We start from the raw sequence: 144179 nt of genomic DNA on the forward strand, positions 1-144179 counted from the left end.
AGCCACAAGGTGATAGGAATGAAGTACTTCCTACATATCCCAGAGTTCTGTTGGTCCAACAAAGTACATTTACAGACTGGAACTGTATAAGTAAATTCTAAGTCTTCAAAAGACATTGCATTATTCAGTATCTATTTACTGAAGAACATTATTGGCTCCTTGAGGGTACATTACTTATTTTCCACTACTACAACAAAATTATTTACTGATCTTGTAACTCTGGTCTGCCTGAAGTAAAAGCAAAAGAGTGGAAAATTTAAAATGTCTAAACATAGGAAACAATCTCTTCTAGCTATGTGTTGTTTTTCTTGTTCCAGGGGTAAATATTGCCAAGCGAACCTCTGACCCACATGGGCAGAATGGGATGGGATAGAGAATAAATATGTAAACGTTGCATCTGACAATGGTTAACTTTTGAAAGTTTTAGTTTGTGTGTATATGTTCAAATCGACTTTCCACCACCCTGAAAAAAAGTCCCTATGAATAAGGGCAAACTGCCTTTCTGATAGTTATGAACCTATTCAGTGAAACTAATATTTATTAAATGTATACTCTGAGACAGGTGCTGTGTTAGACACTAGAAAAACATGGACAAAAATAAAACATATTGTGTTAAATTTGAATATAAGAAGCTTATATTCTATTGGGTGGACACAATATGTTCACATAAAGTTCAATACAAATACCAAGTAATTTCCAGGGAGAAAGCATAGGCCTAATATTTTTTTTATATTTAATATTTATTTATTCTCATTTTGTACAAATGTTTTTTTATACATTAATAAAATATTCTTGTTTAAGAGTAAACAAAATAACCCCTCCCCCAAAATATAGACTCACTTGAGTGATAAAGGGGAGAGAAAAAAATTAAAATTAAAAAAAATAATAGTAATAATTGTAGGTATGGCCAAGTGGCGCAATGGATGGAGCACCAGCCCTGGAGCCAGGAGCACCTGAGCCCATATCCAGCCGTACACCCAACAATCACCCAGCCATGTGACATGCAAGCCACCCCAATCCCACTGCCCTGCAAAAACCAAAAAAAGAAAAAAAAAGACCCAAAATAAAATAAAATAGTAATAATAGTAGGGGTGGCTGGGTGGCAGATAGAGCATTGGCCCTTGAGCCAGGAGCACCTGGGTCTAAATCTGGCTTCAGACACCCAACGATCACCCTGCTATGTGGCCCCAGGCAGGCCACCCAGCCCTATTTGCCCCCCACCAAATAATAATAATAAAAAATGTGCTTCAGTCTTTGTTCCAACACCAACAACTCTGTTGCGGGAGGATCACATTCTTTATGATAAGTCCATCGCAAAAGTTACTTCCATATTTTTCCACCATTGCCATTGCTGATCGCAACTCCCTCCTTTCGTATTTCTACACTACCATATACTATATTTTCTCTCTCCTTTCACTGACTCTGCTGTAGGGTCGCTGAGGGGCGCAGCAGACAGATCCCTGGCCCTGGGGCCAAGAGGCCCCGAGCCCCCATACCACACCTTAGGCCCAGCATCCACCTGGCCCTATGGTCCCGGACAGGCCATCCAATCCCAGCCCCTTGCAAGAAGTAAAAAAGAAAATGTGTTATATCTAACCACTCTCCCCCCATGGTCCATCCTCTCCTCCTTCATTCACATCCCCCCCTTCCCCTGCTCCCCCCACCTTCTTATTCCAGATGCCTATACCCCATTGAATATATATGCTGTTTCCTCTCCTAGCCACCTCTGATGAGAGCTAAGATTCCCTCATTCTGCCTTGCCTTCCCCCCTTCCATATCATTTCAATAGCTCATTGTAATAAAGAAAAATCTTATTATATGAAATATCTTGGCCTATTCCCCCTCTCCTTTTTCTTTCTCCCATTACATTTCCCTTTTTTCTATTGACTCCATTTTTACACCATATTTTATCTTCAAATTCAGCTTTCTCCTGTGCTTCAACTATAAAAGCTACTTCTACCTGCTCTATTAACTGAGAAGGTTCATATGAGTATTATCAGTGTCATTTTTCTATGCAGGAATACACGCAGTTCATCATCATTAAGTCCCTCATATTTTCCCCTTCTCCCCCAATCTCTATGCTTCACCTGAGTCCTGTATTTGAAGATCAAACCTTCTGTTCAGCTCTGGCCATTCCAACAGGTTCATTGAAGGTCCATCTTTTTCCCTGGAAGAGGACATTCAATTTTGCTGGGTAGTTGATTCTTGGTTGCATTCTAAGCTCTTTTACCTTCCCGTATATTATATTCCAAGCCCTACAACTTTTAATGTAGTTGCTGCTAAGTCCTGTGTGATCCTACTGCAGCTCCACGATATTTGAATTGTGTCCTTCTGGATGCTTGTAATATTTTCTCTTTGACTTGGGAGTTCTGGAACTTGGCTACAATATTCCTAGGGGTTGGTTTTTGGGGATCTCTTTCGGGGGGGGGGGGAGGAAATAGGTAGATTCTCTCCATTTCTATTTTGCCCTCTGCTTCTAGGATATCAGGGCAATTTTCCTGTAGTAATCCTTTGAAAATGATGTCAAGGCTCTTTTCCTGATCATGACTTTCAGGTATTCCAATGATTTTTAAATTATCTTTCCTAAATCTGTTTACCACATGTTTACCAGTTGTTTTTTCAATGAGATGTTTCACATTTTCTTCTAATTTTTCATTTTTTTTGGTTTTGAAGTATTGAGTCCTGATTTCTTGCAAATTCATCAATCTCCCTGAGTTCTGTTCTTTGTCTGAAGGATTTGTTCTCCTCAGAGAGTTTTCTTATCTCTTTTTCCATCTGGCCAGTTTTGCTTTTTAAAGCATTCTTCTCCTCAATAACTTGACCTAAGCTGGATTTTAGCCTGCTATTTTCTTCAGCATGTTTTTGGATTTCCTTGACTAAGCTACTGACTTCATTTTCATGTTTCTCTTTTCCCAGTTTTTCTTCTAACTCCCTCATTTGATTTTCAAAGTCTTTTTTGAGCTCTGTCATAGCTTGAGCACAATTTCTGTTTTTTCTTGTAGTCTTTAGATGCAGGAGCTTGTGTTTCCTCATCTCCAGACTGACTATTTTGATCCTTCTTGGGATCATAGATAACTTATTTCTCAATGGTGTTCCTCTTTTTTCTCTGCTTGCTCATGTCCCCAGCCTAAGCCTGTTTTTGGGGTGCTTCCTGAGTTTTTGGGACACTCTCACAAGGGTCTCAGTGTGTGAGGCTCTGTCTTCCCTCCTGGTCTGTGAATGACCATATGTGCCCCCCCTCTGCCATGGGGATGATGTGGGGGACCCCTGCTCTTCTATGGGGACCCTAGACTTCGATCAGGATCTGAATGCATTCAGAGCCACAGAGTCCTGTTCCAGGGCCAGAGGACAGAGCTCAGTAGTCTCTCTTCACTCCCCTCCCTAGGTTTAATGGGCTCATGCCCTGGGGGCTCTTGGTTACTGGCTCCACCTGCTATTATTTCCTGGATCTGGACTGCCTTGGCCATGCTGCTGGCTGTGTGCCCTGAAGGCTGGGCTTCACATCTGGGCTCTGGCAGAGGTAGCCCCCCTTCCCCCAATTTGTGCTTGATGCTCCCCGGGGCGTAGCTCAGGAAACTCCCCCAGCTGCTGTGAGCAAATATCAATATCTATTCACTCAAAGTGCCTAAAAGGTGCAAAGAAGACCAACTCTCACTGTGCTTATTTATATCTTGACTTTTTAAAACTTATTGCATTGAAAAGAGCAAAAAAAGTCTCTCCCATAATACATATTGTTTGATGCATAAGTTAAAAAAGATTTCCTGAAAGATGTAGCAATGTAGAACCTTTGATTATTACTATCACATAAGGCATAAAATAAAAAGATATGCTTAGAACAAAGGCATTTATTTCCTTAGTGTCATGAAGGACATACAGCACAGACTCCCATTTGTAAAGAGTCCTTATAGAAGATGAGTTCCTTAAAGATACCTGCCTGTTGCTAATTCTGTGATAATTATATCAAACCAAAGAATATTACAGAACTTTCTAAATGAGATCAATAAACACTTTAAAGCATTTGGCTTAACTATTCACAGAGGAGAGAGTAAGATTAGGGGAAAAATTGTAAAACTCAAAATAAATAAAATCTTAAAAAAAAACTATTCACAGAGGAAAAACCAAGTGGATAAGAATGTCCATTTTTTTCTGAACTAAAACATATAGTTAGAAGGACAAGTTATAGACATGGTCAGTAGACAAATTCTGAGAATAAAGAATCAGATTTAGAAAAGGACTGGCTGACTTTCATCTGAAAAATTACATGATTTTTTAAAAAATTATTTATTCATTTTGAACTTTATAATCTTGCTTCCCTCCCCCCACCTCCCCACAGAAGGCAGTCTGTCAGTCTTTACATTGTTTCCATGGTATTGATCTAAATTGAATGTGATGAGAGAGAAATCATATCCTTAAGGGAAAAAAAATAAAGTATAAGAGATAGCAAAATTACATAATTTTTTTTTAATTAAAGGTAATAGTCTTTGGTCTTTGTTTAAACTCCACATTTCTTTTTCTGGATACAGATGGTATTCTCCATTGTGGAGATATATATATATATATATATACAATGCTTTTTTAAATGACCCTATGAAATAAATCTTGAAATCAAAAGTAACCATTTCTTATTAATATTGATATCATTCTTCAGTGATGCTGTGATTCATGCAATACCACAATTTCTGAAGAATTCAAATCACTAACGGTGCAAAGGACACTGGAGAGGTGACTTGGTAGGCATATTACCAACAAGGATCTATGAAGGGAAAATTGCTCTAAGAAAGAGAAGCAAAGAAAGCAAAAGATAACTGATGGAACCTCTGTGTGGTTTACTGGTATCTAAAGCATCAAGAGATCTACAAAGCCCCTCCCTTTTTTTTTTTTAAGGTTTTTGCAAGGCAAATGGAGTTAAGTGGTTTGCCCAAGGCCACACAGCTAGGGATTATTGTTTGAGACCAGATTTGAACCTAGGTACTCCTGACTCCAGGGCCAGTGCTTTATCCACTGTGCCACCTAGCCACCCCTTGAAAGCCCTCTTTTTTCATGAAGATATGAATAGAAACTATACAGGATGAGAAACTGTGTCTACATTTACAAATTAACATTGGAGGGATTTTTCCCCTCAATGAAACATAAATCCATTGAGATATTAGAGAGTATTCTCTTTTTAGAACAGTGACTCTCAAACTTTTTGGACTCAGGACTTGCTTATACTTTTAAAATTAAAAAGGATCCCAAAGCACTTTTGTTTATATGGGTTATATCTAGCAATATTAACCATCTTAAAATTAAAACAATAAAATTTTAAAATAGTATTTCAATTAAAATAATAGTTATATTTTAGTATAAATGTTTATAAAAAATGAATATATTTTCAAAAATTCATGAGCTGAGAGACATTGCTTACACATTTTTGGAAACCTTTAATGTCTGGATTAGTAGGAGATGGCTAGATTTTCATATCTGCTTCTTCATTTATTATGTTGTGATTATGCTGTTTTGGTTGAAATATATGAAAAAAAATTTGGCCTTAGAGATGTGTAGCTGGAAAAGAGAAGAGTATTTAAACTATGTCAATGATATTGTGAAAATAGTATTGAACTCAAGGACCATTGAAAGGGATCTTGGAGATTCCAAATTGCTACACTTTGAGAATCACTTTTTTTTAAGGATAAAATTTTACATTTTCTCTATTGTTCTTGATACTTCAAATTTTTGGCTTCCCTTCCTCTATTCTTTACTGCAATCATGTACTTCTGACTCATTTTCACCATGTTCTTGGCTACATGAGAAAATCCAGCTCAATCACTTTAATTCCACAGACATTCAATACATATATAGAAAGCAAAATATCCTGGTAATGCCTTAATATCACAACTAGCATTGATATAACTTTTTATGATTTGAAAAGCCCTTTAGAAGGTCCTGAAAAAAAAAAGATTATAATCTAGTTGAAGGGAGGAATGGAAAGATATGGTAGAGGGAGACAGAGAAAAGAGAAGTATATACATATTTACAATCAGAATAGGAAAAATGGCATAAAAGTATAAAATGCTTAAGGAGTCTCCTAGATGGAAGACATGATTCGGGACTGTTGTGAAGTTTTTTTTTTTAAAGATTTTGAGTTTTCCAATTTTTCCCCTAACCTTACTCCCTCCTCTGTGAAGTGTTTATTGATCTCATTTAGAGATGGACAACTCCAGGGAGCCAGTAGTACTGGAACTGAACAATAGATAGGATTTTAGCACCTGAAACCTTTTTAAGAAGACTCCAAGATCATGGCAAGAGGAAAGGTATGGAGACTGAAAAATGTTTTTTGGTTCTAATGAGAAGTGTGATTTATTTTCAATGCATTTAGCATATGATATTAGCCACCTGGAGCCTGACCAAGTGTTGACCTTGGACTCTCCCTGAATTCAAACCATTTACTAGGTGACTCAGAACAAGTCACTCAAACCCCTTTGCCTCAGTTTCTTTATCTGTAAAATGAGCTGGAGAAGGAAATGGAAAATGGCACGTGTTTTTGCCAAGAAAACTCCAAATAAGGTTTAAGAAAAAGTCAGAAACGATTGAACACGACGTTTAATAATTTATCTTTAATTGTCTGGGGGCGGGGCGGCCTAAGTTTAACTTGGAGCTCTGAGGGAGGGGGGCGAGGAAAGGGGCCCCCAAGGCCGCGTGGAGGAGACTTTCTGCTTTAGCCTCGGTGCCTGCCGGCCGCAGGAGCAGCTCTCTGCCCACTGGGGCCTAAGCTAAGGGCACACTGGTCTAACTGGTCTTGGGTCAAGCGATCAAACAGCTCGGGCTGCCCCACGTAAGCGGCTATTTTTATAATAGACGCAAGACACAGCGGCCCAAGGAGCCGGGGCGTCTCTCGCGCCAGAGCCGCGCGCCTGGCGCCTTTTATGGACTCAGCCGGCGCGCGCCGCACCAACCGCCCAGCACTCTCCTCCAATCACCGTCGCGCTCGCTCCTCTCGGCCCCGCCCCCGGCTCGCCTTCCACCAATCCCAGAGGAGCTCGTTTTGCCCCGCCCTTCCCTCTCGCGTTTCAAAGCCCGCTGACGCCCCCGGCGCCCCGCCGCGCGGCGGATGCCAGGAATTTATTTTTAGCTCGGAGGTGTCGAGACCAACTCACCGCCCAGTCCTCCGACGCCGCCTCCTTTCCGCTTGGCTTCCCCTGGCCCAATGGGAGAAGGAGTTTCCGCCGCGTCATTGCTCGAGTGGGCGGATGGCCGTCCAATCGGCGCTCGGGAAGAAGAAGCGTAATTAAGAAGCGGCCGAGGGGAGGAGGGGGTTGATGACGCAGCGAGTTTTAGTCGTGACTTTTTCCCCCAAATCTGAAGCAGCTTTTTTTTTTTTTTTTTTCTTCTTTTAACCCCAGCCCACCTCCGCTCGGTGGAGACGGAGCGGGCCGGGGAAGCGCGAGCCAGTCGGGGTGTGCGTGTGCGCGTGCGTGTGCCGGTGGCGGGGGAAGCCTGACACCCGGGTCACGTAGGGGCGGGGCCTAACCGGGAGGGCGCGGGCGGTGTCACGTGTGTGTGTTGTTGGGGGAGGGGGTCGGTGTCTCGCGGTCGGTTCCGGGCGGTTGGGGGGGAGCGAAGGGGGGAGTGGAGACCCAGCCCGCGCCCGCCGCCGCCGCCGCCGCTTCTCCTCTGCATGTCGCTCTCCCCGGCCGCCGCCGCCTCCAGCACCAGCGGGAGCCGCCGCCGCCGCCGCCGCGCTTGATGAGGTTTGGGCCGGGGCCGCGGAGCGTGAGAAGATGCCGCAGTCCAAGTCCCGGAAGATCGCTATCCTGGGCTACCGGTCCGTGGGTGAGTCGGGCGCCGGCCCCGCGTGTGCGCGCGCGCGTGTGGGTGCGGGGCGGGGGGAGCCCGAGGCCCGCCAAGTTTGCGGGCGCGGCGCGGCCGTGTGCGGGGCGGGGGCCGCGGCGCCTGTTTCGTAACCAGCCGCCCCGGCAACCACCATTTTGGGGGGGAGCGCGGCGCGGCCGGCCGGCGCTTCCTTCCGCCTCGGCGCGGGGCCGGCCGCACAGGTGGCGGGGCCCGGCCCGGCCCGGCCCGGCCCGGGGGGACCGCACTCGGAACTTGTGAGCCCGGGAAACCGCCCAGCTGCGCGGAGATGCCGCAGAGACCGCGAAGAAAGGGCCCGTTTTTACCAAACGGAGCGACCATCGCCCCGGCTCGCAGCAGCCTTCGCTCAATCTTGGGGGAAAAACCCCAAATTTTCATCCGGGAGCCACCTGGATGCGGCAGACACACTTACACAGGAACCAAACAGTCTGACATCGAAAAGAATGAAAAGATCAAATCCCTCGGTCCCTCTCATAAAACTAAAATCATTTTCTCCTTAGGCACGCTTTAATAGGGTCAGATGGTTGTAACCAGGTTGACTAGAAAATACTCCAAAAGTTATTTTTAAGAGAGAAGTTGACATAGATTTGAATCTCGAGCTGGAAGCTGGCAGCTTTCTCAAGCAGTGGAGGCAGTTTGTGCTTAGGTGCTGAAGAGAAGACACGAACACGTTTTCTACCTTCAGGAAACAAGTTTTAAAATCAAAATTCTCACAGTGGTATAAAAAGTATTCTTTAGCTTTTAAAAAAACTGGATTTGAGCACAGAGTTTGAGTTCTTTTTTGGTTTACAAGACTCAGGAGAAAGCATGCAGCTGGTTCTGTTCATTGGATGAACTTATATGGGTGACAACTTCATTCAGATTTCCACCCACCCCTTTTTAAAAATTTGTACTCTTATTTCCTATTGGCTGAGATATATTATTCATAGTTATTCCAGTGAAAGTTATTTCAATGAAAGTGGCTCCCAGAGTCATGGTATGTCACAGGGACTTAGAGGAGGAATTTATTCTATTAAGTCCTCCAGATTTTCTTTCTTTCCAGAGTTTGACTTTGAAGGTGATGGATGCATTACCAAAAGTTGCAGCCTTAATATATCCCTTAAAAAAATCTTTTACATCAATTCAGTCTATTAAGCCCCTACCGTCCAAACTACTGTGCTATAAACCCTTAAAATAGGTAAAAATGGTGTTCTCAAGGAGCTCATGGTTTAATGGGAGAGTTAATGTGCAAATAACTATGTACAATCCAACCTGAATTGTGGGGACTAGGATTCTAAATTTCAGCAACCTAAATCATTTAGTTATCTAAAGCATCCTTCTTTGAACTCTTCAGTTTCCTCTTCCTTTCTCTCCTCCTCCACTCCTTCCATTTGAACACCTAGATTCTGTAAGTTATGTTACTGTTACTTGTGAAATGGTTTCTGACTTACTCCCCATGTCCCATTTAACAGTAATGATCCATATTTAGATATATATGTGACATCAAAGAATTATGAAATTAGATGAGACCTCAAGCTTTTCTGACCCAGCCAACTCTCTGCTCTAAAGCAAATCAGTGTTTGAATGATGTGGAATTGATGCTTCCCTTCCCCCTCTTTGGAGCACAAAAAAAAAGCTTCTATCCTATATCTCTGGAGGCCATTTCAGGGTTTTAGCATGCTGATGGTAATGTAGTTAATATCCAAGGATAATGACTTCAGTTTTAATTTATACTCTTTTCCTCTTGCTTAGTTTTCAGTATATGTAAAGCCAATCCCCATTAAAACCCAGAGTTTTTTCCATTCCCTATTCATGGCATTTAAGAGGCTACAGTTTTGTATAGTATATAGTACAGGGCACTATGAAAAATACAACAGAAACCATAAGATCTGTTTTCTGCCCCTTTTCATTTTTTGTTTGTTTGTTTTTTTAGTTTTTTGCAAGGCAAATGGAGTTAAGTGGCTTGCCCAAAGCCACACAGCTAGGTAATTATTAAGTGTCTGAGTTCGGATTTGAACTCAGGTACTCCTGACTCCAGGCCGGTGCTTTATCCACTGCGCCACCTAGCCATCTCCCCTTTTCATTTTTGTCATGTATCTTGGGACAGTCTCTGGTTTCTCAATATTCTTTTTCAAATTTGATGACTGAAACTGGATTTATTGTTCTAAAGTTCTGACTAAGCTTAGGCTTTGCATTCAACTATATTCTCATCAGATAAAATACTACCCATCTAGCTATTGTTCATCACCCACATAAAAAATGTAATAGCAAATGTAGTTTTTATGTGGCAGTTTTACAAAAATAGTTAATAGGACTTTTTGGGGATTCATTGACACTACTTGCTAATAAACTAGAAAATTAACAATGGTATTTATTACTATTCTGTAAAAATGATAGTAACTAGCAATAATATAACACTCTTTAGGAGGATTGCTTTGAGTTTATAAAGTTTCCTTTTTAAAGTCAGATTTAACTAGGCAAATTAATTTCCCTTATAGTTAGTAAGTGTAATGACTTTTAAGTTTTAAATATTGTCTTAACAGATTGATTGGTACTATTTATAAGGCACACAGGTAACTTTATCTCAATAGCACATTTTTTTCAACATTTCATTTTTCTAAAATTTTTTTAGGCAATAGTTTATATGTGCAAACTCATGTTAAACAGGTTTCCTTATTTTCATATTAATCATGTTGTGAAAAAATCAGAACAAAAGGGAAAAACCCAAAAATCAAATAAGAGAAAGTGAAAATAGAAGAATTTGATCTGCATTCAGACTCCATAGCTTTGGATGGCATTTTCTATCACAAATCTTTTAGAATTGTCTTTGATTACTGTATTGCTGAGAAGAGGAGTCAGAGTTGAGCACACAGTATCGCTTTTCCTTAATCCAGGGTTCTCCTTCTGCTCACTTCACTCAGCATCAGTTCATTTAAGTCTTTTCCAGTTTTTTTTGAAATCTGCTTGCTCATCATTTCTTGTAGAGTAATATTCCATTCCATTCATATACCAGAACTTGTTCAGCTGTTCCCCAGTTGATGGGAATCTCCTCAATTTCCATTGTTTTGCTATAACTATTTTTGTACATGTGGGTCTTTTCCCTTTCGTAATGTCTTTGAGATGCAGATCTAGTAGTGATATTGTTGGATCAAAGGGTATGTATATGCTCTCTATTCAATAGGTATGAGATCCTGTTTTAACATATTTCTCTAATAGTGATTTAGAGCATTTTTCTCATGATTGAATATATTTTAGTTTTTTCATCTGAAAATTGTTCATATTCTTTGATCATTAATCAACTGGGGAATGATTTGTATTCTTATACATTTGACTCAGTTCTCTATATATGATATAGGTAAACATGGCCTTTTTCCCTAGCCAAAGCAGACTGTCATATCTCTTAATTACTTTGTCTGATGTCTTTTTCTCAGTCCTTCTTTTCTACATAACTGTAGCATTTATTCTCTTGACCACTTAAACTTCTAGATGAAAAAACTCCCCTGGGTTTTTATGACACTGCTCTAACTTGGTTCTCACTTGGTTCTCTTTCCTGTCAAGACAATTCCTTAGTTTGCTATGCTGGATCATTAGCCATATCACATCTCCTAACTATGGGCATATCTCATGACTCTTTATAGTCCCTTTGATCTTAGCAGTTTCCATTATTTCAATTATATTCTCTATACTGATACTCCCATATTTATATATTTAACACTGTTCTGTCTTCTGAACTCTTTTAGGCATTCCAAAGTGATTTTCCCAAACTCCTTATGTTTCAATGGAATCCCTTTTCTCAATTTCCATGTTTCTATATAGGGTAATAATTTCCTTTCAGTCATTCAGGTTTGCAACATATCTTCTTGAACCTTTATTTTCATTCAGTCCACATAGTCACACATATGCTAGCTCTTGTTTTCTATCTCCCCCATATCTCTTAAATTTATCCTTTTCTCCATAACACTATAGTTCAGTCCCTTGGTTGAGATGCATGGGTACCATTTGTGCTTGCTCTTCCTACTCACACAAGGTATGATTTATTTCTAATGTCCTACTTGGTTGCCACCATAATTCAGGCCCTGAACATCTCTGCTTGTCTCTTGAGACAGTATTGTCTCTGTCTTCCTATCCATCCTCCACATAGCTGCCATAGTACTTTTTGTAAAATATGCATTTGGCTAAGTGTCCTTCTATTCCATGAATTCCAGTAGTTTCTTGTTGCTTCTGTATGTGTATTGTTTAAAGACTTTAACAATTTAGTCTTATCTTTCCAGCCTTTTTATACATTACTATAAGTCTTCTTTCTGGTCACAGTATATACTCCCTTATCTCCACTTGAACTGTCTCTTCTGCTTGCAACATATTCCCTTTCTCATTTCCCACATCTTAAAATTCCCTCTCTTAAACTTTATACATACCAAGTCTATTCTGACCTCCACCCCCGAGTTGCTAATTATGCCTTTCCTCCAGACTCCTTTATATATGACTTAAGTGTACATATTTTCTCCCCCAAATAGACTGTTCTTGAGAATGGGGACTTTTTCATTTTTGTATCTATGATGTCTGGCAAGTGAGTGATAGGGACTTAATAAATACTTGTTCATTGATGTGTAAAGTTAGTTTTGGGGTCACCTAACATTGTGACCTTCAACCTCTTTTTAATGAGTAGTACTCCAAATTTATCAAACATCTTTAGTACAACCAAGTGTTTTAGTACTTGTATTAAAAATTCTTAACATCCTTCTAGGACATTAGAGAAAATGAGAAGAAACATTTGTTCTTTGGATTTGTTATCAAGGGAGATCCTTGGGGGCAGAAATTTCCCTCAACTCTTCCTTGTATTTTTTCTTTTTTTGGTTTTTGCAAGGCAATGGCTTAAATGACTTGCCCAAGGACACATAGCTAGGTAATTATTAAGTGTCTGAGGTCCAATTTGAACTCAGGTCCTCCTGATTCCAGGGTCAGTGCTTTATCTGCTGTATCACCTAGCTGCCCCAATGCTTTCTTGTATTAAGAAAAATAAATAAAACAGATGGATGAATTTCATTCATGTTTTTATGTAATGCATCCTTAGAGGCATCACCTAATATGACAGAAGCCTTTGTCTGTTTTTTTCTATCGCCTTTGTCTGTTTTTTTCTATCATTTTAACTTGTAATAAGGTTTGTTAGAGGACATAGAAACAGGAATGGGAAAGATAGGGTCTGAAATGTAGGAAATCCTTTTCTGTAAGTGCCTACTATGGGCCAGGTACTGTGATGAATAATGGGAATATCAAAAAAGAGGCAAGAGATAGTCCCTGCCCTTGAGGAGCTAGCTAGCTAAAGAAAAATTTGCCCTCTTTCCAAATTACTAAAATTATTAGCTTGCCAAGAAGACCAAAATGAATCAGATGTAGAGGAAGCTGGGAGTAACACTGACTCAGTGAGTATTTTAATAGGACCAGTGTTTTACATAATATAGAGTCTAATGAAGTTAAGTAGGTTATTGAAGAGTACTGTAATCTAAATTATCATCTTCTCCTTATGGAAAATATCTAGTAATTTGAAGGTTGATGTTTTTAGAATCTCTTCTAAGTGTCTCATTTCTCATATTATTCTAACCTTTCAGTTAATATTTTTAAAGTGCTAAATGATATTTGGATGCCCTTAGTATAACCTCAGAGTGAACTGGTTTTTAAAACTCTGGTGTATTAAAATTAATCATATTTTTCCAAAATGTATTATGTTATGATAGCAATTATCCCATAGTTTGTTTCTCCCATAATCTAATATGTCATTTGTGGGACAACTCTCAACATGTCCAGTTTTTCTTTTGTCATAAAAGAAAACTGCTCATGTAGGCTTCCCTTCTTTTTGACTGACAAAAGATGTGACCTTTGGCACTAGATCTTGGATTTCCCCAAGGGCTAATCACACTAATAGAAATGCAGGTGATACAAAAAGTATTGTTCTGAAGGACTAGAAACATTTGAATTTATCTTTTAACTGCCAAGAAAATAATCTTTTTTATATTGGTTGGTTGGATTTTTGAGTATCTTATTAGATAGTACTCACCTGATGTTTTTGTCATTACTTTAGTTTTGTAACGGGGAACTGAAAAGATAATGGAATCATGCTTCTGAGAATATTTTTCTTAATAGAACAGTTCATATAATCAGAAATCCATTCTAGATGAACTTTTTTTATGGTTAAAACCTGGTCAAACAGTGTGTCAAGTTACCTGGTTGTGAATATCTGCCAAATTTCCTTTGCCATGATTTTTTCCCCTCCTATTCTGTGATAGTAATTATATCCCTTTCCCCCTAACCAGAGTATCCCCAGTCCTCTGGCAGAGCCTTATAACAGTATGCTAGAACTTGAGCAGCCTCTCAGTCTAAAATGCTTAAACTCGAAATGGAACTTCTAAATAAATATACCACCTTTTAAATAATCACAGATAGTAATCTCATGTTCATTCAGAATAGCAAAGAAAAAAATAACCAAAGAAAGGGGGACAAATTTGATCTCTAAATTTTAACTAACTTTAATTTTATCTCTGTCTTCAGTGCAACTGAAGTTACTTTTCTTGAGTAAATGGGAATAATCTCAGACTAATAAAAATTTTCAAGGATTGCACTAGAGTAAGACTCTTCCTTTCACAATTTTGATGAAGTCAAGTGGAAAAAACATTAAGTGAGAAGTTTATTCTTTTACCATGGAGAGAGATCAGAATCTTTTTTTTTTTTAGATTTTTCAAGGCTGTGGGGTTAAGTGGTTTGCCCAGGGCCATGGGGCTAGGTAATTATTAAGTGCCTGAGGTCTTATTTGAACCCAGGTACTCCTGACTCCAAGGCTAGTGCTCTATCCACTGCACCCCCTAGCCTCCCCCTGAATTCAGAACCTTAAGCATCTAAGTGGTCTTGCTATTTACTGTGAGACCTTGATTACCTTTATCTCTCTGGGTCTCACTTTCTTCATCTGTAAAATTAGAGAGTTAGGACTGGCCTCTGAGGTCCCTTCCAAGCTCCAGAGTCTTATTTAAGAGCCAAGTACAGTAACTTGATCCACACCTGAAAAGTGGGTGCATCTGACTAGGATGAAATGTGTGGCTGCTTCTTACTTGGAATATCCAATCCTCTCTCAGCTGTCACCAAAAAGTATCCCTTTCCCCTTCCAAGTTAATCTTCTGAGCTCTAGGTTGCTACTTAGTAAGTTAATTGGTGGATATGAAAGAATATAAAGTGTGCTTCTTGTATTAATTTTGAAATCAGAATAATTTTCTAGACTTTAGAGATTTTTGTAGCTGGATCAGTTGTGTTTGACTCTGTGACCTCATTTTGGGTTTTCTAGGTAAAGATAGGAATGGTTTGCCTTTTCTTTCTCCAACTCATTTGCTCGGGGTCACATAGGTGTCTGAGGCTGATTTTAAACTCATGAAGGATGAGTCTTCCTGATTCCAAGCCCAGTGCTCTCTTCTGGCCAATCTAGGAATAACTCAGGCCTTATTATACTGTTCTATGTACCTTTAATGTTTATTGAATGGAGTTTTATATTCCTAGATTAATAAGTGGAAGACATGTTTCTTTATTTGGGACTTAATTGGAGGGAGGACAGTGGCAGAATAAGTAGTGCAGAGGATGCTGATGGTCCAGTTTTAAAATCTCAACAGGCTGGAATAAAGCATTACACCAAACAAAAACACAAAGGCCTGAATTTAGATTTAAGAAAATAGGATTAGATAAGAGAGAGCTTCTTGGTTTGTTAGAAAGATGATTTCTATTATTAAAAATTTATTTAGCTCACTATAGACTTGATAAATTGTCTCACTGTTACTTGGGATGTAAAAGAGAATAACCTTGTTCTCAAGAAATTTAGATTCTACTACCATTTAGAATGGTGATTTACATTTTGCAAAGCACCTTTATGTATAATTTTCATTTTAGCCTTGTCAAAGCCTTGTGAGATAGGCAAATGTAAAAATATTAACAACTTAGCTCACAAAGTACAGCTAAGTTTACAAAGCACTTGTACTTAAAAATCATGTATTAAAAACCTTTTATATACCAGGATAAAAATACAAATAAATATCTCAAAAAGGAGACAATGTCTGCTCTCCTGGAATTTACATGGGGAAGAAGAGGGAGATAAAGACATGCACAAATAACTACAACCAGCATATAAAGAGTGTGTGTGTGTGTGTGTAATTTGTGAATGGTTTGGGAAAGAGCTGGTAAAAACTAAGGGAATCTGGAAAGGCTTTTTGAAAGAGTTGAGTTGAGCTGAGCTTGGGAGGAATTGAGGATTCCAAGCGAGCACAATAAGTTTCATGTCTCATGTGTGGGATTTCTCCAAAGGCCAGGAAGAGTGTAGTGTAAAGGAACAACAGATTGACTGATATGTGGAATGTATGATGACTGTAATGGGAAATAAACCTAAAAAATGAAAGGCTTCACCTGGGAAAGATAGAAAAAGTGAACATAGTAGACAGTTGTTTCTGTTGAACAGCTCAGGTACTGAATTGTGGGGAATAGCACATTACAGAATTCAGCTGCAGAATTAGATGAATAGGGTAAGGAATCCAGAGCCAGATTCTCAGCAACTTTAACTTGTTTCCAAAACTGGGGGTGTGTGGGTGTGTGTGTGTTTGTACATTCATACATACATAGGATTAGTGCCACTGAACTTTTTTTTTTTTTAGGTTTTTTTGCAAGGCAAATGGGGTGGCTTGCCCAAGGCCACACAGCTAGGTAATTATTTAGTGTCTGAGACCAGATTTGAACCCAGGTACTCCTGACTCCAGGGCCGGTGCTTTATCCACTACGCCACCTAGCACTGTGTGGCCTTGGGCAAGCCACTTAACCCCGTTTGCCTTGCGAAAACCAAAAAAAAGAAAAAGAAAGAAATATCACTTTGACAGCTGTGTGGAGGAAATATTGAAAGGTGTCAAAGAAAAAAAATAATATTTTTCTTTACAGCATAGGCACAGATTAGAACACAGATCAAATTTTAAAATTAATTTAACTTTCTAAAGTTATTTCTAGCTTAAGAGAAATGTCCAATTCACCATAGTCTTCTCCCATGCCTTCCCTCACCCTACTACTCTTATGTCCTTCTTTTCTCCCGAGACAGTTTGCAGAAATATTTATCATCATTGTGAAGGAAAATAACATGGTTTTTTTTAGGTTTTTTTTTTTTGTTAAGGCAAATAGAGTTAAGTGGCTTGCCCAAGGCCACACAGCTAGGTAATTATTAAGTGTCTGAGGTTGGATTTGAACCCAGGTACTCCTGACTCCAAGGCCGGTGTTTTATCCACTGTGCCACCTAGCCGCCCCTGGAAAATAACATGGTTAAAAAGTTTTGAATTAACATTTGAGAACAGAAATTGATACAAACAATTATAGTAATTGATAATCTTCAACTACAGCTATTAATTTCATTGCTTGATCATTCCCCTCAGGAATTGTAAGGGTGGAGGGGGCAACTTCCCTCTGAATGGAAAAGAGGGTAATTCCCTACTTCTGTCTAGTCTAGGTTTTTATGACTTTGTTCTCTCTGGTTTTTCTTGGCCTTCCTAGTAGTTTGTTTGTGGAATCTTTAATATCCAGATTATAGCTCCTCAAAAGACTTTGTCTTGGGCCCTCATCTCTTTCCTTTTTTTCTTTTTTGATTTGGTGATTTCTTCAGCTCAATAAATTCAGCTAACTTTTGATTACTTGCATTCTAAGTACTTTTTAGTATCAAATTTTGTTGACTTGGGTAAGTCACAAGCAAAGTCAAGGTTCTTATACAGACAAACAAAGGATGGTTCCCCCTTCTCCCCCCCTTGGTTTCTTACTTTCATCGTTTTTTTTTTCCTTGACCTAACCTACCTTCCTATGGGTAAATGTCTGGAAAGTGTTTTTTAATTGGAGAAATGTTTATTAATTTACTAGAAAAGCATAAAGGTTTCTATAGAGGGGCTATTGAGTGCAGGCAGTCCAGTTAAGAGGCTGTGGCTATAATCCAGGGTGAGAGTTGAGGAAGACATGAAACAGCGTTGTGGCCCAATGAATGGAAAGGAAAGGAAAGGATGGAAGAGATGTTGAGGGGATAGAATTGCCCAAGGTAAGTAATACGATTATTACTGTCAAGATTATCAAGATGAGGAAGTTGAAATTTAGAAATTGTGGCCTGCAAATTGCTGCTTCACTTGTTTCTTGTTAGAGCCAAGGCTCAAAACACAGGTTTTCTGACTCCCAAGTCCTTTGTTCTTTCCACAAAACACATACTGACTTACATTTTCTGTCCAGTTGAGGAAACTGAGGTTCCAAGCAACCAAGAAATTTGCCCAAGATTTTTGAGTATGTGTTGAAATAGGGGCTCAGTCTTGGACTTTCTTCTTCCTCAGTATGACTTGATTTCATCAACTTCCATTCTTTCAATTAAACTTTTCTTTAATTTGACTCTCAGATCTGTTTATCCAATCCCAACCAACCTCCCCTCCTTCTCCCTCCCTCCCTCCCTCCCTCTCTCCCTCTCTGCCTTGTCCCTTCCATATCTTAAATTGCTTATTGGACATTGAACTGGAGGTGCTGTAGAAAAATCTAAAACTCATCTTGCCCAAAATGAAACTTAATATCTTTCCCTTCAAACCCTCCCCCTTTCTGGCTTTCTCATGACTATTTATCCCCAGCAGCTAAGCTTGAAACCTAGGTGTCATCTTCAAATCCTTTCCCCACTCCGTATCTAACCTATCGCCAAAGCCCATAAATTTATCTTCATATTCATCATATTTTTGTTAGGTTTTTTGCAAGGCAAATGGGGTTAAGTGGCTTGCCCAAGGCCACATAGCTAGGTAATTATTAAGTGTCTGAGACCAGATTTGAACCCAGGTATTCCTGACTCCAAGGCCAGTGCTTTATCCACTACACCACCTAGCCACCCCATATTCATCATATTTCAAGTATTCTACCTACCCCTCCCAACCCCCTTCCCTGACATTGCTACTAGTCTTTCCACTAAGGTGCAGGCACTGCCACTCAATCAACTCCAGTCTAAAATCTTTAGGACCAAATTTAAAAAATCCTTGGGCATTTAAAGCTTTTCAGGACCTTTTCCTTCTTATCTTTCTAGTCTTAAACAGCTCTTTTCCCTCCCCTTACCTACTCTTTAATCATTTACATTGGTCTCCATGCTATTACTTGAACAATTAAGAATCTTCATTGGCTGTTGCCTGTGATTTTCTTATCTTTGCTTCCTAGTTTCCTTCAAGCCTCAACTACAATCTCACTTCTATAGGAAGCTTTTCCTTATCCTCCTTGATTCTATCACCTTTGATCTGTTGGTTATTTCCAATTTAGCCTATATGTCTTGTTGATTCATAGAAGTTTGTGTCTCCTCCTTTAGATTGTGATCTCCTTGAGGACAAGGACAATCTTTTCCCTTTGCAATTTAATTGCTTAGCACCAGGCCAAACCTGTAAGAGGTATTTAATAAGTACTGGTTAGTTGGTTAATTCTGATTCAAATGCTCTTTCCACTTATTATTCATCATTTGCTATTTCAGGCTCAGTTAATAGATGTTAACCTAGAATAAGAGTTCTTAATTTTTTTTAACTGTCACAGACCCATTCATCAATCTTTTGAAGCCTTTGAATGCCTTTTCAGAATATTTTATTTTCACAGTTAAAGAAAATGTAAAGTTTAATCAGAAGTCAGTGAAAAGAAAAATTTATTTTTTCTACCCAAGTTCATGAACCCCCTAAAATCTATATACAAATCAGTCTGTGGACCCTAATTACAAACTTATGATCTAGTAGATACTCCTTTGCATCAGTGACATTCCCCCCAACTCCCACTGTCTCTGTCATGAGATGATTAGATAGAAAGTGCTTACTATGTAGTAATTCTATAAGCCTTTTAGTAAAGTGGAGGACCACCAGCTTTCCTATCCCTGGGTCCATTTAACAAGTCTCATCTATTCCATTGCTGTAGCCTTAGAATTGGCTAGCCTTTTCATCTACCCTCCAAGTGAATTCTCTTCTATGGTTGTCATCTTTTATACCCTCCCCCTTCTCTCACCCATCCATTAGGGTGTGAGCTCCTTTAGAGCAGGGGACTGACTCACTTTTTTAATGTGTTCCCTCCTTCCCCTTTATGTAATGCTTGCTATGGAGTATTACACCTGTTTTTTTGGATTCCCATTGTCATGGTTCTAGTTTTCAATCATAGGTTTTCCTTTGGGGGTGTCACTATGCCCTTAAGATAGCATTCTGATGTCTCATTCTAGCCTATTTAATAAGAAGACATGGAGTGATTTTGGTCTGTTTTGGTGTACAACACTGGTGATGAAATCAGGGATACTTGGAAATCCTAACGAATTTTGAACTGTAAATTCTACATCTGTCAATAGCAATAATTAAAATTTACATAGTGCAGTATAATGGAAAAGAATTTCCAAGTACTTAGGTATTAAACACTGTACAAGGCACTGAGAATCCACAGAGAAAAAAAATAAGCCAATCTCTGTTCTCAAAGAATTCACATTCTATTTGAAACAGACCATTGATTGGAGAGTTGGATGTCCGTGGAGTACCTGGCAGGGCCCGTTGATCTTTAGACCACATGTAATAAGACCTGTGGTTGGGGGGGGGGGGTGTTTAGATTTATTAGCTACTTTGCTCACCTGTAGGTAAATATATGGTAAAAGTGGTTGGTTAAGGACCCCCAGTGCCTAACATAATACTCCAGTACTCTACACAATAGGTATTTAATGTAAATACTGGTTGAATTGAATGACATAATTTGAAGACCTCCTTGTTCTTTCTCGCTCTTTTCAACCAGCAAATGTCATTCTTTAGTGTAACTAAAATGTTTAATTTTTAGAATAATGGAGCTGGGAGAAATCTACAGAGATTATCTTGTCTAAATTCTTGGCAAACATTCATTGTTAAATAACAACTGTCTTTTTTAAAGGCTCTTAAGAAACTAATTCCATATTCTTTCTTGGCAATTTTTCCCACTGTTTAACAAGATTGACAAAAAAAGTTCTTACTCTGCTCTAACCTAAATTTTTCATGCTTTAGTGTAAACTCATTTCCTTTTATTTTCCCTTGAAGGAATGTAGCATATTGGATCCACTTAGATCTACAGGAATTTGGAGGTACTTCACAATGGTGCCTCAGGTTTTTCTTCATCTCTGATAATCAGAGCTCCTTTAATGTTTACTTCTCATTGTATTTTTCAACTTTTAATAATCTTTCTTTTGCCCTGTGGACAGATTCTCCACATTCTTTTAGGGGAAAAAAAGTAACTTTTGTTTTCATATTTCTCTTCAGTTCATAAAAATAGAGCAATTGTAGTAGACCTGTAATTTTACCTTAGAAATGCCCTTTATACAGGGGCTGCTAGGTGGTACAGTGGATAGAGCACTGACCCTGTAGTCAGGAGTACCTGAGTTCAAATCTGGCCTCAGACACTTAACCCCATTGCCTTGCAAAAACCTAAAAAAAAAAATGTGAAATCCAGAAATGCCCTTTATTTTGGAGGTGAAGAAATTGAGGTTCACAAAGAAAATAATGGAAAACTATGACATCGGGGCTGTGGTGCCATAACATGTAGGTAAATTGGATTTGAGTGAGGGTTATCTGGCTCCATTGACCAGATATAGATCAGGATGACTGGATGCAAGGTAATCAGGGTTAAAGTGACTTACCCAGGTTCATAAAAATGAGTCAATTAAGATCTTCTTGATTTCAAGTTCAAATTTCTGTCTACTTTACCACCTAGCTGCTTCAAGTTAAGGGAAGTCAAGCAAGTGATGTGTAGCTGTTTCCCTTGAAGTTTCAAGTTGATTGGTATTTTGGTTGATGGTTCTATTGCTATTATTACCTTGCTATTCATCTGTTTACATGACTCACTGTTGCTTTTTAAAAATGCAGAAGGAGTCTGACTTAAATAGTTGTTTGTAAATGAACCCTATCTATCTCTCCCCAATTCCCTACAATGTTCCCCTATTAACCATCATTTTTTGGGTCATCTTGTTAGTTACTCTGATTACATCCTGTATTCTTATATGTATTATGGCTTCCTTATAACCTACCATGTTTCTACCTTGACCTCTTGAGTTGTCTTATTCAACAACTGAAGTAGACTAGTCATTTATAAAACATAGCATAAGAATATTGTTGTTAATAAGATGGGTCTTTCTTTTAGGGAAAAGCTCCAGGTCCCTAAAAGGAACATGGCTATTTCTCAGAAGCATCCAAGCCTTCACTCCTCCTTTTGTTCACTTTTGGACCTAACCAGTTGACCACTTGAATATCTATCCTAGGTATATGTGGTGATGGACAAGCAATAATAGATTTTTCTTCTATGTGTCATTGGCATTCTTCATCCACTTGGTATTTTATTTTGTCTGTAGTTAAAACACTTACATTGAGTGATTATGACAAATAATAGTCTTTATTATTTGGCTCTGCAGTGTTCTGGGATTTGATCCAATTAGAATAAAGACATCTCCAAAGAGCAGCATATAGAGAACCCGACATGGACTCCATGCTGACCCTTATTGGAGGAGAGTCTTGAATGGGAAGTTTTGTTCAAGTCCATTGATGAGCATTGGTATAGTACCTTCATATGCCCCAGACATTGTACTAGGCACTGAGGATTCAAAGAAAGGCGAGAAATGGGGACCCTGCCCCCAAGGTATTCACATCCTATTGGGGAAACAGCAGCTCTGTATATACAAGATGGATACAGGATGACTGGGAAGTGATCTCAGAGCAAGGGGGGGGAAGGGAGATGGGGCCTGGGAAAGGGTTCTTGCAGAAGGTAGTTTTTGAACCCAGATTTGAAGGAAATCAGAAGGTGGAGGTGAGAAGAGAGGGCATACCACCAAGGAAAAGGTTGTCAGCCACAAGCATTCATTAGGAGCTTAGACTGAATACAAGGCACTATGCTGAGACCTGAGGACATAGAGAAGTACCTAAGAAAGATCCCAGCCCTCAAGCAGGTCACAATCTAATGGAGGAGACAACCTGCAAATAACTGGACAAATTATCTTAGAGGATCATTAGGAAGTAATTAACAGAGGGAAGATTCTAGGGATGCTAAGGAAATAGGAGACAGGGATAAGAAAGATGAGAATTTCTGATATGAACCATAACCAGGGAAAATCCTTAAAGGGTCTTCATGAAAGTACAATCCAGGGGAGGCTAGGTGGATAAAGCACCAGCCCTGGAGTCAGGAGTACCTGGGTTCAAATCCGGTCTCAGACACTTAATAATTACCTAACTGTGTGGCCTTGGGCAAGCCACTTAACCCCATTTGCCTTGCAAAAACCTAAAAAAGGAAAAAAGAAAGTACGGTCCAGAGTCACTGGAGGTTGTATTGTGATGTGTAAAAAGTTCAAGAAGCCTAGAAAATGGGGTGAGGGAGGAATTTTGACAATGAATCTAGACTGAAAAAAGTCAATTGCAAATGACCTTTTCAAGGAATTTAGATGAGAAAGGAAGTTAAGCTATATAGGACAATTAGTGGAGATTGTGGGATCTAATGAGGATTTTGTAAGGATGAGGGAGGGACCACATGGGTGTGTGATAACAAGCAATTTACCATTAGAGAGACTGAAGATAAGTGAAGGAATAAAAGAAGACAATTTGCTGGAGAAGAAATAGAGCATATGGGTGGGGTTCTACCACATCAAATACTACTTTCATAGTGAACAATATAATCTTAATTTGCTAAACCTTTCGGCCAATTGTATGATGACAAAAATTTGATCAATTATGAAAACATGACTCTGCTCTTATAATGCTATCATCAAAAATGTCTCATTTTGTATAAATGATTTTACATAAGTAGGCATATTGGTTGGATCTTGATAGTCTCTCTTGGTTGAATTTTTTTTTTTTAATTTTTCAAGGCAATGAAGTTAAGTGGCTTGCCCAAGGCCACACAGCTAGGTAATTATTAAGTGTCTGAGGTTGGATTTGAACCCAGGTACTCCTGACTCCAAAGCTGGTGCTCTATCCACTGTGCCACCTAGCTGCCCCTCTAGGTTGAATTTTTAAAAAAGAAACAAAGCCTGAGTTTTCAGACAAATCAAAGCTAACCATAATCATGTGAAAAAATGCTCTAAATGACAATTGCTTAAGAGAAATTCAATTTAAATCAACTCACACCTATTAATGGCCAATATAACAAAAAATGGGAGATGTGAGAAAACTGGGACAGTAATGTAGTGTTGATGGAGTTGTGAACTAATCCAGTCATTCTGGAGAGCAGTTTGGAACTATGCCCAAAGGGCAATAAAACTGCATACTCTGTGGTCCAGCAATATCACTTGCTAAGTCTGTATCCCAAAGACATTTTTTGAAAGGTCTTAACTCACTTGCTCTCCCTATTTGTACAAAAATATTTATAGCAGGTTTTTTATCGTGATTGAAACTGAAGGAATGCCCATCAACTGGGGAATGGTTGAAAAAGTCTGTAATAATATATGATTGTGTGAATATCATTGCACTATAATAAATGGCATGCTGGCAGATTTCAGAAAAACTGGACTTATATGAACTGAAACAAAGTGAAATGAGCAGAACCAGGAGAATGTTATACATAGTAGCAGCAATGTTGGATGATGATGAACTGTGACTGCTCTTAGCAATATGATGAGGACACATACTATCTGCCTTCAGAGAATAAAAGTAATATCAGAATACAGAGCAAAATGAAGCATGCAATTTTTCCACTTTTTTTATTTGAGTTGTCTTGTACAAAATGACTAATATGGAAATATTTAACATTATTGCATATGTATAGCCAAAAAAGGTTAGATTTGGCACTCAAAACTTTTTCTTTCTTTTCTATTAACTATTTTATTTATTTTGAGTTTTACAGTTTTTCCCCTACTCTTACTTCCCTCCCCCCACCCCCCACAGAAGGTAATTTGTCAGTCTTTACATTGTTTCCATGGTATACATTGATCCAAATTGAGTGTGATGAGAGAGAAATCATATGCTTAAGGAAGAAACATAGATAGGAAGATCAGACAATAAGAAAGATAACAGGTTTTTTCTAAATTAAAGAGAATAGTCCTTGATCTTTGTTCAAACTCCACAGTTGTTTCTCTGGATACAGAGGGTATTCTCCCTTGCAGACAGCCCAAAATTGTCCTTGATTGTTGCACTGATGGAATAAGCAACTTTCATCAAGGTTGGTCATCACCCCCCATGTTGTTATTAGGGTGGGTGTACAGTGTTTTTCTGGCTCTGCTCATCTCGCTCAGCATCAGTTCATGCAAATCCCTCTAGGCTTCCCTGAATTCCCATCTCTCCTGGTTTCTAATAGAACAGTAGTGTGGAACTCAAAACTTTAAAACAAAAACAAAATATTAAATTGTTCTAACATATAATGGGGGGAAAATAAAATTATTAAAAAAAAAGATAGAACTTGGCAGTCGGACATTATGGAAAATCAAAGTCCACAAAATCAGTTTATTTTTCCCTATATCAAATTACTGACATTGTTTTCAAGCATTTTTTTCCTTTTCCAAATACTTTTAAAATTAGTCCCTTAGTGCCCTCAAAATTGTACCCTCCAACTCAGACCTTCTTAATGTCTGCTTATGTAGTCCAGTTACTTTTCCCATTTTTGTTCAGGGTTTTTTTCCACTTCCTTTGGCTAGACCAATTTAATAGGAGAGGAAAAGTTGATGATATTTAAAAAATCTGTACTAAGGTTTTCCCTCCCCCCCCAAATCTGGAGACATATGTGGGTGTGTATATCTACACATGTGTACATGCAAGTACAGTTCTGAGCACATTTTAAATTTCTGTATGGATACCTCTCATCTAACAACAAAATAACTTTAAAAATCTAAACCACTGAATTCACATGGATTGACTACTATTAATTAGGCCTGGTAACATAAATCACATGAAGTAAAATGCTATTTTAATTCTTAAAGCAGAGAAGTATTTAAAACTTTAAAAGTATGGAATAATGGCTTAAAGATGAAAGGAAACAGCAACTATTTGAAAAGGGACAGAATTACTTATTCTTCAAAAAGTCTCAGTATTTCATGTCCTCAGCTTTCTTATGATGTAAAAGAAAGGACCTTGAACTAGATCAGTGATATCAAATTTAAATAGCAGGGAACTACTAACCCTTTACAAGATCCCAGCAGACTACATATTGACTTAGAAAACTTCATAACAACATTTCCTATGTTTTATTGTATATTTTTTATTTTGTTAACTATTTCCAAATTACATTTAATTGGGTTTGTGCCCACTCAGTACTGCAGGCCTGTGGGCTAAGTGTTTAACACCTGGAGTAGAAGACCTCTCCTCTTCCAGATGTAAAATTATGATCCTGTGATCTTGATTATTTTGCATTATACTATTTCAAGAGTTTATAAAGTGACTCTGTCATAGGTTAAATTTCATCCCTGAATAGGATCTTCAGTGCCATCTAGTCTAATTGTTTCTTTTTTACAGATAAACTGAAAATCTCTTTTAACTTTGAAGACAGAATTCTCTTTTTTTGTTATTAAGTACACGAATATTTGATTATTCTTGACACCTAAGCTCTTCTGTATACTCACCAATGTCTTTAAATATATTTTCATTATTAGTTAAAAGTTACAAATTCATATTTCACAAGGGAAAAAAAAAGGCTGTTTAGAGGTTGTGAACCTGCCCATTGCCACAGTCAGTGTGGAAGTTGAAACCAGCTCTTCCTCATTATAAAGCCAGCAATCTAAACTCTGAATAACAGCTAACTGATAAATAATCTTAAAATACCTTTGGACTGAAGAATTAGCTTTTCGGATTCTTCATCTATTAGGTAAAATTTAATTAATTTTGAAAATGAGTTCTTTGCCTTATATGTTTACTCAATTATCAGAGCCTAGGGGAAATATATTCAATAATTGATGAAGATGAAAATATAAATTTTTAGCAGTATTCCTTAAAAATCCCTTACCTGTTGACTCAACACCTTAGAGAAATGTCTGTCTTTAGGTCCCATTTTCCTAATTGATTATTACTTTAATTGGACCACTATTTTAAAAAGGACCAACACCTCACTCAAGGCTTGGGTTCATTCTTCAGACTTCTTTCTTATTCTTACTCCTTAGCCACCTTCCTTTCAGCTTTCTTATATGTGTTGTCTTTCCCCATTAGAGTATAAGCTCCTTGAGAGACTAATGTACACAACACAATTGGGCATAGAACTCTTTCTTACCATAAAGGAAAATAGGAGAGAAAGGAGACAGGGGAAGGAGGGGAGGTGTAGATGATAGAAAAGAGGGAGGATGATGGGAGAGGATAGTCAGATATAATAAACTTTTGAGGAGGGAGAGGGTGAAAGAATATAATAAATGGGGGTGGTGGGGGGGAATAGAATGGAGGGAAATACAGCTAAATAAAAGAATTATAAGTTCTGTAGAATGATCACATTTTTAAATGTTCCCTTTTTGGCCTTTAATTAATAGGATTAATGTATTTGATGTTTAATTAGCTTTGTCAGGGAATGGTAGAAAACATTATTGTCCAGACTAAATTGTAAAACTTTTTTCAATTCTGGTGATACCAAGAATCATACTTTCTGAACTAGCAACAGAATATTCGAGGTGTTTTCCCAAATAAAGTCAGTTTAAAGATGAGTCATTAAACGTGTTTTTCTTGACTTACAAGACACATTAGAAAAACTTTGTAATCCCATATCCATTGAGAAGGCAAGCAATATAACAGTTATACATGTGAAATTATAGGGGCTCAATGGATAGAGCATTGTCCCTGGAGTCAGGAGAACCTGAGTTCAAATCAGGTCTCAGACACTTAATAATTTCCTAGCTGTGTGACCTTGGGCAAGTCACTTAACCCCATTGCCTTGTTTAAAAAATATATAAAACACATTTTCGTTTTAACCATGTTTCAAAAAAAAGGAGGGGAAATCAGGAAAAACTAAGGGAAAAAATTATACTTCATATTGCATTCAGAATTCATCTGCGGTGGAAGCGTTTTTATGATTAGTCATTCAGAATTGTATAGATTACAGTAGCTAAGTCTTTCATAATTGATCATCATTATATAGTCTTATTGTATATAATAGTCTCCTGGTTCTGCTCACTTCACTCTGCATCAGTTCATATAAGTCTTCCCAGTTTTTTCTGAAACCATCCTACTCATTTGTCATAGCACAGTAGTATTCCATCACAATCATATATCACATCCTGTTCAGCCATTCCCTAATTGATGGATATCCTTTAAATTTTTGATTCAACTACAAAAAAGAATTGCTTTAAATATTTTTTGTACATTCTTTTTAGAGTTCCTTTTCCTTAAAAATTTTCTATTTCTGTACTGGTTGACCTCTTTAATTCCTTCATTTTTAGTATATCATATGTATGTATGTGTGTGTGTGTGTATGTATGTATGTGTGTGTGTGTGTGTGTATACACACATACATTATATATATTTGGTGATAATGTAACACAAGATAGTAGCTAGTAAAATTTTAAAAAGTTCTTTTTTTAAAATTTTTATTAAAGATATTATTTGAGTTTTACAGTTTTCCCCCATCTTGCTTCCCTCCCCCACCCCCACCCCACAGATAGCACTCCATCATTTGTTTCCATGTTGTACCTCGATCCAAATTGGGTGTGATGAGAGAGAAATCATATCCTTAAAGAGAACAGAATTCTCAGAGGTAACCAGATCAAACCATAAGACATCTGGTTTTTTTTTTTTTTTTTTTTTCCAGAATTAAAGGGAATAGTCCTTGTACTTTGTTCAAACTCCACAGCTCCTTATCTGGATACAGATGGTACTCTCCTTTGCAGACAGCCAAAAATTGTTCCCAATTGTTGCACTGATGGAATGAGCAAGTCCTTCAAGGTTGAACATCACTCCCATGTTGCTGTTAGGGTGTACAGTGTTTTTCTGGTTCTGCTCATCTCACTCAGCATCAGTTCATGCAAATCCCTCCAGGTTTCCCTGAAATCCCGTCCCTCCTGATTTCTAATAGAACAATAGTATTCCATGACATACATATACCACAGTTTGCTAAACCATTCCCCAATTGAAGGACATTTACTGGATTTCCAATTCTTTGCCACCACAAACAAGGCTGCTATAAATATTTTTGTAAAAACAAAAGTTCTTAATGCCAAGCAATATAGCATCTCTAGATACTTGCTATTAGGAGGAATCATAGCATTGGGGATATTAGAATAAATTTTGAGCTGGAATATCTCATTCAAATCCTACTTTGGACATAGAACTTTGTTCCTCAGTTTCTTTTTCTGTAAAACAAAGGAAGGACTAAGTAATCCTAATTCTTATTCTTAAGTTCCATGGAAGTCGTAAAAAGTAGTAAGTACATTTGAGAATCCTCATAAAGGTCCTAGTAGTGTCCTCTGAGATTAGTAATTATGAAAACTAAAATCTGCAAGTAAAGGTCTGCTTTCATTTATCATTATTAAGTCAGATTCTGAATGTTTTCCCAGCAGCTTTTTCTAGTCAGTACCCTTTCCTTCAATATTTTTTTAATATATAGTCATTGTTATTGATAGTAATACCTTTGCAGAATGTTTTCATTACTCCTTAAATATTACAGAATTTGTAACTAGTAAAGATACATTCTTTAGTCTAAGATAATTGAAATTGTGAAGATTTTGTTTGGGCAGGACTCAAAGGAAGGGAGGAAATTCTGAGAATTCATTTTAAAATAGTAACTAAAATAACCCCCATAAGTCACTGTTATAGTTATGATTTTCTTTTATTATTTAAATGGTTCCTTTTTTAAATAGCCTTGATTTTTATTTTTAAATATCAGAACATTGTTGTAATTATTGAATGGCCCCCGATTTGTTTAATTTCTTTGGTCACTTTATCATTTAAGAAATTTCATTCACATAGTAGTCTGTATCTGATACATTGGTTTTCATTGTGATTTTTTTGAAGATTTTAAAAGCAAATCCATTTTTAATAAATACTCATCTTGGACTAATAAAATACATTTCTGATGCCTTTAGAATTATTACCTTTAGAAACTACTTTTTCACTTGAATTAAGTACTGAGTTCAGTCTTCTGTAATATATTTTTGGCAATGATTTCTCTGAATGTGGCTTGATATGGATAAAAACACCCGTCAAGAGTAGAAAGACCAGGAACTTCTGTTTCATATGTAGTATAATAACATTCAGAGAGAAAAATGTCTAGTCGCCTTCCATCTGTAAAATAGAAATTTCCTATAGGTATTTTGTGAAGAATTAGTTAATAAACAAAGTACTTTGATATGTTTAAAGAGAACACTTTTGTTTATACCTCATACCTTTTGGGGTTTTTTTATTATACTATATCTTCTGTCATTGGTCACTTCCAAGATGTCTCAATTAAAATACTTAAAGAAGATAAATCTGGCATCAAAGACCCAGACACTTAAGGAGTTGTCTGACCCTGGGCAAATAACTTAACCTCTTTGTGCCTCAGTTTTCTGTATGTAAAATGAGGGAGTTGGACTAGGTAACCTTGGAGTTATTTTGAGCTCTAAAATTTTAATTCTATAAGATAGATGAAACTTATGCACATCCTTGGACTTTTATATTTTTCTTTAAATGTGTTGAGTCCATGTTAAAAATAAGAGTTTATTAGTGAAAAGGGAAGATACAGAAATAATTTTAAATATGCAAGCTTATTGGTGGGATTCCAAGTTATTCCTAAATCAAGATTTGACCTTTTCAAGAAGTCGTAGTATAAAAAGGAGGTTGGAGTAGATAGGAATACTTGAGTCAAGCTCCACTTATTACACAGACTAGTTGAAAGGTTTTGTGCAAGGTATTTAACCTCTGAATGTTCCAGACTAAACTCTGCAAGTCTTAAGAAAAGTTCCAAATCTGCAATAAGAGTGGGTGTTCTCACAGTAGAGACTTTACAGATCTGGACCAATTGAAGAAATCTTGACTGATGAAAATTCGTATTTGAATTTCATGCAATTATATGTATTTTATGGACTATGAGCATTTAATGCTGCTTAGTTTCAGATAACCTTTTCTGAAAAAAATGCAGAACTTGAGTGGTTGTGTGGAAAGCAATATAAGCTTAAACATGCTTTTTTTTAAAATAAGATGATGAAAAATCTCCATAGTAATAGAAGAGTTTCAGTATCCTTTATAGGAAAGGCATCATTAAATGGGAAAGGTGTCATTTTATAATTTTTCTTTTTTCTGATGTGAAAATTGAATGTTTAAACAGGTTATTTATACAGCATTTTATTCATTAAAATTGTAGTATAATAGAAGGGCAAGGTTGACCCAAGGTCTCAAGGACCTTTTAACATTCTTAAAAACTCGTTTTTGTTTATGTGGAAGTTACATATAGACATAAACACATATACATATATGTGTATGTGTGTGTGTGTATACATAGTATATACATACACACTTATGTAATACTATATTTGAAATGAACACTAGTAATTTAAAAAATTATAACTATATTATATGTTAACAAAAATTTTTTATTTTTAAAGATTACAGAATAAAAAAATTAGTGATGACTGGCTGTTTTACATATTTTTTCAGATCTCTACAGTTTCTGGCGCAATAGAAGACAGCTGGATTCTCCTATTTGCTCTTAGTCAATTGTGACATGTTATTTTGGTTGAAATATATGAAGAAAATCTGGTCTTACAGAGATAATGTAGATGATAAAAACTTGGGATATTTAATAGGAACATATGCCTAAAGCAAACCAACAACTGGGTTGACAAAGATGTACATTCTGATTATGTAGGAGTCAAAGCAAAAAAAAAAATACCATCCCTTTCAAATGGTGTCCCAGGGTAATTAAATATCAAGACTCTATTAGACAAATTGTAATATGACTCTTACTTCCCTTCCTCTAAGGGTATGAGAAAAGGAAGTATAACTGTAGATTTCCCTTGTTTTTTGTAGAGTTTTTTGGTCTCTGCTCTTTTTCCAAGTCCATATTGGTTATCAGAGATCAGTGATGAGAAATTTGAAGTCCAGAGAAAGAAGGTAATGATCCAGCAAGCACCTGTCTTTGTGCCTGATGATGCAAGAAAACAAATAGGAAATAACTTCTACTTAAAAAGGAGCTTACTTTCTATTTGGGGAGATAAGTTATCTCCAGATGAGGTTAAGAAGACCATTTTGGAGGGGGAGATAACTAGAAACTGGGAAAATCTGGGAACATCTTCATTGGGGTGATTTTGGAACTGTATTTTGAAGGAAACTTTGATTTCCAAGACTTTAGAATGGAGAGAAAGGATCTCCAAATTTTAATATGAACCAGAAGGGCTTCTGACTCCTAGTCCAGTGTTCTCTCCTTTATAAACATGCTTGTTAGATAGTAAATATCCTTCCACAGGGGTATACCATAAAGGAGACATTCCTTTAGATTTAAGATTAATATAGTTACAACTGACAAGACTTATTACTCTGACACCATTTAAGCAAATAATTGTCCTGCAATTTGGACTCTGAAGAGAAATGTATTAACTGGTTTGGGTTCGGCTCAGTGGAAATAGTAGAATTAAAACTGGTTAATGGTTCTGCCTCTGTCAAAGGGGATTAACAAAAATGTTTTTGTGGGTTCTTAAGTTAATAACTGTTAAGTTCAGCTTACACTTATTGAGTGTCCATCACTGTTCCGCTAGCTCTGAAACATAATGACTCTTATCTCCCAGAAAGAGTAAACATTCTCAAGTTAGCCTGAATTTCTTATCACTAATATTTGGGATAATAATCTTAATTTTCAAACCCAAATTGAATGAATATATAGTTAGAATAACACTATTAGGGTTATCTCTACATTTCCATGTCCAAAAATTTCCCTTATTCTATTCTACTTGGACAGGGTTGGAAGAGACATTGTTGATTTATGCACCTATTTCTGGGTCACTGAGAACTTCTTGAGTTCTAGAAGTTCCTGGAAAACCAGTTAGACCAGAATGTGCCTTTTTTACTACATAGTGCTGATAGATCCTTCTCTACTAACAAGTATAATCCACTATCATGAAACAAAGTAGGTCATACTCTAGGATATCAGAAATTGTTGATTTTAAACATACATGTGATACAATGAAATTAACTCTTTAAATATACCAAGTGTAGGGGCAACTGGGTAGCATAATGGATAGAGCATTAGCCCTGGAGTCAGGATTATCTGAGTTCAAATCCAGCCTCAGACACTTAATAATTGCCTAGCTGTGTGACCTTGGGTGAGTCACTTAATCCCATTGCCTTTCCAAAAAACCCCCACCAAACATAAATATACCAGTTGTTAATGAAAGTTGTTATTAGTTTGATAATTTGAAAGATTGATGGTTTCATTTGTGTGTATTCTCTCCATTTGTTCAGTTAGCCTCTTCACATTTCAGTTTTTTTTCTTTTTCTCTGACTTTACTTTTCCTGAGGTTTCTCTTTGTATGGGGGGGGAGAGGGATTATGTTTACTTTAACAACTAGACTATTTTAGTATTGTGTAAATAAATAAAATTTTTTTAAAAATGAAACTGTTAAAGTTTCAGTGACTCTTTCCATCCTTATCTGGGGCAACCTTCTACAACTCAAAGTGCTTTCTTTCACTGGCCTCATATTTTAAGTTTGATAAAATCAGTGCTAAATACTGTATGCCTACTTTTTGCTTCTCTAACCAGATTCATTCCCACACTATGAGGTAAAGCATTGTCTTTGAATTTAAAATAAGAGTTCTTAACCTTTTCTGTATATTTGGTATCTATAACTTATGAATCCATTCTCATAAGAATGTTTATGACCATTATTATTATTTTTTTTTTAATTAAGTGTCTGAGACCTGATTTGAACCCAGGTTCTCCTGGCTCCAGGGCCAGTGCTTTATCCACTGCGCCACCTAGCTGCCCCTGTTTATAACCATTATTGAAGAAATTTTAAATTTCAGTTAGTGAAGTCTTAAGTTCATAGATCTTCTGAAAAATCTAACCAGCTTAAGATCCCCTGCTTTTAAATTTCATTATTATATATTCAAATAAATAGTGTGCCTATGAGGGGATATGATTCAAGAGATCCTGCTGCTGTTCAGAATGTTTCAGACTTGTGTTTAGAAGCCTACTGCATATTTTTGCAGTGCTGGCAGTGGTGGCAAAAGCAAAGTATGCTTAGTTTTTATAGGTAAGGTGTATAATCAAATCGGTTTTAGTTTTAAAAAAGGTATTAGGTTCAGTTCTGATGCCAGATCCCAAAGTAAGAGTTCTGGGAACAAAACCATAGTAAAACTGTTTAGTATCCAAGGAAGTTATAATGCGTGTGTTTTGTGTGTGTGTGTGTGTGTGTGTGTGTGTGTGTGCGCGCGCACGCATATATATATATATATATATATATACATATATATATATTAATACTTATTTTTTCACCTGCATGCAAAGATAGTTTGCAACAGTCATTTCTTTTGTTAGGTTTTGAGTTTCACGTTTTCCCCCCTCTTTCTCTCCCTTCCCTCCTCCCTTCTGTCAGAAAGCAGTCCAATATAGGTTATACATGTATAACTATGTTAAACATATATCCCTATTAATCATGTTGTAAAAGAAGAATTAATTCAAAAAGGGGGAAAATGGGGAAAAAAAGCCATAATATATTAAACAAGTTTTAAAAACTGAAAATAGTAAGCTTTGGTCTGCATTCAGACTCCATAATTCTTTATCTAGATTGGATGGTATTTTCTATCACAAACCTGTAGAATTGTCTTTGATTATTGTGCTGTTGAGATAAGTCTCTATCATAGTTGATCATCATACAATGTTGCTATTGGTGTATACAATGTGCTCTTGGTTCTGCTCACTTCACTCGGCATCAGTTCATGCAAATCTTTCCAGGTTTTTCTGACGTTTCATCGTAATTATTTGTATTTTGAAATGGAAGATACTTATTTGGGAAAATGTGTTCTAGTGAGTTTAAATTTTAAAAGATAATGTTGACTGCTAGGTGGAAAACAGACATTATGCTGTTGAAAAATCTTATTTTAAAATTTTATGACCTCAAATCTTCAATCTCAAGTATTTAAGTATATAAAACAAAAAGATTGCATCTGAAACTTTATCTGCAGTTTGTTTCAGAATATATATTATATTTAATAAAGTTGTAACAAATATTGCCTTCTTTGCACTGCTCTTTGGACTTTGTCTTTCTTTTGTGTATTTTTATTTATTTTTTATTTTGTTTTTTCTCTCTCACATCCCAGTAGAAGCCATCTTTCCTTCTAACAAATTAATATAGTCAAACAAACAAGCAAGGCTTCATGAAGAAGGTGTTGTTTTGAGTTACAGCTTAAAGGGAGCGAAGAACTCCACTCCGTAAGGAGAGAGTAACGTATTTCCCCATGTATAGGACTCATCCTTTTTCGAAAAATTTCCACAGTGCTTACAGATATTTTTACTAGAATTTCCTGCTTTTTTGCACTTTTTTGTCTAGGTGCTCATTGTTTCACATTTGTTACCAGTATCATCTTAGGTTATGTTTTGGTATATTCTGCTCAGAAACGGCTCAGAAAAGATTTTTATCCAATGCTGAATTCAAGTTCAAAGTTATCCAGTTTGCAAAAGTGAATTGAAATCAGGCTGCAGACATCATTTTGGGCCTTCTCCAACTGAGGAAACAATCTTAGACTGACTCTGGGAAGAAGAAGCCCAACTGAAAACACCATGGCAGACAAAGGCCATGAGAGCCAAGTCAGCAAAAGTGGCCTGATTGAGAGAAGAAAGTGAAGAGATGGATTGAAGTGCAAAGGGAAATTAGAATTCTTATATCCACAAAGATAGTTCAGCAGAAGGCAAGAGGAATTGCTGATGAAAAAGAAGTGATTGATTTCAAAAGAACACAATTAGGTGTTTTAGGTTCATGAAACAGAATGGATCAAGCATACTTCCACGCACTTGACTTGCCCAAAGGATGCCTTAAAGCTGTGAGTGGAAGGTCCTTGAATTTCATGATGAATAAAACTTGAGTTCAATAAATTCATACAATACATTTTTCTCCAGGCACTGGGGTCATTGGGAGGTATAGTCTTCTATGTGAGACACAAAGAAAAGGCTAGCTTTAGCTTGGCTTATTGAGTATGAAGGAGCATAATGTCCAATGAAACTCAAAACAAAAATAGGTTGTGAAGTGTAGAGCTAAGTTTTATCCTAGAAGCAATAGGCATAATATTAGAGTTGATTTAAGAATCATGGTGTCAGATCTGTACTTTAAGGAAAATTGTCTCTCAGCGGTGCATCCTTTATATAGCAGTGTATATAGATAGACTGGATGATAAGAGACAAGAAAGAAGGAGACTGTTAAGAGTCTTTAAGAGTAATCTAGGCTAGAAGTAATGAAGGTCAGAAGTAAGGTAGTAGCTTGTCAAGATGAGCAGTCTCAACATTTTAAAATGTTACAGATAGGTAAAGTGTGAGATATGGCAATTGAATATGTGATCTTTTGCACGATTTTGTGGTTGTTGAGTTGTATCTGGCTCTTTGTGACCCATTTGGGATTTTCTTGGCAGAAATAGTGGCGTACTTACAATGCCATTTTCTTCTCTAGCTCATTTTATAAATGAGTTAAGTGATTTTCTCAATATCACACAACATGTAAGTAAGTGTCTTAAGGCTGAATTTGAATTCCAGTCTTCTTGATTCCAGGCCCATTGCTTTATCCACTGTGCCATGTAGCTGCCCTTCTATAATTTTTTTAAATAAAATTCCATTTTATTTAAATTGAAATACATTTATCTTTTGTATAGGGTTTTAAAGAAAATCAAAGCACTGCTATTGTTATTTACCCCATGATGACCTAAGAATAGAAAACATATTTCCTTAATTTGAAAAAGTATTTTTATTTAAGAAATACTGTAATTTATATAGAAATATTTTTATGTCTAACCTTTTCAGTTTTTAAAATTCAGAAATACTGATACAAAGGGGAAGAAATTTTTAGATCTTCAGAAAACTCAATACTACTTCTGATAATAGATTAACAAAAATGAATACCACTTTCTTTAATACTAAATAGATGCTTTATTAGATTGTTGCTTTTTAGATGACATGACACTATTGAAAACATTTGGTTGCTACTTTCAGAATTTTCATGTCTGGAAAAAATATTCTATGGTATGGTTTACCATTTGTTGCCATGTCTTACAAAGATAGGGTCTATAGTCTATATCTACTTCTTCACAAGAAAGTTTTAAGGAAGATGATCTTTCTGTTGAATTTGAACTTTTTTTCATTATAGTTTGTGTTGTTGCAAAGAGAATCAAGTGGTATTCTTTTACAAGTTTCTCCATGAATTTAGAACATTTCTTCAGAGTAATCTCTTGTAAGTTAAGATTTTCTCCTCCATTGACTCGGTCTATCCAATAGAAGGCTGATAAACTATCTAAAATGAAAAGGCAGAGGGATGGGTGACTACAAAACATAGTTTCCAGTGAGTAAAGAGTGATAAGTAACTGGTTACTGCTGCTGCAATTCACAAGAAAAAATCTTCCAAGACATTTTATTATGTCTTCTGTGCTTTAGGACAGTCTGTGTTCGAGAATTGTAACTAGCCGAAGCATATCAAAGTGGTAGTCTATGTCAATAAATAAGACTTCGACTCCTAATCCACCTTCTGATTTTGGAAGGACACATCTTGCGGTCAAATAATAGAGCATTTCTGTTTTTCCTGTTCCTTCTGGACCATGGAATTCTAGTATGTCCCCACAAATAATCTGGCCTCCTGGTGATGAATTCTTTGACCATGGCAATCATGAATAGGAGAGCCTTCATCAGCAAACAAAAAAAAGTTCTATATCTTTCAGAGAACTGCTACCTTCAAGTCGAGCTCCATTCCGGACTCTGACCTCTGACCTCTGACCTCTGGAAGTCGGCGCTCATAGCCCCGGCGGCTCTAGAGACCCGAGAGTCAACTTTCCCTCCTTCCATGCCATTTAATGATTCCCGGGCTGGTGAGTCGTGGCCCGGCGCGCAGGCGCCCCTTGTATAATTTTTACTTTTATTCTAGAGAGCACCTTCTCATTACACTGATTGTAATAATCAGGAAAGTGATCTCTTCTAATAGGTGGTATTCCATCCTTTATGCCAGTTCTTCACATGTTGCTGTTGGTACTTGCTACAATCTACACAGCTCACTATGTCTTTTTCTTTTGTGTTGCAATTTAATTTCTTCTGAGATTGTGTTATTATATGATTTGTAGCCATATAGCATCATTAGAAACAGTTTTGGAGGCTGTTTCCAAGTGCAAACCAGCTTAATCTCACAGTCCATATTATAGTCTAGCCATAGACTTAGTCCAAAACATGTATTTTGCTTATTTTGATGGATTGAGTATTTTGCTTTTTAGTTTAGGCCTTTTAGCAATTGCATTTCCATATAGTTGGTTTCCTTTGTAATCGTGTATATTTTATTTTTTATATCAAAAGACATTTGGGAAAGGTGTCTATTGGTTTCTCTAGACTACCAAAAAGGGTCCATGACACGCAAAAAAAGGGTAAGAATACCTGGTCTATTTGCATCTCTTGACAGTTTGTAAAAGGTCCACAAAAACCCAAATTCTTCCTGTCTTTCCCAGAACTGGTGACACTAAAGCCTAGGAGTCATAAGAATAATTAAAAATCCTTTAATAGTAACTGAGTTTATTCATTAGCACACTAATTAACAGCTGGCACTGAATTTAGCAGGTTTCAATTCCAGTTTCACTTATGAAGGACTAACAATTCAAATTCTCTTATTGGAAGTTGGGGGAGGTAGAGGTGATAATAAAGCAGAAAATTTCTCTATTCTTTTTGAAATGTAGGCATGTGTAACCTTCTACTTTTATATGATATATGTAGTGCTAGCTTCTTGAAGGGAAGACCAAAGAAGGAGGAACTAAACTCCAATTGTAATCATTTGGACCCAAACAGGTATTCAGAAATTTAGATCACTCTCCAGTAAAGGTTTTATGTTCCTGTGCTCTGATTCATTCTTGAGAAATTCTTATTTGCTCATCATAGCAACATGATGGCTAGTAAATTGCTGTTTATTATTTTCAGGTTACATGCTTTATTTTTGCTTCTTGAGATTTAAATGGGCATTAGAACATTCATATTTCATAAGTTCATTCTTAAAAGGATTGTGCAGTGAACTTTTCTCATTTTGGCACTATAATTATATGCAGATTTTCATTGCTTTATCATTGTTTTGTGTTTGTATACTTTGAAATTTGAAATATACTTTTCAGAGGTCAGATAATAGTTTTATCAAGTCTTACTTTTCCTAATTTTCTCTTATCTCACTTCCCAAGTAACCATTCTTTCCCCTTGAGATCACCTCACACTTATCTTGCTTATTGTTTGCATGTGGTCTCCTCCACTCTTTTGGAAACTCCTGGAGGATAGGGACCATGCTAAGTACCTGACATAGAGGAAGGACTTAATAAATAAATGCTTGTTGACTATCTGCCTGCCATCATTTCTAAGTTCATGTGAGAAGGAAGGTCACTGCACTCTAGAAACAGCAAGGAGAATGGTTTGAAAGTATGAAGTGTGGGGCTAGGTGGTGTAGTGGATAAAGCACCCGTCCTGAAGGCAGGAGTATCTGGGTTCAAATCCAGTCTCAGACACTTGATAATTACCTAGCTGTGTGGCCTTGGGCAAGCCACTTAACTCCATTTGCCTTGCAAAAACCTAAAAAAAAGAGAGAGAAAAAAAGAGAGTATGATGTGTGAAGCAGGTGTACCAATTAATCCCCAAATTAAAAATATAATCCAGTGAGGAAAGCCTGGAACACATGTAGAATCTGTTTTCATCTTTTTTTCCCTAAATTTTTAGAAAATCTAGGACAGTTTGTGAGGAAAATTTTGTCTTGAAATTGTATTTCTTGGGGCGCCTAGGTGGCGTAGTGGATAAAGCACCGGCCCTGGAGTCAGGAGTACCTGGGTTCAAATCCAGTCTCAGACATTTAATAATTACCTAGCTGTGTGGCCTTGGGCAAACCACTTAACACCATTTGCCTTGCAAAAAAAAACCTAAAAAAAAAGAAATTGTATTTCTGAACTGTAAGTAGTTCCTTTCTCCCCATTCTTTTTTTTTTTTTAAGTTTTTGCAAGGCAAATGGGGTTAAGTGACTTGCCGAAGGCCACAAGGCTAGGTAATTAGTAAGTGTCTGAGGCCTCATTTGAACTCAGGTACTCCTGACTCCAGGGCTGGTGCTCTATCCACTATGCTACCTAGCTTCCCCCCTTCTCCCCATTCTTAAGGTTCCTTCTGTCAGGAAGAAGATAATGTCTTTTCAGTATAGTGAAATATCAGAATGTGGAAAAAAAAGAAATCAGAATGTGTGGCACATTGTGTGCATTTAATAAATTATTGGTTGACTGACAGTTGTGGTAGCTAAAAAACTTAGATTTTTGCAACTTTTTTCAGAGTTAACTACTTGGTAAGCAAAGGAAAAACCAATTCCTCATTAATTTGCCTTATTTAATGCTTCCTTGAGAATAGATTTATAAGTTTTAGTACCAAATGGAATTTAGAGGTTAGTGGTTCAACCCCTGGATTCACTGATATGAGGGGGGGGGTACTTTGCCAAAACATCATACTTTCCATTCTTGCATGAGATCTTGGATGTCTCACCAGTATTTTTTTTGTTTTTTTTTTTTAGGTTTTTGCAAGGCAAATGGGGTTAAGTGGCTTGCCCAAGGCCACACAACTAGGTAATTAGTAAGTGTCTGAGGCCTCATTTGAACTCAGGTACTCCTGACTCCAGGGCTGGTGCTCTATCCACTATGCTACCTAGCTGCCCCCCTTCTCCCCATTCTTAAGGTTCCTTCTGTCAGGAGGAAGATAATGTCTTTTCAGTATAATGAAATATCAGAATGTGGAAAAAAAAAGAAATCAGAATGTGTGGCACATTGTGTGCATTTAATAAATTATTGGTTGACTGACATTTGTGGTAGCTAAAAAACTTAGATTTTTGCAACTTTTTTCAGAGTTAACTACTTGGCAAGCAAAGGAAAAACTTCTTCCTCATTAATTTGCCTTATTTAATGCTTCCCTTAGAATAGATTTATAAGTTTAGTACCAAATGGAATTTAGAGGTTAGTGGTTCAACCCCTGGATTCACCTATATGAGGAGGGGGGGGTTACTTTGCCAAAACATCATACTTTCCATTGTTGAGTGAGATCTTGGATGCCTCACCAGTATTGTTTTTTTTTTTAAGTTTTTGCAAGACAATGGGGTTAAGTGGCTTGCCCAAGGCTTATTAAGTGTCTGATTTGAACCCAGGTACTCCTGACTCCAAGGCCAGTGCTTTATCCACTAAGCCACCTAGCCGCCCCTCCAGTATTGTTTTTTTCATAAATGTCATTTTTTTAATTTAAAAAAATTTAAATTAATTTATTTTGAATTTTACAATTTTCCCCCTAATCTCACTTCCCTCCCCCACAGAAGGTAGTCTGTTAGTCTTTACATTGTTTCCATGGAATAGATTGATCTAAGTTAAGTGTGATGAGAGAAATCATATCCTTAAGGAAGCAAAAATAAAGTATAAGAGATAGCAAAATTACATAACAAGATAAGTTTTTTTAAAAAAATTAAAGGTAATAGTCTTTGGTTTTTGTTCAAACTCCACAGTTCTTTCTTTGGATACAGATGGTATTCTCCATCGTAGATAACCCAAAATTGTGTCTGATTATTGCACTGATAGAATGAGCAAGTCCATTAAGGTTGATCATCACCTTTTCATGTCTCTTGAGCCTCCTGTTTGATGTCCAGATTTTCTATTAAACTCTAGTCTTTTCATCAGGAAATGTTGGAAGTCTCCTATTTTGTTAAATGTCCATCTTTTCCCCTGGAAGAGAAGTCTCAGCTTTGCTGGGTAGTGGATTCTTGGTTGTATTCCTAGGTCCTTAGATCCCTTAATGTTGATGCAGCCAGGTCCTGTGTAATCCTTACTGTGGCTCCTTGGTATCTAAATTGTTTCTTTCTGGCTGCTTGAAGGATTTTCTCTTTTATCTGATAGTTCTGGAATTTGGCCACATCATTCCTTGGTGTTTTCATTTTAGGATCTCTTTCTGTAGGGGATGGATGTATTCTTTCAAGAACAATTTTGTCCTCAGGTTCCATGATATCTGGGCAGTTTCCATCACTAAATCCTGTAATATTAAATCCAGGCTTTTTTTTCTCTTCAGTGTTTTCGGGAAGACCTATAATTTTCAGGTTGTCCCTTCATCAGTTCTCAAGGTCAGTGGTTTTGTTGATGAGGTACTTTACATTTTCTTCTATTTTTTTTTCCGATTTTTTTTTTGGTTTTGTTTAACAGGCTCTGCTGTTTCATGAAGTCATTAGTCTCCACAGATTCCATTCTCTTTTTTAGAGAATTTTCTTCATTTATCTTCTGCAACTCCTTTTCCAATTGGTCAATTCTATTTTTTTGAAAGAGTTTTCCATTTTTGACCAATTGAGATTTTGAGAGAATTATTTTCTTTTTAGCATTTGTCTAATTGTATTTTTCAATGATTTGTTTTCTTGTTGCAAAGTGTTGTCTCTCCCAAATCTTCCAATTGATTTTTAAATTCCTTCCTGATGTCTTCCAGGAAATCTTTCTGTGCTCCGAGGTTCTAGGTCTCTCTGAGTTAGGATGTTTTCCTACTAGGAATTTTTCTACCTTTCTTCTGGCCTTCCTTCATTTTACTAAGCCTTATGTTGGCAAAGGGCTCGTTCCCAGAGGTTTGGTGTTGAGATCCCTAGAGGCTTTACTCACTGGGTTTAGTAACTCTAAGTGGTCTGGCCAGAAGGCTGTGTTGGTTGCTTTCTCTAGAGTGTCTGTGACCTTAAATTGAGGCCCTCTTGCTTGCCTTGGAGTGGGTGGATGAAGCTGTTGAGTATTTTTATCTTTGATCAATGGTGGATTTTGCCCTAGGGCAAAGTAATTGCTCTCCCTATTCACCATGAGGGAGGTCTTCTGCTCACCAGCCTAGGGCAGAGGTGGGTTGTAATTGTGTTTGTTCTGGGAAGAGGCTTCAGCTGAAATGGAGGTATGGTTGCAGCTCTCCAGCTCTGCAGGCAAGCTCCAGATTGTCAGTGCCACAACCAATGCCTCTGTTCCCTAGTTGCCCCTGTGGCGGATCAGGCTTGCCCTGCTTTTAGGCTTTCAGGCTAGTTGAGCTCTCAGGATCTGACCCTATCCCGTGCTCCCTGCAGAGTCAGCCCTCTGAGCCCAGCTCACCCACAATTCTGGAGGACAAACCTTGAAGTAGATCTCCTAGTTTCTCTTTCTGGGTTTTGTGGATCAGGTTTCTGTTAAGAGGTTTGTTTCATGTTATTTATGAGGGAAGATCAGAACATTAGCACTGTGCCTGTCTTCTCTACTGCCATCTTCTAATTCATTATTTTCAAAAATCACTCAGTTTGTCCTCTAGAATACAACTGATTACTCAAAATGCAATGATCTTTTGGAACTCACTAGCTCCTGTAATGTTTTATCTCATGTTCATTTAAATATTGTAGCATAATCCCTTTGCAATTTTTAAAATCATGTGAGAATTTGTCCCCTCTCTGTTTGCTTATTCATGATTGACGTTCCATTTGTATCTATTTTCTTCATATTGACACAGTTTGAGGACCTAAACTAGATAATCAGGTTGTTTTGGTCCAATGGAAAACCTAATTGGTTAATTTGACTCTTGTATTCTTGCAAGACTAGATTACTTATTATTTTCAGAACATGACATTATATCTTCTACAGCTATACCTAAGCACACAATGCTTGGAAAGCCTACTTTCCTTCCTTCAAGGCTCAGTTCAAATGCCATCTTCTTCAGGAAGATTTTCTTGACTTTTGGATTAATATTTGGACTATTCCCTAATTACCTTGTATGAATTTTGTATGGTCCCTCTATCCCACCCCTAGGGTGAGGCTCCTGACCTGTGCATTTTTGACTCTAGTGCCAGCCACATATTTACTTAGGTTCTTGTCTTTGGTATCATCTTTGTCCTTTCTCCACAGCAACTTTTTCCATCTGTTCACTTGTCTTCACCCACACAGCTACCATTCTTGAGTTTGAGTCTTCTTAGTTTTTTCTTGTTCTGTTGCAAGAATCTCTTTATTGATTTTAGGATTTTCTTTAGTGCAGGTCAGATCATGTTAAACCCTGTATAGCTCCAGGGCACTGACAGTTGTTTGTATCTAGAGTTCCTCCTCACTTTTTGTTTTTTGTTTGCCAAACAGATAGTAAGGTCTAAGGCTATCTTGTAGTTATTTTGTGAGTTTTTTTTTATATACATGTCTCCCCATATAGAATATCAGCTCCTTGAAGGTCGGAACTATTACCCTTTTGTTCCCCCTCACCCCAAACACATACTAACTAAATAAGTCAGTCACTTAATAAATGTTGATTGAGTGGTACTTAATTCTGTATGATATTGAGACACATTTTGATGGAGTTTAACTATTTTAATTCCCAAATTTATGTAATTTTCCCAAAACATTCCCATCACAATTATATAAAATTGAACTATATAGTCTTATATCTATTAAATTTTAAAATATAATCTTTTTAACAGAGAGCTCAATTTGAAAGCACAAGAAGAAATTTCACTTTTACAAATGTGTTTTGAAAGCATGAACGAAGTTCTAATTCTGTTCATCTTCAACACTTAATGTTGGAATTGTTACAGGAACGAAATGTGTCTAGTTAAATTTGGCTCTCAAGTATTGCCCATATAAGCTGACTCATGAAGGAAATGGCACCACAAGCTATAGCTAAAATCTTCCATGAAAATAGGACTTAATTTTCAAGAATTTAAATTATAGTTACAAGATATTTTTACAATTATGTATTTGGTTTTATTTCAAAACTTAAGGACTCCAGGCCATCTTAAAAACAGCTTTATTGAATTAGAAGACTTGATTTATGTTCATAAGAGTTAGGTTTCATGCTATACAATAAAAATGAATAGATAATATATAAGATTTTAGACATACTCCTCAGATTATTTAGACCTAAAAGGCTGGCTTGTGATTCATATAAGGTTTCTGAAGTATCTGTTAGCAGAATTCTTCACGTACGTTTGTTTAGAAATATAATTATTTCATGTTTGAGTGGAGTTTGTCAATAAATGATCATTGAATCTTCTGATTAGTATATCTTCATCTTTTTGTTAATAAGGTAATGGTAGACTAACTGAAAAATAGCATAGGTATAGCTCACTGCATTTTTTAAAATAATGAACTGTTTTCTTTTATAGGGAAATCTTCATTGACAATTCAGTTTGTTGAAGGCCAATTTGTTGACTCTTATGATCCAACCATAGAAAACAGTAAGTAGCATTTCTAAGTATTTATAAAATAAGAAATCTTTTTCTTTTGTGCATAATTCTGAAAAGAGTCATTGTTTTCTGTAACTCAAGAATCTTAGTTGACTAGGATGATTATCTTAACCTGAGCATGAAACCTCTCACTAATATTTGGGTACACTAATACTAAGATACAATCTTCAGTGACAGGGAATTCATTATCTTCTTAAGTCACTCTCTTCATTTTTCTGGATGTTTTGGTTGATAAAAGAGAGGGAGGATCATGGGAGAGGATAGTCAGGTGTAACACTTTTGAGGAGGGATGTTTCTGTCTTAATAAATGAAAAATTCTTACTTATCAATAACTTCAACCCATTATTTCTGATTTTACCTGAACTATGGGGCAAAGTTAGACTAAGTCTAATTTTAATGTAATAATGTTTAAACTATATGAAGAAAGAAACCTTGTTCCCCATCTCCAGAATATTTTCTCTAAGCTAAATATTTTCCAATTTCTTGAACTGACTTTCATATCACATGGCTTTGAATATTATAACCATTCTGTCTACAGTCTTTGCTGTAGACACAATACTTTTATGAAGGCAATCTAAGATCACATTTGCTATTTTTAGTTGACATGCTACTTTGTTGATGTTCATTATGTTTGTGGTCCACTAAAATTCCCCATGTCTCTTAATGTTTCTTTTAGAGTTTTGAAAAATTGATAATTTTTTTTATCATAGCCACTTTGTACACACACACACACACACACACACACACACACAAACGCCTGGAAAAGTTATTTCCTTGGTTTTTAATAGGAGTAAGGGAGAAATCCTTATTTAGTATGGTGCTTACTTTGACCATTATTTGAACAAAATTTTATTGTTTTTCCATGTTGTCTCTTACTTACATTGTTGTAGTCCTGCATTTGTTTGATTTCTGCTTTAATTCTGTTGGTCCATACAAGTCTTCCTATATGTTTCTGAAATCTTCATTGTTCCTTTGATTTAGCACTATTCCTTTATTCTCATACTATAAATTGTTTAGCCACTCTCCATGTTTAAACATTCCTCATATTTAGCCATGTGGGTTCACATTTCCCCCCCAACTTTTCCTGTTCACAAATAATACTATAAATATTTGCATATAATAAGCTTTTTTCTTAATGTTATCTTTTCTTGGGAATAGCATCTCAATAGTGGGATTAGTCAGTGTCATAATTTGATCAGATATTTTGAGCATAATCTCAAGTTTTGGCAGAACAATTTAAGCATTTCCTCCATAAGTGAATTAATTTAATTCAACAATACATCTGGCATTAGGTATATGAAAGATAGCTGTTGGGATACAAAGATAAAACTGAAGTTGTTATTAGGACTCTTTGTCAAAGAATTTATATTCTAGTGGGACTGGAAGAGAGAAAATGTGCACACAGATGATAGGGAACTCTTCTCCAGTTTTATGGACAGTGAATTGAGGGGAGATAGTGATTTAAGGGAGAACAATCAAGAAGGTGTTGACAGTACTACAGTATTGCAGATGAGATGTGATGAGGTCTTAAACTAAGGTGGTGGAAGCATGATATGTTAAGAAAGGAATGGATATAAGTAATGTTGGAGAGATAAAAATAATGACTTTGAAACTGATTGTAAATGGAAGGTAAGGGAAAATGAGATTTGAGAATGATTACAAAGTTGTGAAGCTTGGTACTTAGAAGGATAATGGCATCCTTAAGAGAAATAAGGGGGGGCTGGGGGGGGCAGTGGATAAGGCACCTGCCCTGGAGTCAGGAGTACCTGGGTTCAAATCCAGTCTCAGACACTTAATACTTACCTAGCTGTGTGGCCTTGGGCAAGCCACTTAACCCCATTTGCCTTGCAAAAACCTAAAAAAAAAAAAAGAGAGAAATAAGGAAGGAAGGAGGGGCAGGTTTAGAGATGTTAGTAGTAAAGTCTGGAGAAAAATGAAGGCTATAAATGTGAATTTGGCAGTCATCTGTATAGTGATAATTGAATCCCTATGAAATGAGTTGATGAGATCACTGAGAGAAAAGTGCCTAGGACGCATAGCCAAACAGCCAATGATAGTCCTACAAAAGAGACTAAAGAAAGCAATCAGAAAAGTTAGAACAAGAATCTGGAGAGAAATATGAACTAGAGGGAGGAAAGAGTATCCTGGAAAGAAGGGTAGGTAGAAGAAATGAAAAAAAGGATAATGACTGAGAAGATCATTGGATTTAACTTGGTGTACCTACCTAGCTATAGAATGTGTTTTTTTTCCAATCATAGAGCAGCTTTGTTTTCAATGCTACTAATCTCAAGCTTGCTTTAATTTGCATTTGTCTGATCAATAGTGATTTTGATCATTTAGAAATAAACTAGATCCTTTGAAAGTTTATGAGGATCATTCTGGTTTTGGAATCACCACTTTTATGTCATCATGCTATCTATGTGACCAAGGACAAAGTCACAGTTTATAGATGAGTTGCTTAATTGCATTAGTGGAGAGAATTTCTAATCAGTAAGTTCCTTATTCTGATATAGTCACAAGTCTATTCACTGAATTATCATTTGAACTCTTCTAATAACAAAAACTTACACCACTTGTTGAAAATTCTTTGTGGTCAATTTATTGTGGCCACTGTATGCCTACTTATATCTTTTCATTGCCCTTTGGATGATCCTTAGCTTCACTTAGGAGACTGAAGTATTCAGTGTCTCAGATCTATTGAAATATTAATAAATTTTGGACTTTTTAAAGAAGGATCTTGCAATGGGAGGCTTTTGGTCATTAGGGCAATTTCCCAAGGACAAGCCAAGGACATCATCATTCTAGAGACAAGTGTACTCAAATAGTACATTTAAAACTGAGACTTGAACTCAGTCAATTGAACTCTTAAGGTGAACTTAACTAGCCTTTATTTAACATAATTTTTTGTCCCACAGATACTATGCTTTGATGGAGTGGGAGGGGGAGTTAAGAGTACAAAGTTAATTAAATCTTTCCCTCAAAGGATTTAATTTTCTTTTAAATAGCATTTTCTTTTTTTTTTTTCTAATCAGACATTTTTTAACATTCATTTTTAGGGTTTTTTTGTTTTGTTTTGTTTTTTGCAAGGCAGTGGGGTTAAAGTGGCTTTCCCAAGGCCACACAGCTAGTTAATTATTCAGTGTCTTGAGGCAGGATTTGAACCTAGGTACTCCTGACTCCAGGGTTGGTGCTCTATCCGCTGTGCCACCTAGCCGCCCCAACATTTTTTTTTTTTTAGATTTTTCAAGGCAATGGGGCTAAGTGGCTTGCCCAAGGCCACACAGCTAGGTAATTATTAAGTGTCTGAGGTGGGATTTGAACCCAGGTACTCCTGACTCCAAGGCCAGTGCTCTATTCACTGCACCACCTAGCCGCCCCTCCCAACATTCATTTTTAAAAATTTTTTGAGTTTCAAATTTTCTTTCCTTCTCCCTAAAATGGGAAGTAATCTGATAAGAGATTGTATATGTGCAGTCATATAAAATATAACAATATTAGTCATAATGTGAAAGAAGAAAAGATCAAAATAAAGGAACCATGAAAAAAATAAGAGAAAATAGTATGCTTTGATCTGCACTCAGACTCAATCAGTTTTTTTCTGAATGTGGATCGCATTTTCCATTCTAAGTTCTTTGATACTGCCTTGGATCCTTGTATTGTTGGGAAGAGTCAAGTCTTTCATAGTTGACCATCCACAGTATTGCTGTTAATGAATACCAAGTTCTCGTGGTTCAGCTCACTTCACTTTGCCTTTGTAGATTCTTTCCCTTTTTTTATGTTATCTTTGGGATACAGACCTAGTAGTAATCCTGAATCAAAGGTATGCACATTTTTATTGTTCTCCAGAATGGCTGGATCAGTGCACAACTCCACCATCAGTACATTAATGTCCAGTTTTCCCACATCCTCTCCAGTAGTAAACATTTTTCTTTTCTATCATAATTGCCAATCTAATAAGTGTGAGTTATTTTAATTTTCATTTCTCTAATCAGTAGTGATTTAGAGCATTTTTCAATGACTAAATATAGCTTTGATTTTTTATCTGAAAACTGCCTATTCATATCCTTTGACCATTTTTATCAACTAAGGAATGACTGTATTCTTATAAATTTGACTCAGTTCTCTGTATATTTGAGAAATGAGACCTTTCTCAGAGATAATTCTGTAAAATTTCTTTCCCAGCTTTCTGCTTTCCTTATAATCTTGGTTGAAATGGATTTGTTTGTGAAACATTATAATTTAATGTAATAAAAATTACCAATTTCTTAACTCTTACCTCAGCAATAGCCAGAGTTGACCATCACACAAAGTTGCTATGAATGTGTCCATTGATCTTCTGGTTCTGTTCACTTTACTCAGCATCAGTTTATCTAAGTCTTCCCAGGTTTTTCTGAAATCTGAATGATAGTTTCCATTACATTTGTATAGCACAACTGGTACAGCCATTTTCTCAGTGATGGGCATCCCCTCAATTTGCAAATCTTGCCACCTCAAAAAGAGCTATAAATATTTTTGTGCATGTGGGACCTTTTCCCTTTTTTTTTTAATGATCTCTTCAAAGAGCATGCAGTTTTATGTAGCCCATTGGGTACAGTTCCAAATTGTTCTCCAGAATGGTTGGCTCAGTTCACAACTCTGCCAACAGTACATTAATGTCCCAGTTTTCCCGCATCTCCTTCAATATTTTCCTTTTCTGTCATATTAGCCAATCTGATAGGTATGAGATGGTATTCCAGAATTGTTTTAATTTGTATTTCTTTGTTACTGAAGTAGGTAAAATTTCAACTGGACTTTGAAGGATGGCCAAATTTGTTACTGAAGTAGGTAAAATTTCAACTGGACTTTGAAGGATGGCCAAAGTTTTGGAGGAGAGATAGGGAATTCATTCCAGGAAAAGGAGAGAGAGAAACTGGAAAGCATGGAGTTTATTAAGATATAGGGTGTCATTTAGTTGTTTTTGGAAGATTCTATTTAAGGTAATGAATGGTATTTGCAAATTAATGTTAAAAAAAGATCAGATTACAAAGTATCTTGAATACCAGATTAAAGAATTTTGACTTTATTGACTAGTGGGTGAGCATTAAATATTTTTAATTGTTGAGCTTACATTTTGTTGTTGTTTTTAATCAAAGAAGTGACAGTTAAATTGTAGCAATTTGAAAAGAAGAGAGACAATTAGATTCTTAAGTTACTTAGGGACTAAGAAGTCATTGATACTTTTTAAGGAAACAGAGCATGGAAGCTGACACCAAATTGCAAAGGTTTCAGGATGGATAGATTGATTTAAAAAAAAGGAGGCAATCATAGTAGACATTTCTTTCAAATTCCTGTACTCAAGTAGATATCAGTATAGGAAAGTGGGGAAAATAGCCACTTGAGAATCAATCTACGTTTTCATTGTTATTTCACCACTCTAACTAGCCTTGTGACCTTGAGCAAAGCACTTGGATCTATCTGTTTCATTCTACTAATCTGTAAAATAAAGATGTTTTTTAAAAGAAAAAAAGTACAGTGCTGTTTTAAGCACAAATCCTCCAGAAACAATTTTTATTAATTTAACACATATACTTTAGAGAAATGTCTAAAGTGATATAGTTCTCCCATGATTCAGACATTTCTCTACCTCCTTTTTTTTAAATTTATTTAAGACAGTGGGGTTAAGTGGCTTGCCCAAGTTCACACAGCTAGGCAATTATTAAGCGTCTGAGGCTAGATTTAAACTCTGGTCCTCCGGACTCCAGGGCTGGCGCTGTATCCACTGCATCACCTAGCTGCCCCAACATTTCCCTACCTTAAGAGAATTTGAGGTAACAAGAATTTTTAATAATAAAAAGGCCAACAATATATTAAAAGCTAGTCTAGGGTTAACATTCTGTGATGTAGAACAATGGTAACTGATGATGTTGATGATGTTTGTCCTTCATTCTCGAAGACAACCATGATATCAGGAAGGTGATTCCATGACTTGACTGTGAATTGGATTTGAGTGAGGGGATACTGTGCTAAGTCACCAGCTTTATTTTTTCCTCTGGCGCCATCTGGATCCAGTAGTCAGATATGAATCAGGGCAACTGAAAATGACCCTGGATATGAAATAGGTTTAAATGACTTGCCCAAAGTCAAACAATTAGTAAATGTCAAATTTGAACTCAGGTCCTCCAGACTCCCAGGGTTGGTGTTCTCTCCATTGTACCACCAAACTTCCATAATATGGAACTGTTTTTTGGCAAGGTAATCAGAGGTAAGTGACTTGCTTAGTGTCACACAGTTAATAAGTATTAATTTTCTGAGACTGAATTTGAATTCAAATCCTTCTGATGACTCCAGGGCCAGTGTTCTCTTCACTGTGCCACCTAGCAGTTTCTAAGTGACAATAGTCACTTGAAACAACTCATTGTCTTTCTTGACATATAAAAGATTGAAAGAATTTCCCATAAAAGATTGAAAGAATTTACTTCCCTGAGATCAATCTTAATCCTTTCTGACTTGAGAAGGATACTAAGATGGATCATTTAGCTCTATCATCTTGGGAGTGGGGGAAGACTGTGATTTTAGCCAAAGAAGAATTAAATTAGGTTATCACCTTAATTTCTAATCCTGTAATCTTAGCTCCTGTTGATGATCTTTTGCACATTTTCCTAAATGGAAATGTATAGAAAGAATTTTAGGTTAAAGAATTATTTCTTAATATTTTAAAGTATGCTTCCATAAAGGTTTGAACTAAAATAGTCCTTTCTGACTCGGAAACTTTAGGTCTCAGATTCAAGGGATTTTTTTTGTATATCTTTTACAGGGTGTACCAGATATAATTTTGGTTGTGGTGGTGGGGGAGATATCTTGAGCATGCTTTGAAGGTAGATGTTGATGAGATGATAAAAATATATAAATATATAAATACATGTATTTATTACTATTATTTAAATAGAAGGATTAAATGAGATTCTACAGGAAACAAGTTTAACTTAGGAAACATGCACTTCTGAGACAAGAGGCATGGATGGGTAAAAACAAATTTTGAGACCTGTAGAGGGGGAACTTGAACTTCTCACTAGGTGACCTTACTTTAAGTAACTCCAGAAAAAATCTATACTGTTTACCTTCGGAATTCAAGGAGGAATGGGGAATAAGGTTCAGGATTTGAGGGAAAACAGAAAAGGAATGTGAAGAATGTCAGTAGGATGCCAGTGAAATGAGATTGCCTAGCAGCCATGAAGACCCAGCTGAGGTTTACATAAATTAGAAGTGAACTCCATCAGTACGATTTTACTTTAATGGTACATGAAAATTTGAATAGAGCAAATGGAAGGATTTTTTCAAGATGATAATTGGCAATGCAAGTGATAGACATATAGATAGACTATAGACCCTTTGGGTACTAATTAAACATTATTGCAGTGATTGCCCTTGGGGTCTAGGCTGGGTAAGAAGGCTTAGGAACTTAGAAAGGGAATGATGGAGTGGGAGAATAGGTAGGAGTTTGGAACTTTAAAGGTCATGGGGAGGGTCAAAAGTGGGTTTGATAGGAATGAAGGAAGTGGGAGAGATGGAAAGTAAAGACAATGAGGTCAGAAGGCAATCTTAGATCTTGGAGGTGGAACTGTTCTATGATGACAAAGGTCTAAGGTACTGTACTAGTAGATGGGGGAGGGGAGGGGAGCCAAGCTGTAGTAATCAAAAGAGTTTGGTAATAGAGAGCCAGATTTCAGCTAAAGTGTAATGAATGCTTATTGGGGTGGGGGGAGGTGATAGATTGGATTAATTTGCTCACAAAAGATTAGAGGAGGGATTATCTATGACTTCATTTACTTTAGAATCAATGTAGATCAGTGTAGATTTGAACTCAGAACTCAAGATTAGATACTTGCTTTAATGTCAGCATGAAGTTATTCATAACTTGGTAAATTTTGCTTTATATCTTGTTACTGAAGTGACAAAAATGAGATTTATCCTCATGACATGGGAAATTCCATCTTCCTGCAGAAGAAATGAAGGAGGGGAGGCTAGTGGATAAAGCACTGGCCTTGGAGTCAGGAGTACCTGGGTTCAAATCTGGTCTCAGACACTTAATAATTACCTAGCTGTATGGCCTTGGGCAAGCCACTTAACCCCATTTGCCTTGCAAAAACCTAAAAAAAAAAAAAAAGAAATGAAGGAGAAATTGTATCCTTCTAAGTTGTACAATATATATTTCCAGCATTGAAATCATGTAACAACCATTTAAATATTTGACTTGACTTTTCAAAAGATCACTTTGTTCCTTTTTTATAAATTATAAAAAAATTAAAGGTTGTTTACTTTTTCCCTTTTCTCTTAAGTAAATATTTCTTACCCCACTCCTATTTAAGAGATAGAGTTAATAAACATTTATTAAGCTCCTACTATGTACTAAGCATTGTTCTAAGTGACTGGGCACATTAAAAAAGCAAAAGACAGCCCTTGTCCTCAAGGAACTCATAGTCTAATGGGGGAAACAACATAAAAACAAATTATGTTGGAGAAGACAAGGATCTCTTTCTTGAGCTTAGGTAAGAAGTGTAGCATTTCATTATGTGACATAGGGATTGGAGGAGATAGTGATAGTGAAGAAGGAAGATAGAGTTCATTTTCAAATGATATCATTTTTTGAGGCAAGGTTTTCAGCTGAGAAGATAGGGCAAAGGGAGTTAATCGGAGGTTTGAGGAGGTTAGGAAAGATTTGGAAGTAGTGTAAAATTGAGAAAATAGTAGAATCACCTAGCAACAATAAGGGCCCAGTTAAGATTGTGTAACAAATTTGTAGTGGACTGGATCAGAACAGTTAATGATTTTCTCCACCTGCATTCCAGTAGCTTGTATGGGATGGAAGGCAGCAGATGGTGGGAGGGATAAAAGGTGAGGCTCAGCAGGGTACAACTGATATTAAGATGGGGGGCTCAAAGAACTCAAGAAAAGAACAGTACAGTTTTGAACTGGTTCATCAAGGAAATATGGGGAAAAGAGGAGAGACTGGTGCAAGAGAGATGTTTTAGGAGCAGGGTTCAAGGGACTTAAAGCCAGTTGTATAACCCAAGCACCTATGCTCAGCCCTTACTCTGTGTTGGTAGTGCAATATGGAAAGAAATCATTGAGAATGAAAATGATTTTACTCTGTGTTGAAAAATACAAAGAGCCTTTCTAATTGGTAGTTTTCACCTTTTCCTGTTGAGTTTATATTCAGTGTTGACCATGGGTTACAAATTAGCTGTATAATATTAATGAACCCAATCATTAAAAATTTCTCTGTATATAGACCATCTTGCTACTGGAAGATTGGTTCCCACATTTCCTTGAAATGTTGAAAGCTAGGACTATTTTGTAGAATCAGTTGTTCATTTAGATTGTGACACTGCTGGCTTTCTGACTGATTAGTTGTCACTTAAAAGTTAAGACATTATGACCCAGCTCAAAGTTCTTTTTTGTTAGTTGGAGATTATCTAACAGTAAAGTCTGTCTTTCAGTTCTTAAAAATCAGAGTCCTATCTTTACCACTAAAGCAATTAACTGTTTTGGTCTTTGTGATAATGCATAATAATAATGATAATAGCAGCCACAATAGCAGTTTGTAAAAACTTTGCACACATCATCTCATTTTTATAGCACCCTGAGTAGAAGAGATCTATTTTTTTTCCCATTTTATACATGAAAAAATTGAGGTTATTGACTTGCATAGGGTCACGGTCACTCCTTGAAATGGGCTTGTATTTTACACTGTATACTTCATAGCCACACACCAGATATATAGAAAAGACCTAAATATTTGATAGGATTCTTGCTATCATATATCATGTTTTTTTGTCTAAACTATAATTTGTTTAAATCCTAATTTTAGTTATAACCATGGAACAATTATTTTGCTTCATTTTTATCTGTAAATTCTTAAATTAACTTGAGAGTTTAAAATAAGGTTCTAGTTAAATTGTACATTTTATTAAGGTTCAGTCTGGTTGAAATATTTAAGAAAATATTGGTGAAAATTCCCTTAATTAATTGAATTTTTCTCTTAGGGGAATAATTTTGTATTATTTTAAAATCCTCATTGTGAAGATCATTTTAAAGTTTTACATGGAAATAGGGTTTATGATATTAGACTAAGGGTTTCTCTTGGCCCTTGTGGATTTAAAAACTTTATTAAAACTATATTGGAATGCAAGGTGGCAAATAAAACAGTCTTTATATTAAAGAACAACTTAACATATATGGGGGGTATAATTTGGGAACAGCAGCTTGAAAAACCTCTGTTATAACAACATCTTATTGCTTCTGGAATAAAGTAGAAACTCCAGCCTGGCATTTAAAAATATCTCTCCATAATGTGACTTCTTTTCAGATTTATTTCATTTTCTCCCCATAATAAACTTTTTCAGCCAAATTGGCATTGTCTCCTTCTTCCATAGTTTTTCTCCATGGAAGAAATCCTAAGTTAGAAGGATTAGTTAAGGAGTTAGGCCATTTTCATTTCCTTCATTTCATGTCTTTTTTTTCACCTTAGCCTCTAAGACTGTTTAGCTCCTTTCATTAATTAGATATCAAACCACACATCCTGGAAGCTGTTCTTCTTTCTCTTTCCCCTTTGTTTTGTTGTAGTGTCCTCTCCTTTATATTACCTTGTATGCATTTATCTGTATGTGTTATCTTCTGTGACACTCTCTGCCCCCTAACAGAACAAAAAGATTTGAGAGCAAGGATTGTTCATTTTGTCTTGTTATGCCTTGTACCTAGCTCAGTGCTTGCCCATGGTAAGCCATGTTTTAATTGCATATTGCCATGTTTGAAGTAAAAGGCACAGTAATAATTCAGTTCTGAAGAAAAATGGTTATGAAGATAACCTCTTGCTTAGTCATCCTCATTAAGATTTATTGATTGCCAGTAGGATATATTGAACAGTGCCTAGGAGTATCAATCTTTGTCTTCTCTGTTTTTAATTATTTATATTATACCTTTATATCATTAGCATTCTTTACCCACCATTTAAAACATTTTTTCTAGCAAATTTTTATTGAAATCTGATTGTCCTTTGCACTCATATCTGTGTTCATTTCAGCTTGGGCAAATACTGATTTCCCAGGGGTGGCTAGGTGGCACATTGGATGGAGCACTGGCCCTGGAGTCAGGAGTACCTGGGTTCAAATCCGGTCTCAGACACTTAATAATTACCTAGCTGTGTGGCCTTAACCCCATTTGCCTTGCAAAAGTTTAAAAAAAAAATACTGATTTCCTGTCTTTCCCTATATTACCTTTTCATTGTGTAAGCTATTGTGCTGTTTCAGCATTAGAAGGAATTCTGTGCAACATGCACATTGCTTAGGCTTAATGAAAATTTTGAATATAACAATAAGCATTAAATACATATTATAGCCAGTTCAGTTTTTTCTAATGAATTATGGTATAAAAACTGTACTGATAGAGGAAAAACCCCCTCTTCCTTTAATGTCTTAGTTCTCCCCTTCTCCCCTTGATTTTTCTTCCTTCTAGATAATTGAGTCTTTTAATTTTGTTGTAGGGGATAGGGCATTGAAAGAGAAGTGACATTTGCTAACAGAATGAAGTGATACTAAACACTTTATATACTCATTCTCAGCTTAATAATCTTTGCAGTGGCAGTTGTCACAGCACAATTCCAAATAATTGTTTTCAGAAGACTCTTGATTATCTCAAACATTAACCCTTCGAACTGTTTTTAACTCAACTTTTATTTGAAAATCAAAATGAAGCTATAGGATAATAGATTAATTATAGTAGAATAAAGATTAAACTCTTAAACTCCATCCAATTCCGCACTTTCTGCACTATACATTCCTCCACATAATGGTGAAACTTTAAATATTTAATAAATGCTTACAAAAAAAATAGAGATGTTAACCAGTTGATATTTCCTTAGAATTCTTGACTTTAAAAAATGTTCAGGTATTTTAATATTCTGATTTTTTTACCCTTAATAAAGAAGTGTGACAGTGTTTGGTGCTATTAAGTTAATGGAAATGATAACCATAACTCAAGATTTTTAATTCCTTTTGCAGTTTTATCATACAGTCTTTAATCCTCATTTTTACTGAATGTTCTTAACACTTCAATTAATAAAGGGTCTGACTTGGAAATCAGCCTTTATTAATGAAGAGTTTTTAGCCTTCTGAATTAAAATCAATTTTTTTATTTTATATAAATAAGAATGCCTATTTAGTAACTTTTTAATACTTTTATGGATTATGGATTGGTCCATAATTTGCAAACCTTAAAAAACAAGATTCCTAAGCTCCCAAGAATTTGGAAGTTGTTTATACTAAATAAGGTTTTTATGAGTTCATTGGTGGCTTGATGTGTAAAATGTCTTCATAGTGATAGCTAAATGATGAAACCTGGGAGAAAGGATGGTTTTCTTTTGTGTAAAGCTCTTTTAGGTACTTTATACATAATCATTCATCACTGATGAAGCTTTAATAAGTGTTTTGGGTGGGTTTTTTTTAAAACTGTAGATTAACATTTAATTCCTTTTGGTTTTTTGTAGCATTTACAAAATTGATCACAGTAAATGGACAAGAATATAATCTTCAGCTGGTAGACACAGCTGGGCAAGTAAGTAAAATCTAGTGGCTTAAAGATCCACACAGTGAATTTGTCCATTTTTAGCGTTAGCTTTAATTGTTTAATGCTCAAGAATTTAGAAGTTGTTTATACTGAACATATATTAATTGTACGGTATAAATTTTATATTTCATTTTAAAGAAATTAAGCTTAGTTTTTCCAAACAAAGTATTGGGGGTTTTTTGTGCCTTTCAGAATCTAACCTATACATGGTAGTACATTTAAACTTTGTGATAGTCTTCAATACCTGTTTAAATCATCTAGTCTTATTTAAATAGCATGTAGAGGGTGATGTTATATTAATGGAGCCTAATTGTGGCAATCACACAGTTTCTGTGGTTTCTTTGTAGTTACATGTATATAATTGTTCTGTTAACTGAATATTCATAACTTTAGAAGAGTTTATATTTACAATGAAATTTTGGCTCTCTGAATGTTGTTAAAGAATTCTACTCACTTAATTACACACTAAAATACTCCTTGTGTTATAGTAGGAAAATTATATTCATCCATTAAAAATGTAATACAGGAATAGTGACTTAAATTGTATGACAACTCTGTGAAGTCAAATTTGAGTAACAATATATCCTATGAGGCCAGTAAAATAAAAAGACAGAAAAAAGCCCCCAGGTATCATTTGTCCTTTAAAATTATTTTAAGCAGACTTGGTATTTTCATTCTGCCTAAGGCTTGCTGCTAATGATTATTCAAATCAATGTCACCTAGATCCAAACTTATTTATTACAAGAGGAAACCTCATAGGGAGGTTGTGACTTCTCCGAAGTCCCAGGTAGTAACTGGTAGAGTTAAGCTTTGAACTCAGGGCCTATGACTCCAAGTTCATTTCCTGCTCTTTCTAATGAACCACTGAGAGAACTTCCTTTTTAATTTTTTAAATTGATGTATTAATGTCCTTTGCCCTAGGAGTTAGGCTTTAGCAGCAGCATCCATAGTGCATAAAACACATATGTATTATTAGTCCTTACCCCATCTCTCCCAGAGCCCCTCCCAGTTCCTTGCCCTCTCAGAAAATCTTAGGTCAGTCATAATTTTAAAAAGCTTCTTTGAGAAGCCTTCATGGGAAACTATTCTTTAAATTACATAATCTTTAAAAGTCTTGAGAAACCTACTCTAAAAGCTATACCCCAGACTTAGTAAAAAAGTGTTATAAGAATATTCAATTGGAGGGTCACAAATTTGTCTAGACTTTTGCTTTATTTTGGGGTTAACTTTTTGTAATTGATTTTGTAATTATGATTGATACTTAACTTTTTAGGTTTAACATTCACTCATCAAACCTTTAATAAATGTCCACTGTGTGTACAACCTAGTACTTACATGCAACCTCATTATATGAATTTGCCTCTTCCACATAGTAGCTTCCAATCCTCAACTAGACCATCTAAACACGCCCCATGTTTATGGCACAATGTCCCACTTTCTGCTTCTTTTTAATTCTTGCTCTTGAAATAGTTATCAAGTCAGTACTACTATTGCTTCTTTAAAGAGCAAGACAGTTTGGGTCCTGCTCCCCAGAGGGATTTGTTGTCCCCTCTTATTGTGGTCCTTGAAGGCAGAGATCATTTGACTTTGGTCTTTGTATCCTTTGCACCTTGCACAATTTCTTACACAGTGTAGATCCTTAATAATTTCTTCTTCACTCAATCAGGTAACAAATAAGATGTCATCCGTCATAGGAAGAAGAGACACCTTTAACAAAAGAAATGAAATAACATACAAGTCAAGATGATGATACAAAACTATAAGGGGAATGATCAGATAAACATTTATTAAATGCCTAATTTCTTCAGAGTGCTTTACTAGATGTCTGTCTTGAAAGAGGTACAAGGTTTATATAAAACAGTCCCTACTCTGAAAAGACTCAAAAGTCTAATAGGGGCTTAAACAGTGAAGAGAGATAGCTATAGTATATATACCATATGACATGATAGCTACATTAGGAAATATATTGAAGTCTGCGGGGGTGGGAGGATCAGCAGTGGATCCAGGGACAAAGTTATCATTTGAGGTGGGCTTTTAAAATTATTTAGAGGATTGTTTTTAAAGGAACTTGAAGTGCTGGAATAAATGAAAGAAAGGTTGGATGTGGGGCATCCTGGTTGGTGAAACAGATGATGAACAAAACTATAGCCAGTTTTAAGTGAAGTTTTATGGATGGGTAAAAGTGGTATATCCAATTGAAAAGGATCTTTAATACTAATTCAAGACCTTGTGATAACTACCATTCTTGTGACAGTATAAAAGTGAGCAAACCTCATTGAGAAAAGCTTAATGTGGTGGGGGCAACTAGAGTTATGGAATTAAGAGGATTTGGGGATACTTGAAAATAAATCCTTTTGACTACAGTGAAGAATAGCTGTTATAATTACACTGGGATCCACACCAGTGACTTAAATTCAATACAAATCATAAAATCATAGTACTTAGAGATAAACAAAAGGGCTGAGTTTTATTAGATTCCAACTATATATCTGATTCTTATGAAGAGTTCTAGTAAGCAGAAAGTCTGATTTGGGTATAAATTGGAGGATTTTCCTTAAATTTAATTTTTTTGTTCCAGACAAGATTTGATTATCTTGAATGTCTTTTTTGACATAAAGGCATTGTGGCTAATCTTGTTGTTATGTTTGACTCTCGTGATCCCATTTGGAGTTTTCTTGGCAAAAATCCTGAAGTGGTTTGCCATTTCCTTTTGTTAAAGGGGAAAGGGAGTAAAACTTTGGTGAGGAGGAATTAGAGGAAAGGAAAGAGAAAAATATAAATGGGGAAAGATAGCATGGAGGGAAATACAGAATTAGTCATCTGAACTGTAAATGTAAATGGGATAAACTCATGGAAGTGGATTAAAAATCAGAATCCTACAATATGCTGTTTGCCAGAAACACATTTGATGCAGAGAGTTACACACAGGGTAAAGATGAAAGGATGGAGCAAAATATATTATGCTTCAGCTAAAGAAAAATCAGGGGTAGCATTTCTGATCTCAGATAAGCAAAAATCAATCTCATTAAAAGGGATAAGGAAGGAAACTACATGGTCTTAAGAGGCACCATAGGTAATGAAGCTATATCATTATTAAACCTGAATGTATCTAGTGGTATAACATCCAAATTCTTTGAGGAGACATACACAACAAAACTTTAATAAGGTGGGGGGGACCTCAAACCTCCCTCTCTCAGAACTAGATAAATCTAACCACAAAATAAATAAAAGGAAGCCATTTCTTTCTCTAGCTCATCAAATTTATGTGACCTGCCCAGAGTCACACAGGTAATAAGAATCTTGAGGCCAGATTTGAACTTTGTACTCTCTAACTTCCCTGTGGCTGATTAATATGATGCTATTAATCTAAACCTGAAGTCAGCTATTGCTCCCTCTTTATTTTATGAATATGGAATTGAGGGTATAATATATGGTGGCAGCAGGTCCATGGCCATTTTGTTTTCTCAAAGGTAGATTGGCATTGAGGAAGAGAAAATCTAGCAAGTTCCATTTGTATTCCCTTGTGGTCACTTATTCATATCCACTTTGACCTCCCCAACATACTGTCTAACTCATCATGTTTATTGTATTGAGAAAAACATTTTTATTGCTACATATTAAGTTAGCTACCTTATTTCTGTTTCTAGTGAGTAGGAATTTTGATTCATAGATCATAAATAGTGTTTCTGCTAAGGAAGGAATATATCCAAAATTCAGAAGATATAATACTGAAGAGGCATCTTTTTCTGGAAGAAAGCATTTTAAGATTTTTGTGTCAAATTTTAAGAATTTTTAATCCTTCCCTGTATAGTGGAGATTCCGTGTTACTGGGACTGTCTACATTTCTCACTTTTGTTTTCTACTGCAATTTATTCATTAACCATACAAGAGGACAAGGGAAACCTTTTTTTGGTAATCCTGTTGGAGTGTAGATTTTGCTGTGGAGGGTAGAATTTGCCAGCTAGTGGCTTCTTTCTGCTCTGTCCTTCCTGTGAGATAGGATCAGAGTTCAATCTTTTCCAGGCCTTTCTTCTTTTCCTCCTTTTATTTCTGGAGAGTTAATCAGCAATTCCCTCTTAAATAGTTTTCTTTTTAGGTTGGGGGCAATAAAACTATCTTCCCAGTTCGTGCATATTTTATCCATTTTGTTTAATCAGACAAAAAAAATGTAGTTCAATCTCAATAACTCTTAATTCTTAGGACAGCCCTTAACATTTAGGCAAAGGTTAGGCTCTCTGCTCAGATTGAAATTTTAGTTTATTGCTGGGCATTTCTTTATATTTGAAACAAAAATCAATTTATAGAAAAGTTTTGGGTAAAAGAAGCAAACAGAATATATTATGGTGTTCTTAAACAGGCAGAGAAGGGAAGTTAGGAGAGGAAGAACAGAGCTTTCATTGGAATCCACTAGGTAGACCTAGTAACTTCATCTTGAATCTCATGCACTGAGATGCCTATATGGATTGATAGCTATTCATCTTCTCTCTTCTCTGCACAGCTTAGCCCTCCTTTTACCTAATTTTGTTTTGGTTCAAGACCTGGGCAGAATGGGCTAGTTGAAAGCAAGAATGATGGGATATTGTTGATCATCCCTTGAAGACCCCATTCATTCCCTTTTCATGTGTGCCATCCAAACTGTGACCCTTCAACCCAGTTGTGCTTCTGTGTATTGCCTCAAAAATCAAGATAGTCCCTTGTTCTCATGATCAAAGAGAATGCTTGTCCATCTGAACTGTGTAAATTCTTAAATCCATATTCTTCCCCTAGGGTAGGGTAAGGACTAATTCACACTTTATATTTGTGTGCCAATAATAGTGGCAATTGCAAAATGTTTGTGCTTTGACACTTTCCTTCATGTTAGATATAGTTTTTTTGTGCTCATAGATAAATATCGAGCTCTTAGAAAATATATCATCCCTGGTTATATCTTCATGTCTCAAAGTCTGACTTTGAAAACTTTCTGCCTAATTTTTCTGTGGCCTTATTTCTCATTTTCTTTCTATTCTTATACTCCCATTCCAGCTAAATTGGACTAATTATTTCCTAAATTCAACACAACTTCCTGCTTCCATTCAATTGCAGAAGCAGTTTCCTATAACTGGAATATACTTTCTCATCCATCTCCATTTCAGAATTTTTATCTTCCTTCAAACCTTATCTTACCTCAGTTCTGGGTATTCTTTACCTCTGGGAATTTTTTATCCCTTTACTATGTTAATATCATGTACTATCTGTCTTCAAATTCTCTTGTGTTTGCTTATCTGTGTATGTGTTGTAAAATGCAGGCTCCTGGGCAGTAACTAGTTTAGCTATCTTGCTGATATTTAATAACTCTTTACTGACTCTTAAAATGTTACTTTGTATAAGTGTCTGTAATACAAGTATTAATGTTGATAATATATAAACTAATATTCTTAAAAAATTCTATTACAAAAATTTGTTTCTCTATGAAAATGGGAGCTGAATTTACATAGAAATAACTTTAAAACATAATGAGGTTATTTGCAGATTAAATTCTAAAAATAAGTCATGAAAAAGGAAAACACCAGAAATGGTAGTGAATATTATATGTAGTGGTATAGGGAGGTGTGATAAGGAAAACCTACCCTCAGAATTCTCATTTTTTATTCTGTTTACCAACAGTGGAATACTTAGATTTAATAAATGTGTATGTGTGTATATAGAATATTAGCTTTGTTGTCAATATACTGACTATATTTAAACACTATGTCCCACACATTATACTAAACTCTGAGTATACAAATACAAAAGCAAAGATGATGGTGCGTCACACTTGAGGAAGAAGAGTCCAAAGGGACATTTCAGTGTAGGGATGAATGGTGCCATCAGATCTTCACTCCCTTCCAATAGGATGGATTTGATCATGGTTCTAAAATTTGAGGAAGTAGAGCTAGCTACAAGACAGCTGTTGAGAAGGGAGTGAATTAAAACATGTCTGAGGTCTGTTTGAAATAGTAAGTGCTGCAGTCAGCCTTTCAGGATGGTACGACCCCACATCAAATATAAAAGATTTGCTTGAGATCATACAGCTAGTTAATGGCAGGGCTTAGGTGAGAAATGTATTATCTTTTGACCCCCAATCAGATTTTCTTTTTGTTACTCAATTTTCAACTCATTCCTCATGTAACTTTTTTTTTATATTTTTTCCTTCCTCAGAAATTTAGGGGAGAAGTCAACAATTAACTCATCTTAACCAATTAGTAAAAACCAGTTTTGTAGTAGGGTTTTTGGAAAAGAAAAGCCCTGGGTTAGAATAAAGTGGTCATTGGGCAGTCACTTAATCTCTGAACCTTAGTTTTTTCACATGTGAAATTGGGAGAATTACCTCTTGTGAATACATTGCAGAATTATTGTGAGACTTAGATGATCATTATGCAAGAAACTTTGCAATACTAAGTATACTGTATCTATTATTATTATTATTATTATTATTATTATCATCATTGATTTTCTACTCAGGCCTAAGGTACTTGCTTGTAAAATATGTCCTACCTCACTCTCCATACACATTCCTTCCCCAGCCTGCTCTAGATGCATTTGGTGAGTAGAAATGTAATAGGATAATTTCATACTCTTGCTTTAGAGCATAGTGAATGAACTAAGTGCGTCCATTTGTGTATTTCAGTGTACAGTTAATATCCGTTGGAGAAATATTAATAGTGATTGCTTTTTATGTTATGTAATTTCCTTGAATATAATTGTGGGTTTTTTTCCCCCCAACAGGATGAGTATTCCATCTTTCCTCAGACGTACTCCATAGACATTAATGGTTATATTCTTGTGTACTCAGTTACATCAATCAAAAGGTAATAAGTACTCATTGCTATTATGTTCAGCTCTACTTGATAAACATAGCTGCTATTAGTCTTCTAAGAAAGAATTCATTTTAAAGATTTTCCCTCAAAAAAGACTTATGTGGAATTCGTATTAAAATAGAATGATGGAATGCCTTTTTTTTGTCAAATGGGGCATGAAATAAAAAAGATACATATTTGTTGTTCATATATTCAATTTGAATCATAGAATTAATAAAAAGGATTTGTCTATTGATTCTTCATATCATTTGCCATTCTAATCTTATGGACTAGAATAAATAATTGAATATTGATCAGTGCTGCTGTACTAGTTTCAACAGTACAAGTTTAAGCATAAATTTTCTGGTTTTGTACTTAATGGTGCAAGAAGTCATATATATATTCTCTTTATATACCTTTTGAAATGGATTGTTTTTAATACACTTTGCAGCACCCAAAAAATTACCTTTGACCCATCAAAAAATATAGAGCAAGTAAGTAGGAGTTAGGATGTAATAGTGTATAGATGAAAAAAGGAAAGAAGTTAAGTGTTCCATAGAAGGATCCAATCCAGGACCTTCATTTTGTTGGCATGGTCTTCCAACAAACTAAATAGAGTTTATCTTACCATAAAGATATATTTTATAGTCAGATTTCAATTAGAGGTAGTAGTGGAGAGAAACATTAGAGTGACTATCAAAAAACTGCAAATGTTTATTGGAGTATGTAACTTTCTTTGTTTACCAAGCACAGAGTAATATTCTTGCCTTCCTATCAGCTTGGGGCAGAGGAACTCCTTAGCAGACTTTCTCCTCCTTATATCACCCTGAAAGTTCTTATAACTCTTTTTGTTAGGTAACAGCTGAATTTGATAAGGTCCCAGATGAGGTTAGATGGTGTTTCAGGGACCAAAGTACTTCTCATCCTGTAGCTATTGAGAGGGGCAATGGAAATAATTATTTTTAAATTATTTTTGATTTTTACAAAAAACAACCCAGAAGTTATTTTCAATAGGGCTATTGCAGTATCTTAGCTGCAATCCACATTAAAACATTGTCATTCCATTTAGAACTTTTGTCCTACAATCTTGCCAAGTAGTACTTGTTTTTTTAACCAATGCCCTTTCTTTCTAATCCATGGAAAATTGTTACTAATATGTTCAAGTTGACGTCAATTTTCTTTGAAATGCAGCATGGTGCTAAAATTTTTTCCAGGTATTCCTGTTGTTAACTTAAGTAAAGCTCAAACTTCTTAGCCTAATACTTCAGGCCTTCTGTTTTTCATCCTGCAACCCTACCTTTATTGCAGTCTATTCTCCACTCAATAGAACTATGCACTGTTGTCCAACAAGTCTGATATTTTCCCACCTCTGTGCCTTTTATCTTGAGTACCTTTTATTCTTTTCACTTCCCCTTAGCTCTGCCTAATTTTCACCTTCCTTTCAAGTTACATTTCAATTAGATGATGAAGCCATTACTTCCATGCCTTTTCTAATTGTTCTTCTTCCAATTTCTAACCTTTCTTCTTTTGAATTACCATGTGTTGTTTTTTTTCTTTCACATTCTAGCTTAGATTTTATACATGCCATATCTTCCATACTGTGTAAACTCCAAGAATGCAGTCTGCCTCATTTTTTATTTACCCAACCTCAAACATTAGAGCCATTCAAATATTCATCGAATTAATGAAAAGTCAAGGACCACTGCATCCTAAGATGACTTTAGACAAATATACAAATAAGGGGAAAAAAATTGTTTTCTTATGCCCTCAGCTTCACATTTTATTGTGTACCCCTTTTATTACTTTTCCAAGTTCTCAACTTTTTTTCTTGGCATAGAATTTATTTATCCATATTTGAAGTAAAACAGATTCCATAAAACCTGTAGGTGAGAAGATGAAGATTTAACTGGAATTTCTTTTAACCAATATGATGAGTTAGAGTGGGGGGAGAAGGGAGTGAGAAGTTTGAAACAACATTGAAGATGTTAGAAGGCAGGGTGGTATAATAGTATTGACCTGGGAGTCAGAAAAGACTGAAAAAAGATGAAAAAGACTCTAGCTATCATCTAAATCATAGAGGTTATGGTCACATAGTTATTCAATGGAAGATTTAGGATTTGAACCATTTTATCTAACTTCAATCTCTAATCCTGCTTCTACTACAATTTTAGAGCAAATGATTTAATTTCACCAGACCTTAGTTTTCTTGAAGGCATTTATACAAAATTATCTCTAGGGCCTTTCTGACTGGCAATCTGTGAATCTGGTTGCCAACATTTATGGATATTACTAGGTCTCTGAGTGCAGCAGTACATTCTGAGAATGTTTTCAGTTTAATTTGTATTGCCAAATAGTGTACAAAATTTACTTAATCTAATATGAACAACAATAAAAGACCGAACGACTTTATTGCTCTTGTATCACACCATATTTGTTTGAAAAACAGTACCATTTTTCAGAAGATACTGCATCACAAGTCAAGTGTTTTACATATTTTCTCCTTCCCCTTTTATAATATTAATTACTGTACAAGTCATGGTTTGAGAAAATTAAAATGTTAGGTTCTTAATTCTCAGTCTTCTCGATCCTCTGAAAGATTATATTGGAAAGCCTGTATTGGACTTGGGAATCACCATGAAAATTGTTCCTTTTTTTTTTTTCCTTGGAAAACCTAAATAAATCAACAGCTGAACTAGATAAGAGACTATGGATAGGCAGTTAACTCAGGGAAACTAGGATCTCATTGCTAGTATAGTTTTGAATTAGGGAGCTGTCTGTCACAGACTTAGGTGTTGTCTTGGATGGGCAAATGTTATATTCCTGTTTCTCCATCAACAAAATAGTTAACAATATTTTTTATGATTATTTTTTCTTTCATCTGTTTAATTGTGAGGCTTATTCTTGTTAAATACCAAAACATCATGTAATCATGAAGTGTAGTAGTTGATATTAGGTCTGAAGATTACTTAAATAGTATCTGAAAGACATTCTGTGGCAGTGTTTCTTAAGTTGACCATCTGTGGTCTTTTTTTCATGACGTAAAGAAATTGTTTGAAATTATTCACAGCTTGAATCATAACCATTGAACTTTATTGTGTGAAATGAGAAGGTAGTCCCAGAGTGATATAATTTAAATAATTAAGCAGGGATACTTAAAGCCATCCAACTTGAACATCTCATTCTTTAGGAATTATTTCAAGTGTGTTGTGACAAATGAAGATATTCTTTAACACTCAAGCGATCTCTGATTTCACTTGGGTGGATATTCCTTCACTGACTGGAAGAGCATACCTGTTCTAGATTATAGTAACTAAAAATTTGTCACTCTACTCAGTCCAAGGAGGAACCCTTTTAAAGTTAGCCAGACTCATCTGTAGTCAGCAAGCTTTTAAGTGCCTACTATGTTCCAAGCACTGTGCTAAAGTTTTATTTAGTCTTTGCCACTTGCCCTGTACTATGCAGCATAATAGGGTCACAGTAACTAACCATCTGCTAAACTGAATGCCCAAGTTCAAATATGGGGCTCAGTTGACTTTGGTAAAAAAAGTCTACTAGAAAAATCTCATCTCTTTATCAGTCTTCCTTCCAGTTTCATTGATATGACTTAGTTGTATCTCTTAACAAGCTTACTTTAATCCAAGTTTTCCCTCCTTTGCTTCTGGTTTCTGAAGTGTTAGTACTTTTGATATTTCATATTTCTCTGTAATATTGAATAAGTTTATGTGTTAAACATGTGTTTTCCTTGTTTATCTTAATCTGCTTGAAAAGTATTTCCTGACCAGGTCAATTTTGATGTGATATATATGTAGTCTTTGAGGTCTCTATTTATGGCAGTTGATTTACATTGGTAAAAATTACTCTAATTGGTGTCAGTAATTTATTTAAGTAGATCAGGGTACAATTGTTTTAAATGTATACCTTCCCTTTCACATCTATTCTTTTAGTTTTCATTTTTATCTTTTCTCTAACAAGCTGGTGACTTGACTAGACAATATATCCAATTCAAAAATGATTCTCTTATCAAGAACTAGTTATTGTTTGCTATACCAATACCTTCTGATCTTGAGGGGGATAGTATTTATGATATAAAGTTATAGGAATTTCTTGTTGTCTTTGACTTTGACAGTTGTACCTTCCTTACAGGGTCATCTTGATTCATGCATGGTTTTCTGTAGCCAAAGAATTCATCTCCATACTTAGGTTAGTCCTTGGGAGATAATCTGTTGCCAGAACCATGCCATTTAACCATGCCTTTCCAGCATAATAGAATTGACTCAGTTTCACCTCCACATTTTGAGGCATCAGAAGAGAAGTCTGTGAATATGGTCAGGATTTTCTTTTTAATTTTGAACTTAGCAAAAATGTCAACCAAAACAAATAAGGAGATATAACATTATTATAAAAAAACCCAAAACTAAAATAGCTTTTAATTATTTACAACTTGTTCTTTAAAAGTTTTATTCATGCTTGTTTTGTTTTTGTTTTGCAAGGCAATGGGGTTAAGTGACTTGCCCAAGGCCATACAGCTACATAATTATTAAGTGTCTAAGGCTGGATTTGAACTCAGGTACTCCTGACTCCAGGGCCTGTGCTCTATCCACTGCATCACCTAGCCACCCCTTTGTTGTTTTTTTTTAATTGATAATTTCCCAATGTGCTAGGTCTCCTTCCCTCCATAAAATGCTCCCTATTTTACTTGTTTTCTTTTCATTAAAAAAAAGTCAGCAACGCAACCACTTCTTATATGTCATATTAATAAACCCCCAGTTTTCTGAAGAGAAGGAAAATGGACCTGTTTCATCTTTTCTCTGAAACTGAAAAGGATCATTACAGTTCATCTAAATTTAGTTGTCTTTTAGTGTTCTCATTTACATGGTTGTTTCATATTTTTCTGGCTACCAGTTATTTACAAATGATGGTTTCCTTTTTGTTTTTTATCTGAGTCTAGCACAGTGTCTAGCATATAGCAGGGGTTAGCATAGAGCCTCAGCAGATTTGTCACCTTTTACAGAGCCAATAATATTCCATACAGTTTCTAGTCAATGAGCAAAAAGTGCTGCTACTACATTAATTTGATGTTTGAAAATTTATTTTATTAGACCTATGATTTTATTAGTGTAGGAAATTCCAGGTGAGGAAACTCCCCTTGCCCAGTGCAAATGGACACTGTTCTGTCTCTTAGGAGTACTGAAAAGTGAAGGACCTTGACCACAATTTCAAAGGCAGAACTTAAGCCCATTTTGAAGGTACATTGCTAGAAATATTTTTGTACATATGTAATCTTTATTTCTATCTTTGTCCTTCTTGCCAAAGAGCTGTAAACCTAAACTCAAGTGTGGTTTTTTTTTTTTTGGAAGGTTGGACTAAATAATAAATAACATCTCCACCAATAGTATCTCTCTCTCTCTCTCTCTCTCTCTCTCTCTCTCTCTCTCTCTCTCTCTCTCTCACACACACACACACACACACACACACACACACACACACACACACAAACTCACACTCAATCTCACTTGCTCTGTGCCTTTCCATCACTTATTATCCTTCTCATGTATCATCTTTACCAATTTGATGAGTGTGTAATGAAATATCATTTTGAATTTCCATTTCTGGATCATTGTTTTAGGGAAAAATGAGTAGAATTATATTCTTAAGCACCTATAATGGTAAATTTATTACTTTTAACTACAAAAAAACCCTTTATTACTGTAAAGTAAAATGTTTTAAAATGTGTTGCAACTATTTTAAAATTTAGGATATTTTGGTATCAGAATTGAAAGGAAATACTATCTTCTGTTACATTTGATGCCCAGGTACTTGTCAACATAACTGTGTAAAGCTGAATTTAAATGTTTTTCTTAAGTTTCTTAAACTCTTGTCAGTTTTATCTTTTGAAAATTGTAATTTAAGTGAACTTCAGTGATTTCTAATTTTCAGTGTTGGGGAAGGGATGTGGGGATCTGGGACACTAATACATTGTTGGTGGAGCTGTGAACACATCCAACTTTTCTGGAGAGCAATTTGGAATTATGCCAAAAGGCAACAAAAATGTGCATACCCTTTGATCCAGCAGAAGCACTACTGGGTCTATACCCTGAAGAAATTATGAAAAAGGGTAAAAAAACATGCTCATAGCAGCTCTGTTTGTGGTGGCAAAGAAATGGAAACTTGAGGGAATGTCTAAACTGTGGTATATGTATGTGATGGAACACTATTGTTTTATTAGAAACCAGGAGGAATGGGAATTCAGGGAAGCCTGGAAAGAAATGCATCAACTGATGCTGAATAAGATGAGCAGAACCAGAAGAACATTGTATTTCTATTTTTAAAAGATCTTATGGTTAATTTTTTTAAAACAATTCAACATCAAAACAGTAAAAATGATTTATTTTGTATGTTGGATGTATGTTGTTCATATCATTTAGTTTCACGTGTATTAAAATTGTCCTTGGCAAATTAGAGAATATACAACAAAAAGTATTTATCAACTGATTGATAAATAAGTGTCTATCATGTTCAAGCTCTTTGCTAAATGTTGGGGATACAAAAAGAGGCAAAAGACAAACCAGCCTTCACAGACCCCACAATTTGTATTGGGGACACAAAACAGACATGTGCAAACAAGTTATATATATATATATATATATATAATAAATAGGAAACGATTGACAAAAGGGACAGCATTAGTATTACAAGGGGTTGAGAATTTAATTGGGACTTTAGGGAAGTTGTCAGGTCTCTGAGAAGGCATGCAGGACAAAAAATGTGCAGGGCTGAGAGAATGGAAGGTCTTGTTCTTAGAACAGCTAGGAGGCCAGTGTCATTGGATATAAAAAGTCCACATGGGGGAAGCAAGATGTGAGAGGACTTGAGAGGTAAGAGAGGGAAAGATTTAGAAAGGGCTTTGATCCTTGAGGCAGTACGGAGCCACTGGAGGTTTTTGAGTGGGAAAGTGACAAGGTTGAACCTGGGTTTTTGGAAATCACTTTGATTTCAGAATTAAGTATAGATTGGAGTGAGAAGAGACTTGAGGCAGGCCAGTGTACCAGTAGATTTTGATGTAATCAGTCAAGGGCCTGCTCTAGAGTGATGGCAGTGTCAGAGGAGAGGAGGCAGCTAGGGTGGGTAGAGGGCATTTTTGAGAGATGTTGCAAAAGGGATAGCAACAGGCCTCTGCAACTGCTTCAATAAGTGTAGGGGGAGAAAAAGGAGAGATAGGGAAAAGCATGTACTATATGCCAGATATTCTATAAGTTCTCAAGTTACAAATTAAGGAAAAAGAAAACTAGCCTCTGCCTTCTCAAGGTGCTTATTTTTATGGGGGGGGGGGCATGGAGAACAGACAACATTGAAAAGGGTGGAGAAAGATATAGAAGTAAGAATTAACCTGAATGCAGAGACATGGTGGCTAAGTATGGGGATCCCAAGAAAAACTAAAAAATGGGACTATTTCCTTGTTAACAAATGTTACGTCCATTCCAGTTTATCATGACCAGTCAACTATTTATTAAGGAACTGTTCTCTTTGGGGGGAATAAGAAGATGAAGGATGTTTTTGTAGAGCTTATAATCACTTGTGTTTGGAAAAAAGATACCACTATAAAAGCATTTATATAATTCTTTAAGGTAAGATAATGCAAAAACATTACCTGTATCTTATCTCATTGCATGCTCACAACTTTGGGAAGGGAGGGAGGCAGGCGTTATTATCCCTGTTTTACAGGTGAGAAAACTGAGACTGACAGGCAAAGTGACTTGCCTTGGTTCACAGAACTAATAAGTATACCTACTAACTGCCTCCGAAAAATCAAGCTCTTCATTTTACAAATGAGGAAACTGAAGCTGGGGTGTTAAATGATTTGCTGAAGATCACCTGACTACTAATGGTGTTTATGGCTCTAGATAATAGGTGTCAGCTGCTGCTATTGTTGTTGTGCTTTATTTAGGCTTGAAACACATTTTACAGTCTCTTTGCTTTTATGAATATCCTTGCAAGGTAGGTATTTACAGGTGGTATTGGCCCCATTTTACAGACAAACAGTTCAGGTTTTAAGAAATATCTTAACCCCATGGTCACACATGAAGAGCTTGTATCAGAAGCAAGATTTGAGCCTACTTCTAGTCTAGTACTCTTTTCTTTTTGAATTTTAATTTTCATTAAGGCAATGGAGTTGTTACTTGCCCAGAATTGCACTGCTCGGCAGTTATTAGTGTCTGAAGTCGCATTTGAACTAGTCCTCCTGACTCCAGGACCAGTACTCTATCCACTGTGCCACCTAGCTGTCCAAGTCTAGTTCTCTTTTTTTTTTAATTTTAGAAGTTTCTTTTAATTTATGTTGAGTTTCACAATTTTTCCTCCATCTTGCTTCCCTCCCCCACCCCCCTATAGAAGGCAGTTTGTTAGTCTTTGCATCATTCCCATAGTATACTATGCATTGATCTAAGTTGAATATGATAAGAGAAATCATATCCTTAAGGAAGAAACATAGTCTGTGATATAGCAGAATTACATAATAAGATACCTTTTTTTTTTAATTAAAGGTAATAGCTTTTGGTCTTTGTTCAAACTCCACAGTTCTTTCTCAGGATACAGATGGTATTTCTCTGTTACAGATAGCCCAAAACTGCCTGATTGATGCCCTGTTGTTATGAGCAAGTCCATTAAGGTTGATCATCACTCCCATGTTGCTTTAGGGTGTACAATGTTCTTCTGGTTTTGCTCATGTCATTCAGCATCAGTTCATGTAATTCCTTCCATGCTTCCCTGAATTTCCATTCCTCCTGGTTTCTAATAGAACAATAGTGTTCCATTACATACATATACCACAGTTTGTTAAGCCATTCCTCAATTGATGGACATTCCCTCAGTTTCCATTTCTTTGCCACCACAAACAGAGCTGCTATGAGCATTTTTACCCTTTTTCATAATCTCTTCAGGGTATAGACCCAGTAGTGGTTTTGCTGGACCAAAGGGTATTACACATTTTTGTTGCCTTTTGGCATAATTCCAAATTGCTCTCCAGAAAGGTTAGATGAGTTCACAGTTCCAACAACAATGTATTGGTGTCCCAGATTTCCCACAAAACTTCCAACATTGATCATTGTCCTTTTTAGTCTATTGGCCAATCTGAGAGGTGTGAGATGGTACCTCAGATGTTTTATGCATTTCTCTAATAACTAGTGATTTAGAGCAATTTTACATATGACTATGGATGCTTTGATTTCCTTATTTGTAAATTGCCTTTGCATATCCTTTGACCATTGGTCAGTTGGGGAATGGCTTGTCTTTTTTAAAAGAAATTTGACTCAGTTGTCTGTATATTTTAGAAATGAGTCCTTTGTCAGAAACACTAGTCGTAAAAAATTGTTTCCCAGTGTACTACATTTCTTTTGATCTTGGTTACAGTGTGCAAAAGCTTTTTAATTTGATGTAATCAAAATTATCTAGTTTATTTTTAATGAGGTTCTCCAGCTCTTCATTGGTCATAAATTGCTTCCCTTTACGTAGATTGTGACAGGTAAACTGTAGTTTGCTTATGATATTGTTTTTATGTCTAGATCTTGTATCCATTTTGATCTTATCTTGGTATAGAGTGTGAGGTGAGGTCTAATCCAAGTTTCTTCCATTCTAACTTCCAATTTTCCCAACAGTTTTTTTTTTTAATCAAAAGACAGTTTTTAATCCCAGTAGCTGGACTCTATGGGTTTATAATCATTTCCTGCTATTGCACCTAGTCTATTCCACTGATCCACCACTCTATTTCTTAACCAATACCAGACAATTTTGATGATTGATGCTTTATAATATAATTTTAGATCTGGTAGGGCTAAGCCACCTTCTTTAGCACCTTTTTTCATTAAATCCCTGGAGATTCCTGACTTTTTATTTCTTCATATGAATTTACTTACAATTTTTTCTAATTCATTAAAGTAATTTTTTGGAATTTTGATTTTGTCCAAATGTCTCTTCCCTTTCTTTGGAAGATTTCCTTTGGAATCTTCTGCTAAAGAAAATCAGGTGTGATGTTTTTCTCTGTTCTTTGTCACTTTTATTATTAGCTAGGCCTATCCATGAGCAGTTGATATTTGCCCAGTTATTTAAATCTGATTTAATTTGTGTGAGAAGTGTTTTGTAATTGTTTTCAAAAAATTTCTGAGTCTGCCTTGACAGGTAGACTCCCAGGTATTTTATATTGTCTGAAGTTAACTCTGAATGGGATTTCTCTTTCTAGCTTTTTCTGCTGCATCTTGCTAGTCATATATAGAAATGTTGAGGATTTATGAGAGTTTATTTTTTATTCTGTGACTTTGCTAAAGTTGCTAAGTCTAGTTCTCTTTAAGTGATACCTTGAATGAAAGCCCCACTACCTCTAGGTCTAGATTTTCCAATCTCACCAAATTTCTTTTACAGTGATCTTGTAGGTACCTCTATTTTCAAAACAACAAAAAAGCTTTTATGTATATTCAAAAATCACAAAGTCCTTTCCAGGATGTTAATGTTGAGTAATTAAATGTTTGTGATTGAATTCTTTGGTATTAATTTATCTCTTATTGCTTTTTACAATAGGTAGTATATACTTCTGAATGTTTAGTGACTTTAGCAAACTAGTAAAAATAGCTAAATTCATTACAGTTAATCTTAAATTTCTAAAGAATGGTGTTTTGTGGTGATTTTCTTTTCATTTTTTTTTTTATTTTAGCAAGGCAATGGTGTTATATGACTTGCCTAAGGTCACACAACTAGGTGTCTAAGGCCAGATTTAAACTCAGGTACTCTATCCACTGAGACACCTAGCCACCCCTGTGATCTCTTTTGAAAATATTTTTTGAATATCTTTTTTTTGGAATGTTAGGTTTTTTTTAAAATTATATACATGTTTTCAACATTCATCCTTTTGGAAGTTTTTCAGGTTCACATTTTTCCATCTCCCTCCTTTCCCTCCCCCCCCCCCCCCCCCCGGCAGCAAATAGTCTAAATTAAAAATGTACAATCATGTTTAATATATTTCCATATTCTTTATTCATGTTATCTTTAAGAAAGAGTGGGAAGTAAGCTTTGGAAAATAGAATGCAATTTTTATTCTGCCATTGTTTTACTTTTTCTTAATCATAGATGAATTGCTTTTTTCAAGTTTTCCATCAGAATTATTTGATTCCTTATGTTATTTAACATGCACATAACAAAATGCTCTGGAGGCAAAGAAAGCTATTCCAAACAGTTTAAATGGTTTCCAAGTTGAGTTTTTCCTGGATAGATTTGGAATTTAAAATACAAACTACTTGATTACATGTCTCTTAAATGTCACAACCCTAATAAAATTGATATGTGCTTTTACTGTCTTTATTTTGCAGTTTTGAAGTGATTAAAGTTATCCATGGCAAGTTGTTGGATATGGTGGGGAAAGTCCAGTAAGTAGTAAATTTCATCCTGTTCATTTATTTATGTTTTCCAATTACATGCAAAAGTGGTTTTCAACCTTGATCTTTTTTGCAAGCTTTTCAGTTTCACATTTTCCTACTACTCTCCTTTTTCTCCTCCCTTCTTGCAGCTGAAATAGGTTACAGAAGAACAATTGTATTTAACATATTTGATTAGTCATGTTGTGAAAGAGGAATTAGAGCTAAGAGAAGGAAAAAGAAAGAAAAAAACAAAAGAAATTTTAATAAGGGATCATAATATGCTTTGCTCTGTATTCAAACTCCATATTTTTTCCTCTGGATGGGAATGGCATTTTCCATAAGAGGTCTCTCAGGATTATCCTTGATCGCTGAACTGCTGAGAGGAGCTGAATCCATTTTTAGTTGATCATCTCACAATGTTGCTATTGATGTGTACAATACTCTTCCAATTCTGCTCATTTCACTTTGGATAAGTTCATGCAAGGCTTTTCTCAAAGAATGACTGGTCATGATTTTTTTTTTTTTTTTTTTTTTTGCAAGGCAAACGGGGTTAAGTGGCTTGCCCAAGGCCACACAGCTAGGTAATTATTAAGTGTCTGAGACCAGATTTGAACCCAGGTACTCCTGGCTCCAGGGCCGGTGCTTTATCCACTATGCCACCTAGCTGCCCCTGGTCATGATTTCTTACAGAACAAGTAGTATATCACATTGAGATACTAAAACTTGTCTAACCATTCCCTCAATTTCCAATTTCCAAATCTTTGTGAAGCAATAATATACTCTAATAAGTTTTGCCCTCTTTTTTTTTTTTAATAGAATACCTATTATGTTGGTTGGAAATAAGAAAGACCTACATATGGAACGGTATGTAATTAACAATTAACATTGCTTTATGAATTGCAAGTCAAAGAATTGTACTTTTATTATTTTTTTATTTTATTTATTTAAAGCAGTGGGATTAAGTGACTTGCCCAAGGTCACACAGCTAGGCAGTTTTAATAATTGTCTGAGGTCTTCCTCACTCCAGGGCACCACCTAGCTGTCCCCTTTATTTTTATAGCAGTTGTGTTTTTAGAATTCTAAATTTCTAAATATAGGGAACAATACACAGTAGTAGGATCTTAATTAAAATTTTCAAAGTCCAATTATAATGTAAAATATACCTTTCCTTGATTATTCATGAAAAACACTTGAATAGTGTGTTCAGATCACACATTGCTGGAAATCACTTTTCCTGTGTTCTTTAACAAATATCATTTATTGTCTATAGTTGTTGGTACAACAAAATTTTATAGTAGGAAAATAGTTGGAATTTTGACTTTTGTTGAATTTATAATAGAATTTACCTTGGGTATGGTTGGGTAATACCATTGTGTAAATAATGTTCCCTGTTAAAATGTTAGTTTAGAATGTAATAAAATCCTTTGGCTTGTATTAGTTCTGACTGCCAACTAGTATAAGAGTTTACACCTAAACTTCTATTTAATAATGATGCTGAATATTAAAGCTGTTCTTTTTTTTTAAAACTGTTCTTTTTAAAAAAACATTGTCTCCATAAATCATTAACAGATATTTTATCTTGATCCCTTTATCCCTTTATCTCTTGTTGTCTTCTCTAGAGTGATCAGTTATGAAGAAGGGAAAGCTTTAGCAGAATCTTGGAATGCAGCTTTTTTGGAATCTTCTGCTAAAGAAAATCAGGTGTGATGTTTTTCTCTGTTCTCTCAACTTCAGATTTTATTGTTTAAAAAATTAGAAATCACCATAATCTTGTTTCTGACTTTTAATATGAATATATAATAATACACACAAAGTTACCTAATAAGTACAAACTCCAATTTTAGACATTTACAGCCTTTACAAGAAATCTATTTTTCTAAATTTATGATTCCCCTTGTATTCTTTGGTTCAGCCAAACTGGCCTCTTGCTATATTCCTCTACACCACATTCTCCTGTCTTTGTATCTTTGAACATGTTTCCATACTTGGAATACACTCACCTGTGTGGTTTCAAATTCTGATTCCTTCAGAGGTCAACCAGTGGTGCTTCCCTCTGCCTCTTTACCTGATAGTTATTTAATATGCTTGTCTGGGTACAAACAGAATGTCCAAGTCCATCTAGGCAAAGATACATTTTTACTTTGGTCCTTGTGTCCAAGTTGCAGGCTTAAATTAAATACTATTCTAGTGGTCTCAAGGAGTTTACTCTAAACTATATCTCCTCCTTTATACAAAGCCATATGGGCTTTAGGTTGGGAGGAGAAAGGAAAGGAAGAGACATTTGGAGACCATTATATAGAAACATAAACTATTGTTCTAAGCCCACCTTTTAGGGTTTTTTTTGTTTATTTTTATTTTCATAAAAGATATACTTAGCTGTTCTTTTGCTATTGAATGTTTCCCCTGAATCCTTAAAGTGCATAGAAGTTTAGAGATTATGTCTATATCTACCATTAAAATAGCCATTTTAAACTTTAATATATATTAGAGATGTATAATAGAATACATTAAATTTTCAGACTTTTCATAATTGAATCTTTTCTGGAGAAATTAGGTAAATGTTTATAAAATTGAAGATCGGGTTACTTGAATGAATCAGTGGCTGATATTCTTACCACATTCTTTGAAAATCAATTATCTTCTGTTGAATTTTTGACTTCTTTGAAAAACAGTAAAATCGTGACTTTAATCTGAGTACTTAAAACAGGTCTTGTGAGATCATGGAATATATATTGTTATAAATATATTATTGAAGATGTTGAAGACAATGAATGACCTTTTTTTAGTTGCAGCCTAATATAGTGGAAAAGTTACTAGATTTGAAGTCAAGGAACCTGGATTCAGCTTTACTGAGAAAATAATTTTATCCCACTAGGCTTCAGTTTCTCATCTGCAAAGGGCCTGAAGTAGATGACTTCTAAGTTTCCTTTCAGTGTTCAATCTCAGACTTCCTGTCTTCAAAATCAATGTAATTTTCCAATATATGATGCATTCCTAGGTCAGGTTTAAAGGTTTGCCCAATGTCCCACATTGAGTTATTACTGGAACTGAAGATTGGGGTAAGACTGCCTCCTTTCTAGAACAATTCTCTTTCTGTTGTACAATCCTGCCTTCCTGAGATGGGAAGAAAAGGAGACTTCAGATGTGATCTCTTGAGTCTTTTTCATTATTAAACAAAAGCCCACATAAGTGTGTGGGACATTTATCCATGATGGTAATTTGTAATATTGAAAATGTGACATGTTTTAATTTAACTTAAAATAATTAAAACTAAGTTGTTTGAGAACTATTCTCAAAGAAACCCAAAGCTGTGTTGAATGGCTGTAAATTTAGAGCTAGAAAGAACCTGATCACAAAGCCCAGCTCCTTCATTTTATGGATGAGAACATTGAGGCTACCTCTCTTAAAGTCTTTTTTAATCATAGTAGGAAAAGATGAAGCAAACTGAACAGCTGAAAGATTTCAGATGGAAAAATGTATGCCCATTTCATTATTAATGCTTCCTTTCCTATAATGGAATGTTAGGTGATTCTTTAAAGGAATGTTAATATAATGAAGATTTAAGTTAATTAAACTACTAAATTTGGCTATACCTACAAGCAATAGATGTGTATTTATGAAAATTCTACTCAAAATTAACATTCTTTACTTTCTTCTTTTCCAGACTGCTGTTGATGTTTTTAGGAGGATAATTTTGGAGGCAGAAAAAATTGATGGGGCAGCTTCTCAAGGAAAGTCTTCATGCTCAGTAATGTAAATTCCACTGTAAAACCTGAGGACACTGGGAATATAGTCTACTTGAAGAAGCAAACTGCCCATTATCCTTTAAGAAACTATGCTTCTTTTTTTCTTCTGTTAACCTTGGGTCAGAGCTTTTTTTCCCCCCCTTCCCTTCAGATTATGTTCAACTCTGACTTATGTCCAAATGGCTTCACTTCCATTTTCAAATTTTAAGCAATCATATTTTCAATTTATATATTGTATTTCTTAATATTATGACCAAGAATTTTACTGGCATTAATTTTTCAGTGTAGTTTGTTGGTTAAAATAATGTAATCATCAAAATGATACATATTGTTACACTACTCTTAACTAGGCTTGGATATCAGTGTTTCTTTCATTGTGTTAAATGTATACTTGTAAATAAAATAGCTGCAAACATATGTTTTGTTGCTTAATGTGATTTTTAAAGCTTTCCTTTTCAATTCCTACTTTTGATCTTTATGAAATATTTTGGGTTTGTTTTCTAAGAACCTATTAGGTAGAATGAAGGCAACTGAAAGAGGAAAAAACTCATCTTGATATAACACTGGAAGGCATCACAGAACACCTGATCAATCTTTGATGGCAAACTAGAAAGAAAAAGTTCTGTTGACAACTGGATCATTTAAGAAAATCCAGAAAATTGGAATGAGTAACATTACATAAAACTAAATTATTATTAAAAATGATATTTGCCATATTTTCTTATCCATCTACAAAAACCAAAAAGCATTATAGTTGTCTCTTTCAAATAATACTGAATAGACGTATTTTTTCCTAATAAGATTTATTGAAGATTTTTAATCTTTCATATACTGAATGTTTTCTGCCAATATGTTATAAGGGGGTTATTTGGTTCGTTTGACCTAGAAGATTTTTCATTTGTTTCAGTAGTCAAAAATTATTATTGATCACTTTCCCACCATGCAAGAGGACCAGACTAGGGATGACTATACATATATACATATATGTGCACACACATATAGGGCTTGGGGCGGGAGAAAGGAACTAAAGAGAGGGAATGAGAGAGACAGCAAGTGAGTGAGCCACATGCATGTGCACACTTTTTCTTTAGCTGCTTAATCCATAAACATTTGCCATGAAGTTGAATCTTGAGACTCAAGAGTACTGCACAGTAAAACATCTAATTTCTCATTGAGAGTATCTAATTTAACTTGAGAATTGTGACTTTAGTCCTTATGGAAATTTTGAATTTAACATTTTTGTCTCCCAATTTATAATCTGAAAGTATTCTTTACAAGATAAAATAAGTGGGGCGGCTAGATGACACAGTGGATAAAGCACTGGCCCTGGAGTCAGGAGTACCTGGGTTCAAATCCGGTCTCAGACACTTAATAATTACCTAGCTGTGTGGCCTTGGGCAAGCCACTTAACCCCATTTGCCTTGCAAAAAAAACCAACTAAAAAACTAAAAAAAAAAACATAAAATAAGTATTTTAAAAGACCTCTTTGTGTTATAAAAATCTTAGAATATTGGGCAAACCAATCTAGACCACGTAGAGTTTGTTAATAGTGTGACAAATATGTTGTCTTCCCACCAGATTTAAACTTGACATTTCAAATATTTTTGTTTACCTCTACTTTTTGACTCTTACTAGGAAAAACTTAACCATTTATTTCCTCAAATGTTAAGTTTATAATGTAACTTACATTTTTAAAAATCATATTTTCTTTTATGGGAAAATAAAAAAGTGATATGCACTGTAATATATTTCACCACAGACTGATCAAAATCAATTTGAACCAATGTATTCAATCCATATTACACCATTTACAAATATTCATCAGTCTTTCATTGGTGCAAAAATTTCACTTGTTGATTTGACCCATAATTTCTAAAGCTTTAGTTGAAGTGAAATTATAAGGTTTAGGCTAATTTTGTTTAGGCTAATTTCTCACTTGTACAGCATTTCTAATTCATTTCCCTAATCTCTGCTCCTGAACACTAAGAGTAACAACAGTTTTTTATAGCTTTCCTTTTCTGCTATTGCAAAATCATTGCTCCATAATGAATATCACTAAGCTTTAATTCAGATTAAGGGAATGGTTTTGGGATGTCCTTTATAATGCTTCATAACACTTTTTATAACAAAGTGCTTTAACATTTCAGTATGTTACAATAGTTAAGTGAATTAGTGGGGCAGCTAGGTGGCGCAGTGGGTAGAGCACAGGACCTGGAGTCTGGAGGACCTGAGTTCAAATCCAGCCTCAGACACTTAATAATTACCTAGCTGTATGGCCTTGGGCAAGCCACTTAACCCCCTTGCCTTGCAAAAACCAAAAAAAGGGGTGGGGGGGAATTAGATGCTTAAAGACATGTCATAGGCATGACCTTCTAGCCTCATCTTAGCAACTCTTCAGAGAACCCAATGCTTTTTTTTAATGTCCATCTTATTTCTCACTGAATTATTAACCCATTACTTCAAGTAGATTACAAGTCAAGTGAGACTCATTTGAATGTTTCTTTTGCCTCAGAACATCTTTTTTTTTAGAAAGATTTATTTTGAATTTTACAATTTTTCCCCTAATCTTGCTTCTCCCTCCCCACCCCCCACTTCCCACAGAAGGTAGTTTGTTAGTCTTTACATTGCTTCCATGGTATGCATTGATCTAAGTTGAATGTGATGAGACAGAAATCTTTTCCTTAAGAAAGGAAATAAAGTATGATATATAGAAGAATTACATACTAAGTTAACATTTTTTTTAAATTAAAGGTAATAATCTTTGGTCTTTGTTCAAACATCACAATTCTTTTTCAGGATACAGATGGCATTCTCTGTCACAGATACCCCAAAATTGTGCCTGATGGTTGCACTGATGGAATGAATAAATCCATTAAGGTTGATCATCATTCCCATGTTGCTATTAAGGTGTACAATGTTCTTCTGGTTCTGCTCATCTCACTTGGCATCCTTCCAGGCTTCCCTGAATTCCCATCCCTCCTGGTTTCTAATAGAACAATAGTGTTCCATCACATATATCACAGTTTATTAAACCATTTCCCAATTGATGGACATTTATTCAATTTCCAATTCTTTGCCACCACAAATAGGGTTGCTACGAATATTTTTGTACAATTGGTGTTTTTTACCCTTTTTCATCATCTCTTCAGGGTATAGACCCAGTAGTGGAATTGCTGGATTAAAGGGTATGCACATTTTTGTTGCTTTTGAGCATAATTCCAAATTGCTCTCCAGAAAGATTAGATGATTTCACAATTCACCAAAAATGTATTAGTGTCCCAGATTTCCCATATCCCTTCCAACATTGATCATTGCCCTTTCTGGTTATGTTGACCAGTCTGAGAAGTGTTGGAAGTAGTACCTCAGAGATGCTTTAATTTGCATTTCTTTACTAACTAGCAATTTAGAACAGTTTTTTCATATGACTAGGGATCATTTTGATTTCCTCATCTGTAAATTGTCTTTGCCTATCCTTTGACCATTTGTCAATTGGGGAGTGGCTTGTCTTTTTTTTTTAATTCGACTCAGTTCTCTGTATATTTTAGAAATGAATCCTTTGTCAGAAACACTAGTAAAAATTGTTTCCCTATGTACTAAATTTCTTTTGATCTTGGTTACAGTTGTTTTGTGCAAAAGCTTTTTAATTTAATGTAATCAAAATTATCTAGTTTATATTTAATGGTGTTTTCCATCTCTTTCTTGGTCATAAACTGCTTCCCTTTCCATAGATGTGACAGGTAAACTATTCTTTGATCTCCTAGTTTGCTTATAAATACTGTTTTTTTATGTCTAGATCCTGTATCCATTTTGATCTGATCTTGGTGTAGGGTATGAGGTGTTGGTCTAATCCAAGTTTCTGCCATATTAACTTCCAGTTTTCCCAATAGTTTTATCAAAGAGAGTTTTTATCCCAATAGCTGGACTCTTTGGGTTTATCAAACAGCAGATTACGATAATCAGTTCCTGCTTTTGCACCTAATCTATTCCACTGATCTACCACTATTAGCCAATACCAGACAGTTCTGATGATGCCTCAGCATATCTTAACCTAGGGTTGTCTTTAAAATGTTTATTTCTCCATCCCCTTGATCTGGGTCTAGTACCGTGTGGCCTTCATTAAGTACTGTATTAATTGGGTATATACAAAGAAAGCCAACACCACCATCTTGCACTCAACACCATTTCACCAGACAGCATATTCATATTCATATATACATAGAGGATGACAAAAGGTCATCTCAAAGGGAAAGGGAAGGAGGGGAGACTGCAAAAATGGGATTTGACTTGAAACCAGGGAAGCTTAAAAAGTAGAGCAAGAGCGGCCATAGTAGTCTAGGTAGGGGGATAGTCACGTGCAAGGGCACAGTGTTGAGACATAGACCAGGATTGTGTGCAAGGAATGGAGGCCAGGAAAGCTGGGCATAGTGTGTGGAGAGGAGGAAAGTTAGGAAGGATGGTGAAGAAAAATGCCAGAGACACTGGAGATGAGATGGAACCAAACTACTGGAGTCGAGGGAACCAATTAAAAGGTTATGTCATTAGCTTAGGTGAGGGATGATAAGGGGCTCTACTAGGGTAGTAACTAGCCAAATAGAAGGGAGTTTTTATGAGATAAAGATTAAAATGACAACAGATTAAGAGGAATATATATAAGGTATGTAAGAAATGACATAATTTGACAGCAGATTGGGTATGTGGATTCAGTGAATGAAGATAAAGAACTAAGGATGACACCTAAGTTTTCAGTCTAGAAGAGGTGTCCTTTATATTAATGGAAGAGTTTGGGAGAGTTATGGACATTGTACATGAGACATATAGGGAACATTTATTTTGAAATGCCCAAAAAGCAGTGTGATCTGGAGGGAGGTTAGAGCTGAAAGTAGAGTTAGGATTTCCTGAAGGAGAGAGGAGATGATCCTCATCCACTCTGGCTTGGTATTTGTGTGAATGCCATGTTTTAGGAAAGACATTGGCAAACTAGAAATGGATATGTGATGATGAGAGAACCAGAATAGGAGAAAAACCATGATATACAAAAATCACTTGAAGGAACTGGGATTACATTACTTAGAAAGAGGATCACTTTTTAAATGCCATACGTAAGAGTTGAGTAGGTCCTTTCTGCCTAGAATAGCATATAATGGTTTTTAAGATAGAGATTTCAGTTTGATAAAAGAAAATTTTCCAAAACGAATGGACTGTTTTTGTAAAAGTTTGGTTCCCCCATTGTTGGAAGTCTTAAAATAATCACCTTGTCCAACTCTCATTGCTTTAGAGGAACTGAGATGAAATGACTTTCACAAAATTACACTGGAAGTGATTAACAGAGCAGGATTTGAACCATCACTATATCAATAAACACAACCTGAGTTTTCTTTGTACTTGGAAAAAAAATGCAATTTGCCAAGTATGTATGCTTCAGTGAACCTGTACTCTCATAAGATAGGGTTATGCCCTCCATTGGTGCAAATCATAGACCCTCCATACCCTCTTGTCCTGTATGATTCCTGTCTGTTTACCCCTGGAACCTCTAAAGAGGGAAGACACAGTATGCTGGATTCCAGCCAAAATACAGTGTGAGCAAACGTGATACAAGCCCTTTAAAAAAGAATCAGGAGAAGATAGTACTTTAAAAACTTAAAGAATTGGAGTATTTAATTCCCTGCACAACAGTTTAAGAATAATAAAAAGTTGGAGAGCTTTCAGAAGACTGATTGGGGAAGTAAACCACAGAAACATGCCATAAGAGAATCAATTGAAGGAATTGGGGGTGTGTAATCTGAAGAAGTCTTAGAGGGAACTCGATAGCTATCTTTTAAGCATTTAGGAGTTTTCATGGGAAAGTGGTTAACTTGTTCTGCTTAGCCCCAACGGACAGAACTGGGATAACTAAGTGGAAGATGGAGACAGGTTTAGGATTGATAAATGGAAAAACCTTTCCTATGTGATATTTATGATCGCTTGAGTTTAATTCAGTTATCTATATAGGAAAAAATCAAGCAATTGAAAAATGCCTAGTGTCCAAAATTATATATAGTTTATTGGACAACCCAGAGAACTGGTCCATCAGCACATAGAACTTTGACAGACGCTGCAGTTGAACATTGAACTGAGTCCAGATAAGAGAGATAGGCAGAACAGGCCAATAGGCAAAACAAATTGCATAATTCCCTAACTTTTATTCACAACAAAAGTTGTTGAAACATGGATAATCACTCTGAAGAATTAAAAGTTTCAGGTCTCTCAAAGGAAATAAGGGAATAGTGGGCATGAGTATTACTGAGACTAATGCACATTAGAAGTGTTAATGAAAGATATCAAGAGAAATATATTCCTGAAAAAGGAGGTGCATCAGTCATGTATTAAGAACATGGAATAACTTGATGGATCTTCCATGTGCTTCATTGGAAACCATACTGTCAGGAGGTCAGTGGACCTCCTAAGGAGGATTTCCCAGAAAATGTGAAGTATGAAAAAACTGCAATGTGTTATAGGACCTAGGTAAATGAGATCATAGAACCATCAAAGTATGCAAAATTTCCTACCATTAGAACTATACAAAAGTGGAAGAGATTGAAAGATAGCCTGTTCCCCACTCACAGGCAATGTTGGATGACCACCCAAGTATAATGTAGATGGAATTTTTGGTCAGGTTGGACTAGATGACCAAGGTCTGCTATATGTAAAAAAAAGGCAACAGTTTGTTTCTTTAAAATGCTTGCACAATACTGAGGAAATGCAGCATATAGAAAGGTAGTTATATGCATGATTGTTTTCAAAAGGTCAGAGCATTACCAACTGGAGGGACAGCACCTGCCTTGAATGGGAGTATTCTAAATGGCAACTTGAAAGAACAGCAAATAGTCTAGATAAATGGCAATGTATAGTCTGGATAAATGTGCATGCAGTGCAGTAATTTTTGTTGAAATTGTTATAAACATTTATTATTCCAACCACATACAATGGTAGTTTTCAACAACCATTTTTTGCAAGGTTTTGAGTTTTATGTTTTCTTCTCTCCTTTAACGCCCTCCCCATAGAAAGCAATAATATAAGCTATACATGTATAGCCATGTTAAACATATTCATATTAATCATGTTATGAAAGATGAATCGAAATCCAAATAAAAAGATAGACAATATATAAGACAATTTTAAAAATTGAAGGTTTTGCAGCTTTGGTCTGCATTTGGTCTCTACAGTTGCCTCTTTGAATATGGGTGGTGTTTTCCATCCCAAGTATTTTAGAATTGTCTTTGATTATTGTACTACTGAAATGATCAAGTCCACCATAGTGGATCATCTCCTGATGTTGCTGTTAGTGTATTATAAATGTTCCAATTCTGCTCACTTCACTCAATTCATGCAAGTCTGTCCAGGGTATTTCAAAGTCCCATTCTTCATGATTTCTTATAGAGCAACAGTGCTCCATCACATTCATATACCATAATTTGTTCAGTCACTCCCCAATTGATGGACAGCCTCTCAATTTCCAACTTTTTCCCACCATGAAAAGAGCTGCTATATTTTTGCACGTATGGGTTTTTTACCCACTTTTGTGATCACTTTGGGATGCAGACCAGTAGAGGGGTGTGCAGAGTTTTATTGTTTGTGAAGGAGTCATCATGCCATGGTTTAGATTTTAACCTAAAGGCAACAGGAAGACCCTGAGAGTTCTTGAGTAGGACAGCAGCACAGTCAGACTTGAGTTTTAGTAAAATTGTTTTGGTAACTCTACAGAAGGACTGGGGAAAGGAGAAGATGCTGGGAGTGTAAAATCTACTTGGGAAAGGAGAAGAGCCTCTCCAGCATGGAAGAGTATGGGCAGAGAGATACTTTTTGGAGGCAGACCCAACAAGACTTGGTTATGTGGACTGAGGAGGTGGTTCCTTCCACTGTGAGATGATCCTAAGTTCTCCTGAAGTGTCAGCTGTTCTTAAGAGAAACAGAGGGTCATTCACTTCAGGGGCTTTCTAGTCCAACCCTCTTATTTTACAGATGAACCTGAGAACCTGAGAGCTGTGCAGGCAGAGCCATTTGCCATTCACACAATGAGCATATTGGGTTTATGGGATTAAGATTCAGTTCTACCTTGTCCCTGGTGGTTGTCATGATGGTGACAGATCTTATGCCAGTACACCTGCCAAGAAAAGAATCTTAGATGAGGAGGCAGGAAAGACATTTAACGATTTTTGAAAAGGTCACTCTATCACCCTTTCAGTGTCTTCAGCCTTGAGAGATACGGCTAAATGATCTCAAAGGTTGAGTGCAGAGGCTATCAGATCCAGCCTTCTCCTTTTACAGTTCAGGAAACTAAGGCAATGGAATTTATTTTCCCAGGGTTGAAGGAGTAGGAAGCATCAGAAGTGGACTTTAATCTCAGTTCTGCTGTCAGTGCTTTCTGTATGATGCCACAGTCTATAACTTTAAAGCCATGAAACATTCTTTGATATTTTAAAAGATGTTTAGTTTCATAAGAACTAACTCAGAATCCTGAAAAGATTATGGCTTTGGTTATCAAGACCTTTCACCCAGTTCTTGCTGTTGCCCAAGTAAGACCCAGAATACAAGAAGAAAACAAGATACGGGGAGGGAAGCTTTGATTCTGAGCTCATTCTCCCTCCCTAGTGCTTTGCTTTGGCCTTTTATTACCCCCCCATACCCTCCCCCCACCCCCAAATGGCACATTACTATTAAACTGGAAAAGGGCTCAGCCAAAGCAAGTCCCGGTTCTGTGCATCCATCTCGCTGCTTGGAGCGACTTGACAGGACCCGAGCAAATGGGGATTGGCTGGGAACAGCTGTAACAGCTAGAAAGGTTACATTCTTCAGTTCTGACTCTGAAATTTTCATCCTGCCTGCCCTACAATAGAAATGATTGCTAAGGCATCTATCTCTCCTTTCTCTGTTTCTGGGAACCAGCTTATGTAACCAGAGAATTGCATTTAATTAAAAAAATGATTCTGATGATGACCAAGAGTAAACAATGCATGACTGTCATTCATTCTAGTTATTTAAAAATCCCTCAAAAGATCTGTCTTGAACTGTTAGGAGACTCATCTGTGGTTTGGGGCCAGAGTCTAATGGACAACCTGGCTTCTGTACTGCAAAGTTCCTCTCCTTAAACTTCCCTGGGACTGAGAATCAGTTTCTTTGCCTGTTCAAATGAGGGGCCTGGCCTGGATGGACTGGCCTCTAGAATCCTTTCTGGTCCTGGATCTGTGATCCTATTTTCCTAACCAGCTATCACCCGAGTCAAGTCAAATTAGACCCCAGCTGCCTCCCCAAAATAGGAGGCTTTGAGGGTCAGAATGCATTTTGCTCCCCCTTCAGCTTTAACAGTCCCAACCCAGATCCAGTTTGGTTAATTGTATGACAGTGGACAAGTCATCTTCCTTTGAATCTTAAGTTTTCTGTTAAAAAAAAAAAAATCTGAAACTGATACTATGTAATTTAATGATCAACCTTGGTACCAAAACATAAATATGTGAGAATGCACTTTCCGCTTTGCTCCGGGGCGGGGGGGTCCTATGGAAGTATAAACACATTTTCATTTACATAGCACCTTTTATGTTATTGGCGCTATGCAGAATGCTTTACAAATATCTCATTTGATGATGCTCACAATTCTGGGAGTTAGGTTCTATTATAATCCTCCATTTCACTGATGAGGCAATACAATTGGACTTGAAGGATATAGTTTTTTATTCTTTGTTACAAAATAAGGATTTCTAGGTGCGAAAAGAATGATATATTAGGAAATGGAGGTTATAAAAATAATAGATGCCAATAAAATAATCTTAAATGGGCAAAATATTTGCACTAACAACCAAGTTTGTTTTGAGGAGTGCTTTGTAAACTTTACAATGTAAATTGTTCCTGGATTATTTGCTGCAGTCAAGAGGACCCTTGAGATCATATGATCCAAGGATTCTCAGTGTTTTTTTGTATCAAGCTCCCTTTGGAACCTATTAATGAACCCCTTCTCAGAATAATGGTTTTAAATGTGTAAAATAAAATACATAAACTTTCCATAAACAATTTTGGTTGAAATGCAATCATTATACTAAAAGTTATAAGTTCACAGACACCTTCCCCAAATCTATCCATGGATCCATTGAGGGGTTCTGTGAAGCCCAGGTTAAGAACCCCTAAAGTAGTCCAATCTCCCTAATCTTACACATTGCTATTACTGTTATGTCCCTTTGGTGCCAGTTTTTACTCCAGTAAATCTGAAGTTTGAGAAAGGTATGCTACTCTGTATAAATCATTTCGTGCAGCACTAATGGGCTTAGAGCCTCGTGAATAGGGTTCAAATTCTGTCTTTGATCCTTATTCATTTCATGACCCCAAATCTCACTGAGCCTTAATTTCCTCATCTGTAAAAGAACAATATTATTGACAGACCTTACCTCCCGGGGTTGGCGTGAGGACCAGAGGAGATCATGTTGGGAAAGTACTTTGCAAACTTAAAGGCCATATATAAATGTCAGCGATTGTTATCATTGTATGATCACTGTCTTCTTTCAAAGAAAAGTCCACAAAATATTGCAATAGATAGAACATTAGACCTGGATTCAGGAAGACCTGAATTCAAATCTGACCTCAGATGCTGAACAAATCAGCTAACCTCTATCTGCCTCATCTGTAAGATGGGAATAATAACAGTGCCTATCTCACAAGAGTCATTGTGAGGATCAAATAAGATATTTTTAAATTAGTGCTATTTCAATGCTAGCTGCAATTAGATCATGATTTCTTCTATCTTTGTAACTCCAGGCATCCTACTAAATTTTTAAGTGCTGAATTGGAGATTAAGAAGGTTCTAGGCAAGAGTCCTGTCACTGTCAATTCCCAATTCCCCATCATTTATTAAATGATGCATTTGGAGACTTAGCTCTTCCTAAATGCTGCCCAGCTCCAGGCAGGTGCTCATTGAATGCTGACTTGTTCCTTCTCTCCTCAGTGACCTTTCACTGTAATTCCTGCTTTCATATCTCTCCATTCACTTTTCTAGGTTTCCAGACTCGGGGCGGGGGGGAAGGTTAATCTGACAGTCTGAATTCTAACAGCCTATCATTCTGGAGTTCCCAAGGGGGAGATGAATTATGAAAAAAACAATAGCAGCCCTTCCCAGAATCTCTATGGGCACCAAGATGCAGAGCCAGCTGATGAGATGTAGGTCATAGCCAGGCTGGTCTGGGTAAGGCAGGGGAGAGTTCTTTGTTATTTTATGGCCTGCAATCAGACTCTAGAGAAAGAGTGGCAAAGCCTGGGGATTTGGCCCAGGGAGGCTTGAACTGGAGACAATCTGTGAAGCTTGAACACAGAACATGGCTCAGGACATTTTCAGAGGCTTGGTAAATGTTCCTTAAGTAGAACTGAATTGAGGAAGGGGGCATAGATTTCAATTCCATGAGGGGGACATCCCTTCCCCCCCCAAAAAATAAGCACTTATTAAACATCTATTATGTGCCAAGTCCTGTGGAGTTTATTTAATGGGGGAGACAAGAAAACATATCTATTCAAGGGTGTATATATGGTATATGAGTACATATAAATATGCAAATATATGAGAAAATCTCAGAGAAGGTGCTCCTATTAGGGGTATAGGGAAAGGCTTTTTAAAAGTTATTTTATTTTATTTTTCCAATTACATTCAAAGATAGTTTTCAACATTTATTTTTCTGTAAGAGTTTGAATTCCACATTTTTCTCCCTTCCTTCTCCCCTTTCCCATGACAGTATTTAACATATTTCTATAATTGTCATGTTGTGAAAGAAGAATCAGAACTGAGGGGGGGGGAAACCATGAGAAAGAAAGAAAACAAGTTTTAAAAAGTGAAAATAGTAAGCTTTAGTCTGCCTTTGGCCTCCATAGTTCTTTGGATGTGGGTGGCATTTTTCAGCAAAGTTCTTTTAGAATTGACCTTGATCATTGAACTGCTAAGAGAAGCTAAATCTGTCAGAGTTGATCATCACATGCTGTTGCTGTTAATTGGGAAAGACTTATTAATGACCTGGAAATGCAAGATTTTACTCATAGAGGCAGCTAGTTGACATTGTAGATGGAGCTGTGGACAGTTAGTTCAAATTTTGCCTCAGTTTCATTTAATTTTGCCCTCGGTTTTCTCATGTGTAAAACAGAGATTAATAGCCTCTCCCTCCCAAGCTGATGAGGATCCAATGAGATGACATGTAAACCTTAAAATATTATTTAAATGCTATTTAAGAAATTTTTTTATTCAGTTCAAGAAATGTTGACTCATCTTCACCTATCACTTCGACTCTTCCAAAAGACTACACTGCAGAACTGGCTGGCTTTGAAAGTAGAAACAATGAATTAAATAAGGTGATGCCAGAGAATTATCCCCAAAGTGATCACTCTTCTATCTATTGTCACAGCATTTGTTGCTGAATGTTTGTGAAACTTCCAGAGATTCCCAAGGAAGACTGGCTTTTCCAATCAAAAGCTTCATGTTCTTTCAGGGTTCTTGGACCAAATATCATGATTTATTTCCCAGGTCTGCTTATGTTGTACCTTCTACACCAGCAATCCCTAAAGCACTAAGTTCAGGAAGTTGTGGTTCTGAGAGATACATAAGATCAATCAAAGTCTCTGGCCTTAAGGAACTAACAGCACAGTAAAGAAGACACATCCCCTAGGGCCACAGAGGCAGGGACAAAAAGTAAAAGGTTGGGAAAGCATCTTCCCCTTGGGGTACCCTGGGCCCTCATGCAGCCCCATTGTAACATTATATACCTAGGCCACTGCAAAAAAATAGCAATAATAAGAACTCCTATTTCTGTTACTTGAAGGCATACAAAGCATTGCTCCTAGGAAGGTCCTTATAATCTCCTGTCTCTTCATCATCCCAGTGACTTCCAGACAAACTCCTTTCTCTGCTGCTGTTCCCCCCACCCACCCAAGCTCCTTGGGGGCCAGGGCTAAGTACAGGTCTTGGCAGCTAACAGATGCTTCATAAATACTTATTCATTCATCTAATCATATTTTATTCCTCAGTCCAGTGTAAGCTCCTTGAGGACAGGGACTGTTTTCTGTTTTTTTTTTGCCTAACAAATTACAAATGCTTCCTTGCCAAATTTACTATGGTTGCAAATCTGACCCTAGAAAGTGGTTCTCTCCCTTGGGTCTCTTCTTTTAGATGATGAGTTCTTCCCAGAGCCATTATTTTGAAGAATTGTCCAGATCAGCCAAATCCATCATGCATCTCTTCTTGTTTTCATTCTAATTCTCTGATCTTCATTTCCCAGCAGCTATCTCATTCTAGAAGATGCCCACACCCCTGTAGATCCCTCCTTCCATTATAACTTCACTCCATACTCCTTCCTTCCTCTCCCAGCCCAACTCCTAACTTGACTTCCCCTCCATTCTTCCCTGGGCATACATTTTCCTCGACTCATTCTCCTTCTCTTTTGTGTTTTGTCTTCTATTGCTATGGAAACTCATTTAGGCCTAACACATAGCATTCAATGCTCACGGACCTTTTTGTTGGATTTGATAAGATTTAACATCCTTCCTCATCTGCAAAAACAGGAGAATATTTGCTTCTCATAGTTTATTAGAAGAAAATACCACAAATTTCAAGGTTTTATGTGAATGTGCACTGACTTATTCCTATTAATATTTCCAGTTGCTAGTTTGTTCCAGAACCTGGAGATCCTCATCCCTTGTCCAAGGCCCTTTCCACTAAAGTCTCCTGTTAGGGTTCATGAACAATTTTTTTAAGCTTCATGGCCATCTTAGAAATCATAACATTCTATATATGCAGTACTAGTCTCTGAAGACTTTTCAAGTGTTCCACAGACTGCTTTTCCTCAATGGGAAAATCCATTATGAAATGACTGTTTGTCTAAAATCAGTAAAGAAAAAACACAAAGAAAGCAGAGGAGTTCACTCTCCGTTGCTATGACCACCTGTCCTCCACCTAGCTAAGGAGGCAACTCAAAGTGTCTCCCTTGAACTCTCAAAGGAAAGAGATTAATCAAGGGGTTGCTTTTTGTAAGTCCTCTGGTTCAGTAAACTCAAAATTTTAGCTCAATGACTCTTAAATCATCATTTCTTTTGGTCATCGCCCAGTGCAAACCCCTGAGTCATCAGAGCTAGAAGCAGGTTCAATCAAAGCTTCACTGCAGTTTCTAGGTTGGGTGCCGGGAAGAGAATATGAATGAATGCTATAAGAATTGGGTCCCGAAGGCAGTCCACTTAAATTATAATCACATGGCATCAGTACAAGTACACAGGTCCTGCTTTGTTCAAACTAGGGCAGTCCCTTAGGTACCAGAGACCACCTGAGAATGGCTATCCCCACTAGGAATTACCTTTCCTTTCCCAACTGCTGACAACATTTTTCTCCTCTTTTCAAGGACTTTCTTTCACTGTAGATCCCCACTTCTTACTCTACTAGAATCATTTTGGTTGGGGATGGGAAAATGGGTTGATTAGTATATAGCCATAACTAGTCTCATCCAGGTCACCCAACTAATACTAGGCAGTAACTCTAGCCCTCTTCCTCACTCAAATCTTCTGTAAAGTTCTCATCCCAAATCCTAAACCCTTGCCCTTGTGATAAGGTATCCATATAAACAACCCTATTTTCCTTTGAGATTAATATAATCCTGAATAATCCAGTTAGGTGGTTCAGAGGATAAGAGTGCTCAACCTGAAGTCAAGGAAGACTCATCTTACTGAGTTCAAATTCGACCTTGGACACTTAGTATCTGGATGATCCTGGACAAATCACTTAACTGTTTGCCTCCGTTTCTTTATCTAGAAAATGATATTGTGAAAGAAATGACAAACCACTCCAATACAGGGGCAGCTAAGTAGCACAGCAGACAGGACCTGAGTTCAAAAGGACCTGAGTTCAAATCTAGCCTCAGACACTTACTAGCTGAGTGACCTTGGTCAAGTCACTTAACCCTGATCGCCTCACATGCAGGACTACCCTCAGTTGTCTTGATTCATATCTGGCCATTGGACCCAGATGATTCCAAGGGAGAAAGTGAAGCTGGTAATTTAGAATAACACCCTCTCACTCAAATATGATTCATGTGCTTGTCATGGCATCACCTCCCTGATGTCATGATCTTTAAGAAAGAAGGACACAACCCCATTGCCTTGCAAAAAAAAAAAAGAAAAAAAGAAGGACAAACAAGCCTACTACTCTTGAGAATGCCTTGAAGGTGTTGCTGCAAATAAATATAAAAGCAGGTATTATTTCTGATTGATTAAGAAAATGCTGAGCACTGGCCCTGGAGTCAGGAGTACCTGAGTTCAAATCCAACCTCAGACACTTAATGATTACCTAGCTATGTGGCCTTGAGCAAGCCACTTAACCACATTGCCTTGCAAAAACTAAAAAAAACTAAAAATAAAAAAATAAAAAAAGATTAAGAAACTGCTGAGCAATTCTACTATTAGATACTTGATTCCAAAGTTATCAACCAAAGAGGTAAAGGACTCATATGTACAAAATTATAACTTCTTTTTTGTGGTGACAAAGAATTAGAATGGTTGAATGAGGTAGGGTAAATGATTGTGACAGGATACTGTTGAGGGGATGGTTCCCCAAAACCCTGGGAAGACTTACATGAAATAATGCAAAATGAGCAGAATTGGGAGAACAATGTACATAGTAACAACAATATTGTAGGCATAATCAACTGTGAAAGACTTAACTGTTTTGATCAAGACAATAAGATAATTCCAAAGGACTCATGATGAAAAATGCTATTTCCAGAAAAAAAAGAAACAGATGAACTCTCATTGAAACATATTTTTTCACGTTTTTTTCCTTTCTTTTTTTTGGCAACAAGGCTAATATGGAAATGTTTTCTATGACTTTACATATTTAATTATCATATTGCTTGTCTTAATAGGTGGTAAAGAAGCTGAAAGGAGGGAGAGAATGTGGAACTGAAAATTTAAAAAATAATTTAAGATTTACAAGAATGAAATGTCAACCATATAACATTTTCACACATATTAAGACTAAAAATATAATTCCTTTCCTTAAAAAAAAAAGAAAGAGGGGCGGCTAGGTGGTGCAGTGGATAAAGCACAGTCCTGGAGTCAGGAGTACCTGAGTTCAAATCCGACCTCAGTAGACACTTAATAATTACCTAGCTGTGTAGCCTTGGGCAAGCCACTTGACACCATTGCCTTGCAAAAACTTAAAAAAAAAAAGGAAGAGAGAATGTTGATATTGCATGAGTAGAAGAGATAATTCAGTTTATTAGACTTTAAAACAGGTCAAGGGAGAAGTAAGGTTTTTGAGTTGCAGAGGAATCCCTACACTGCAGGCATCTATGGCTCTTAAATTCCAAAGCCTGTAACCCTAGAATTGCTGATTGTGACTCCTCTGGATAAGTTGATTCGATTCCCTCTTTTGTGGGTTGAGATGAGGTATTTGAACTCGTTCCTAATCAAAGAACTCCTTTACTATTTTGTATTCTCTGATCTTTTCTTCTCTGTGATTGTTAACTATTTTACTCAGATAAATAGGCTTATGATTCAATTATTTATGATGGTCTTTTATGTAACTGGCATTTTTGGAGAGAGAGAGAGTTAAGCTAGTGAATGTGAATTGAAGACTGTCATCCCATCCCTCTTTGAGAATAATCAAAGAAGCTGCTTTCATTCTGAACCCAGACTCATACCTGTAAACTATGGATATTTGAGTTGTGGTAGAGAGCTTTGTTTAATTTGCTATCCCTCTTGGAAACTGGAGGAGAGGTTGCCCAGCCTCGAAAATCCTAAATCTTATCCCAAATAGACTGTTGGTCATGCCCAAAAGGAAGATGAAATCCCAAATTCAAGCCACCTGTATATTTATATATAGACAACACATATATACCCACACAGAGTCCTTTTTATATGGAAAGAACTAACAATTACAGCTCATTCTAGCTCATTTATATGGAAAAGAGTCTTTCCTCATGAGAATTTGATGAAGAAAGTAATGAAAGCATTAGAGCAGTATAATATCCCCAATTTACAGATGGGAGAACTAAAGCTCAGAAGGTTTCAGTGGAAAGACAGAATGGTATAATGAAGAAATCATGAGATTTGAACTCCAAAAAAAAAAAAAAAACCAACAACTTTGGTCAAATTTTCTAGTAAAATTACTTAAATTTCTTAAAATAAATTTCTATTTAAATTCAATTCAGCAACCCTTACTATGATCAGCACTTTGCTGAGGATATAAAACCCAAGATGAAAGAGTCTCTGCCATCAAGAAACTTCCTCTTCTGAGCAGACTTACTATGTAAAGGGAAGAGTAAATGAAAAGTCATTTTCAGAAGGAAGGAGCACCAGGAAGTGCTGGGAATCAGGCAGAATAGGGGAGGAAGATTCAACTGAGCTAAGCCTTGAAGAAAGCCAGTAATTCTAAGAGGCAGAGGAAAAGAGGGAGGGAGAGAATGTCTCCCAAGGGGAACAGCTTATGCAAAAGCACCCCAATGGGAGCTGGAATGATGAGTTTGGAGAACAGCTAATGTACCAGCTTGGCTGAAATGTAGAATATATAAAGAGGAATAATAGAAAGTGCATGGAAAAGTAGGGGGGCACAGATTGGAGAAGACTTTAAGTGCCAGGCTAAGGAAGTGGCATTTTATTCTAGGAACCATGGGGAGCCACTGAAGATTTTTTTTGAGCACCAGAGGAACATGATCAGATGTGTGTCTTAGGAATACTAATTTGGTAACATGTAGATGGGGAGGTTGGAAACTTGAGAAGCTACAAAAGAACCCAGGCAGAACCAGAGGAGAGACTTATGTGGGTCTTGGAATATTGGATTTGGAATCAAAAGATTTGGGTTTGAGTTCTGACTTTTCTATTTACTGAGTGATCTCAAACAAGTCACTTAATTTTTCTAGGTCTCAGTTTCCTCATTTATTAAAAAAATGAAATTGGTCTAGATAATCTTTATAGTTCCTTCCAGCTCTGATCTTATGAGCTCATGATCAATTGCTCAAATAAGCAATTATTAAGTACTTTCTACAGGCTATGCCAGGCACAAGTACAAAAATGAGACGGTGCCTGCTTTTAAGGAACTTCCGTATAGTCTGTTAGGAGACTACAACATCTAATGCAGAGTGGTTCCTAGGGAAAGGAAGTTTGGTCTGGTCCCAAGGATGTCACCTGGAGTGATAGGGCAAAAGATTATTAGATCTTTTAGGGGGAACAATAGTCATACTGATAAAATTACTGTTTAGTAATCTAGGTGATAAAATAAGTGATAAGGACATTAATTAATTATTAATATTTATTAATTAGACAATGAATCTTTTTTATTTATTTTGTAGCAGAGGAAAATTACTAAATTAATTACTAAATTAATAAAATAATTAATAATAAAATAATTAGAATTACTGTATACCAGATACCTATTTGGTACATGGAGTATCTGACTTAAAGTCTTAAAGTCTTAATCTTTTTTGAGACATCATAGACAGGAGGGATGCTTATACTTTATTGACAGATTTTCCCCTAGAATTCTACTCTGGGATGGGGTTAGAACAAGCCTGAAAGAAATCCTGTGAGAAAAGCTTGCCTCCAGGCTTTAAGGTCAGCTCACACCAAGGATTAATCTGGACTTCATGTGAGTCTAGATCTGGGACCTCTTGTGAGAGGGCACAACTGCCCTCAGAAGGCATACTCTTTCCAGAAGTTTGGCAAGTGAAAGTCAAACTGGATGTGAGTCTCTGGACACGTCCCATAATCTCTCAGAGCCCTTGGCAACCCTCTAAGACTAAATTGCAGAAAAGAAATATTAGGGAGAATGTTTCTTTCCTATATAACAGTGGACAGAAACACCACTAACAAAAATCTATGGTCTGTTATATTTCTTCCAAAAGAAAAATGATAGCTCCTTGAGGCTATTGTATCATCTTTGTAGTCCCAGTACCTAGCACAGTGCCTTGTCCACAGTAGGTACTTAATAAATATTTATTATTTCACCACCAAGGAGCATGGTGTTCAGTGGCTTGACCCTATTGTATTATAAGGACCAGGAGCTGTCCATCAAATATTCATCCTCCATCTGCTGTATTCCTGACCAGAGGCCTCTCTGGGGAAGGTACCAAGTCCATTCTGAATTCTCTCACACCTTGGCACCACCCCTTTGCAGGTAGTGAGAATTGTCTCAGTAGTCTATGATGGATTTGCATAACTAGATCTTCTCTAATCCCCACCAAACTATGTTTTCCCCTTATTCCATTACTGCCTGTGTACCTTAGTGATTCACTTACAAAGCATATTTACATACAATTTTATCAGAATAATAGGAATGAATAAAGAAAGCAATATCAACGTGCCTACTCTTACCTGAAACCCTCTTTATACCATTCATCAACCTTCCTTTGGGGAGGTGAGACAAAGAAGCAACAAATTTTGTAAAAAACAAAATGAAACAAAATAAAACAGCAAAACCCAGTAAAGTCTGTTTTTCCCAGCTGTCTCCAGAGAACCCTGGAGGGTTTCCCGCTTATGGCAAACTCTTCAGAAAAAGTCAGTATCCAAGCTATTGGGGAGTCTCAGGTATTTTGCATTTCTACAAGTCCCTTTCCAGGAAGTTTGGGCTCCTCAGATAAATGAGGTATTTTGCTATGTTTCCAATCTGTATGGGCCAGAAGATGAAGGAGATGAAGGTGGAGATGGTGACTCTAGCACTTAGAGGCTGGACAGTGATGGGGAGCCAGAGCCTCCTGATGCCGACATCTCTGGACCTACTTTTGTTTATCTCCAGCTGGTGTGTGTTGTCAAATAAATACAAATCCAGCCAAGGCATTTGAATGAACTCCTAGTGCATTATCTAAGGTTAGCCTCTAGGTGACACTCTACTCAAGCCCTTCCCTCTTGTCCTGGTTGGGTCCAGCCACTTTGACTGGCTGCACCAGGAACCACCATAATCCACTCAACACCTGAGCAAGTCTGGGATACTTCCCCCTTTTTTCCCATCCCTCCTCCCAAAATGCTTTGATGGAGAAGACATTTTCCTCTTTCCCTTTCTTTCCCCCTTCCCCCCTCCCCACCTACTGTTGGAAATCAAATGAAAATATTTAATTATTAAAATGTTAATTATTTATCTGCTTTCACCCTTCAGTATACTTCAGGCCTTCAGGGTTTTTTCCTCAAGACCCATAGGTTTAAACACACAGTATAGAAGTTCATTGCAGCTTTAATATATACATAAAATGAAATTATAAAGAAAAGCATATTCATTCTCCTCCATATCAAAAGAGATAAACAAATCTTTTCTTTTTTTAAGAAATACATTTTATCTAAATAAAATGATGACTAGGCTCACCTGTGACATGGATATCCCATGATCTCATATCTGTCCTATCTCACTCTAAGGGAGACTACAATTTCCATCTCAGTGGGGAGTAGGAAGAAAGTGGTAGCTGGGCACAAGCTTTTTCCTTCACCTTTCTCCAAGATGGTATTGGGCTAGAATTATATTTACCCATCAAATATATCTGTATATTCTATCAAATATATTCCATCAATATATATCTGTAAGTCTAGGGTGGAATAAGTTCTGAAAGACACTGTCTCTGAGAAGCAGGTTAATTTTCTATGGCCAACTGAGTGTCCTCTCACCAAATATTGGATATAAAAAGGAGCATCATGAATATTGAAAACAAAAAAAAAACTTATTTAACCAAGTAAAGCAATCCACAAAAGTTGGGGGAGTTGTTCAGATTAGAAGAGATGAAAGAATACACAGTAGTAAAGGAGAGGCTAAGCAGAACCAGCATCTTTTATCTCTGTCTCATGGTGGGCAAATCAACTAACTTTTCTCAGTCTTAACCTTTTCCCTCAACTGTAAAAGGAGGGGGTTGGATTTGGTGACCTCGGAGGTTCCAACTTTAAATCAATGATCATTCCAGACCTTCCCTTCTTTCTTAGCATTTTTTTAAGAATCAGAGGAGGAAAAATGGCTTGTTCCAAGTCCCACAGTTAAAAGAGGAAAGAGCTTGAAACCATCCCATAGGATGCACCCAAACAGTTCTCTTTCTCCTGTACTACACAACTTTTTTGCTGCCCTGGTTTAATTGAGACTTGAGATTGCATCAATGTAGGAAACTACCCAAAGGTACATTGCTGTATTTCCCCATCAGACTATAAGCTCTTTGAGGGCAGGTACTGTCTTTCTGCAAAGTTCTTGACCCCTAGTGCGGAATGACTGATCACAAATTCCCTCCCCCCAAGGCACTGAATATCAATATCAATGACTTAGAGCTAGGAGTCCAACTCCCAGTGTTTGGCAAGTGTGGAGGTAGCAGGAGGGCATTCAGAGATGGGTTCCTGATATCCCAAGTTGTAACTCAAGACCTATTTTCCCTTAAAAACATGGTTTTACACATTTAGCATTCTCTACAATAGGAGGAATTAAGATTGTTCTATTCTTCCAGTATATCATGGGTTAAACTAGGCCTTTATAGGTGAATGAAGCCTCTATTTATAACATGGTGTCTCTGGGGAATGTGTTCCCAGCACCAACCAATTAAAAACCAAATTTTGGGATACAACCTGTTTCTAAGCTGAGGGACTGCCTGTATTTGAAGAACTATAAGACAATAAATTAGGGGTTGATGAAGCAAAGGAATTTACTAAAGAATTCTTTCAAACAGAAAACTTGTCTGAGACATTTAAAAGTAGATTTGATTTGCAGAAATTCAATTTGCACACAATTGGTTTCAAGTATATCTGTGGGAAGTTGTTCTGTCCTTTGATGTCTGATGCATTATGATAATTCCTATATAGTACTGAATCTGTTGTCATTTTCCTGAGTTGCCAGGTCAAAAAAAACCAAACAAAAACAAATAAATAAAAACAAAACAAAACAAAACATTCTCCAAATTAAATTCTATCAAGTCCAATTCCCTCATTTTATAGATGAGGAAACCAAGGGGTGGTTAAGTGACCTGCCCAGAATAGCACAGTTTAGTAAATATTTGAGGTAGGATTTAAACTCAGGTCTTTCTGACTCCAAGTCTAGCCTTTTAATATGCCCATCTGGCAACTTCTAAATAAAGTCACTGATCTTTCACTCTTCCCTAGAACTGAAGTCAGAAAGACCTGAGTACAAATAAGTCTAATACATTCAATAGCATTTGCACTGGTTTTATGAAGAAGTTGACTTCCAAGGTCCATTGTATTCCTAAGTCTATGGTTTTATGACCTTTTTGCTAAGAGATAGGAGATATAGGCACATATATATGTTTGTATGTATGTATGTGCATATTTTCTAATAAACAAACCATATACAGTTTCTTATACAATCTTTTTTTTCCCTAGTATTTCTTTGTATTTTGAGATATAGTTCCTCAAATTGTCACAGTAGAGCTGAGGTCACACATTATAGGGCAAAGAGCACTGCCCTGGGAGTCACTAGATCTAATTTCAGTTTAATTTACCACTCCATCACTGTGTCCTTCACAGCTCACATTCCCTCTCTAGATATGAGTTTTGTCTTTGGTAAAATGGAGGAGTTGGATTAGATATGATCTCTAATGTCCCTTCCAACATTCTCTTACAAAACCATAATCAAGGTGGAGCAATTGGGACTTTTTTCAAGGGTGCCAAGGTTGGAGGTTCACTTGCCTTTCTTGTTTGAATGAACTCCTTCCTGGAGATTGTGATTCTCCACACCAGGAGGTGGTACCCACCTTCCAACTGAGAACATCTTTTGTGTATCTCAGCTATGGCTTTGTTCTGTTCTATACCAGGTCCCAGCTACAAGGTGGGCTACCTATGGGAATACTGTAAATTATCATCACCTGGTACCTTTGAGCATCAGAACTTTGTTTTGCTAATTATCACAGGAGTGGGAATGGATTAGAGACTGGAAAGGTATTTAGGCACTGGGGTTTTGGTGAATAAACAGAGCACTTAGAGATCTTGAGGGAGAAACTTGTCTTCCACTCCTCCAAGGCTAGCCTGGGGAAGATTGAAAGAGGAATCCAGAAAAGGGACTCTACAGCTACCTACATCTGTGCACAATGCCAAGCCTACATTTCGGTATTTTCAAGATGGTAGAGGCCTAAATGTTGCTCCCTGTTCTGTGTCCTTGGTACTTCTATCCTGAATGTCGACTGTCACAAACTTGGTGCTCAGAGACCTGGAGAAAACCTTAGAATTTTAAGGGAAGATAGCAGGTAGTGATACTGCATTGGATGACTTAGGAGTGAGAGAAGAAAATCTGATTACTGCTTAATTTCCTCTGATTTTCCAGGAATAATCCTTTTCCTCTATTTTTCCTGGGATAGAAAACCCAGATCTATTTCCCTTCATATAGCTGCTGGGAAAACTGCCCTAAAATAACCTTCATTTTTCTTTTCTTTTCTTTTTTGAAACAGGTTCATCTCAAAAGCCAAGAATGTTGTTTTTGAAAATGAAGTCAGAGGAGTGACCCAGATAATAGACCTAAGGACTCCCTCAGGGCTTCTCATGGTGGTGTGTATAATGTGTGTGTGCCAGAAATATTTCTTAATAGCAGCTTAGATACCTGACTTTCCTCAGGCATATTTCCCTGAGCTCTCTTCAAGGGGAGCAATCTGCAGTTTCTAAATCTGACAGAATTTCTTGAACAAGGCCAGCTGGGGCAACCTTCCACGTTGACTCACCAAGGTTCAGGTGGGAGAGGTTTGTCTCCATTTTAAGCACTGCAAAAGCATCAGACTTCAGGATCAAGCTCCTTTTCATGCTTCTGGGGCCTCTGACACAGAGTTCCCTATAGGACAGAGTCAAAAGAAACCAGAACTCATCAATAAAAGATTCCTAGATGATCAATCAAAGCCACTTTATTCTCTATTCATCCAGATGCCCTGGAGTGGGAATCCCTGTATCTACAGAGTGTGCTCAATTGTCATGGTTCAAAACCCAGCTTATATGAAACATCCCCTGAGAATTGAGTTTCCATTGGAAAAACTTCTATATACTTAGATTGTGAACAACTGAAAATGGATTCAGGCCTTTTCCAGGATGTTCTTCCCACTCCCAACCTCTCCCTCCAAAACATCCAAATCAACCAAATAAAAGGTTACTTTCCTATGAGGTCCAGGAAAAGAGGTGTAAAGAATTTTGAGTTGAAGTCAAGAGTCTGGATTCTAGTTCTGCCCCTGATGCTAACTGAGTGATATTGGACAGCCTCTCGGGACCCCAGTTTCATCTTCAGGATGAAGAGAACACCTACCTGCCCTACCTATCTCACAAGGGTCAGAGTGATAATGTAATGTAATGTGAGGGTCAAAGTAGATAACGTAATTCATTCCAACTTGAAACAAAATGGAAGGTTGAAAAATTTTCCAAATGGTATTTTTCCTTTCTTTATAGACTGATAAAGGATGGCAGGAACAGGCCCAGGATAACAATTATAGACTGACCTCACTCTTAAATGACAACAACTTTGAAAATTGCAATAGTTATGGTCAATTGAACATTCAGGATTCTAAATTAAATATACTATCCATAACAGAGAGATGATGGACTTAAGGTGCAAAGGGAGACAGGTTTGTATACGGACATCGGGGGAATTTGTTTTGCTTTATTAAGCATATTAACAGGAAATTTGTTTCCTTTCCAAAGGAATAAGAAGTAGGGGAAAAAAGTCTTTATTTTAGAGAGGTGTGTATGTGTGGCATGCTACAATATGAAATGTTGCAATAATGCATGTGTTTTCAAATGAGGTCATTCTTAATTTTACTTAAGTTTTGTTTTTCTTATGAGATTTCACAAGATGGGAACAATCAAACATGTCATGTAAAAATAAGACATCAATAAAACTTTTTAAAAAAATCATATTTAGGGGTGGCTAGGTGGTGCAGTAGATAAAGCACCAGCCCTGGAGTCAGGAGTACCTGGGTTCAAATCAGGTCTCAGACACTTGATAATTACCTAGCTGTGTGGCCTTGGGCAAGCCACTTAACCCCGTTTGCCTTGCAAAAACCTAAAAAAAAAAACCAAACATATTTAAAGGAAAGTTTTTTAAAAAAGGAAAAATTTTGAAAGATCAAAATACTCTATACTTCAATATCTAATATGCTTTATATCATAACACTATATAACAAAGTATGATTTAATTATGTATTTATAGTAATGCTATTACAAATCATGTTTGTACATATAGAATGGTGCTAAAGAGAACCTTTGAGTAAAATAGTATAACCCCCTCCTTTCTATAGTTGAGAATACTGAGGCCAGATCAGGGTCCTGCAGTTAGTGATAGGACCAAGAACAGACCCTAAATCTCCTGACACCTGGGCTGGGTTCTTCCCACTAGGGCTCAGGAGAAGGTGTGACTAACTCCTCTTCCCTGCTTCCTCCTGGGTAGAGAATCTCCAAGGTTGGGGCAGCTAGGAGAGAGCACCTGCCTGGCCTCCGACACTTCACTGGCTAGCTGTGTGACCCTGGGCAAGTCACTTAGCTATGATTGCCTCTCCCCAGACCTTCCAAGATAAGGAGAATTTCCATTGTCAAATCCCAGCCCTGCTGTGTTTTGCTTCACCAGAATAAGATTTTTAGTAAGTGACTTTTCCTGCATATCCACACAGGTAAAGTATTGTCCAGTTAAATGGACCTTCTGGTCATCCCTGGTGTCAGAAATGCCCCCCGCCCTGTTTTTACCTTTTAGAAGCTCTAGTTTACTTTGAAACTCATCTGAAGTGCCACTTTTTTTTCCTGTAGCCTCATCTCCTCAGCTTCTAATGCCTCCGGTCCAATTGCCTTGTATTTGTTTTACATGGATAAATGTATATACACACATTGGCATATATACACATACACAATTATATGCACACCTACCTACTTAAATAAAATTTTCCTCTATAAAATGTGAGCTCCTTCAATGAGAGGGGGGAAGGAGGGAGAGAATTTGGAACTCAAACTTTAAAGGAAAAAAAGAATGTTAAAATGGTTTTTACGTGTCATTGGGGGACAAAGAAAATATTAAATAAGGTTTTTTTTTTTTTAAGGTTTTCGTAAGGCAAACAGGGTCAAGTGGCTTGCCCAAGGCCACACAGCTAGGTAATTATTAAATGTCTGAGACTGGATTTGAACCCAGGTACTCCTGACTCCAGGGCCAGTGCTTTATCCACTATGCCACCTAGCTGCCCCTAAATAAAGTTTTTAAGGGACTTTTCATTTTAGCTTTTATCTTTTGCATGCAACACAGTACTTGGCATTTTCCTCTCTTAGAAAACTGAACAAGTATAGCCTTCCCCCCCCTTTAATTTAGCTGGTTTGTTCATATCTGTTAGATCAGTTAAGTGTTTTATCCCTCTCTAGAAGGGGTTGGGGAGAGAGGGTCTGGGCTACATCTGTGGTCGGGGAAGGTTTCATGGAAGAGGAATTTTGTTTGGACCTTAAAGATAATTCGGATTTTGATATGTGAAAAAGCATCAAGAAAAAACAGTGTGCCTAAGGCAGCTCCCTGTTCAAATACCACTCTAAGAAGTGACTGACACTTCTACAACCTTCCCTTCACCACCACCACCACCACCACAATTATTGCTGCCGCTAACTACTACCAATTATTCTCAACTACTCTTCCTCTTAATAACAAACACTAACAACAAAAATGATGGCTAGCAATTATATGATGCTTTCAGGTTTGAAAAATGTTTTATAAATATCACTTCATTTTAGCTTTAACATAGAGGTGTAGGATGTCATAATTATTCCCAATTTACAGATGAGGAAACTGAAACACCCTAGGTTGTCAAAGCTGACCCTTTAAATTGGTGGTAGATCTGGACCTTAAAACCAAACCTTTTACCTACTAGTCTAAAAACTGTTCTTTCTACTTCACCATATTATCTACCTTCTACTTGCTGTCAAGAAATACTTTTAACAGCTGACTAAACATACACTGGAGTTCATATTATGTGGAAGGAAGGCTGGATTTTTTTTAAAAGTTCTGAGTCCTAGGTTCAAACACAGACTTCTATTTAATACCCATGTGATCTTGAATAACCACTTTCCCTCTTTCTAAAATAAGAGTGAGAGATGAGCAAACCTCGAACCTGTAGATCTATGATTCTGCTCCCTCTTTCAATGTCTTCAGTTGACTGACTCTTACCTGACCCCATGGACACAAGTCCATGGGATTTTATTGGCAAAGATACTGGCAAAGATACTGGATATTTCCTTCTCCAGTGTATCCCCATTTTACAGGTGAGGAACTGAGCCATGAAGAAGTTGATTGACTTGCCCAGGATCTCACAGCTAGTATGTGTCTAAGGCTGTATTTGAATTCTCCTGACTCCAAGCCATCTTCTCCACCACCTAGCTTCTCCCCTTCTCTCAGCACCCCACAATTAGTACCGAGGCAGGGAGAGGAAACCCAAGTAGTCCCTTCAAGGTCTGTATACTCCAGGCTATAGTTGGGGGCCAGCTCTGATTACTACAGCCTGGCCATGGAGTGTGGAACACACCAGACATTCTGATTCTGTTCTATTCACTAATGTGGTCAAATCTTTGACTTTATTTTTTATTTTATTTTTTTTAGATTTTTCAAGGCAATGGGGTTAAGTGGCTTGCCCAAGGTCACAAGGCTAGGTAATTATTAAGTGTCTGAGGTCATATTTGAACCCAGGTACTCCTGACTCCAAGGCCAGTCCTCTATTCACTGCACCACCTAGCTGCCCCTTTGATTGACTTTAGACCTACAACTGAGGTACATTCGAAAAGCAGTAAATAAACTAGAGCCAGTCCCCTTTGGTCTAGCTTTTGTTCCAGCTTGGCATGTTCAAGTGAAGGAGCCTGGACTGAGCCTTCAGGGGAAAGAGAAACTTTCAGCCTTTATCTCCACAAAAGGGACACCATGAGCCCATTTCGCAGCTATTCCTTATTACTGGTTTGCCTATCCCTTTTAAGTGAAAAAGTTTAGAGATGGCTATGACCTTGTGAGCTTCAAAGGGTCAGGAGAACACACCACTAGAAGGTCCAGTTTGGGTTTCAGGGCCAGCTCCTCCAGGATGGGGCCCCAAGGGATAGTCCACTCTCCCCAAGAAGTGAAGAAAAAAGGGAAAAGAATATCACAGATGTGGGAGAGGGAGAAATATATCTACCTTCTTCAAAGTAAAAGTTATATGTTCAAAATAAATATCCCTTTGTGAAAGATAATCACTGTTAATTAGTTAAAGGGAACTGGGAGTTTTTACTTTATTTTTTTTCCCAATTGCTTACAAAGATAGTTTTCAACATTCATCCTTTTGCAAGTATTTGAGTTCCACATTTTTCTACCACACTTTCTACCTTCCCTCCCTCTCCCCATGCCTCTGATAAAGGTTTTACATGTACAATCATGTTTAACATATTTCTTTATTAGTCATGTTGTGAAAGAAGAATTAGAACTAAGGGAGGAAAACATGAGGAAAAAAAATATAAAAGATACTTTAAAAAAGGGAACATGGTATGCTTTGCTCTGCATTCCAATTCCATAGTTTTTCTCTAGATATGGATGGTATTTTCTATAAGAGGTCTCTCAGGATTGACCTTGTTTACTGATCTTCTGAGTCCATCAAAGTTGATCATCTCAAAAAGTTGTACAGTGTTCTCCTGGTTCTGCTCATTTCACTTAACATCAGGTCATGACTTTGCTAAAATCCAACCAGTCATGATTTCTTATAGAACAATAGTATTCCATCACATTCATGTACCGTAATTTGTTCAGGCATTCCTCAATTGCTGGGCATCCCTTCAACTTCTAATTTATTGCCACTACAAAAAGATCTGCTATAAATACACGTGGGTCTTTTATCATTGTTTATGATCTTTTTGGGATACAGTGGCATTGTTAGATCCAAGGGCATGTTCACTACCCTTTGGACGCAGTGTCAGATTGCCCTGGAACAGTTCACAACTCCACCATCAGTGTGTTAGTGTCCTAGTTTTCTCACATCCCCTCCAACATTAATCATTTTCATTTTTAGTATTTTAGCCAATCTGATAGGTGTAAGTTGTTTTAATTTGCATTTCTCTAATAATGATTGGAACATTTTTTCACATGACTATAGTTAGCTTTAATTTTTCCATCTGAAAACTGCCTGTTCATATCCTTTGACCACTTATCAGTTGGAGAATGAGTTTTATTCTTAAAAATTCGACTCATTTCTCTCTATATATTTTAGAAATGAGTCCTTCATCAGAAACACTAGCTGTAAAAATTGTTTTCTGAACTGGAAGTTTCATAGCAATACAGGAACCATGCTGGAATGGGAATTCAACATTAGAAAAATCACATCCAACCCCTGACCCCAGGGGTACCCTTAAAACCTTAAGAGGAGAGAGGTCCCTAAATATAATTATATAAGTTCTCTGAGAAAATTGGTGTAGAAAAACATTAATTTTAGCTAAAGGGATCATAGAAAGCTTTCTGGAAGAAAGATCTGTGTATTTAAGGAAGCGAAAAATTTCAACAAATATTTATTAACTATTATGCTGACTGAGAAGAACAGGGATTGCATTCTGATCCTGGAAGATGGCAGGTGGTGAGAGGTGAAGGATGAGCTCAGAAAATAGCCAGTACTCTGGTTTGGCTGAAATATAGACTTGCATGGAGTCTACTCTGAAGTGAAGCTGAAGAATCCATTTGGGGTCACATTGTCAGATTAAAAAGTTTGCCTTCAGGGGCGGCTAGGTGGCGCAGTGGATAGAGCACTGGCCCTGGAGTCAGGAGTACCTGAGTTCAAATTTGACCTCAGACACATAATAATTATCTAGCTGTGTGGCCTTGGGCAAGCCACTTAACCCCATTGCCTTGCAAAAACTAAATTAGAAAAAAAGTTTGCCTTCTGTCTTCTAGGCTGCTGGGTGATGAAGTGGATAAAGTGCTGGGCATGGAGTCAGAAAGACCTGAGTTCAAATCCAATCTCAGATACTTAACAGTGTGACCCTGAGTGATCAATTTAACCCTGTTTGCCTCAATTACCTCATCTGTAAAATGAGATGGAGAAGGAAATGCAAACCGCTTTAGTAACTTTGTCCAGAAAACCCCAAATGGGCTAACAGAGTCAGACAAGACTGAAATGATTGAACCATAACAGTTTTTTCTTATAAGTGATTGGAAGTCACCAATTTTTTTTCCAATAGAGAAGAGAGAGGATGGATCAGGACCAACAGAACTTTAACCTCTGGAATGCTTCCTATAAATTCTGCTGTGTATAAGGGCTAGCAGAAGTGAACTGGAAACCTCTTAAATCTGTTTAGGAGAGTCAGCTATTAAATTTTCACCTGGAAAGACTTACATGAACAGATGCATCCTGAAGCAAACAGAACCAGGAGAATGTTGTACAAAGTGCAACCGCAATGTTGTTTGATAAAGAACTGTGAATGACAATTCCAAAGATCTCATGATGAACATACTCTCCACTTCCAGAAAAAGAACAGATATTGACTGAATATAGACTGGTGTGCTATTTTTCAATTTTTTAAAAATTTGAGTCTTCATGTACACAATGATTCATATAGAAATGTTTTACATAATTGCACTTGTATAATCTATGTCCATTTGTTTACTAATCTCGGGGAGTGGGAAGGGGAAGGGAGGGAGGAAAGTAAATTTGGAACTCAAAACTTTAAATATAAATGTTAAAAAATTTTGGGAAAAATGTTCATGTTAGCAATTCTACCTCAAAATGGCAAATGTTACAGATCATGTTTTTATTCATTGTTTTGTTGATTGTCTAGGAAATGTTAATAATGCAGATTAAACTTAAGAGTGTGTCGTATTTTTCAGAGAGTTAGATGTTAAAAATTTATCAGCACATCTCTGGTCATAGGAACAAAAAGTTCAGGGCACAACTTCCAAGAAGAAATGTTCTGAGTATAGAGTTTCCACTGAAAAGCCGCTGGCTGTTTAGATGGAAGTCACTGGCAACTGATATAAGCCTTTACCAGACCCTCCAATCCACTCCCCCCTCACCCCCAAATCAACTCTCCTATGAGAAGGAGAGGGTGAGGTTTCCTGGAAAGAAGACCAATCAAGCCTCCAGGAAATCTGACTTGGGAAAGTCATATTCCCTCTGGGGCTTGGTTCTCTCATCTGCAAAATAGGGCTAACACAAGAATATTATGATGGTCAGATGAAACCACAAATGCGAAACCATTTTGAAGTAATATGAAAATACTCTGCAAAGAGAATCAGAATAGTTGTGTCAGTGAATTAGTGTCATCTAATCTAACCCCCTCATTTTCATAGATGAGGATAATCAGGCCCAGAAAAGGAAAGCAGTTAACTCAAGATTCCACAAGTGGTTAGCATAAAAGCAGGCATTTTAACCCAAGTCTCTTGGTTTCCAGTTCATTATGCTCCATATTCCATCACACAATCTATGCCTCAGTCTCTTCATCTGTTACATTGAGATAGTACTTGCCTTATATTATTGGAGTTTTGTTCAAATAATAAAATAAATGTGAAATTACTTTAGAAATGAATTGTTTTTCAATTATTCTAGTGAAGTAAAGGAAGGGGATAAGGACTGAGAACAGTGTATTTGTGGGTGAGAACCCTTCCATTAATATCTTATAAAACTTACTCTCTACCCTGAGTGTACAAAATCTCTTCCATTTTTAGCTCAAACATTATTTTTTTTTTCCTTCAGTTCACTAGGTCTAAAAGTTTGGGCTTAGGGGGGAATGTGAGGAGGGATGGGACAGTGAGGGTAGGGGGCTAATCATGTAGTTATAGGTGATTGCCACTAGGGGCCAGGCTTTAACATTCATCAGACTACCAGTAAAGTTAACTTGAATGCTATTGGGGACCTAGTGGAACAAACTGGAAACTGCTTAAATCCATAGGATTAGAATGAACCTCAGATATCTTCTAAGGCAACTTTTCCATTTTACAGTTAAGGAAGCTGAGGCCATGCAGGTTAAGTAACAGTACAGGTTCTTTGCAGGTCTGAGCTGGGATTTGGCACCTTGGTGGGGCAAGCGTAGGAGGTCCCATCTATATCCTCCATCACTCTCCATAACTCCAAGGCTACCTCATCCTCTTTTAGCTGAGGGAGACTTCAGAGATGCTTGAATCTGAAAGGACCAGAATGAATTCCCATTCAATGGGAATGATCCCATTCAGTATCAGATCTGTTCCTGCTGATACTGAAAACTTACAAATTGCCCTTTTCCCCCTCATCTGTCACTGAAAAAAGTTTTTTGATAATTTCATTTATACTTTGGGATTAGGGATTTAAAGTATCATCCCTTCAAACAGTGCTTGCATTTTTTAAAAGACCAAGTAATTCTAAATGCAAAGAGATAGCTAATGGTAGAATCCTAGGCAATGAGAACAGGGTGGCAGGGAATTCATTTCAAAGCAGTGGTCCCAATCAGGTGCCAGTATAGATAAACTCAGCTTTCATCTGAGTTCTTGACATTTCTGAGATCTCTCTCTGCTGGGTAGCTTATGATTGCCACTTCTCTAAGATCTCCTACAAAGCCAAACAAGAAACCCAAAGTAGAACAAAGAAAATAGCATATTTTGGTAACCTCCTGAATAAAATAGTTGTTACCCTTTTAGTTTCCATTCTTGGTCAGAAGGCAATGCTCCTAGCACAGGGTTCTCCTTGAACTTCTTGTTCCACTCTGTAAGACCCCAGGTATGTTAGCCCCACACAGCCCAAGGGGTGGCTACAAGAGAGTCCCCATGGCCTTTTTCAGAAAACTTACTGACATTTCACAATTGATAATGGTCAAAGGATATGAAAAGGCACTGCTCAGATGAAGAAATTAAAGCTATCCTTAGGCATGTGGGAAAATGCACTAAATTATTATTGATTGGAGAAATGCAAGTTAAAGCAATTCTGAGGGGCAGCTAGGTGGTGCAGTGTATAGCACTGGCCCTGGAATCAGGAGGACCTGAGTTCAAATCCAGCCTCAGATACTTAACAATTGCCAAGCTGAGTGACCTTGGGTAAATCACTTAATCCCATTGCCTTAAATAAATAAAACTAAAAAAAAGCAACTATTCTGAGGTACCATTGCCCATCTATCAGATTGGTCGATATGATTTATTGGCCAATAAGACTAAAATGATCAGTGTTGGAGAGGATGTGGGAAAACTGGGACAAAAATGCACTGTTGGTGGAGTTATGAGCTGATCCAGTTTTTCTGGAGGTTACCAATTCCAATTTGGAATTATGCCCAAAGAGCAATAAAATTGATCTAGCAATATCACCACCACTAGGTCTGTATCCCAAAGAGATTAAAAAAGGTTTAAAAACCAACATGTACAAAAATATTTATAGCAGCTTTTTTCATAGTGGCAGAGAATTGGAAATCGAGAGGATTCCTATCAACTGGGGAATGTCTGGAACACTATTGTTCTATTTTTTTTTTTAGGTTTTTTCCAAGGCAAATGGGGTTAAGTGGCTTGCCCAAGGCCACACACACACCTAGATAATTATTAAGTGTCTGAGACCGGATTTGAATCCAGGTACTCCTGACTCAAGGGCTGGTGCTTTATCCACTGAGCCACCTAGACGCCCCAACACTATGGTTCTATAAGAAATCATGAGTGATGGGACTTCAGAATAGCATGGGAAAGACTTACGTAAACTGATGCTGAGTGAAGTGAGCAGAACCAGAACAGTGGAGTTTAAATACAGACCAAAGCTTACTATCTTCAATTTTTAAAAGTTGTCTTATGTATTATAGTTTTTTCCTCTCTAATGTTTTTTCCCATTTTTATTCTTCTTTCATAACATGATTAATATAGATTTATTTTAACATAGTTATACATGTATAACCTATTAGATTTTTTTTTGTCATGTGAAGGCAGAAGGAAGGGAGAGAGGGAGAAAAATGTGAAACTCAAAACCTTGCAAAAAAATGATTGCATGTGGTTAGAAAAATAAATAAATAAATGAATGAATGAATGAATGAATGAATGAATGAATGAAATTAAAAAAAGAAAACTTACTGAGATTAACCTCTTTGTGCAAGCATGTGGTTTCTTATGTTTCCCAGGAGGGGTCTTAGAGGTCTTCTAGTACAGTGTTCTGCAAATGTTTAACAGTGATAGAATCCATTTTAAGCAAAAGCCTTGCTGTAAAATCTTTGAAAATAATTTTTAATGCCCACTGATGGTGCTATAAACTTAAGGTTGACTAAAAAACATTCTTATAATGGCATATCCTTACCCATGGTCCAATGCTGAAACTAGGGTTCCCAAGGATCGCATTCAGCCTTGAAGGTTTTTAACAATATAATTCTTGTGAACATCAGAAATGTGTTCATATCTCTATTCCAAGCTTATTATTCTAGATGCTTTGGGGAGTTTCCCCCTTGGGTGAGATCAAGGTTGATCTGAGTTATCTAACTCTAAATAGGAAAGTTCCTTTACTCTGTATTATTTGGTATGTATTTTCCTACATATACCTTCTCTGATTTCAGGAATTGGTATAAATTTCATTTTATTGAATTCAGTTCAATGCTTTAGTCTATGGAGATCATTTTAATTCCTGACTCTGCCATACGGTATACTAGCTATCCTTCCTATCTTTGATTCATCTGCAAATTTGATTAGCATTTCATTAATTTGTTTATCCACATTATTGATAAAAATATTAAAAAATACAAGAAAAGTACAGATCCCTGAGCATTCCAATGGAAACCACCTGTCATGTTGACATCGACTCATTATTATCATCCATCATAAGTACTATTACAGCTATCCATCATAATTTCAGCCATTGTAGTTTTGTCCCCTTTTGGGCTTTTCAAAGATTCTGGAGTGGGTTGTCATTTCCTTTTTTGACTCATTTTTCAAGTAAGGAAACTGAGGCAAACAGGACATTTAGTGACTAAATGTCTGAGGCCAGATTTGAAAAGAGGTCTTCCTGACTCTAGGGTCAACACTTTCATTGTCATTCTTTCATTTGAGTTATTCAACCAGTTTAGAATTCATCTGATTGTGCTATTATCTTGTCCATTCTTGCCATCTCTTTCATAACAATGATATGAGATACTTTATCAAATACTTGGCTAAAATCAGTTTTAGATTTAGGACATTCTTTTGGTTTATCAGTTTTGTAAACAGGTAAAACAATTAAAAAAAGAAATGAGGTTATTCTGCCTGGCATGTTCTTAATGAAACCATGTTGACTCTATAACCACTGCTTTTTCCTATATTTTCATCGACCACCTTAATGATCCACTCTAGAATTTCCCTAGGTGGGGGGGTGGGATTTAAGTTCTTTGGTCAATGGTTTGCTGATCCTATTATCTTCCTTTTAGAAAATTGGAAAAAGATTTTACTTTCTCCAGTTTGATTCCTCTGTTCTCTATGATCTTCCAAATATCACTGGTAGTGATTTAGCAGTCCTATCTGCCAGCTGTACCATTACCATTCATTACCCAAGGATATCGATAATTTGGGCCAGGTGACTTCAAGTCATCAAAGATAGCCAGGTGCTCTCTTTACTATCATCTTGTGTTTCTTGGGTATCAACTCCCAGTAAGAAAATTTTTGTCTTGTCATTTCCAGTGCAAAGGTCATTTCCCTTGGCAAAAAAAAATAGAAGCAAAATTGGAAGGGAGGAGTTCTGCCTTCTTTCTGCAGTCAGTTATTGTCTTATCCTCCTGAAGTAGAAATATTATACCATCTTTGATCTTTTTTCTCAATATATCTTTAAAAAAATCCTAAGACTAGGTCTGATTTCCATTATTTTTGTCATAAATATCTGAGGGGTTGTTTACTTCACTCAAAGTTTCCATCATTTCCCTTTCAGCAACCAGTTCTTCCCTATTAAGAATCAAAGCTAAGGCTAGGTGGCGCAGTCGATAAAGCACCGACCCTGGAGTCAGGACTCCCTGAGTTCAAATCCGACCTCAGACACTTAATAATGACCTAGCTGTGTGGCCTTGGGCAAGCCACTTAACCCCATTTGCCTTGCAAAAACCTAAAAAAATAAAAAGAATCAAAGCTAGAATTAAATATTTCTCCTTGATGGCTCCTCCAACTTCTGAAAAATGAAGTCATCATTAAGGCAAGTCAAGAAGTTATTGATTGTTTCTTTTTTTGGCAGAGATAGACAGAGACAGAGAGAGACGGAGACAGAGCTGGAGAGACAGAGAGACACACACAGAGAGAGAAAGTCTGTATCTTCATTACTATATCTTGGTTTTATCTAGTTTTTTATCTTTTTTCCTGAATTACTGGTCTCTATTTTTTCTGCCTATAAAAAGGCAAATGAGAAAAAAATGCTTCCATTACCATCTTCATTAATTTCACCCAAATACATCTCATCTATAATTCAAGGATTCCTTCACATGAATATATTTCTTAATCTATAATGCTATACCACCAACCCCATCCTCCTCATCCATCTTGTTTCTTTTAAATATAGTATACTCATATAGACCCATATTATCATCATGGGGTTGGTTTCCTAAGCCTCAGGGATACCTATGAATCAAATTTGCCTTTTTGCATTGATTCCTATAATGGGGTTAAGTGGCTTGCCCAAGACCACACAGCTAGGTCATTATTAAGTGTCTGAGGCCGGATTTGAACTCAGGTACTCCTGACTCCAGGGCTGGTGCTTTATCCACTATGCCACCTAGCCACCCCACACTGATTCCTTTTACTTGTTGCCTAAATATATGGAGTGTTTGAGTGATTTTCTTTCTTTCTTGGATTTTATCTTCTATATCCTTTTTTTAATTAAAGATATTATTTAAGTTTTACAATCCCCCCCAATCTTATTTCCTTCCCCCCACCCACCACAGAAGGCAATCTGTCAGTCTTTACTTTGTTTCCATGTTGTACATTGATCCAAATTGAGTGTGATGAGAGAGAAATCATCTCCTTAAGGAAGAGACAAGAAATCTAAGAGGTAACAAGATCAGACAATGAGATATCTGTTTTTTTCTAAATTAAAGAGAATAGTCCTTGAACTTTGTTCAAACTCCACAACTCTTTATCTGGATACAGATGGCACTCTCCTTTGCAGACAGCCCAAAATTGTTCCCGATTGTTGCACTGAGCAAGTCCTTCAAGGTTGATGATCACCCCATGTTGCTGTTAGGATGTACAGTGTTTTTCTGGTTCTGCTCATCTCACTCAGCATCAGTTAGTGCAGATCCCTCCAGGCTTCCCTGAATTCTCATCCCTCCTGGTTTCTAATAGAATAATAGTGTTCCATGACATACATATACCACAGTTTGCTAAGCCATTCCCCAACTGATTTCCAGTTCTTTGCCACCACAAACAGGGCTGCTATAAATATTTTTGTACAAGTGATGTTTTTACCCTTTTTTATCATCTCTTCAGGGTATAGACCCAGTAGTGGTATTTCTGGGTCAAAGGGTATGCTCATTTTTGTTGCCCTTTGGGTGTAGTTCCAAATTTCTCTCCAGAAAGGTTAGATGAGTTCACAGCTCCACGAACAGTGTAATAGTGTCCCAGATTTCCCACAACCCTTCCAACAATGATCATTGTCCTTTCTGGTCATATTGGCCAGTCTGGATTTTCCATATCCTTAAAGAAATTCACTACTATGCAAAAGAAAACAGAAATACCTTTCACCATGCCCAGTGGAAAGAAATAGAAGAAAAATACATAATACCCAGAATATAATATATTGAATTAACCTACCAATATATGTGCTGCAAATGGGTAGTGAAATTGAAAGGCAGAGGAAGACTGGGTTTGATTACTTTTGAAAAATTTCACAGTGCTTTAAATGATCCCAAATTTCTCATCACAAAAATACCAGTATTCTACTGGTGATATTATATGGTATCAGGGAATGCCAAAGCCTAGAATAAATATGTAGCTTATATTCTGGACTTTCACTTCCAACTCCCATTTGCACCGGCCAGCTGGGCCAACAGATGGAGGCCAATATGTCTGCTCAGTGCTTTAATGGAAGCCCTAAGGGGCTGGAGGGTATTTTTCTAATGCAATACAACTTGGAAGCTCCTAGTAGTGTATCAGTCTTTTAGTTAGTTAGCCAGTGTTTTCGAGAAAGGTATTCACTAAGATGACAAAGTAAAAACAATTGGTACAAAATGTGCCCACCCCTAAGTCTAAAGCACATTTTCCTGAGCTCATACAGAGTCCAAGTGAAGATGATCTTAGACTGCAAGTATGACAAAGAGGGTTATTTACAGCTCCTAATTGCTGAATATTCTTTTCTTCCTTTCATGAAATTTCCCTGGGCATGGTGTGATTTTTCTGCAGGCTTTCTTTTGGCATCTTAAGCCTGTTTTTCTTACTGTAGCTAGTTTATTCTTGACTCTGTGTGCTAAAACTGCCACCAATCACTATTTTCCAAAGTCCTAGCAGTCAGGATGCTGATAGAAAATCCAAATCTCTAACCTTCCAAAGTTCACAAGGCCCGCCTCTGGTCGAATGAGGAAGAGGAAGCTGGGACCAGGGCTGGAGTGCTTCTCCTTCCCTCCAGGTGATTCTTTCTCAGAGACTTAACTAGAAAGGATCCACCCTAAGCTGTCAGATACATGAATGCCTGGATTTCAAATTGGTCCTCTGTTTACATGAGCTATGTTTCTCAAATACACTTCTTGGGAAGCATCCAGTGACTCTTGAGGACATCTAAAAGACTTTTCATATTCAATTAAAAACCTGATTGATGATTAATTCAATTGAGAAGAGTATTACCTGGTAAGGCAAGACATAGCATCTTATCTCTCACTTTAGAGGGGATGAGGTAAGTAGTTGATAGACTCAATCAAACTCTCCTCCATTGCAGCTGAAACTTTTCAAGTAGCTCAAAGGGTAATGAAAAGACATGATTTAAGTAATATAAGTAATAGGGAATAGGTAAGCTGCAAAAAGTTACTAGGGATGACTTGTGTAGGAGAAGGAACATTTCAAAAAGGCCCAAGATCCTAAGATTAGGGTTAGTAACTTCAAATTGGGTTATTCTAGGATCTTATTCTCTTTAGGATGTCTCTACCTAGATGCCAGCACTTCAGACTCAACATGACTCCAACTGAACTCACCTTTACCCCCAAACCTAATCTTCTCCCTTCTCTCTGTCCATACTTTGACTTTATTTATACAAGATTAGGATGGTGAAAAAGGACCCCATACTATCTCCATTTGGTTGTCCTTTATTTCCTTCAAGGACCAACTTAGTTTGATCACTAAATTCAGGAAATTTTCCCTAAAGGAAGGAGGCTGGGATGGTCCAGGGGGGCATTTGGTGTCCAAAGACCTGAGTTCAAATTTCAGCTTTGGTACCTACTACCTGGACAAATGTTAACTTTTTGGGCTTTAGTTTCCTTAAACATAAAATGAAAAAGTTGAATTAAATCATTAAAGTTCTTTCTAACCCTAAATCTGTGGTCCAAAGAACTTCCTTCCCTTTCCCCTCCTCTCCTGGGTAACAGTGATTTTCCCTTCTCAGATTTTTCATAGTAATATGCCTGCATTTCTCCTTAACACTTACCTCACTGCCCTAGTTTCCTACTTATTTCTGTACGTGCCTTCCCACCCCCATCCCCATTACAAACTGCTTGAGAGAGTGTAGATGTGTCTCTGTGTCCCCAGTGATACAGATCCCACCTAGTATTTTACACACAGTGTGCTTATAAACGTTCATTGAAAAAAAATTAGTATGGTAATATGAAAAAGGGAGCATAGTCAATGAATAAAGTTGACACAGAGGAATTACAGAAATAGCAGGTTATACATTTTTTATTTACTTATTTATAGATGAGGAAACTGAGTCCTTTTAAGATAATAATAAAGTTTGTCCTTCATTTTCAAAGACCAGGACATCAGGGAGGTGAGACACATGAACTGGATTTGAATGAGGGGTGCCATGCTAAGTCACTAGTCTCACTTTCTCCTCCAGAGCCATCTGGATCCAGTGGCCAGATATGAATCAGGGTGACTGGAGATGGCCCTGGATGTTAGGCGATCAGAGTTAAGTGACTTGCACAAGGTCATACAGCTAGTAAGAGCCAAGTGTCTGAGGTTGGATTTGAACTTTCATCCTCCTGAATCCAAGGCCAGTGGATCTATCTACTGAGCAACCTAGCTGCCCCTAGAATGAGATATATGTTTTCAGACATAGAGAGGGAAATTTGTTGGGGGTGGGGGGTTGACTATGCATATTTTTTAACTTATAGCCTTTTTATTAAAGATTTTATTTATTTTGAGTTTTGCAATTTCCCCCCAATCTTACTTCCCCCCACACCCCCCCATAGAAGGCAATCTGCCAGTCTTTACATTGTTTCCATGTTGTACATTGATCCAAATTGAATGTGATGAGAAATCATATCCTTAAGGAAGAAACGAAGTATAAGAGATAGCAAGATCAGACAAGAAGATACCAGTTTTTTTTTTTCTAAATAAAAGTTAATAGTCCTTGGTCTTTGTTCAAACTCTACAGTTCTTTCTCTGGATACAGATGACATTCTCCATCACAGACAGCCCAAAATTGTCCCTGATTGTTGCACTGATGGAATGAGCAAGTCCATCAAGGTTGATCATCACCCTCATGTTGCTGTTAGGGTGTATGTTGTTTTCCTGGTTCTGCTCATCTCATTCAGCATCAGTTCATGCAAATCCCTCCACTTGTGACCTTGGGCAAGTCATTTAACCCTATTGCCTTAAGTAAAATAACATTTTTAAAAAAGGTGGTTTAAAAAAATGAATTGACAAAAAATAAAAAAGAAAAGACAGGAAGGCCTTACCCCCATACAAATACCACACTGTTGTGAATTTTAAAATTCTGAATTCTGTTCCTTTTCACCCATTATTTTTCTGTTTAATTCTTGGGCCAATCAGCCTTTCTGAACCAGAGCTTCTTTCAGGGATCAGTTCCTAAAGGAGGTTTTGATGAAAACCTCCACTGAATTTCTCAGTTTCCTTGTCCCTAAAATGGTGAAATCTGTCTTTTCCTCCCTTGTTTATCTGGATGAAGACTGAGATCCAGCGATGCTGCTTGGGGTAAGGGGGCCATTGGATTTGGCATCAAAAGACCCAGATTCAAACCAGCACTGGGAAACTCCCTCTACGTATTACTTGTGTGATTCTGAACAAGTAAAATCCCCTCCTGCTTTCAGTTCCCTCATTTAAAAAAAATAGAGTGGACGGAACTGGATGATTTAAGGACCCTTGTGATTCTAATTATCATCGATTGCCCGACATTGCTCATTAAGAAAGTCCTCCTCCTCCTCTTCTCCCCTCCTCCTCTTCCTCCCTCCCATCCACCCATTGATCTCAATCAGCTGTTTTAATTGAGTTAAGCTATAACAGTTTCTTTCAGAGATCATTTGCATCCAAAAGAGGAAAGCCTTTGGGACCCAAGAAACAAACCTTCCTAGAGAAGTTAGAGTACCTAAACCACCTATGTAGCTATGGAAGAAGGGGGAAGGGACTGCACACACCTGGAATCACTCTACTGCCCATTATTAAGGCCAACCCTGGGTCAGGAAGTAGAAAACGTTGGATTGGAGAGGAGAAAGAAGGGTGGTTTAAAAAAATTCTTTAGAGAAACCTAAGCCTGTCTTTCATTTTAATAAGGAGAACTTTGATTCTGAATCCAAAGGGAAATAGTATTCACTAGGTCCTTGGCTGGTCATTTTTCATGTTCACTAAATGTAAAACAAAACAAAACAAAAAATAAACCAAAAAAAAACACATTAGCTTCTGTTTTGAATTCTTTTTTCTTTGCCTGGTCTTGTCCCCATTAGGCAAAGAAAATCTGCTGGCCTAGCTCAGAATAACCTGAAAAATGTGCCGTCTTTGTGAGAGTTGGTGCCACTAGCATCTCGGCTCAGAAGTAACAAAACCAAAATTGGCAACATTTCTTAACTGCAAAGATAACATTCAAGCTGCTTCAAGTTTAAAAGAGGGATGATAATCATAGTTTCCTCCCCAGAAACCTCTCAGTGGCCTGGAGATTACCTTGTATTTAGGCTCTGCTGACTCAGACTGATCCATTGGTCCAGGCTCAGGATGAGAACAACATGAGACATTGGTAGATCTCATAAATGGAAGAGGGGTTGGCCAGTGAGAGGCCAGGCTTTATACTAACTGCTTTGTAGTACAATTTGAGACCTTGTGCTGCAGACTCCCTTTTATCCTACTTTTTTTTATTATTATTTACTTTGAGATTCTTGATCTTTGGTTCCTCCAAAAGAATTTTGCTATTATTTCCAGGTCTTTAGTTTCATTGGTGTGGCATTTATATGTCAATTAACCTGGGTGGTATTGTCAGTTTTCTCATAGTGACTTAGTCCCAACCCTGAACAATTTGTATGTCCCCAGATGTCCATCTTCATTTCTGACTTGAGTGTTACAGAGTTGTATTTACATATTTATTGTATGGGTCTTGGTAAGGGGACTTGTGGATGTTTTATAGATTTCTGAAGTCATTTTGAATAGAATTTCCTTTTTGGACCTCTCCAGCTATATTTTGTAGGTAATATTTGAATCATAGATCTAGAGCTAGAAGAAATGTCAGGGACCACCAGGTTCAAACTCCTCATTTTACAGATGAGGAAATCAAGAACTAGGGAATTAAAATTACTTGCTCAGGATCACAGGTAGGAAGCAAATTTTTGGAGATTTTATTTTATATCTATCTGCTTTCCTGAAGTTACTCATTGTTTCTATTATTTTTAATCTAATTATTTTAGCTTAATTTTAGAATTCATCTATATTATTTTATCATCTGTCAAAATAATTTTATTTTCTCTTTGCCTATGCATATTCCATCACTTCTTTTCTTTGTCTTACTGCTGGGGGTTGGATATGAGCTTGTTATTTCTTTTTTTTTTTTAAAGGCTTTTGCAAGGCAAATGGGGTTAAGTGGCTTGCCCAAGGCCACACAGCTAGGTAATTATTAAGCATATGAGACTGGATTTGAACCCAGGTACTCCTGACTCCAGGGTCGGTGCTCTATCCACTGCACCACCTAGTTATTTCTAAAACCATATCAAATAATAGTGGTTTGAGCATTTTTACTGTTCCTTGATCTTAATGAAAAGACCTTTAGCTCCATTACACATAAGACTAACTCTTGGTTTTAGATATAAGTAGATACTAGTTACCATATTAAAGAAAGGTCCATTTATTTCCATACTTAAAGTTTTTTGCTTGTTTTTTGTTTTTTACATTTAAGGAGTGTTGAATTTATTTTAAAAATTTCTCAATCCTATCAAACATTTAAGGAACAGTGGGTTCCAATTCTATATAAACTTTTTGGAAAAAATAGATGAAGATGAAACTCTGCCTAATTCTTTCTATGACACCAATACGGTGCTGATACCTAAACCAGGAAGAGTTAAAACAGAGACAGAAAATTATAGATCTATCTCCCTGATGAATATAGATGCAAAAATCTTAGCAAAACAACTACAAGTTATCACTAGGATAATACATTATGACCAAGTAGGATTTATCCCAGGAATGCAGGGTTGGTTCAATATTAGGAAAACTGTTAGTATGATTAATTATATCAACAACAAACCTATCAGAAATTATATGATTATATCAATAGATGCTGAAAAAGCTTTTGACAAATACAGCATCCATTCCTACTAAAAACACTAGAGAGCGTAGCAATAAATAGATTGTTCCTTAGAAGAATAAGCAGTATCTATCTGAAACCATCAACAAGCATTATATTCAATGGGGAGAGGCTAGAAATATTCCCAACAAGATAGGGGTGAAACAGGGATGCCCATTATCACCCCTACTATTCAATACTGTATTAGAAATGTTATCTTCACAACAATCAGGCACAATTTTGGGGTATCTGTGATGGAGAATAACATCTGTATATAGAGAATGAGTTGTGGAATTTGAACAAAGACTTAAAGACTTATCGTTAATTTTTTTAAAAAAGTTATCTTATTGTGGAATTTTGCTATCTTTTATATTTTATTTTTCTTAAGGATATGATTTTTCTTTCATCACATTCAACTTAGATCAACATATACCATGGAAACAATGTAAAGACTAACAGCCTGCCTTCTGTGGGGGGTGGGAGGCAGGAAGCAAGATTAGGGGAAAAATTATAAAATTCAAAATAAATGAAGTTTTACAAAAAAAAAGAAATGTTAGCTTCAGCAATAAGAGAAGAAAAGGAAACTAAAGGAATTAGAATTGGGAAGGAAGAGACAAAATTTTCACTCTTTGCAGATGACATCATCTTAAAAAACTACTAGAAATAATTAGCAACTTTAGTAAAGTAGCATGATAGAAAATAAACCCTCATAAATCCTCAACATTTCTATATATGACTAGTAAGATGCAGCAGAAAGAGCTAGAAAGAGAAATCCCATTCAAAGTAACCTCAGACAATATAAAATACCTGGGAGTCTACCTGTCAAGGCAGACTCAAACTTTTTGAAAACAATTATAAATCACTTCTCATGCAAATAAAATCAGATTTAAAAATCTGGGCAAATGTCAACTGCTCATGGATAGGCAGAGCTAATATAATAAAAATGACAGTTCTACCAAAATTAAACTACTTGTTTAGTGCCCTATCAATCAAAATTCCAAAAAATTACTTCAATGGATTAGAAAAAATTATAAGTAAATTCATATGGAGAAATAAAAAGTCGAGAATTTCCAGGGATTTAATGAAAAAAGTGCAAAAGAGGGTGGCTTAGGGGAGGCTAGGTGGTGCAGTGGATAAAGCATCGGCCCTGGAGTCAGGAGTACCTGGGTTCAAATCCCGTCTCAGACACTTAATAATTACCTAGCTGTGTGGCCTTGGGCAAGCCACTTAATTATATTATAAAGCATCAGTCATCAAAACTGTCTGGAATTGGCTAAGAAATAGAGTGGTGGATTAGTGGAATAGACTAGGTGCAATAGCAGGAAATGATTATAGTAATGTGCTGGCTGTTTGATTAACTCAAAGTGTGTAGCTATTGGGATTAAAAACCCTCTCTTTTGATAAAAATTGTTGGGAAGATTGGAAGTTAGTATGGAAGAAACTTGTATTAGACCTTACCTCACACTATACCAAGATAAGATCAAAATGGATTCAAGATCTAGACATAAAAAACAATATTATAAGCAAACCAGGAGATCAAGGAATAGTTTACCTGTCAGGTCTATGGAAAGGGAAGCAGTTTATGACCAAGGAAGAGATGGAGAACATCATTAAAAGTAAACTATACAATTTTGATTACATTAAATTAAAAAGCTTTTGCACAGACAAAACCACTGTAACCAAAATCAAAAGAAATGTAGTACATTGAGAAACAATTTTTACAGCTAGCATTTTTTTTAGGGGTTTTTTTTTTTTGCAAGGAAAATAGGGTTAAGTAGCTTGCCCAAGGCCACACAGCTAGGTAATTATTAATTAAGTGAACCCAGGTCTCTGACTCCAGGGCTGGTGCTCTATCCATTGCACCACCTAGCCACCCCTACAGCTAGCATTTCTGACAAAGGACTCATCTCTAAAATATACAGAGAACTGAGTCAAATTTTTAAAAAAAATAAGCCATTCCCCAATTGACAAATGGTTAAAAGATATGCAAAGACAATTTACAGATGAAGAAATCAAAGCAATCCATAGTCATATGAAAAATTGCTCTAAATCACTACTTATTAGAGAAATGCAAATTAAAGCATCTCTGAGGTACCACCTCACACCTCTCAGACTGGCCAATATGACCATAAAGGACAATGATCAATGCTGGAAGGGTTGTGGGAAATCTGGGACACTAATACATTATTGGTGGAGCTGTGAACTCATCCAGCCTTTCTGGCAAGCAATTTGGAATTAAGCCCAAAGGACAACAAAAACGTGTATACCCTTTGATCCAGCAATACTACTGCTGGGTCTGTACCCTGAAGAGATCATGAAAAAGGGTAAAAACATCACTTGTACAAAAATATTCATAGCAGCCCTGTTTGTGGTGGAAAAGAAGTGGAAATTAAATGAATGTCCTTCAATTGGGGAATGGCTTAACAAACTGTGGTTATATGTGTGATGGAACACAATTGTTCTATTAGAAACCAGAAGGGATGAGAATTCAGGGAAACCTGGAAAGATTTGCATGAACTGATGCTGAGTGAGATGAGCAGAACCAGAAAAACATTGTACACCCTAACAGGAACATGGGGGTGATATCAGATCAACTTTAATGGCTCATTCCATCAGTGCAACAATCAGGGACAATCTTGGGGTATCTGCAATGGAGAATACCATCTATATCCAGAGAAAGAACTGTGAAGTTTGAACAAAGACCAAAGACTTAATTTAAAAAAAAAGTTATCTTATTATGTAATTTTGCTATCTCTTATACTTTATTTTTCTTCTTTAAGGATGTGATTTCTCTCTCATCACATTCAACTTAGATCAATGTATACCATAGAAATAATGTAAAGACTAACAGACTGCCTTCTGTGGGAGTGGGGGGTAAGGAAGCGAGATTAGGGGAAAAAATTGTAAAATTCAAAATAAAATCGTTCTTTTATAAAAAAAATTCTGTATCACAAAGATTGGATTTTTATTGCTTTTGCTATTAATGTGGTTTCAATTAATGTGGTATTAATTATATTTATAGATTTCCTGATATTGAACAATCTCTGAATTTCTCCTATAAATCCAACTTGGTCATGATGTATTTATTATCTTTTTAATGTTCCTGCTGAATTTTTGCCAAAACTGGTTAGTTATTTAACTTTTCAATATTTTTCAGGGGTTCTATTTTTTCAGTAAGACTTTTTATATCTATGTAATTTATTCCTCATCCAATTATTTCTTGATCTAGAAATCTTATTTCAATTCTAATTATATTTTAACAATCTCTTCCTTCCTTCCTTTCTTCCTCCCTTCCTTCCTCCCTCCCTTCTCTCCTCCCTTTCTTTCTTCCTCCCTCCTCCTTCCTTGATTGTTTCTTTTTTATTCCCTTCCTTCCATTTTTAACAATTTCTTCTTTCCTTCCTTCCTCCTTCCCTCTCTCCCTCCCTCCTTCCTTTCTTCTTTCCCCCACCCTCCCTCCCTTCCCCCTTCCCTCCCTTCCTCCCTTCCTTTCTTCCTCCCTTCCTTTCTTCTTCCCTTCCTCCCTTCCTTCCTCTATTCCTCCCTCCCTCCCTTTCTTCCTTCCTTCCTTCCTTCCTCCCTTCCTTTCTTCCTTCCTTCCTCCTTCCTTGATTGTTTCTTTCCTTTCTTCCTTTCTTCTTCCTATCTTGTCCAGGCTAAAAGTATAGCACTCCCTTAGGGACTCAGTCCCATTATTGGTTTGCATGGAAGCTTTGACCACTCAGATTCTGACCTGGTCCAGTTTGCTCCTCCTGATACAATCTGGTGGCCCCTCGGTTCCAGGGGCTCACCAGATTTGTACCAGACTTAGTACAGACACCTGCTCATCTTCAGTCTGACTGCAGTTCAGAACTTTCAAACTCAAGTGATCCCCCAGCTTCAGTTTCCTCAATAAGAGATTATAGGAGTGTGTCACCACTTGACTCTTTTTTCATTTTTTCTTGCTGTTTGTTAGTTCTTGTAACCAAGTCATTTTTTCCCCCTGTCAATTTGCCGGTGCTTGTATAGAGTCACTCTTTTCATCAAGGACTCCTCTTGGATTTCTTTTAATCCATAAAATTTCTTTCTTGACTTGGAGTTTCTTTTGTTCACTCATCTTTTCCCTGGCATGGCTTGTCTTTCAGTATTCCCAGGCTTTCTGATTCATTTACTATGACTTGGTGTCTCCCACTCTTCACCGAATTCTTTTTGTTCAATTCTTTTTTTTTTAATTTTTGCAAGGCAATAGCATTAAGACACTTGCCAAAGGTCACACAGATAAGTAAGTATTGCCGGAGGGCACATTTGAACTCAAGTCCTGACTCCAGGGCCAGTGCTCTAGCCACCATACCACCCAATTGCCCCTTGTTCAATTGGTAATTGAGTTTTTCTTTTGCTAGATTGTATGAAGGAGATTTGGATTCCTGTATACCTTCATGTTACCATCTTAACGTGAAGTGGGATAGTAGGAAGTGGGCCAGTCAACCTCTGTTGACTCCTGAGGATTTGGTAAGTGGAGCAGAGGCAACAGCGGCGGGTTGGTCAGTTCAGTCATGAGCAACTCCAACACTTCCTGAGGAATGGAAAGGTCTAGGAAAGAAGGAGAAAAAAACAAACACTATAATATTTAACAATAAAAATGTATTCAGCAGCTTGGAACATAGACTTGACAAGAATTCATTGTTGGTTCAGTGAACACAGTGCAACTTCCCCCTTCCCCCTCTCCCAACTCCTCATGAGGGTATGCATGTGTGTGGGTGGGTGGTTTGAACTCATCTTTGAAGCATAAGGCCTGGAGTTAGAATTTTGAAATCCAATGTTTTTGTTTAGTGTTCTGTCGCGGTCAGGGAGCTCTAAGTGTTGTCTTCACAACTCTATAGTGGTTCCTAGAAAACAGAGGCCAGCTATTGCCATTCCACCCAATTGGCTCCAACCTCATCCTTCAGTCCAGATTCCTGATGACATAAGAAGTATGTCACATTCTCTTCGTCCCTCTAAGTCTTTGTCCAAGCAATCTTTCCCTTGCTGCTTTCCATTTCTCAGGTCCAAGCAGACAGATCAGACTGTTATTCTGCATCCTCAGGGAGGGTTGAAGGGAAGAAGAACGACCCATAAAGGCAAACGCACCTCCCCTCTTCCACATTCTCCTGACTCAGGTTTCTCTTTTCCCCTCTAAGGCAGTCAGGCCTTGTTGTTAATTTTAACCAGAGGTCAATCATTCAACAGAGCCTACTATGTACAGGCATTTTTCCATTCATTTACTTTTTCCATCTGGATTTTCCTCTTTTGAGGAATCATGGATCTCATTAGGGAGACTGTAATGTTCCATGGCTTGATGCAATCAGCATGATATGATTTGCTAACAGAATGCTATGCTTTTGGAAGGTCAGGTTATTGAGTTAATCCATTAGTTCATATATCTAGGACTGGCACTGCTCATGAGAAATGAATTGGGCCCAAAACTAAATAGGAGAAAGAAAGCAGACTGGATTGAATGTAGGAAATTGTGCATATTTAAATGCTCCCATGCTGCTCCCTAGCACAAAATAAAACAAGGAAGACATCTGTTAAATGCAATGATTTTCCTGGTGATGCTTTATAGTTAGTTGCAAATCTTGGAATGTCACAGTCTTCAAAGACTCAAAGTTATGAGTAGCACAAAAGCCAAGCAAAGGGTGGGGATGAATCCAACATATTTCTAATGATGACTGATACACAAGAATAGGTAGCATGCAAGGGATAGCATTCTGATTGCAAAAGGAGATGGGTTGGTGTTATAATAAGAACAAGGGATAAGGAAAAAACATCTCACGAAGATTTCTAGTATGTTGGGTAAAACCTTGGTGTAGGTCTTTGGGAGAAGGCAGAGAAGGATTATGAAGTAAATAGACACATGGATGCATTGAAGTATACTATGGGAAAAACACTGAGAGAGATACTAAGATCTGTTCCTCATTTTCATTAATTTACAATCAATGACAACTGGATTCTCATGTGATCAAGGGAGGAAGACTCAAGTTTTTAATTTTTCTTTCATTTAACAATCTTTATAAAACACCTATTATTTAGGAGGAATTGGCTAGGATATAAACTTTGTTCTCAATGTATTTACAGTTGTGTAAGACAATATCTATAGAAAGAACTGTGTTACAGTAAAAAGAGCCTGGATTTGGACCAGGGTTGAAGCAGTCTGAGTGACCTCCAGAAAAATCACTTGATGTCTTTTAACCTCAGATTCCTTATCTATAAAATGAGGGTTTGAATTAATGATCTCTGAGGGCTCTTCCAGCTTTCATCTATGATCTGAGTGCCAAGAAAGGATACACAATATAGAGACATACAAAGTGACTTCCTCTCGCAAGATATCCTTTCTTTTTAGAGTATTCGAGAAGCAACCTCCCTTCTTCCCTTCAGTCTGGATGCAGGCTCTTAGAATAGACTTTTAAGAGTTGGTAGGGAAGGACCTTAGAAGTTATTTAGTCCTTCGTTCCCATTTTAGAAATGATCGGTGGTGTGTGGATTGGGGGCAGGACCTGGAAAGGTTACACAGCTATTCCCAGTGGCAGTTTCCTATCTCCTTCTGACGGGGTGCTGGTGAAAGCAGGGTCAATGGGGCAGCTGTGGGCCTTTCCCTGCAAAAGACATGCCCAGATGGCAGGAAATCACTCATCGTCACTAATAGGTCTCGGCCCAGGCCAAGCAAATCTTTTGTCCCACTCTTGGTGCTCAATCAAACCCTGGCATCAGCAGGGCCCTGGCAGGGGCAGGTTGCCGACAAAGCACTAGCTCTAAAGCCCCGAGGGGTGGGGTCATTGTTCTGAGCCTCCAGGCCCTGAGACGGTGCCTCCCCGCCCCTCTATATATTGGGGTGTCCAACTACCCAGACAGTACACGTCACCGCGGACTCTAGGGGTGCAGCCGGGACTCCAGACAGCAGTAGGAAGAACATGTCGCAGTATTCAGGAAAAGTGAGTACAGACTGGGCAAAGTAAGTGCTGCCTGAGGGTGGTAGGTGAGAGGAGGCATGGGAGGGTGAGGGACATCAGCCAAACTGGGGAGAGAGGGAACAGGGCTGAAGCCCAGAAAATGGGAAATAAGGTTAAGGATTATTCAGACACAGGCAACTGGTTGGTTCTTTTGTAATGTGTTCTTGATACAAATAGAGTGGGATGTGTGTGCGTGTATATTTTTCAGGAAAAGTGTACACAGTAAACTTGAAAATTTGGTCAGATTTTAAATGCTCTCTCTTCTCTCTCTCTCTCTCTCTCTCTCTCTCTCTCTCTCTCTCTCTCTCTCTCTCTCTCTCCTGTCATGAATTTTGAATAGTGAAGAATCCTTCTGTAATATAGACAACCATCCCCATCCTCCCATCCCCTAGTTCATAGTTTCTTAAACTTCTGGCAGGCAGAACCCCTGGATCTAGATTCCTTCCCCTATCAGTTCACATTCCCCATGTGACCTTAGGCAAATCATTTAATTTCCTTGGGTCTTACCTTCCTCATCTATGATGAAGGGGCTGGACCAGATGGCCTCTAAAGTAATGTCCAGCTTGGGTTTTAGGATTTGATTTGGTCAGTTTGACTTGACCTAGGATGGGTTTGCTCTAAAGGCTGCAAGTGGAAAGAACAATAGGGTCTAGAGTCAGGAGACTTGTGTGCCCCCTTGGGAAGTCCCTTCTCTTTTCTACGCTTTGGCATCTTATAGTCATCATTTAATAAATGTTTGCATGTTTGACCTTTCTTTATATCCCCAGAGCTTAGCATGGTACCCGGTGTATACAGCAGGTACTTAATAAATACTAATTGATTGACTTGTACCATCAGGTGGTTGGTCTATGACCAAGGGTCCCTTAGACTTCTAGACCTGGCCTCATTTCTCTACCTTGTCTTTTCTTTCTTCCAACTTCTACTTTCTACTTTCTTCCCCCTCCACCTTCCTTTCCAAGGCATTGAGTTTGTTCTGACAGCCTCAATACACAAACAGAAAACAATTCAGATCTGGAAAGGATCTCAGGGCTCATAGATTCAAATATTTTAGAAACACAAAGACCATCTAATTCATCTTCACACTGCAACAAGATTCTCTCACACATATAGCATCCCCAACTCTAGTCATCCAGGTTTATTTCAGAGACCTCTAGCAAGGGGGGAACCACGCCCCTTACAAGGCAGATCACTCCATTTCTGGACAATTCTAATTTCAGGAACTTTTTCTTTACATGAATTGATAGGGCAGGTAGTTTATTCAGGTTTGAAAAAGTTTGTATACCCTTTAATTAAAAAAATACACAAAAAAACACCATTGTATAGAGTTCAGGAAAATGGCAGGCCTATCAAAGAAAGACAGTTTGGACCTCACAAAAAGAAACTCTCTGAGTTGATAATTTTCAGTGTGAAGGATCCAATGCAGACCCATTTTAAATGTGCTCCTTTAAGGCTAATAAAAATTCCTTCTGTCAAAAATCTATGGATTTTCACTAACTAAATTTACATTAGGCAGATTCTAAGACCTTGCGATAGACTGCTATACATCTGTCTATTGGGGAAGATAGGGCAGAGTCTCAGAATGAGAATAGCCTATATTTCTCTGTAGTGCTTTACCATTTACAAAACACATTCCTTACCACTCTTTAGAATGAAAGTTCCTTGAGGGCAAGCACTATATCATTCTATATTCAGTTCAACAAATACACACACATACACAAAGCCTATGTATTTTAAAAAAATGAGTCCCTTCTCTCAGGGATCTTAACATGTACAAAAATAAGCTAATATAAAATAATACAAAATAATTTGCACATATGACAGCAACAATAAGTTAATAAGTCAAGCCAAGAGGTTTTTATTAGGTGCTATTCTTTCCCAAGCACTGGGGACTCAAAGAAAGGCAAAAACAACTCATGCCATTAAAAGCTCACATTCTAATGATGGAGAATACATGCAAACAATTACATGCATACAAGAAAAGGAAAAGGTAATCCCAGAAAGATGTCACTAGTCGTGGAGTGAGGAAATGGTGGGGGTAGAACTGGGAAAGACTTCCTATAGAAGATGAAATTTTTGTTGAGATTTGAAGGAAACCCGAGGGAGGAGGGAGAGTATTTCAGTGAAAATAAATACAGAGTGGACATGGAATTTCTTATTCAAGAAATGGCAAGGAGGCCAGTGACCTGGCTTGAACTGTCCATTAGGGGAGAGCAAGGTGTAAAAACACTGAAAGGGAGCCAGGTTATGAAGAGCTTTAGAAACCAAACAGGATTTTATTTTTAATCCTAGAAGAAAGGGGTGACAGATATATCTGGGTTTTATAGAAAATCACTTTGGCAGCTGAATGGAGGACAGACTGGAGGGGGGGAAACTAGATATTGGGAAACCAACCAGAAGGACTGCACTAGTCCAAGAGTGAGACAATGAGGACTTATATTATGGTCAGAGAAGAGAAGGGCACATACACAAGAGACTTGTGAAAGGTTTGCTGGTGATCTTCCCAAAGCACAGGGCTTACCATATCGCCAGTAAACTCCAGTAAATTCAGTAAACTCCAGTGACTCCCTATTGCCTCCGGGATCACTGGCAATCCTTATAACTGGATCCCTTCCAACCTTTACAAGTTCCTTACAACTTGTTCACCCACCCCACCCCACCTCGCCATGTACTCAAATCCACTGATTGGTGTCCTTGTTCATCACACAGATGAGCTCACTCATCTCTGTGCATTGTGCTTGGCCTCGGAGTTCGTCTAGGACCCTTGCACCGCAATTTGACAGATTAATGGACTGAGAAGTGAAATGACTTACCTGAGGTCATAGAATAAATAGCTCAGCTAGAACTCAAACCCAGCACCACTGGCTCCAGTCCAGCTCTGCTCCTGGACAGTCTCCTAGGATGATCAATAAGGGCAGTGTTGGGTTACATCCCACTTCCTCTCCCACAGCTAGCCACATTTCTCTTCCCATCACAGTAATCATCATCCCTTTGGAGCAAAGTCAGAAAAAGAGCAATAAGTTTCTTTTTTTTTATTTTCCAAATTTATTATATAAATCAAATTTCCCTCTGATTTCAAAACTGTAAACAATCACTCTTAATAATAATAGATTCATTTTAACATATGAAGATTCTTGGCATATTATAATGTATGAAAGGTTCTAGGACATAGCTATGTAGATTCTGTTTGGAACCCAGTGAGTTAGAGTAACAGATCTAAGGTTTTAAACTGGGGGACAGATGACACAGTCAATTAATAAATGGCTATTGATTTGTTAATTGTTGATTAACAATTAGTTCTGATAGTTTTAACAAACTACCCCAAAGTGAAAAGAATATTTTTTCTAAAAAATTATTTTATGCCTTTTGTTTACAAACATGTATGTATGTATATATCTATGGATGGATGTATATAGACATACTCATAGACAACTAACTTGGTGACTCAAAGGAGAGATTACTGAGCCTGCATCAGTTCAAATTTGGCCCCACATATGTGTGACCCTAGTCACTTGAACTTTACCTCAATTTCCTCAACTGTAAAGTGGGGGATAAAAATATCACCTACCTTCCAGGGTCATTGTGAGGAGCAAATGAAATAATAATTGTAAAGAGCAATGCCATTCTCCTGGCACATTATTATTAAGTGGTGGCACTTGATAACTATGTGCTCTCTTCTCCCCCTTCCTTTTATCATTTCTAGATCTATAGACAATATTTTGATTCTACCTTCCCCATTTACTTTGGATGGAGCTTATATACACTCATCTTGTTGTTTATTTCCAATAGAATTGAGTTCTTTGAGGGTAAGAGAGATGGTTTCTGGACACATCCTAGAACTCAATAAATCCTTATTGAATTGAATGTGCGCCAATTTCTTAAGCTTTTTCTCAATTGACAGGCACCATTTTTGCTTATTCTTTTCTGTACCACAAGTAATGCTGCTATAAATATTTTGGTCTGTATGAGACCTTCTGTCTTTGACTTTTGGGGGGCATATGTCTCAAAGTAAGAATTATCTTGTCTGTGCCAAGGAATATGAGCAATCGAGTGATTTTTCTCATATAATTTTAAATTGTTGGCTCAGGAAACAGGGAGAAACATGGATTGTATATTCAGAGAATCTGGTTTTAAATCCAAACTTTGATTTTTACTGTGTGATGTTGTGCAAGATACTTCCTCTTTCTTGGCCTTGGTTTTCATATCTGTAAAATGAGGGGGTTGAAATGATTGACCTATGAGGTCCCTTCCAGTTCTAAATCTATGATTTTATGTTTTTTAAAAATGCATGCAATAATTCATAGCTCCACCAAGCAAATTAATCTGTCTGTCTTTCTGAATCTCCTCCAACATTGACTATTTCTATCTTTTGTCATGTCCCCCTAATTTTCTAGGTGTAAGGCAAACCCTTAAAGTTGTTTTCATTTGTACTTCTCTTATTAATAATGATTTGTATCAATTGTTTGTGCATATTTTTATATTTTATATTCTTCCTTAAAAAATTTTGTTGATGTCCTTTAATCACTGATCTATTACAGAGAAAATTCTTTGCTTCCATTTACTTATTTAGTCTGTTTCCCATCAAATTCTCAGATAATTTTCTATGAGGGCAAATACTTCACTGGTCGGAAGCTGGAGGTCTGTGGGGACTGCGACAACTTTCAGGACCGAGGCTTTATGAACAGGGTCAACTCTATCCGAGTGGAGAGTGGGGCCTGGATTTGCTTTGACCACCCAGACTTCCGAGGGCAGCAGTTCATCCTGGAACGTGGCGGATACCCTGACTTCTATCGCTGGAACGGCCACAACGACCACATGGGGTCCTGCCGGCCAGTGGGCATGGTGAGTACCTGTCCCACTTTTGGGAGTGTGGCTGCCTGAGCCAAAAGTGTTAACTAGAAGTAAGCCCAGTCTGATGTCCCAATCTTGTGGGGAAAGATATTGGCTGGTCCTACTAGGGTCTTCTCAATTAAATGAACCACCATAGCACAAGCTGACCAGCTGTGAGTCTTGGGTCCTTGGAGAAGGAGCAAGAGGATTTGTCCAGCTGAGTAATCCTGGGCTCACATTGCCTTGAAAAATATCTGGGGGTCACCCCCAGAAGTACCTCTGTATGCTGGCTCTTCTTTTGACCTAAAACTGCTGCAAAGGCAGCTGCACTTTGGCAACTCAAATGGTTAAAAATGATTTCCCAGCATCAGCAAGGCCATGGCTGTTAGAGAAAAGAATTAAAATTGTTGGCACCGAAGTCAGCATAATGCTATTTATATGAAAAAATATACTAGGTATTTTGTGAATGCTGTTTTCACAAAAAATATCTATGGGGCCAACTTGCATCACAGATTCATGTGCAGCCAAAGTCCAGAGCTTCCCAAAGGAATTTACTCTAACACTGTAGGACCCCTTGGGGCCAAGATATTGGAACAGTTCTTTCTCCTTTTCCTCTGGATATGCACATTATCTTACAAGGATATATATTTCCTGCTCAAGGGAATTGTGATACAAATCCCAACAATGGCTTCAGCAAAAAAGATGTTTCTTTATTGTCTGTTTTATATTTTTGGCTTCAGGTTTGAATAAAAGCTTTCTATTCCTTTTTAAAAGTTAAACAGTATTGGGTCCAGTATAATGGGTGGCATGTGGCCTTCTTGGGAAAGTGGGAAGGGACATGAGCTGGTTACAATAATAATAAAAATTCACATTTTACTTCATCCTGATCTTTACAAAACATTTTCCTTAAAAGCCTGGTGAGGTCTGTATTATGATTATAATTTATTGATTGGTTGGTTGGTTCTTGTCCTTAGTTATCAAAGAAGATCAAAATGATATCACTATGATAGGGACAAGTCACAGAGACTGATCGGATCAATACTAGTTCAGATTCTACCACAGGTTGGGCACAAATAGATCATGTGAACACTTTACACATCTCAATTATGATGAATTGATGATATGGTGGTGGTGGTGGTGGCAGTGATGTTGATGATAGACTCGACAAATACCAAAAAAAGGGAACAGCTTTATATTCAAAGTAGAACCAAAAAAGAAGATTATATGTTGAGCTTGTACATAGTACATTTTGCTAGTGAGGAAACTAAGTCCCAGAGAGATTGTGTCTTAAATATATAGACAGAAAAAATCTGAGTCTCTTGACCCCAAGTTGTATACTTCACTGGGGTATGAGTGTGTGTGTGTGTGTGTGTGTGTGTGTGTGTGTGTGTGTGTGTGTGTGTACCACCCAATATAAAAGACAGACGTCTTAATTAGAAACCTGGGTTCTAGTCCTGTTTCTCATTTGCTGTATAAAAATAATAGTTATGATGATGATAATAGCTAACACTGATATAGCACCATGCTAAGCAAGTACTTTATGATTATCTCCTTTGATTCTCACAAGAACCCTTCGAAGGTAGGTGCTATTATTTTCCCATTTTACAGATGAGGAAGCTTGCCTTTTGTTTCTCCATTGGGCACCAATGGGTGCTATGAAGAACAAACCAGACAATATAGATGAAAACACTTTGAAAAAGCAAAAAAGACCAGAATGAAGTTTTAATATTAGCATAGCCTTTGACTTCTTTAAAGCACATTTAAAGCACTTGGTTTATTCGATTGAAAGACAGGTCTGTTTTCTGATCCTAGCTCTGGCTCTTATAAGGTCACTGTGTGACCTCGGGCAAGTCATCTACCTTCTCTGGACCATCTATCAAATAAGGGAGTTAAATTAGATCATCTCTAAGGTCCCTTACAGTTCAAACTTGTCTAGGTTCTTGGTTGGGGGAGGCAGGGGTAGGGAAAGACATAATATAACCGAAAGCAAACCCAATCACTCAGCTATTTCTTTGTTATCTTCTTTCCCCCCCACAAATCCTTCTGACCTTGGAGCATGGGGAACACTACCGCCTGGAAATCTTTGAGGGTTGCAACTTCACGGGTCAGTGTCTGGAGCTTACGGAGGACTGCCCCTTCCTTCAGAGCCAGGGCTGGGCCAAGAACTGCGTCAATGCCGTCAAGGTGTATGGGGATGGAGCGTGAGTAAACTAAAGGCTGAAAGAGAGCTTTGAAGCCTGGTTATTGCTTTAGCAGTTACTACTGTATTGGGGTCAGATGAGGACCTTTGAGGCAAGGGCTCCCAACTGGATGTAGGGGTTGTCTGATTCATAGGAGCACGTGGTGTGACTTGAAGGGTACTTCTACATAACTTTCCCCCATTTGGACCATGTGGGCCACCCTGCCAGCCTTCCTGATAGTGATTAAAATTCCATTATTTGAAAGTCATTCCTTTGGTTGAGATGTACTTGTTAAAATGGACATCCTCTCAAGAAAAGAACACATTAAGCTGATAAACAGTCACCTGTACCTTCCTGGGAATTGTCCTTTCTGGAGGGCCAGCTAACAGAGGCCAAGTCTTGATCAGAGAGAGGAAAGATGGGTCTGGAGCACAGGACAATTTTGAGTTGGGAAGGGCAGCCCAAGGGCATTGAGCACTTGGCAGGAAGGATGAGGTCAGATGCTGGGATAGAGCAAGTGTTGCTCACTGAAAGGGAAGATAGGAAGACACTAGAGTCCTTTTTCTGGTTTATCCTTTGCCCCCCAGTTGTCTGCAGAAGCTAGGGGATTCTTTGCAAAGTTTTCTTTTAGAACCTGAAATTTATAGTGATGTTTTGTTTCTGGAAGCTTCAATACATAGTGAGAATAACTCACAATGTTATACACAAAGAATATTATCTCTTAGAGCAGGATTTCTTAAATTGTTCAAGTCCATGGACTCCAACAATTCCATGAAGAGATTTCAGGGGTTCCATGAATTGAATGAGAAAAAAAATCACTTCTTGATTTTCAGTAATCTCTAATGGAAATTTAGCATTAGCTTCAGTTATGAATGTGGGTAACAAAGGTTATTTCAAAGGTTTTACCAGACTGCCAAAGGGTTTCAGGAGACAAAGTTAAGAACCCTTTTCTTAGAGAGAGAATACAATATACTGGATATTATGTGCTTCAGGTGGGGAGTTGGGGGAGGTACATCCCAGAAGCTCTCAATATCTCATTGCCCCAAATGACCATATTGGAATGTAAAGGAACATGTGTCCAGAAGACTTTGGACCATGGTTGAGCAAGGTTGCAGTTTCTTTAGTATCTCCTGATGAATAAAAATTTAATAGCAAGGAGGCAGCTAAGTGGTGCAGTAGATAGTGCACCAATCCTAGAGTCAGGAGGACGGGAGTTCAAATCCAGTCGGAGATACTTGATGTCTCTTAGCTGTGTGACCTTGGGAAAGTCATTTAACCACATTGCCTTGCAAAACCAAAAATAAAAATAAAAATAAAAGTTAATGGCAAGCAAAGCCCTCTGCCTACTTAGAGGGAGTCACAAAAATATGTGTTGTCTATGAGGTAGAGGAAAGAAGGGTTGGATACTGTTGAGTGTGCTACTTCCTGGGGACAACATAGCTCTTCTTGATTTGGATTAGACAGACAGACAGACAGACAGATAGATAGATAATAGACAGATGATAACTAGATAGAGCTTTTATTAAGTGTTTGTTCTGGGCCAGGCTCTGTAGTCTGTATTAAATATAAATACAAGCAAGTAAGACTGTTGCTCTCCTCAAGAAGCTGATTCTACCACAGAGAAATACAACATGTAAAGGGGAGAAAGGAAGTGAATCAGTCCAACAAATAGCAAAGAGCAGGTCAAGAGGTAGTTGCCTAGTCCCTGGCAATTTAAGTAATAAGATAAAACAAGAATTTGGATAGGGAAAGGGGAAAGTGAAGGGGAAGGAGGGAGGAGAAAGTACTTTCTAGGTGGAAAGGGTATCTGAACATTGGCCTTGAGGTTTTAAGATGTTTTCTTCTGTACTCTAGTCTGGGCTCCTGCACCATTCCCATATATGTGGCCACCCTGCCTAATATATATATATATATATATATATATATATATATATATATATATATCTTATCAGCCTAAGAATTTAGACATTGCCTTTAGACATTGCCTATAAAAATACACATGCTTTTGAAATCAGAACATATTAAGTTGATATCAGTCAACCACACCTTAGTTTAATTTGTCCTTTCTATTCCTATAGAAAGACATCTACAATTTGTAATACCATTGGAAGAGCTATGTGTGAGGAAGGGACTAGCAACTAATTGGGACAGTAGAGAGAGTACTAGACAGCATCTGGAAGACGAGTTTAAATCTTGCCTCAGACAATTATTTCTGAAACCCTGAGAAAGTTACTTAATCTCTCTCAGTCTCAATTTCTTCATCTATAAAATTGACATAATATGAGAGAATATTTGTAAAGCACTTTGCAAACTTTAAAGAGCTAGTTATTATTATTATTATTACTGATGACTATTATTATTATATTACTTCATTGGCTTGAAGTTATGGAGAGCAGTCAATCATTAAGAAAAATTGGGTGCTCTAGAAGGATTAAAAAAAATAGAAAGAAAGCCAACTCCTAAGTCACCAAGGGGATGCCATCCTTGTTTTCTTTATTAAGTCTAAGGAATTTCCAGGTGGCAAACCATTCTCACCACAAGAATCTTTTCTCTAATATATGGGTGAAATACCTTCCTAGACCCACTTTGAAACCCAAGATGATGGCTGTCCAAGCTGTTAGCTCTTCTGGGCTGCATCAGCCAACAAGGACCCAACTGGTCAAGGACCAGTTATACAATTTAATATTTACTTATTATTACCAGACAACCCATTTTACCAAAGAGCAAAATAATAAAATGTAATAATGTCATGTGAAAGGGCTTGAGGGCCATGTGTTGGATATACTTGCCCAAGAGTAAGGGAAAGAATGGAAGTGGGTTTTGAGGGTAAGTGCGGACAGATGGTGTGAAAAGTAGCATTGTGGAATATTAATAGAGCTCCAAGGGACCTAAGAGGTCAGTTAACCCAACCCCTTCATTTTACAGATAAGGAAAATCACATCCATAGAGATGAAATGAATAGCTCAGAGTCACTGATTAGGGGGCAGAGCTGGGATGAGAATTTAGATGTAGGGTTTTTCAATCCTGTGTTCTGTTGGAAAAGCTCTCTGGACCAAATATTCTGAATTCTAGACCAGCCACTCAAAAATATTGAGTACAACTTTTAATAGCCATATGACCTTTGCTTTGACTGTTATCCAACCTGCTTCCTTGAAAGCAAGATATGCCTATAATTAGAGATCATATGTCAGAACTAAAAGGAACCTTAAGTTCAACCACTCAGATGTAGAAACTGAGGCTGAGAGAGGAAGTGATTTGTCCAAAGTCACATGCTGGGTTTGTGGCCAGTGTTTGAGCCCAGACCTCCAGATTCCCCTTGTAGTGGTCTTTCCTTATGAATTTTAAGGAAGCATTTGAAAAAATACTTCATGATATACTTGGGAACAAAATAGAGAAATATGAATTAGGGGACTAGCCAGGAGGTCACATCCAGCCTGTGGCCTGTTTTTTTGTGTGGTCCATGAGTTAAAAATGGTTTTTACATTTTAAAATATAAACAATTTTAAAATGGCAGAACCATTCTTAGCTCTGGGGTGTACAAAAACAGGTGGCACCAGTCATATCTTAGCCACCACCTCTACATTGCAGTAAAATGAGGTAGATATGACTGGTTGAATGAACATGCAGAGAATATTGGTCAGTGGATGAAAGTCCATTATAGGGTAGCTAGGTGGTTAGAATGTCTTGAGTGTTGGGCCTGGAGTCAGGAAGACGTCAGGTCAAATTCAGCCTTGGACACTCACGGAAAATCACTTCATTTTTCTCATCTGCAAAATGGAAATAATGATAGCATCACCCTTCCAGGGGTGTTATGAAAATCAAATAAGATAAAAATTGAAAAACAGTCAGAATAGTGCCTAGAACAAAGAAAGCATTACATAAATCATATGTAAATATAAATATAAATAATAATATGTAAAATTTAGCCATTATAATTGATGAATGCTAGAGTCAGTTTGAAGGGATATATCCCATGGAATGTCATAACATTTTGGCTTTGGTTCTAGTCTATTATTTTCTTTTCAATGTAAATGAAGTGATATGAATGAAGACACAGATAGCATGTTTATTAAATTTATTGCTAATACTAATTAAATAGATAACTAGTCATTGAATGACCACATCTGGACCCCAAAATGACTTGAATCAGTTGTGATAATGCACTAAATCTAGTATAATGAAAATCATTAGGTACAAATATAAAGTACTAGAACCAATTTCAAAAGTACAGACTAAGCTAAATAACAGTTTCTTTTTTTTTTTTTAGGTTTTTGCAAGACAATGGGGTTAAGTGGCTTGCCCAAGGCCATGCAGCTAGTTCATTATTAAGTGTCTGAGGTTGGATTTGAACTCAGGTACTCCTGACTCCAGGGTCAGTACTCTATCCACTGTGCCACCTAGCTACCCTAAATAGTTGTTTCTAAGAGGAATTTTAGTGACCTACAAGTTCAATGAGTCAATAGTATAATGTTATTAACTAAAAAAGCTAATATGATATTAATGCAATGAGAGTATTCAGAATAAGAGATATGATAATTCCAATAAACTGAGCATGGGTCAGATTACATAGGGAGTATTATGTTTGTGTCTTCCTAGGAGGAATGGAAGAAGGAATCAAGGAACTTTTAGTTGGGAAAATAGAAATTATAGGAGGGCTGGGACATGGAAACTGCTTTCAGGCCTTTGAGAGGCTTTTCCATGAAAGAGGATTAGACTTGGTATGTGTAGCCCCAAAAGGGCTATTAAGTATTAAGACCAGGGGATGGGTGGTCCAGAATGGCAGATTCAATGTAAGAATGAGCTTTTTATCAGTTAGGGATAACTGGGAAATGAGTCATTTTGTTAGGTGATGAGGTCCCCATCAATGGAAATGTTCAAGCAGAAACAGAACACTGTCCTGGATGCTGTAGACTATGAAAAAGAATATAAAATATATAGACTATAATAGCTAGATTAAGTGATCAGTTAGGTCTCTGCCTTAGATTTAATGAGTCTAAGACATTATGGGTCCCCAAGATCTCCAAGACCTGACCCCATAAAAGAGCCAGTTGTGATGGAGTTCATTTATTTCTTAACAGGAGATTTAAGAGCTAAACCTCCCCACCCCAAGAAATTGGACCTGTTGTTCAACTTAGCAGACTTTTGAGGTGATTGATTGTAACCTCAAAGAGTGGAAAGAGAAAGAGTCTCTGCATGCTCCTTTGTACCTGACCTTGTGTCCAGATTAATTTTGTGCTGTCCGCCATGTCTCATGTCCCTGACCTGGAGGAACATTCTGGTCCCAGGCTCTTTGCCTGCCTTCCTCCCCCACTCTATTTCTCACTCTGTTTTCCTTTCTTGAAGTCCTTCTGCCTCTGTTTCTTGATCTTTGTGTTTCTTTTTGTCTTTCTTTCCTTGTCTTTCTGAAGCTCTTTCTCTGCCTCTGCTTCTGGCTCTCTCCTCTCTCTCTGCCCATGGAATAGCCTAGACCCAGAGATGATGAAATCTAATTCTTCAGGGCTGGAATTATTTAATTTCCTAGGGATAGTAATCAGTGTCTTTTAAAAGTCATCTCTATCACCTGACCCCATGCAGAAAGCCACTTGAGATTCTCCCTCATTGACTGGCCCAGTGAGCCACCAACAAATGGTGTAGAAATAAATAGATTAAAATTTATTCAAATAAGAAAAGAGAAAAGCTCTCAAAACCTGGCAGAGAAGGAGAAAGGGTCAATCTAGAAAGAGCTGTCCCACAGGGTAAGCCCCGGATGGGGGTGGGGGGCTCTCAGATGCCAGGGATTTTTTCCCCTCTGGATCAACAGCAATGAATTCCAGGAATGACATCCCAGAAGGCTGGACTCCTGGGAGAGCTCAGTAGGGGAAGTGCTCTGTTCTGGCAAACACTTTCCTGACCATTCTTTTCCTAAACTAGCCCCTGGGAGAATGCACTGGAGGACTCTGTGCTGGTGGATAACTGGGGGAGTTACCAAAATCAAAACTAAAAAATGCTCAGAACAGGACATAACTGCAGGAGTTTTGCCTTCTCTATGATGTTTTGGTGAGGATGGTCAAAAAAACTGCTGTTTCGGGGAGGAGTAGAGAGTGAGAATCCCAGGTCCAGGCTGCCCACCCTTGGCTTCTCCAAGCTTCCCTAAGCCACCCACCCCCAAGGCCAATTTCAGTTCTCTCTTCACCAGTACCATCCTGCTCTGGTGAGGTTGGTTTTCCTTCCCCCTTTCCATCCTCCTTACTTGCTCTTCTTATCCTTCCCCCAATCTCCCTCTTTTCCTTCACCTCCCCCCATAAATCATAGCACTATTTGTAGTTGGGGGAGAGGGGAAAGGGGAAAGAGGAAGGAGGATTTGGTTACTTCAGGTTCCAGCCCAGTTGTCAATGCACTTCATCAAGGTTGTTGTAGAAACCTTGGGTACCATACTCTGCTTTGGACATTCCCACACTTAAGGCCCATTGGTTCATTGCGGGGGAGAAGGAAGAAGAGTGAGTCCTTTGGGGGTCACCCAAATCCTGTGGTCGTGGGTGGACTTAGGGCTTATGGAAATGAAATGATTACTCTGGTTTAGGGCCTGGGAATGCAGCCAACTCAGTGTGAGCTCTCCCCACACTGGAGCCCTCCGGCTATTTCCTTGCACTATTTCTCTCTCTCTCTCTCTCTCTCTCTCTCTCTCTCTCTCTCTCTCTCTCTCTCTCTCTCTGTCCCTCTCTCTCCTCCCTCTCATGCCCTTTCTCCTCTCCTCTGTTCTTTCCCCTTTTCCTTCCCTCCTATCCTCCTATCTCTTCTTACAGATGTCTGAGTTGAGGAGGACAGTACTGCTCTAGAGAGAAAACATAAGATCATCAAAGGCAGCTTCCTCAGGGCCAGTGTTCTTGGCTTTTTGTCTCAGATGGGTTGGAGGCTAAATCTGGTGAGAATAGAGGAGTAAAAAGTGTACAGAAGCAAAGGAAGGAAAGTTAAGAAAACCCAGATTTTATTACCATCTTTCATGGACATTCCA

The 144179-nt window shown here is 37.1% G+C and overlaps 2 protein-coding genes and 1 pseudogene across 2 annotated transcripts in view; 2 read left to right on the forward strand and 1 right to left on the reverse strand.

The window, feature by feature from the left end:
* The first annotated feature begins 7657 nt into the window (after positions 1-7657).
* On the forward strand, positions 7658-80126 carry RHEB (Ras homolog, mTORC1 binding). The gene is made up of 8 exons (XM_074193320.1): positions 7658-7809; positions 45053-45124; positions 57654-57721; positions 64478-64560; positions 75900-75956; positions 76764-76811; positions 77567-77648; positions 79612-80126. Exons 1-8 carry the CDS (start codon positions 7758-7760, stop codon positions 79702-79704), a joined length of 555 nt encoding a protein of 184 aa, XP_074049421.1. The 5' UTR covers positions 7658-7757; the 3' UTR covers positions 79705-80126.
* Positions 36716-37749, reverse strand: LOC141493542 (DNA repair protein XRCC2 pseudogene; annotated as a pseudogene).
* Positions 80127-129945: 49819 nt separating the features above from the next.
* The window catches only part of CRYGN (crystallin gamma N), a 16123-nt gene continuing 1889 nt past the window's right edge, over positions 129946-144179 (forward strand). The window contains exons 1-3 of the mRNA XM_074195090.1: positions 129946-130163; positions 134772-135020; positions 137064-137209. Of these exons, the coding sequence (XP_074051191.1) occupies positions 130143-130163; positions 134772-135020; positions 137064-137209 (416 nt within the window). The 5' untranslated portion in view covers positions 129946-130142. The remainder of the gene's footprint in view (positions 130164-134771; positions 135021-137063; positions 137210-144179) is intronic.

This window comes from Macrotis lagotis, chromosome 7, assembly GCF_037893015.1.
Source record: "Macrotis lagotis isolate mMagLag1 chromosome 7, bilby.v1.9.chrom.fasta, whole genome shotgun sequence".
NCBI classification, from domain to species: Eukaryota; Metazoa; Chordata; class Mammalia; order Peramelemorphia; family Peramelidae; genus Macrotis; species Macrotis lagotis.

What these genes read in the sequence shown, in the direction of transcription:
- RHEB (XM_074193320.1), top strand. Translation starts at nt 7,758, where the DNA reads ATGCCGCAGTCCAAGTCCCGGAAGATCGCTATCCTGGGCTACCGGTCC. An exon ending in CCTGGGCTACCGGTCCGTGG is followed by an intron (nt 7,810 to 45,052) that starts GTGAGTCGGGCG and finishes TTTCTTTTATAG; the next exon opens with GGAAATCTTCATTGACAATT. An exon ending in AAAGACCTACATATGGAACG is followed by an intron (nt 76,812 to 77,566) that starts GTATGTAATTAA and finishes TGTCTTCTCTAG; the next exon opens with AGTGATCAGTTATGAAGAAG.